The sequence below is a fragment of the Lactuca saligna genome, chromosome 9, assembly GCF_052625555.1.
Source record: "Lactuca saligna cultivar CGN05327 chromosome 9, ASM5262555v1, whole genome shotgun sequence".
Taxonomy (NCBI): domain Eukaryota; kingdom Viridiplantae; phylum Streptophyta; class Magnoliopsida; order Asterales; family Asteraceae; genus Lactuca; species Lactuca saligna.
This window is the reverse complement of record NC_136425.1, coordinates 17,908,999-18,010,000: the sequence shown is the minus strand read 5'-3', so window position 1 is coordinate 18,010,000 and position 101,002 is coordinate 17,908,999. Positions and strand designations below refer to the sequence as shown.

At 33.8% G+C, this 101,002-nt stretch overlaps 7 protein-coding genes and 6 long non-coding RNA genes across 17 annotated transcripts; all 13 read right to left on the bottom strand.

Annotated features, from left to right (window-relative positions):
• Positions 1-16,674: 16,674 nt before the first annotated feature.
• Positions 16,675-18,658, bottom strand: LOC145016175 (uncharacterized). Its single transcript, XR_013666145.1, has 3 exons — positions 18,413-18,658; positions 18,231-18,296; positions 16,675-18,141 (listed from the first exon to the last, which is right to left on the bottom strand). It is a non-coding gene; the product is annotated as an uncharacterized LOC145016175 (long non-coding RNA).
• An 18-nt stretch (positions 18,659-18,676) lies between these two features.
• On the bottom strand, positions 18,677-19,428 carry LOC145016174 (SMR domain-containing protein At5g58720-like). The gene is made up of 3 exons (XM_078974570.1): positions 19,250-19,428; positions 19,106-19,176; positions 18,677-19,037 (listed from the first exon to the last, which is right to left on the bottom strand). The coding sequence occupies exons 1-3, from the start codon at positions 19,350-19,352 to the stop codon at positions 18,897-18,899; spliced, it is 315 nt and encodes a 104-aa protein (XP_078830696.1). The 5' UTR covers positions 19,353-19,428; the 3' UTR covers positions 18,677-18,896.
• Positions 19,429-21,462: 2,034 nt separating this feature from the next.
• On the bottom strand, positions 21,463-27,701 carry LOC145013883 (uncharacterized). 3 transcript variants are annotated; one of them, XM_078972229.1, is made up of 13 exons: positions 27,291-27,701; positions 27,116-27,204; positions 26,906-26,998; positions 26,737-26,808; positions 24,853-25,079; positions 24,524-24,600; positions 24,363-24,436; positions 23,328-23,400; positions 23,102-23,195; positions 22,927-22,997; positions 22,740-22,808; positions 22,531-22,640; positions 21,463-22,445 (listed from the first exon to the last, which is right to left on the bottom strand). In XM_078972229.1, the coding sequence occupies exons 1-4, from the start codon at positions 27,609-27,611 to the stop codon at positions 26,769-26,771; spliced, it is 543 nt and encodes a 180-aa protein (XP_078828355.1). In that variant the 5' UTR covers positions 27,612-27,701; the 3' UTR covers positions 21,463-22,445; positions 22,531-22,640; positions 22,740-22,808; positions 22,927-22,997; positions 23,102-23,195; positions 23,328-23,400; positions 24,363-24,436; positions 24,524-24,600; positions 24,853-25,079; positions 26,737-26,768. The 3 variants fall into 3 exon arrangements, with proteins under 3 accessions (XP_078828355.1, XP_078828356.1, XP_078828357.1); XM_078972230.1 differs by having other exon boundaries at positions 23,102-23,400; positions 26,737-26,796; XM_078972231.1 differs by lacking the exons at positions 21,463-22,445; positions 22,531-22,640; positions 22,740-22,808; ... (5 more) ...; positions 24,853-25,079; positions 26,737-26,808 and having other exon boundaries at positions 26,812-26,998; positions 27,116-27,191.
• Positions 27,702-41,264: 13,563 nt separating this feature from the next.
• Positions 41,265-43,495, bottom strand: LOC145017551 (uncharacterized). The gene is made up of 4 exons (XR_013666566.1): positions 43,379-43,495; positions 43,197-43,262; positions 43,048-43,106; positions 41,265-41,732 (listed from the first exon to the last, which is right to left on the bottom strand). It is a non-coding gene; the product is annotated as an uncharacterized LOC145017551 (long non-coding RNA).
• Positions 43,496-43,509: 14 nt separating this feature from the next.
• Positions 43,510-44,394, bottom strand: LOC145017550 (SMR domain-containing protein At5g58720-like). The gene is made up of 3 exons (XM_078975562.1): positions 44,216-44,394; positions 44,072-44,142; positions 43,510-44,003 (listed from the first exon to the last, which is right to left on the bottom strand). Exons 1-3 carry the CDS (start codon positions 44,316-44,318, stop codon positions 43,863-43,865), a joined length of 315 nt encoding a protein of 104 aa, XP_078831688.1. The 5' UTR covers positions 44,319-44,394; the 3' UTR covers positions 43,510-43,862.
• Positions 44,395-44,417: 23 nt separating this feature from the next.
• On the bottom strand, positions 44,418-45,472 carry LOC145016039 (uncharacterized). Its single transcript, XM_078974474.1, has 4 exons — positions 45,249-45,472; positions 44,980-45,178; positions 44,635-44,717; positions 44,418-44,552 (listed from the first exon to the last, which is right to left on the bottom strand). The coding sequence occupies exons 2-4, from the start codon at positions 45,071-45,073 to the stop codon at positions 44,418-44,420; spliced, it is 312 nt and encodes a 103-aa protein (XP_078830600.1). The 5' UTR covers positions 45,074-45,178; positions 45,249-45,472.
• Positions 45,473-48,282: 2,810 nt separating this feature from the next.
• Positions 48,283-54,143, bottom strand: LOC145014102 (uncharacterized). The gene is made up of 11 exons (XR_013665410.1): positions 53,935-54,143; positions 53,725-53,817; positions 53,556-53,627; positions 51,672-51,898; positions 51,344-51,420; positions 51,183-51,256; positions 49,922-50,220; positions 49,747-49,817; positions 49,560-49,628; positions 49,351-49,460; positions 48,283-49,265 (listed from the first exon to the last, which is right to left on the bottom strand). It is a non-coding gene; the product is annotated as an uncharacterized LOC145014102 (long non-coding RNA).
• Positions 54,144-67,916: 13,773 nt separating this feature from the next.
• LOC145014300 (uncharacterized) lies at positions 67,917-70,407 on the bottom strand. Its single transcript, XR_013665483.1, has 4 exons — positions 70,164-70,407; positions 69,982-70,047; positions 69,833-69,891; positions 67,917-68,511 (listed from the first exon to the last, which is right to left on the bottom strand). It is a non-coding gene; the product is annotated as an uncharacterized LOC145014300 (long non-coding RNA).
• A 17-nt stretch (positions 70,408-70,424) lies between these two features.
• Positions 70,425-72,257, bottom strand: LOC145014299 (SMR domain-containing protein At5g58720-like). The gene is made up of 7 exons (XM_078972683.1): positions 72,034-72,257; positions 71,765-71,963; positions 71,420-71,502; positions 71,213-71,337; positions 71,001-71,107; positions 70,857-70,927; positions 70,425-70,788 (listed from the first exon to the last, which is right to left on the bottom strand). Exons 2-7 carry the CDS (start codon positions 71,856-71,858, stop codon positions 70,648-70,650), a joined length of 621 nt encoding a protein of 206 aa, XP_078828809.1. The 5' UTR covers positions 71,859-71,963; positions 72,034-72,257; the 3' UTR covers positions 70,425-70,647.
• Positions 72,258-76,190: 3,933 nt separating this feature from the next.
• Positions 76,191-77,390, bottom strand: LOC145017479 (uncharacterized). The gene is made up of 4 exons (XR_013666535.1): positions 76,748-77,390; positions 76,573-76,643; positions 76,386-76,454; positions 76,191-76,286 (listed from the first exon to the last, which is right to left on the bottom strand). It is a non-coding gene; the product is annotated as an uncharacterized LOC145017479 (long non-coding RNA).
• Positions 77,391-78,187: 797 nt separating this feature from the next.
• Positions 78,188-81,325, bottom strand: LOC145017821 (uncharacterized). Of its 3 annotated transcripts, XM_078975777.1 has the most exons (6): positions 80,933-81,325; positions 80,758-80,846; positions 80,548-80,640; positions 80,379-80,450; positions 78,498-78,724; positions 78,188-78,246 (listed from the first exon to the last, which is right to left on the bottom strand). In XM_078975777.1, the coding sequence occupies exons 1-4, from the start codon at positions 81,251-81,253 to the stop codon at positions 80,411-80,413; spliced, it is 543 nt and encodes a 180-aa protein (XP_078831903.1). In that variant the 5' UTR covers positions 81,254-81,325; the 3' UTR covers positions 78,188-78,246; positions 78,498-78,724; positions 80,379-80,410. The 3 variants fall into 3 exon arrangements, with proteins under 3 accessions (XP_078831903.1, XP_078831902.1, XP_078831904.1); XM_078975776.1 differs by lacking the exons at positions 78,188-78,246; positions 78,498-78,724; positions 80,379-80,450 and having other exon boundaries at positions 80,454-80,640; XM_078975778.1 differs by lacking the exons at positions 78,188-78,246; positions 78,498-78,724; positions 80,379-80,450 and having other exon boundaries at positions 80,454-80,640; positions 80,758-80,833.
• A 13,852-nt stretch (positions 81,326-95,177) lies between these two features.
• LOC145017463 (uncharacterized) lies at positions 95,178-97,297 on the bottom strand. The gene is made up of 4 exons (XR_013666528.1): positions 97,026-97,297; positions 96,844-96,909; positions 96,695-96,753; positions 95,178-95,379 (listed from the first exon to the last, which is right to left on the bottom strand). It is a non-coding gene; the product is annotated as an uncharacterized LOC145017463 (long non-coding RNA).
• Positions 97,298-97,366: 69 nt separating this feature from the next.
• LOC145018196 (SMR domain-containing protein At5g58720-like) lies at positions 97,367-98,766 on the bottom strand. The gene is made up of 6 exons (XM_078976100.1): positions 98,627-98,766; positions 98,282-98,364; positions 98,075-98,199; positions 97,863-97,969; positions 97,719-97,789; positions 97,367-97,650 (listed from the first exon to the last, which is right to left on the bottom strand). The coding sequence occupies exons 1-6, from the start codon at positions 98,718-98,720 to the stop codon at positions 97,510-97,512; spliced, it is 621 nt and encodes a 206-aa protein (XP_078832226.1). The 5' UTR covers positions 98,721-98,766; the 3' UTR covers positions 97,367-97,509.
• Positions 98,767-101,002: the final 2,236 nt, after the last annotated feature.

Below are 101,002 nucleotides of genomic sequence, written 5' to 3'. Positions count from 1 at the left end.
TAAGTTCATAACCAGGGGACGTGACACTGTGAGCTGAGAAGCCAATTGTATAATAATAAACCATAATATAAATAAAATATTGTGTAAGCGAAGTGAAACAGTTTATTGAACTAATCTCTTGAAAATTTGAAGTGAATCCTCTGTTTAAGAACTCTTGACCCCCAGTAAACGGCTCTGTTTGATTTTCTTGCCCGCTTTGTTTGAAGAAGGGACTCATATTGCAAATGTAAATCGACATATTCATCTTTAATTATGTTTTAGAGGTGACCATAGTGTACATGACTATGATATCCATTGAACAACAGTAATACACATGCTATTCGTTCATATAGTTCCATTTTTCTATTTCAATTTTCTTCTTCATGGTTTACTACCAATTTATCTGCCCACTAATTGACTGTTGACCGGTAAATTCTCTCCTCTTTATATCTATCTCTAAACATATGACCAAGGGATTATCATTTTTTTTTATAATTTGAAGTTAAATTGTTATTTTCTCTTAATGGTTTTCGTTGCTACTTGCTAATGGGTATAGAGTCGAGTTTTGTTATAGGAATGCAGAACTGATAGAAAAGTTGAAGAAGACACATGCCTATTTCCTTGAAGAATGCAAGCAATAATAGATGTTTGTTCACACAAGAAGGTATCTATGATACGATGCTTGAAATTGTTTTTCCTTTTTCTTCTTTTTTTAATTATGAGTTTGCTCTTAATATATAACAATGTCCATAATGGTTATTTGAAGGTGGATGGAGGATCACGATCCACACTTTTCCCTTTCCACAAGAAGGCACTATGTTTTGCTCAAGAACAGATCCTTATAAGAGCCACCTCTGCAGAACCCTAAAAACCCTTTAAAAATTGTCCTTTAGTGCTACCACTTCATTAAGATCCTCAGAAGGGTAAACGGATCCGCAGATTTGATTGTCATTTTATAAATTTTGAAATTTTATGATTAAAAGGTGAAAACACCCCTTAAAATATGGTTATTTCATGATTGTCCTTTAGTGCTGCCACCTCACTAATATATTCTGTTGTGATCTTTGGGAAATTGAAACACTTCGATAAAAATCTATATAAACATTGTATTCTCTGTTTCTACAAAGCTAAAGTTTTAATTAATATATAATTTAGTTAAAATCGTATACTAATAATGAAACTCATAAATAAAACAAAACGGATTATCTTTTAGACCACAATTGATCCCAAAAATATATGTGTTGAAATTATGATTTCTCTACATGTCCCCATAATATAATTAATTAAAAAAACTAGTCGTTTACCCACGCTAAGCGACGGGTGCCAGTAGTTTTTCATAAATTAGTTTTTAGAGGCGATTAATTTTTTTTTGCCCAAACAGTTTTCTACTTCTAAACATTCATTAAGAAGATTTATACACCACATTTGATGTATAGAATTCACTATCAATGAATTGCTTGTTAGGATTCAATGATACTTTGTATTGGTATATGATCTGGATAATGTCACATAAATTTGATCATGCAAGAAAAACGATTCTGGAAGATAAAATACCTATATTTAGAATTGTTTGTCCATGATTTTTATTGATTGTTATCGTGAAACATAATCAATTTGGAAATTAGTTTATCTTCCGCTTGAATGAGAACATGTCATCTCCAAACAGACATAAATGAATCCTTGGCAAAAATACTCTTTCCAGCTTGTTGGCCATCAGCTATTTCGGCATCAATGACATTATGTTGAAAACTTTTATATATCAATCGGGTACCGTTACACAATCCATGAGATAGGTCGGGATTCCGTAATAGTATTGTCAAGCATTCAACTTTCATATGTAATGAAAATAAAAATAAACAAATTTCGAAAAGAAAATTGTTTTCCGTTGTTGAAATGAAACTAATCGTCGGACGGAAACTATTCATTGGAAATAAACTATTAGTTGTATGAAATAAACTATTCGGATGATGCATTATGTAAATAGAGTTCATGCAATTAATAGTTTATTTCCAAATAATAGTGACGATTAGTTTGGGAGACATTTTTCTTTTTGTAAATTTTTTTGTCGACAATTAGGGTTTATGGTAGGGGTGAGATTGGTTAGGTGAATACTATTCTTTTTGGAAAACAATTATTGTATTTTCAACGAATAGTCATTTGCTAGTATCCCGGAAACTCTTGTATCGAGATGTAATTAACAAAAAATGATAAAAGATGTTTGAAATTACGATTAGAAACCAATATTTTTTTTAATTTTCTAGCATAATCTGTCATTTTCAGAAATAAACTGTAACAGCCCGGAATTTCAGGTATTGCTGTAATATTATTTTTGGGGCATTTTAGGAAGGGACTCGGCGAGTTGGAGCCAGACTCGCCGAGTAGGACCACAGACTGGGTCGCGGGTTCGCGACTGGACTCGACGTGTCCATTATGGACTCGGCGAGTCGACGCTGTTCAGCAGAAACCCTAGCCGTTTGGTTTTGGATCGTATATAACGCCCCATATGCCGTCATTGTTCGTCTTTTGGCCGATTGAGAAGAACCCTAAGCGTCTGTGGACATCTAGAGCAGGAGGGAAGGCTATTGGAACTTTGAAGAATTTGTGAGGCAAGAAGAAGAAGAGTTTTGGCCAAAGGGATATCAAGGGGATCGAGTCCTGAGGTTTGGGGACACAGAGAAGGTGTTATTCAGGTAATATTTCGGATCAATTCTGCTATATTGATGTGTGCACGAATTTAGGGTTTATGAAACCCATTTGGTGATTAGATGGATTATTATATTGTTACCCTAACGTTTATAACCCAGTAATAGGATGTTTAAAGGTCCAGAAGGTCCCATGATTGTGTATTTCAGGACCATACGTATTTCAGGAAGCAGTTTGATCGACTGCATGGCATGGACTCGCCGAGTCTTATGAACAGACTCGGCGAGTAGCTTGAAGATTCACTGGGACTCGCCGAGTTGTTCTTCAGACTCGACGAGTGGAGTCGGGGTGGCCCCGCGATTCTTCCACGTGGATCTCGTCGAGTCAAGGGGGATACTCGACGAGTAGAAAGGGAACATCAGGGAAAGTTGGAGAGGACGTCTCGACTCGTCGAGTCACCTTTACACTCGACGAGTCCGGTCCAGTTGACCGTTGACCAGAGTTGACCTGCATGTAATTTCTTAGGGTCAGTTGTATTGAATGATAAGAGTATTAATAAGGGTATATGGTATTATAGGGAGTCTGCAGATCGGCGGATCGAGTGCGAGTGATTTCAAGAGTTGATAGTTTTCATTACCACGAGGTGAGTCTTCTCACTATACTATACCCGGAAGGGTTTGACTGTGTGACCGGAAGGTCGGATACGATGTGTGTTATATATGCTATAAATAGAAAGGTAGTTGCTATGTATGATATGTATGTTTATACGGGCCGGAAGGCGATATGTTATGTGATAGAAAGGTCAGGTATGATATATGATATAAGTGCTATGTGCGTTAGATTAAATGTATTATGTGTTGTAAATGTTATGGGCCGGAAGGCAATATGTTATGGGCCGGAAGGCGATTATGTTACGGGCCGGAAGGCGATGTGTTGTGGACCGGAAGGTCAGGGCCTGGAAGGGCGTATATGTGTAAGTCGTATACTGGGGAACTCACTAAGCATTTATGCTTACAAGTTGTCATGTATGTGTTTCAGGTACTAGCGAGGACCGTGGGAAGGCGCCGGCATGATGCATACACACTGCTGCTTTTTTGAGATCTTGGGGATTTTATTTATGTATTTGATATGAAACATGGAATAAATACTATTGGTTGAATGAAATCACTTTCTTCTAAATGAAAAATTTATTTGAAATTTTGCGTTGTTACAATTGGTATCAGAGCCTTGGTTTGAGGGATTCGGGTGTACCTTCGGGTGTAACTGAACTCAAACCGAGGATTTGAGGAAAAATCTTTTAAAAATAATAAAGACATAAATTTTTATAAATGGTAAAGTGGTAAACAAGAACGGAGCAGTGTGTACGATCAGCCAGCGCCCGAACGGTAAAGATCCCCAGAATACCTTACAATGTTATGTTATGCATTGAATTATGAATTGTTATGCATGCTAGAAGACTAGGTATTCATGATAGGACTAGAATGGTCTGTTTTGTGATGCCTTAGTCTAGGGAGTTTGCTTATATGAGATATTCGATAGCGTGCAGGTAGATAGTGCATACTAGAGGTAGAGTACTCACTATTCGGGGTTTGGGGAGGAAGATTTGGGACGAATGCTGATATGGTGTGGTCGGTAGTATTGGGCCCGTACTACCGAAGACACCGGGTCAGTGGAAGACCCAAGTAAGAATCCCTGGATATCGGAGACTGAGTAGGGTCGCGTATCAAGTACGATTGTACTCCACCTATCGTACTTTCACTGAGCTTCAGGCGAACGCCAGAAAGCGCGAGATCGAGTTGGAGACCCAGGCCAGGGAGGAGGCCGAGTCTCGGTAGGTGGATCGGCGGCCGGCTCAGTCTCAGCCGACAGCCAAGCGGATCAAGTCCGTTGATGCGAGGATGGGAGGTCCGAAGGGCCGCACTTGCGGAAAGTGCGGCAAGGGTCATGAGGGGGCGTGTCGAGCTGGTGGTTGCTACAAGTGTGGCAAGGAAGGACACATTGCCAGGGATTGTCCTAAGGGGTTTATGGTTTGCTTTCACTGCAACCAGACAGGCCATCGGAAGGCCGAGTGCCCGCAGCTTCGTCAGGGATCTACACCGATTACCAGGACTACTAAAACCCGACCGGTGAAGGTCGAGGCCCCGAGGGCTCGCGGGAGAGCCTTTCAGCTGACTGCGGAGCAGGTCCGCGCTGCGCCTGATGTTGTGGCAGGTATGCTGTAATTCACGTATTTACCTTAAAGTCGAAATGTTATGCTTATGTTAATGTATGTGTAGGTACTTTTCTTGTGAACTCTATGCCTGCTCTAGTGTTATTTGATTCGGGTGCGAGTAGATCCTTTGTATCTTTAGCTTTTAGTCAGCATATCAGCATTAGTCGTGAGCCGTTAATTCGGCCTCTGAGCGTTTCTATAGCGGCCGAGAGGGTGGTTTGTGCCACGGAGGTTCTTCGGGGATGCGTACTAGAGATTTTCGGGGTTGCGTTTTCGATTGACCTAATTCCTATTGCGATGGGGGATGTCTGTGTCATCGTGGGCATGGACTGGTTGAGCCGATTCAGCGCTGTCATCGACTGTGAGCGCCAGCTGGTGACTATACGAGACCCTAGTGGGGGAGTTCTTACGGTATACGGCGAGGGTACCCGTTCGGGATCAGCCTTTTGTTCGGCCGCTAGGGCGAGGCAATGCCTACAGCAGGGATGTAGAGGTTTTGTGGCGTATGTGATGGATACGCGGGAGGCTTCCGGGAGACCGAGGACAGTGGAGGAGGTTCCAGTGGTGCGCGAGTTTCCAGATGTTTTTCCTGAGGAGTTGCCGGGAGTACCTCCTGCGAGGCAAGTAGAGTTTGGTATCGATCTGATTCCGGGGGCTGCGCCTATTGCGAAGGTGCCTTACCGTCTTGCACCTCCAGAGATGCAAGAGTTGTCCTCGCAACTCCAGGAGTTGCTGGGGAAGGGATTTATTCGGCCGAGTAGCTCGGCGTGGGGAGCACCGATTCTGTTCGTCAAGAAGAAGGATGGTTCACACCGGATGTGCATTGATTACCGAGAGTTGAACAAGGTGACGGTCAAGAACCGCTATCCGTTACCTAGGATCGATGATCTATTCGATCAGTTGCAAGGGGCATCTTGGTTTTCCAAGATCGATTTGAGATCAGGGTACCATCAGGTAAGAGTGCGGGATGAGGACGTTCAGAAGACAGCATTCAGGATGCGGTATGGGCATTACGAGTTCGTGGTGATGCCTTTCGGGCTCACCAATGCCCCGGCAGTGTTCATGGACCTCATGAACAGGGTATGCAGGCCGATGCTGGATCGGTCTGTAATTGTATTTATCAACGACATCCTAGTGTATTCGCGAACTAGAGAGCAGCATGAGGGACATTTGAGGGAGGTCCTTGAGGTATTGAGGTCGGAGAAGCTATATGCAAAATTCTCCAAATGTGACTTCTGGTTGCGGGAGGTCCAATTTCTTGGACATGTTGTTAATCAGGCACGGATATTGGTCGATCCGGCCAAGGTGGAAACAGTGATGAGTTGGGAGGCACCGAAGTCACCTTCCGAGATCAGGAGTTTCCTTGGGTTGGCGGGGTACTATCGGAGGTTTATTAGGGACTTCTCCAAGATCGCGGTACCGCTCACCAGATTGACCCGGAAGGGTGTTGCATTCTCATGGGGACCCGAGCAACAGATTTCCTTCGAGACACTTCGTCAGAGGCTGTGCGAAGCCCCGGTATTAGCTCTCCCGGAGGGGATGGAAGATTTTGTTGTATATTGCGACGCATCGATTTCGGGACTGGGTGCAGTGTTAATGCAGAGAGGCCATGTGATAGCTTATGCGTCGAGGCAGCTAAAGCCTCACGAGGCGAGATATCCCACGCATGACTTAGAGTTGGGGGCAGTAGTGTTCGCTCTCAAGATTTGGCGTCACTACCTGTATGGGGTTCGATGTACTATATATACGGACCATAAGAATTTGAAGTATTTGATGGATCAACCCAACCTAAATATGCGTCAGAGGAGATGGTTGGACGTGGTTAAGGATTATGATTGTGAGATCCTATACCACCCAGGCAAGACTAATGTGGTAGCCGATGCATTGAGCCGTAGGGCGGAGAGCACTCCATTGCGAGATGTATGTTTGAGACTGACGGTGATGACTCCGGTATTGGATGCTATTCGTGGGGCACAGGCCGAGGTTGTGAGATCCGAGATGCAGAAGAAGGAGCGGGTCGTTGGGTTAATTTCAGAGTTTGTTAAAGATGGACGAGGACTTCTGACGTTTCAGGGTCGGATTTGGGTACCATTCGTGGGCGGTACGCGTATTACTTTGATGGAGGAGGCTCATAGATCGAAATTCTCAATCCATCCCGGTGCTACGAAGATGTATTTGGACTTGAGGAAGGAATATTGGTGGCCTTGTATGAAGAGAGACGTCGCTTGGTTCGTTGAGAGGTGTTTGACCTGCCGTAGGGTTAAAGCCGAGCACCAGAGACCGCATGGTAAGTTGCAGCCCTTGGAGATTCCTGAGTGGAAGTGGGAGCAGATTACTATGGATTTCATCACCAAATTGCCGAGAACTGCCAGGGGAGTCGATGCAATTTGGGTGATTGTGGATAGATTGACGAAGAGTGCACACTTCCTTGCCATTAGCGAGAGTTCATCAGCGGAGAAATTGGCGGAGTTATACGTGAGAGAGGTAGTATCTCGGCATGGAGTGCCGATCTCGATTGTTTCAGACCGTGATGTACGCTTCACTTCCAGGTTCTGGAAGAAATTTCATGAGGAGCTGGGTACTAAACTGCATTTTAGTACCGCATACCATCCCCAGACAGACGGTCAGAGCGAGCGGACGATTCAGACATTGGAAGACATGCTTAGAGCGTGTGTGTTAGACTTCGGGGGTAGCTGGGATGCGCATTTACCCTTGGCTGAGTTTTCCTACAACAACAGCTGTCATTCGAGCATTGGTATGCCACCTTTTGAGTTGTTGTATGGTAGGAGGTGTCGGAATCCCATTTGCTGGGGAGAGGTGGGACAGAGAGTGATGGGCAGTACAGAGATTGTACTCCAGACGACAGAGCAGATTCAGCAGGTTAGGCGGAGGTTATTGACCGCCCAGAGCCGACAGAAGAGTTATGCGGACAGACGCCGGTCCGAGCTTGAATTCCAGGTTGGCGACTTCGTTCTCCTGAAGGTTTCTCCTTGGAAAGGGGTGATCCGGTTCAGAAAGAGGGGCAAGTTGGGGCCCCGGTTCATAGGTCAATTTCGTGTAATTGCAAGGGTAGGTCGGGTAGCTTATCGGTTGGAGTTGCCAGCAGAGTTGGGACAGATTCACAATACCTTTCACGTATCACAGCTGAGGAAGTGTATAGCCGATGAATCAGCAGTGGTTCCGTTAGAGGATATTCAGGTGGATGCGAGCCTGAATTACGCCGAGAGACCGGTAGCTATCAGGGATCGGAAGATCAAGGTTCTGCGGAACAAGGAAGTACCTCTGGTGTTGGTTCAGTAGCAACATCGGAAAGGATCGGAGATGACTTGGGAGCCGGAGCGTGTGATGCGGGAGCAACATCCGGAGTTATTTGCAGAATGAGACTTCGAGGGCGAAGTCTAGTTCTAGTGGGGGAGAGTTGTAACAGCCCGGAATTTCAGGTATTGCTGTAATATTATTTTTGGGGCATTTTAGGAAGGGACTCGGCGAGTTGGAGCCAGACTCGCCGAGTAGGACCACAGACTGGGTCGCGGGTTCGCGACTGGACTCGACGTGTCCATTATGGACTCGGCGAGTCGACGCTGTTCAGCAGAAACCCTAGCCGTTTGGTTTTGGATCGTATATAACGCCCCATATGTCGTCATTGTTCGTCTTTTGGCCGATTGAGAAGAACCCTAAGCGTCTGTGGACATCTAGAGCAGGAGGGAAGGCTATTGGAACTTTGAAGAATTTGTGAGGCAAGAAGAAGAAGAGTTTTGGCCAAAGGGATATCAAGGGGATCGAGTCCTGAGGTTTGGGGACACAGAGAAGGTGTTATTCAGGTAATATTTCGGATCAATTCTGCTATATTGATGTGTGCACGAATTTAGGGTTTATGAAACCCATTTGGTGATTAGATGGATTATTATATTGTTACCCTAACGTTTATAACCCAGTAATAGGATGTTTAAAGGTCCAGAAGGTCCCATGATTGTGTATTTCGGGACCATACGTATTTCAGGAAGCAGTTTGATCGACTGCATGGCATGGACTCGCCGAGTCTTATGAACAGACTCGGCGAGTAGCTTGAAGATTCACTGGGACTCGCCGAGTTGTTCTTCAGACTCGGCGAGTGGAGTCGGGGTGGCCCCGCGATTCTTCCACGTGGATCTCGTCGAGTCAAGGGGGATACTCGACGAGTAGAAAGGGAACATCAAGGAAAGTTGGAGAGGACGTCTCGACTCGTCGAGTCACCTTTACACTCGACGAGTCCGGTCCAGTTGACCGTTGACCAGAGTTGACCTGCATGTAATTTCTTAGGGTCAGTTGTATTGAATGATAAGAGTATTAATAAGGGTATATGGTATTATAGGGAGTCTGCAGATCGGCGGATCGAGTGCGAGTGATTTCAAGAGTTGATAGTTTTCATTACCACGAGGTGAGTCTTCTCACTATACTATACCCGGAAGGGTTTGACTGTGTGACCGGAAGGTCGGATACGATGTGTGTTATATATGCTATAAATAGAAAGGTAGTTGCTATGTATGATATGTATGTTTATACGGGCCGGAAGGCGATATGTTATGTGATAGAAAGGTCAGGTATGATATATGATATAAGTGCTATGTGCGTTAGATTAAATGTATTATGTGTTGTAAATGTTATGGGCCGGAAGGCAATATGTTATGGGCCGGAAGGCGATTATGTTACGGGCCGGAAGGCGATGTGTTGTGGACCGGAAGGTCAGGGCCTGGAAGGGCGTATATGTGTAAGTCGTATACTGGGGAACTCACTAAGCATTTATGCTTACAAGTTGTCATGTATGTGTTTCAGGTACTAGCGAGGACCGTGGGAAGGCGTCGGCATGATGCATACACACTGCTGCTTTTTTGAGATCTTGGGGATTTTATTTATGTATTTGATATGAAAATGGAATAAATACTATTGGTTGAATGAAATCACTTTCTTCTAAATGAAAAATTTATTTGAAATTTTGCGTTGTTACAATTGGTATCAGAGCCTTGGTTTGAGGGATTCGGGTGTACCTTCGGGTGTAACTGAACTCAAACCGAGGATTTGAGGAAAAATCTTTTAAAAATAATAAAGACATAAATTTTTATAAATGGTAAAGTGGTAAACAAGAACGGAGCAGTGTGTACGATCAGCCAGCGCCCGAACGGTAAAGATCCCCAGAATACCTTACAATGTTATGTTATGCATTGAATTATGAATTGTTATGCATGCTAGAAGACTAGGTATTCATGATAGGACTAGAATGGTCTGTTTTGTGATGCCTTAGTCTAGGGAGTTTGCTTATATGAGATATTCGATAGCGTGCAGGTAGATAGTGCATACTAGAGGTAGAGTACTCACTATTCGGGGTTTGGGGAGGAAGATTTGGGACGAATGCTGATATGGTGTGGTCGGTAGTATTGGGCCCGTACTACCGAAGACACCGGGTCAGTGGAAGACCCAAGTAAGAATCCCTGGATATCGGAGACTGAGTAGGGTCGCGTATCAAGTACGATTGTACTCCACCTATCGTACTTTCACTGAGCTTCAGGCGAACGCCAGAAAGCGCGAGATCGAGTTGGAGACCCAGGCCAGGGAGGAGGCCGAGTCTCGGCAGGTGGATCGGCGGCCGGCTCAGTCTCAGCCGACAGCCAAGCGGATCAAGTCCGTTGATGCGAGGATGGGAGGTCCGAAGGGCCGCACTTGCGGAAAGTGCGGCAAGGGTCATGAGGGGGCGTGTCGAGCTGGTGGTTGCTACAAGTGTGGCAAGGAAGGACACATTGCCAGGGATTGTCCTAAGGGGTTTATGGTTTGCTTTCACTGCAACCAGACAGGCCATCGGAAGGCCGAGTGCCCGCAGCTTCGTCAGGGATCTACACCGATTACCAGGACTACTAAAACCCGACCGGTGAAGGTCGAGGCCCCGAGGGCTCGCGGGAGAGCCTTTCAGCTGACTGCGGAGCAGGTCCGCGCTGCGCCTGATGTTGTGGCAGGTATGCTGTAATTCACGTATTTACCTTAAAGTCGAAATGTTATGCTTATGTTAATGTATGTGTAGGTACTTTTCTTGTGAACTCTATGCCTGCTCTAGTGTTATTTGATTCGGGTGCGAGTAGATCCTTTGTATCTTTAGCTTTTAGTCAGCATATCAGCATTAGTCGTGAGCCGTTAATTCGGCCTCTGAGCGTTTCTATAGCGGCCGAGAGGGTGGTTTGTGCCACGGAGGTTCTTCGGGGATGCGTACTAGAGATTTTCGGGGTTGCGTTTCCGATTGACCTAATTCCTATTGCGATGGGGGATGTCTGTGTCATCGTGGGCATGGACTGGTTGAGCCGATTCAGCGCTGTCATCGACTGTGAGCGCCAGCTGGTGACTATACGAGACCCTAGTGGGGGAGTTCTTACGGTATACGGCGAGGGTACCCGTTCGGGATCAGCCTTTTGTTCGGCCGCTAGGGCGAGGCAATGCCTACAGCAGGGATGTAGAGGTTTTGTGGCGTATGTGATGGATACGCGGGAGGCTTCCGGGAGACCGAGGACAGTGGAGGAGGTTCCAGTGGTGCGCGAGTTTCCAGATGTTTTTCCTGAGGAGTTGCCGGGAGTACCTCCTGCGAGGCAAGTAGAGTTTGGTATCGATCTGATTCCGGGGGCTGCGCCTATTGCGAAGGTGCCTTACCGTCTTGCACCTCCAGAGATGCAAGAGTTGTCCTCGCAACTCCAGGAGTTGCTGGGGAAGGGATTTATTCGGCCGAGTAGCTCGCCGTGGGGAGCACCGATTCTGTTCATCAAGAAGAAGGATGGTTCACACCGGATGTGCATTGATTACCGGGAGTTGAACAAGGTGACGGTCAAGAACCGCTATCCGTTACCTAGGATCGATGATCTATTCGATCAGTTGCAAGGGGCATCTTGGTTTTCCAAGATCGATTTGAGATCAGGGTACCATCAGGTAAGAGTGCGGGATGAGGACGTTCAAAAGACAGCATTCAGGACGCAGTATGGGCATTACGAGTTCGTGGTGATGCCTTTCGGGCTCACCAATGCCCCGGCAGTGTTTATGGACCTCATGAACAGGGTATGCAGGCCGATGCTGGATCGGTCTGTAATTGTATTTATCGACGACATCCTAGTGTATTCGCGAACTAGAGAGCAGCATGAGGGACATTTGAGGGAGGTCCTTGAGGTATTGAGGTCGGAGAAGCTATATGCAAAATTATAATACAAATATACATATTTTAGGTGGTGAAATCGTAACAGCCTAACAATTTGGTATGCAACTTTATTAAATCAATAAAAAAAGTTATGCAAATTGGAAAAATAAATAAAAATATATCTTTTGTTGTTTTAATTAAGGAAATAAATATTTTATATGAATACTCACCTGGAAAAACGCATATTATAATTGTCTAATTTAATTGTAACAGCCTACCAATGTACTTTCTTCTTCACTGTTTGATTGTTTTTTTCTGTGTGCTGATTATAATTGTCTAATTTAATGTAAATTTTTTTTTTTAACTTGCAAGGTACAATGGAACATATTACTCCTATAAAGGAAATTGACTCAATCAAGGACAATGCTATAATCTGTAATTTATCATCTTTTAGTTTAATTTTCTAAATATATGTGTGGTTGTCTATGTGTGTGTATCTCTTTAAAAATTCTGCAATTTCATCATTTTATGACCCCCATTTGCGAAGTTGAGTATTTATTTCCAAAAATGCGAAACTCCAGGGACAATATTTGAAAATTTCTGTTTTCTTCCACAATTAGCATTCTACTGTGAAATACTTCGCAGTTTCATTCTTACACCCTTCGCATCCCTTCGCATTAATCACCTTCGCGTTTTAACCTAATTAATCAAATGCAAACCACAAAATTTTCATTACAGATGCGAACACAGTTTAGTTCTTGAACTCTAAACTTGCGAAATCAAAAATTCATATGTTGAACCCATATGCGAATATTAACCCAATTGACTTCAAATTGATTCACAGATGCAAACACTCGATTGTTTTACTTTCGCAAAATGAGCATCAACAACTCCACAATCGAGTTTTTAAATTCTTGCAAACAACAATTTCACAGTCCTTGACTTCGCGTTTTTCTTCACGAATCATCCCTCAATCATCAATCCAATTGCGAATCAAAACTCATATGTTCTTGCTTTATCGATTCATCGACTACACTCATACAAATGCGAACAATACTCAATTTCAAAATCGATTGAAACTTATAGCAAAGCTAAATCCAACTTCGCATTCAAAGCACACAAGTGTTATTGATTGCATTCATGAAATACTAACAAGATAATATATTATAATACAAATATACATATTTTAGGTGGTGAAATCGTAACAGCCTAACAATTTGGTATGCAACTTTATTAAATCAATAAAAAAAGTTATGCAAATTGGAAAAATAAATAAAAATATATCTTTTGTTGTTTTAATTAAGGAAATAAATATTTTATATGAATACTCACCTAGAAAAATGCATATTATAATTGTCTAATTTAATCGTAACAGCCTACCAATGTACTTTCTTCTTCACTGTTTGATTGTTTTTTTCTGTGTGCTGATTATAATTGTCTAATTTAATGTAATTTTTTTTTTTTTTTTTTTAACTTGCAAGGTACAATGGAACATATTACTCCTATAAAGGAAATTGACTCAATCAAGGACAATGCTATAATCTGTAATTTATCATCTTTTAGTTTAATTTTCTAAATATATGTGTGGTTGTCTATGTGTGTGTGTATCTCTTTAAAAATTCTGCAATTTCATCATTTTATGACCCCCATTTGCGAAGTTGAGTATTTATTTCCAAAAATGCGAAACTCCAGGGACAATATTTGAAAATTTCTGTTTTCTTCCCCAATTCGCATTCTACTGTGAAATACTTCGCATCTTCATTCTTACACCCTTCGCATCCCTTCGCATTAATCACCTTCGCATTTTAACCTAATTAATCAAATGCAAACCACAAAATTTTCATTACAGATGCGAACACAGTTTAGTTCTTGAACTCTAAACTTGCGAAATCAAAAATTCATATGTTGAACCCATATGCGAATATTAACCCAATTGACTTCAAATTGATTCACAGATGCAAACACTCGATTGTTTTACTTTCGCAAAATGAGCATCAACAACTCCACAATCGAGTTTTTAAATTCTTGCAAACAACAATTTCACAGTCCTTGACTTCGCGTTTTTCTTCACGAATCATCCCTCAATCATCAATCCAATTGCGAATCAAAACTCATATGTTCTTGCTTTATCGATTCATCGACTACACTCATACAAATGCGAACAATACTCAATTTCAAAATCGATTGAAACTTATAGCAAAGCTAAATCCAACTTCGCATTCAAAGCACACAAGTGTTATTGATTGCATTCATGAAATACTAACAAGATAATATATTATAATACAAATATACATATTTTAGGTGGTGAAATCGTAACAGCCTAACAATTTGGTATGCAACTTTATTAAATCAATAAAAAAAGTTATGCAAATTGGAAAAATAAATAAAAATATATCTTTTGCTGTTTTAATTAAGGAAATAAATATTTTATATGAATACCCACCTGGAAAAACGCATATTATAATTGTCTAATTTAATCGTAACAGCCTACCAATGTACTTTCTTCTTCACTGTTTGATTGTTTTTTTCTGTGTGCTGATTATAATTGTCTAATTTAATGTAAATTTTTTTTTTTTTTTAACTTGCAAGGTACAATGGAACATATTACTCCTATAAAGGAAATTGACTCAATCAAGGACAATGCTATAATCTGTAATTTATCATCTTTTAGTTTAATTTTCTAAATATATGTGTGGTTGTCTATGTGTGTGTGTATCTCTTTAAAAATTCTGCAATTTCATCATTTTATGACCCCCATTTGCGAAGTTGAGTATTTATTTCCAAAAATGCGAAACTCCAGGGACAATATTTGAAAATTTCTGTTTTCTTCCCCAATTCGCATTCTACTGTGAAATACTTCGCAGCTTCATTCTTACACCCTTCGCATCCCTTCGCATTAATCACCTTCGCGTTTTAACCTAATTAATCAAATGCAAACCACAAAATTTTCATTACAGATGCGAACACAGTTTAGTTCTTGAACTCTAAACTTGCGAAATCAAAAATTCATATGTTGAACCCATATGCGAATATTAACCCAATTGACTTCAAATTGATTCACAGATGCAAACACTCGATTGTTTTACTTTCGCAAAATGAGCATCAACAACTCCACAATCGAGTTTTTAAATTCTTGCAAACAACAATTTCACAGTCCTTGACTTCGCGTTTTTCTTCACGAATCATCCCTCAATCATCAATCCAATTGCGAATCAAAACTCATATGTTCTTGCTTTATCGATTCATCGACTACACTCATACAAATGCGAACAATACTCAATTTCAAAATCGATTGAAACTTATAGCAAAGCTAAATCCAACTTCGCATTCAAAGCACACAAGTGTTATTGATTGCATTCATGAAATACTAACAAGATAATATATTATAATACAAATATACATATTTTAGGTGGTGAAATCGTAACAGCCTAACAATTTGGTATGCAACTTTATTAAATCAATAAAAAAAGTTATGCAAATTGGAAAAATAAATAAAAATATATCTTTTGTTGTTTTAATTAAGGAAATAAATATTTTATATGAATACTCACCTGGAAAAACGCATATTATAATTGTCTAATTTAATCGTAACAGCCTACCAATGTACTTTCTTCTTCACTGTTTGATTGTTTTTTTCTGTGTGCTGATTATAATTGTCTAATTTAATGTAAATTTTTTTTTTTTTTTTTTTTTTTTTTTTTTTTTTTTTTTTTTTTTTTTTTTTTTAACTTGTAAGGTACAATGGAACATATTACTCCTATAAAGGAAATTGACTCAATCAAGGACAATGCTATAATCTGTAATTTATCATCTTTTAGTTTAATTTTCTAAATATATGTGTGGTTGTCTATGTGTGTGTGTATCTCTTTAAAAATTCTGCAATTTCATCATTTTATGACCCCCATTTGCGAAGTTGAGTATTTATTTCCAAAAATGCGAAACTCCAGGGACAATATTTGAAAATTTCTGTTTTCTTCCCCAATTCGCATTCTACTGTGAAATACTTCGCATCTTCATTCTTACACCCTTCGCATCCCTTCGCATTAATCACCTTCGCATTTTAACCTAATTAATCAAATGCAAACCACAAAATTTTCATTACAGATGCGAACACAGTTTAGTTTTTGATATAAGTTGAAACAAAGTTATTTTCTTGCATTTAGCTAAAGTGAAAGTCTGAATGATATGATTCATATTGAAATGAAAGCGCATTGCTATTAAATTATTATCATCAAATTATTATATAATGTAGAAGTTCAAAATGCAGAAATCACAATTAATAGATAAAACTACAAGTTACGTTATTGCTTTTTTGTAAAGTGGACGAAAACTAAAATTGTATTTTTAATAAGCATTCTCATGCCTTTTTAAGAATACATGAAAAAGATAGACTATTGTTTTTACTCTTCAAAGCTAGCCCTTGTTTCATTTTTAACATCTGTCCACAACAAAAGTGCAGCCACACTATGCATCTTCTCATGTCTAATAGGAAGCTCGGACTCTGCATCATGTATGTTTAGCGACAGACTTAAGCTATCATGGATTGCATTATCGTCAAATACTAACCCTTCTTTGGAGACAGTGACAACATTTGGTTGTGTGAATGTTGTACCCCACGGTGAGCAGTAGCAACTCCTTTGGGTAGTTATTTCGGGCACCAAATTTTTATATCTAACAAATTTGTCTACTGCCTTGACAAATTGTAACCATCTTCAAAAAGAGAACGGGAGATCAAAAGATAGTTTTCCCTCGTACCAGAGCCACTTTTGATGATGTTGTCTAACCTACCTATAAAAAGCATGACATGTGAAACCATGAGTCCAAAAGCGGGATCTAAAAAAATCATAATGATGTATGATTTACTAATTTAAACTGCCCAATAAGAATTATAAACAACAATAAGTCTTGATTCATGTTTGTTCCAACATTAGACATTTAGACTTTGTGGTCACAGGTTTACCAAATGGACTCCCACTCATTCAATCAGGAAGTTGTAACAGAGCAAACAACAATGTTAGTTATATCAGATTACAACTACAAACAACATAAGAAAATGATAATAAGAATAAAGACCAATGTAATGGTCACAAAACATAACTTATATTTGGTTTCAGTGTCCTACTTTTTATTTATTTCTTTGTTTTTTATAAAAACAAATTTAAAGCATTATTTTATTTCTATGGTTAAAACAAAAATGTACCTGAGTCATTTTACCATTACGTCCTACATTCTTATTAACTTTTATTAGTATTAAAATAATTATATTATTATTAACATGTAGGCTCTACTCTACTCCACAACTCACCCGCCCACCTTGCAGCCATTCCCTTTCACCCCCTCCCTCATCTACAATCTATAAGAACATAAACAATTCATCCTAACCAACAACAACAAACATAATCAGCAGTCCATGTAGGATAACAAGTTTAAAAACTCAGAAATTGAAACTTGCGAATATAATGAAAATGACCTTGCAGAAAAGACGAAAAGAAACTTTCTAATATGAAGTGAAAAGGAATGTACAATAGTTGCAGAAGAAAACCTATCTTTATTCATATTAAATTAAAAAGAGATATTAGGGCAGAGGCTGAATTCAATATTATATTTTTATGAACCCTAAACCACTAACAAACCCGAGTTAGATACTCAGGTCCACTTCTTTCACAATCACCCATTGCTTAAGCGAGCAAAGACAGTAAATTTTAAAGCATAGGAAAATAACTGAAGGTTCTATAAATAACAAAAAAAAAAAAAAAAAATTTAGACAAAATACACGACTACAACACTTTCCTCACACAAAAGATTAAGATGAAAACATCTTTTAAACCCTAAAAAAAGACATACCAAAGCATTTACAAAGGGTGATGGTGAGTGGTTGTCAAGTAGTTACTTAGAAACATCAATGAGTATAAAAAAGTTCAGATTTGTTGTGTCAAGCTTGGTGATGGAGAGAAACCTAATAGCAATTTCAATAATGACTATTAAACAGAGAGGATTTGAATTTTGAATTTGATTTATGTGAAAAGAGATATGAAGGCTTGAAAATCAAAAAAATAAACTGAAAAGAAGGAGTGCAGAAGAGAGGGAACGAAGCATTCAGGTGTTACCTTGTCATCAGATTGCTCCTCTACAAAGGGGTTCACTTTGGAGCAAGAGTTTATTGATCCTATAAAAAAAATAATCAATACAAAGTTAAAATGATCACCAACGAAACTCGAACAAAAGGTCTAAAAGAATTATATGAATGTTTCTTACCTTCGAATCGGAATCGAGAGTGAAAATCAGGGCCTGAAATCGGTACTGCTTCTAGAATCGTGGCAACTTATACAAAGCAAAACAAAAATTCAACACAATCCATGGTGAAAATCATTACACTACATAACAAATCTAAACTTTTTAGCAAAATGTCGAAAATAAGAGATATAAATGATGCTTACTTGAAATCGCGGTCTGGATATGAACCAACCAACAGAGGCAATGGAAGTTACCAAGGTTCGACATGCGTGATGATGGCAGGATTGAGTGTCGGTGGTGGTGGAGTGAACGCGGGATCGTAAGGGTGGTGAGAGAAAGAGTTGAAATTCAAGTGAATGATGTCTATCGGTGGCGTTGATGGTGGCAGAGATATAAGGGTAGTGTTTCTTGTCTCGGCTTAAGGTAGAAGCAGGGCGGCAGAGGGGGTTGCGGCCACCTGTGGTGGTAACGGCAACGTCGGGAGGGTGGTAGTAACAGAGGCCTCAAGAGGGTTGTGGTAACGGATAGAAGAGATGTTGCTGGTGTGATGGTAGTTTGGAAGAAGGAGGAGTGAGCATCAATTCAAGAAATGGTCTTTTTTCAGTGACGACGATTGATTTAGGGTTTTGGTGAATTACTATCAATCTAGGAAAAACAGAGAAAAGAAATTCAGTAGCATATTTGTTATCAAAATTCAATCACATCTGTACAGTCGGAAATGTCCAATGCAAAATTGAAATCTCTCGCTTCAGAAGGAAGTGTGATAACAAAGGTGCCTTTATTTAATTCTTTAGGCTCAATTCCATATCGTTTTAGTAAACCAATGACCTACAAAACAAAAGCAAATCTTTTATTCTAAGTATTGAAAAATAAAATTGAATAAAAAATACTTGTACCATTGGTTTCAAAACCGGTTTCGTTTCTCGATCTTCAGCATGTCCCGTTATCACAACAATTTCCTTTCCAGCTGTTGTAAAGAATAAAAAATTAAACAAAAAGACATGAAAAGATATTAAATAAAATAATATTAATGATCATACTACGTAAATTGTTGAACAGCCACAAGTGAAGCTTCAAAAACCACATTGCCTCATATCTAAATTGTCCATGAAGATCAATCGTGATTTTGTTGGTAATTTCCATATTCCTGAATTGAAGGATTCATTAAAGAGGTCATTAAATTAGAAACATAGATTTAAAAAATAAAAAATAAAAATAAAAATAAAAAACCAGAAACATAATTTATAAAAACCTGTATAGTAGTAGCTTGGAGTAATTTTTCTCATCTTCGACCTCGATCTCCTTTCTTAAGTTCTCTGCTTCATCCATCTTTTGATTTCCAAGAAATAAACTTCCTTCGTTGTAATATTTAGAGGCCTGCATTAAGAGAAGATAGAAAAAAGGTGTACATAAAAAGGAGACAGAAAAAACTGAATATCGCTAAGATCAAAATTATTACCTCTTCGACCAAAGAATTGGCACGACGTTCAATTTGTTCTAAATCTTGAATAAGATCTCTCATTTCTAAATTTCTTCTGATATCTACAATAAAAATAATAGTTTTATTGATTCTTTCTATTAGGGATGAGAATTTGACCCGAAATCCTAAACCGAACCGAATTAGGCCCGAATAAGCAATTCGATTTGGTTTGTGGGTATCTATATTATGTTTATTCGGTCCACGTTATCCAAATAACACCTTATTTGGTTCTAAATACCCCAACCCAAATAAGAGCTTATTGGATTTTACATCCCTACTTTCTATTTTACAATAAACAACAAAAATAATGTCAAGGATACTAACCTAGTGGGTTGACACCCACGTAAAGTTGGCCACATCGCAGTAATGCCTCTAAAACCGATTCCCAACTATTTGTCTGATCATCAACCCATTCCATCTCATTATCAAAGTTGTAGTCTTTATATTTCAAGAAAAATGTGATTTCAAAAACGCCCGGTTTTTCTTCGATTTTGACATCTTTTGCAAATAAGTAATCACCGATCTGCAAAAAAAAACATAGATAGTTAATTAATATATAATAATACTGTAAAAGAAGGAAAAATAATTGAGGAAAGTTTTTTTGTAAAAAGTCAAGGAATTTGGTTTGAAAGAATCAACCTTCATTGGTGGTGGGATGTAAAGGGACAGAGGCATAGGGAGTGATCAAGTTCCTTTAGCAAACTACTTGCACTTAACAAAATTATTGCACTTCTTGGCCTTTTACAATTTTAGGACATGAACAAGTAGTGCCCATATCTGCATCATTTAATTATTTTATGAAGTTAAAATATTGATATTTATTGTTTTGTGAACAACCATATATTTTCAAGGGTGGAGAGAATGGAACATTAAATTGGCACTTAATAAGTACTAATGATAATCTGACACAATCATATACATTTCTGATAGACCCCTGTTGAATCTATCGTATACTCCCGACATACTAACAAAATTACTTGATAATATTAAGATAATTCCCAGTCATTCGAGAGGAAAGGGGCTCTCCAAAAGAACAAAGTTCTTTACAAATCAATTCTCAGCTACTGACTCTAAAACAAAGGACTATATATACTATTACAAGAGACAAGACAAAAGGGAATCACAGCCAACATACTCAGGTGCTCTTCCCACTAACAAAACAGCCAATAGCAACCATAATACCATAAAAGACCATTCTACCCCTGGCCAAAAAGATAACCGAAATGTGGGGGTTTATCAATTTCCAAGGAGTGTAGGAGACAAACAAAGGATGGAGTGTATGTATACACAATTTTTTTGCTTTAGAATTCTTATTTGACTATCATAATGTGTGATTTTGTTAATATTTGTGCAAGTGTGATAGGAACTTACGGTAAAGAAATAAATTTTTTTTGAAACATAAACTCATCTTTAAGGCAAAAAACGGAAGCAATAAGATTGCACTTCTTTTAGTTCTTAGTTCTACCCACTTTTAACATTTACTTTATTATTTACACTCAAAATATAAAATGCATATATAAATAAATTTCCTTTATCTATTATTAAAGTTAATATTGGCAATTAATCATATTCCAGAATTGTGTAGATAGCTACTTTTGTTGATGAAATATACCTTTTTGTTTGATTCCCTTTTTAGTGAGCTATGTTTATTTGTTCTATGATCATAGTATAAGTTTGTCCCTTTATGCACATGGGATATATATATATATATATATATATATATATATATATATATATATTACATTATTCCAAATCTTGAAATTACCACCTGGCTTTCCATAAACATCTTTTCCACTATTTTTTTGATTCATATGTTACTTGACTATGTGAGTACAATGGACGAGTATGGTTTCAAACCAAGTGAGTTAGAACCTGATCACAACAAACCAGTTGAGTTAACCAAATCAAGGCAAGTACATGTGAATTAACTCCAACCAAGAAAATACATATCACTTGAAAAGGATTGATCATCACATTGTGCAGGTTTTAGTTCAAACACATTCGTTTTTTAATTTTCAGTAAATTTCATTTTTAGTCCCTAAGCTATAGAGAGCTCTCTCGGTTTGGTCTTTTTTATTTTATTATTTTTTTTTCTTTTTTTCTTTTATATAATACTATTTTAAAGTTTTTTTGCTCCCGGGGCCATCAAAAGTCAACATACCAGTCTTTAAATTTGTGAAAAGAATAGTACCATTTTCTTTTGGTGTAAAAAGAAAATTACTTGCACTTTTGGTCCTTGTGGTACTATCTATTATTGAACCATGTGGTCATGTGTTGTCAATTTTACAAAATTTAATTATTGTTAAATATTTTAAAATGATCAAGATTGGAAAAACATAAACAGAGGGCAACGTACTTTCTTTGATGTTTTTGGGTTAATTGCAAAAAAGTAAACTTGATTACATGAAATAGCAATGTACTTTCTGTTTTTGCAATTAATCCTAAATGAATCATGTTGATTCAAGCAATTAATCCAGTAGAAGGTCTGAGGCAGTATTACCTAACTTGATTGATTTTATATTGCAAGTTTTGATGGAATTGACACCAACTGTTTTTGAATCCTTTTAACTTCATAACTTAACTTATTATAATCGGACATTGTACATAACTTAAACATTTCCTAATTCTAACCTTTTTTAAGCTTATAGTTATAGTTATTGAAGAACAGTTTACCTCAGCTGAAAGGTTGAAGAGACGTTGCTGGATACTCGTTGAATCTTCCCTGATACGGTCAAACGTGTCATTTTTTGTAACACCTACAAGATCAAAATACAAAAATACTTTTAGGTTTTCTAAAAATTCCCCTTCAAAGTATGACTTGAAGAGCCTTGAACCCCTTACTTGACGGATCTACATCTCCATGTAGTTTTCCAGAGGACTTTAACGCATTTTTTAAATCCACCCAATATCTTATGGCATTAAGAGCCATTGTAAAGAGAGAACCCCAACAACTATCCAATGTAGAGAGAACCACATAAGAATGATCACGTATGTAAAGACCAATGAAAACATCAACTAATTAGGGTTATATAAGGAACAACCAAGCTTACCTAGAAGTAAAGGTTACACTTGATGACCAAATGGCACACTTAGTGTATCTATGTGTGTGAATGGTGCTCCTGGGTACAAGTGATATCCAAGAAAAGAAAAACTAATCATTTAAGCATGCATATGGATCAAAATTCAATAAAAGTAACTTGAGAACTAGGGTTTTTTCGAAAGAAAAGTAAAACTCACCTAGGATAGTGAATACTTCAAGTGTGGTACCACGTGAATGCTCCAACGTGAGGGGTTTCGAGATGACCCACCTAATTCACAAGTGATGAACCAAAGATTACATTGATTGAATGTCAACGACAGATAGATGAAAAAATCTCAACAACTAGCATAGAGATTACAGAGGTGTTCTTACAATAATCAAGTTGTAGATATGCGTGAGTGTTGCGGTTCCGTACTGTGGTGAGGTCGCCGGTTGTCGCGTGTGTAGGGAGGCTGGCGGTGGTTCACTAATGGGACAAGAGGGCGGTGGTATAGACGGTTGAAAAATTAGGGTTTTTGGAGAATATTTTGAATAGAAAGAGGGAAAAGGGGATTTAAAATAATTGATTTTATTTTTAGGGCTTGAGGGTAGTACATACCTGTCATGGTTTCCAGCATTTACACTATTTTTGTGTAAAACTAACACCAAAACTCTTTTCAACTCCAACCACACTAAAAAATTACACTAAAACATAATTTAATATTATAAATTATAAAGAATAACAATAAAAAACTAAAAACAGTTAAAATAATACTATTTAAAAGGTGTTTGGTGTTATATAGAGGCCATATTTCTTTCCACAAAAATTCTTTTAGTGATTGATTGGAGCTTTTATGACCTATTATATAACACAAAAATAAGTCCCCCGACCTAATTTTCCTACCGAAATATTTTAAGTAGGATTTTTGCAATAAATTCGGTTTTTTTAAATGTATACAAACAAAATCACTGATTTTCAACAATTTACGAAATTAAACTTAATCAATTTTGTAATTTACCTAATTTGTTTATATGTTTGATGCATTTTTTCTTACTTTTTGAGAAAAACCCAAAGTGCATTGCTATTTATGGTTTTATTCATTTGTGTTGTACACTTTCTTAAGTAATCATGTATGTAATCATGTCCAATCAACTCTAAAGATTGATGCTTGTGAAGTTGACTGAAAGTGGTTATGTTTAGTCAAGTGAGACCTTTCAAACACAACACACATATACCACATAAAAACAAAACACACACACCAAAAAACAATGAAGGGTGTAATATTTAATGGATCGAGCCTAAGGACACCTGGTGCCTAATCACAACCACATTTTTTATTGAAAATATTTATCGTTTCTAAGTTTTGGTCCTTTTGGATCATGATGGGGATTTATGGCAGATGTATTTCAAAAGATGATCTAAAATCAATGTTGGAAGATAATAAAATGGGCGATGAGGCCACCATTGAAGATATAATATCAGAAATTCATGCGAATGTTGTAAGTTATACTATGCAAGTTATTATAAATGAATCATACTGTTTGAATAGAGTGTTGTATGAGATGCTATTATGACCCTGACAGGATAGCAAAATCAGCTATGAAGAATTCTGTAAAATGATAAGAAGCTAAAAGATGAGGTTGAGCAAATCACCCAATTTATTTCAAGGGTAATCGGTTGAGATCCATGTCCACTTGGTGAATTATCCATTGCATATTCTTTAGCTTCTGAAAAATTACAGGTTTTAACTCAAATTTAACATTTTATTAATTAAATTGACGTGTCTTACTCTCATTAATGAATTGTTAATTTACCTTCACTATTTCTTGATATGCCTTGCGATTGTGTCAAAATGGGGGTCAACACCTTGATATTCTTGAAGTCGTGTCACCTACAAATCCGTATAATTGTGTCAATTCATGAGGGCATTATCATCTTTTGCACATACAAGAGTTCAAGAATGAGTCACTATTTGTCCTACACTAGTGATCATATGAAAATGATGGAAAAAAACAACATACAACCTTGCTGTATGCAAGTGAAGCTTCTTCTGTGGCTTCCACAAGATATTTACCATAAAATTACAAAAATACCCTTTTAAAATCACAAAGAGAATTTTTTTTTTAAGAAAACACAATCTTACCTTATCTTATGCAGTGCTGGGATGATTCTTGTGTATAAGGTAGTGTATGTTTTTTGTCTGCAGATCTGCGTGACCTCTTCTGTCTGCACCGTGCAGACCACGCGCAGACATTAACCTTCGCAGACTGTTTGTTTTTTTAAAGACTGCAGACCTAAAAATGTATGCGCGCCCTCTTCTTGGCGCAGATGTGGACCAGAGTCTTTTAACATCTTCTGACATCTTCTAGCCTAAAAAAACATATACATCTTTATTTTTTTCAAGTTTTTTTTTAATTTATATTTTTTGCAACTTTATTAATGATAAACAATTTGAAAAAAAATTACAAAACTTAAAAAAAAAAACATTCGATGATACAAACATGATATTTTTGATAAATTTATAAATCAAAATTTATTACAATAATAGTCGTTGAAGTTGTTTATATAAATATGAAAAAAAAATCATAATATATTCTTATATTTTTTTGCCAAATTTTTTAAAACATTATTTAATACAATATATTCACCGACCCTTGCATGCAGCTGGACATTACTTAAATCCTATGATAACAAAATTAATGCTTCTTGTGAAGAAGTTATGACTGGATTATATGCTTGCATTGAGAGATTGGTTCCAGATTCTAGTATCCAATACAAGATAACCACCGAATTAGCTACATATCAAATGCAGAAGCTTTATTTAGTAATAAAATGGCAATCAGGCAAAGGAAGACAAAAGCACCAGGTTAGATTAAATGTTAATTATATTATATTAATATTATAGATTTATAATTATGAAGCTAGATTAACATTTTTTTCAAACATTGTTTCCTACAGCTGAGTGGTGGATATCATATGGATCTTCAACCCCTAACTTGCAAAACTTTGCTTTACGTGTGCTTAGCCTCACATGTAGTGCAACAAGTTGTGAAAGAAACTGGGGAGTCTTTCAACATGTATGTTATGTGACATTTAGTTTATTTTTTTTAATTACACATGCACTATGAAATGTCTAATGTGTTTTATCTCTTTCATTGTAGCTTCACACAAAAAAACAGAATAGATTGGCACAGAGTAGACTAAATGATATGGTTTATGTGAAGTTCAATCGTTCCTTGAATCGTAGAACCAACAGAAAGGACAATGTTGATCCTATCCTTCTGAATGAAATAGATGAGAGCAATGAGTGGTTGTTAGGGAGATTAGAGGAGGATAAAGATGATAATTTAGTGTTTGAGGGTGAAGATTTGACTTGGGATGCTGTGGAAAAAGCCTCAGGGGTAAATGAGCCTTTTTATGCAACCAAAGCATAATGAGATGATAGAGGAAAAGGAATAGTTGGATCTAGTGGACTTGGGTTGGTTGATGAAGAGATAGAAGAAGATATTGGCATGTCTGGTGATGAGGAGGGAGATATGGATATGGAGCTTGGGTTTGACTTTGATGATGATTGATGAAGGATGACTTAGGGTCTTTATTTTTTGGTTTCATTTTGCTGTTTGCATAACTATTAGATTTGTTTTCATTTTGCATGACCATTAGATTTTGGTTTCATCTTGCATTGACTATGGTAAACATGCATTTTGCATTTTGGTTTTTGCATTATGTTTAACCAATTATCATTACATTTGGTTACATGACTTTTATATTTGGTTTTCGTTTTATATTTTTATTGCTTTTTAGTATACCGTAAACATATATTGGTAGTTACTACTTGTGCGCCACACCTACGTGTTGCCAGCGCATCAGCCTCGCGCATCGGCCTCCCGGACCTTAATCGCATGAGTGCGCATTGCGCTTTTTTAAACCAAGATTTTGTTTATTATGCAATTAGCCTAAATTAGAAATTAAGAATAAAAAAAAAATCATCATGTCTTATTAAGAAAACATGAAAGAGGTTCCTCACGTATTTATGTTGATGTTGTAACTTCAAATCTTTCACAAGCTTAATAAGCACACCAAGTATCTGCTCCAACACCTATGAAACAAACGTGAATTCAATGAAACAAACGTGAATTCAAGGAAGCCAATAAATAGAAAGATTACAATTTACAAATGAAATAGTTATTACATACATTCTAAAATTCTGCAAACTTTCTGCCAGCAGAAAATAGATCTTCACGTAAACCTGTTTCTTCGCTTTCATCTCCTCAATCATTAACTTTACTCTGTTTTTTAAATAATTAAGAAAGTATGTTTAGATTCTCTGATAAAATTTCTTCTTAAAAAATGGTATAAAAGGTAATTTAAAACAACAAAATAAAAAGCGAATGAAAATTACAGACCTTTCTGGAAGCCGAGCCCCTGAATGGGTATCGACAGGTATCTTGTAAGAGCTTTGGGTAGGTTCAGATGGAACTTCTGCACACAAGATCTATTACTCTGATCTCCCATGGCCAATAGGAAAGCTCTTATAACTTAAAAAATTGATGTAAAAAAAATTAATAAATAAATAATTACCAGTAAATTTTCAGCAAGCCTCTTCTGTTTACTACCTAATCCTAAACCAGGCAAACCGATCAACCCATCGCCGCCCCCACTCAATTGAAACGTTGACTTTCTCGGCATCGGAGTTCTCATTCTCCTGTTTCTTTGAGTTAAAACCAGACGGCATAGAAAAAAATGACATACAGCCACCGCCGCTGTCAGTCCTATTTGCTTTCCTTCTATCTCCGATCCCGCCCAACCCCAAACTTCCAACCGCCAGTCTTCTTTCGACAACAGTGGAACCTCGGCAATCGATAGAGGAGGTGGTAGATTCTGATCGGAAGAAGACGTCATCTGCTTTTGCCGAAGAGGTTTCTTTGGAAATCGGAGTAGATAGATTGAGGGGCGTAGTAGAAGGAGAGATAACCGATGAGTTTTTTTTTGAAGAAGAGATAACACCAATCCTATTGGCTGATAAGGCGGCGAAGACGGTTGGAGGGGATTTTAACCGTACCCTATTTTACAATGATTGCACGTAAAACAGTTAAAACAATCGTACCACAATGTAAACAAATTTGACTTGGGCTATGGCCCCTCATGTAATATGTTTTTTTGGTTTTTAATTTTTTATATTTTTAAATACAAACAATCCATTATATATATATATATATATATATATATATATATATATATATATATATATATATATATATATATATATATATATATATATATAGGGAGAGGATCAAATGAGAACACTTAAAAGGTTGAGAACGCGAAAACAATTGTAAACCAATCATTTTATGAGGGCATAAATGGAATTTTACCATTTAATTAAATTATGATATTCTAAATTTTAGTGATTATGATGACAATTACCCAAAATATCTCATTTTTAGATTCTTTTCTTTAATGAACCAATAATTAATAAAATCATGATTTAATATCTATCTAAGAAAACGTTTTTTTCATTTCATTTTTCATTTTTATGTTTTTATTTTTAGAAATCAAATATCAAAATAATGAATAATTTATCGGTTTACCTCATTTATTTTTTAAAAAAAAGTATCTTCATAAATAATGATTTATACATTTCATTTAAAAATGAATAAAATTGTAAATTATAAATGAATTAACTCAATTGTATTTATGAATACACTTGTAAAATCATAAATGAATAAAACCCGAAAAAAAGATTATAAAATCAACTAAAATGGTACTCATATATTAATAAATAAAACACATTTCTATTCATATAAGAATATAATTATAATAGTAAATGATTAAGTTAGAATATATATATTTTTTTTTGACACGGAAACTAATACTACAATTACAATTATAAATGAATAAAACACATTCGTGCTCCTTTCGAAAGAGGTATTGGTGTACATGTTTCTTTGGTAAATCTCCCACATCCCACTATATGTATGTTTATTCATTGTATCTGCAAAAATGTTAAAGAAACAATTATGTATAATTATATAGTCATTCACAGATAAATACATTGATATTCACAAATGAATATCCTGTTATTCATAAATAAATATAGTCATTCAAACATAAATTCACACATAAATACATTGATATTCACAAATGAATATCCTGTTATTCATAAATAAATATAGTCATTCAAACATAAATTCACACATAAATATACTGATATTCACAAATCAATATAAGAAAATAGTTGTTGCCGTTTTGTTTCAACCCTCAATTCATCTCTTTTCTCATTCCTTTTTGTCAAGTATTACCACACCAAAAGTACCATTTTAATGCTTAATTTGCTTGTGAAATCAAAGACCAAGAACAACTACAAAAAATTACCTTTCTAGTCATCGTTAGTTGTTGAATTTTGAATAAATCAAGACCCAAGAAACCTCCATTGAACCCACTTTTTGTTGTTGAAATTGATGAACTGATTTTTGCTCCTTCTTTCCCTTTCTTCTTCTCCGTTCCCTACAAAGAATAACCACCAGGATGGGGTTGTATTTTCCGGTTAAATCAAAAGAGGCAGCAGCCTCTTGGCTTTTTCCCCTCACCTGAATTGTTGTGGTTGCTTGCCTTGCTCCTCTCGGACTAGCCTCATGGAGTATTCATTGATGATTAACTGTAAAAATGAGACATCTGACATTATATTCGTATAAGATTACAACTGCAAGCATTCAAGTTCCATTTTTCTGAATTGAGGCATTTCATCGAGCACCTTATGTGCACAACTTATCTTCTTCCCTTATTAGCTAATTTTAATGAGTAAAGTGATGGGTTTTGGTCATAAGACATCCTATGTGCTCATACAAACCCTAATGCTTGGATCTAGGTTTCTTTATTGTACATGCTTTGAATCCAAGACTACAAACCCTAATTCTAGCATACATATAATCATATTAACATGAGAATAAGTTTATAGTGTTACCTTGATTGTTATGTAGCAATAACAATCCCAAATCTCCTTGTATTGACTTTGGAATGCTTAGAGTCACAAGTGTCACTCCTCTAATGGCTTACAAACACCATAAGCAAATGGAGAAGGTATAAAGAGAGAAGTGAGAGGTTAGAATTCGTATCTAGGACCTCTTAGGAAGGGATACACGAATTCATGACCCTAGGGGTGTTTATATAGGTGTAGAGATAGGGTTTCAGTCATTATCCTTATCTAGTTGATTATCCATTAAGCAACCAATAAGATAATCCTTGAATCCTTATCATACTCGAATTCTAAGGCTTTCCAACCTTAAATTCATCCACCATATAAATAAGACAATCCTTACCTTATTTTGTAACTATCACATAATTACAAATCAGCCCCTCTAGTTTAATTAATTACATTTGATCACAAAACTAATTCTTAATTAATTATTGACCAATATTAATTAAACAAATATGATTTCTCCTTTAATATATTATTCTTATATTAATAAATCATATTATCCTCTCTCTCTTTATTCATTTCTCCAATCAAGTTGCTTTGGTGAAGGCAACCCAAAAGGACCATGCACCATCGGGTCAAGTACATACCAAAATAGTTATGGACTTAGACACTAATCCAACAGTCTCCCACTTGGATAAGTCTAACAACTATTATGCGTATGACTTCAGATCCCGATCTGCAATCGTAGCTTTCCAAAGCCGCTGTCAACTCTGATCATATCAGATACGCGTGTCCTTAGATAAGGGATCATATATTTCTCCATTCTAGATATCGTATGAGATATGATTTCTAATCATTCTCTTTGTACTATATCTCGATTTCCGATTTATGACGACAGACTAATTGAACAAATCAAATTAGCCCTAGCCCGGCCGAGCATTTACGTATGTCATCACTAAACCATCGAGGGGCCCAAAGATATCGCTTTTATCCTACTTTGGATAAAAGGAACGGATAAACTTTGATACAATGCTTGCTTGCACTCACTCACCGAATTACACACAACAATATGTTTTATAACACCAAGTTACTGGTGCGTTTACATATTATCAATGTGCAACCGATTCGCAAGATACAACTCACACATCTCGGTTTCAAGAATATAAGATGTTATCGTCTCACCAATCACTCGTGATACAATTCATGGAGTGATCCAAGTGAGCGTGGGTTTAATCCAATGCTTAAATCATATTCATAAGCACTCATGAACGTTGCAGCAAACATTTGCTTATGTCTAATACTCTTTTAGACAATCCACACACCAATTCACAACAGTCTTCATTCATACCTACTTCCAACATATGAACGACTGTGGCCCGTTTGAATAATTCGATTATTCTTAATAAACTCAATTATTCTGGAAGTCAAAACATGCAAGGTGAAACACAAGAATAATACTAATCCCATATGGCCTCAAACCTTTGAGTATAAACAAAACACGTTTTATTTATCACCATATAGATTACTCATTATCATTTGTCGTTTCGGGTAATCAGCTTCGCATTTGAATTACAACACTTGTCCCATGCTCCTAGCATGCACACAATGTTTACCTATGGTTCTTACTTTTGTGAAATAGACAAATTGAACACATTTCCAATCATTCTCATTTTACAACTCCAAATCCATTTTCTTAAGTGTAAGAATTTAAAATTATTGTTACTTATAGAATATACTAGATTCTAACACTTTATGCAACGATCCTTTTGTAATGTCACTGCACCAAAGTCTCAAAGACTATTGCCAATGATATTACAAATTCCTCTATCGGAGATTGTTACAAGACAATTCCTTAGATATGATGTCTCTCACTCAAAGTACATTCCTTTGAACATCCTTTTGCATAAAAGTTTCTAATCATAGATTTTCAATATTTACTTCCCAACATGGACACACTTCCATATTTTCCATATGACAACTCATTCTTAATAGAATCTTATCTATTCGTAATGATGTCGATATTGTCCATCCAATATGGAAACACTTCCATAATTTCCAATACTATACTTCCAACTACTCACAAGCGACCAATCCTCGTCGAACTTTGGATTGTCCTTTGATAGTTGTTTAATTATTTTAGTCAAAACCAATTCTAGTCCCTTTTCCCTCTAAATGCACTAGACATTTGTAAAATTTTAGAATGGTCAAACATTAAAGCATTTGCAATCGATCCTATACCCGAAGCATATGGGACACGACGCATAATGTTTTATTTGCTATGTTCTCAAAATTCGAATTGCGAAGAGGAATGCCGTAATCACAATCGAAATTTTAAGAACACACTATGTACCTTTGACTAAATTTATCAACATTTCGCAACCTAATCCTTTAGATTTGAAATGAAGCATAATATTCTCTCCCTTAATTATAGCAAAACAACCTTTCAACTCTTACAACTTCGCAAAGTATGACTCTTGTTTTCTATAATTAATATTGCCAACTATGCAATACGTGCCTTAATAATCATACAATCATAACATTTATGCTCCCACTATCATGATGATTATTATAAAACATAACACTTATGCTCCCACTAGCTTCGACATGTATTCATAAACATCTTAACTGATGGGTTTTGGTCATAAGACATCCTATGTGCTCATACAAACCCTAATGCTTGGATCTAGGTTTCTCTATTGTACATGCTTTGAATCCAAGACTACAAACCCTAATTCTAGCATACATATAATCATATTAACATGAGAATAAGTTTATAGTGTTACCTTGATTGTTATGTAGCAATAACAATCCCAAATCTCCTTGTATTGACTTTGGAATGCTTAGAGTCACAAGTGTCACTCCTCTAATGGCTTACAAACACCATAAGCAAATGGAGAAGGTATAAAGAGAGAGGTGAGAGGTTAGAATTCGTATCTAGGACCTCTTGGGAAGGAATACACGAATTCATGGCCCTAGGGGTGTTTATATAGGTGTAGAGATAGGGTTTCAGTCATTATCCTTATCTAGTTGATTATCCATTAAGCAACCAATAAGATAATCCTTGAATCCTTATCATACTCGAATTCTAAGGCTTTTCAACCTTAAATTCGTCCACCATATAAATAAGATAATCATTACCTTATTTTGTAACTATCACATAATTACAAATCAGCCCCTCTAGTTTAATTAATTACATTTGATCACAAAACTAATTCTTAATTAATTATTGACCAATATTAATTAAACAAATATGATTTCTCCTTTAATATATTATTCTTATAACATATTAATAAATCATATTATCCTCTCTCTCTTTATTCATTTCTCCAATCAAGTTGCTTTGGTGAAGGCAACCCAAAAGGACCATGCACCATCGGGTCAAGTACATACCAAAATAGTTATGGACTTAGACACTAATCCAACAATCTCCCACTTGGATAAGTCTAACAACTATTCTGCGTATGACTTCAGATCCTGATCTGCAATCGTAGCTTTCCAAAGCCGCTGTCAACTCTGATCATATCAGATACGCGTGTCCTTAGATAAGGGATCATATATTCCTCCATTCTAGATATCGTATGAGATATGATTTCAAATCATTCTCTTTGTACTCTATCTCGATTTCTGATTTATGACGACAGACTAACTGAACAAATCAAATTAGCCCTAGCCCGGCCGAGCATTTACGTATGTCATCACTAAACCATCGAGGGGCCCAAAGATATCGCTTTTATCCTTCTATGGATAAAAGGAACGGATAAACTTTGATACAATGCTTGCTTGCACTCACTCACCGAATTACACACAACAATATGTTTTATAACACCAAGTTACTGGTGCGTTTACATATTATCAATGTGCAACCGATTCGCAAGATACAACTCACACATCTCGGTTTCAAGAATATAAGATGTTATCGTCTCACCAATCACTCGTGATACAATTCATGGAGTGATCCAAGTGAGCGTGGGTTTAATCCAATGCTCAAATCATATTCATAAGCACTCATGAACGTTGCAGCAAACATTTGCTTATGTCTAATACTCTTTTAGACAATCCACACACCAATTCACAACAGTCTTCATTCATACCTACTTCCAACATATGAACGACTGTGGCCCGTTTGAATAATTCGATTATTCTTAATAAACTCAATTATTCTGGAAGTCAAAACATGCAAGGTGAAACACAAGAATAATACTAATCCCATATGGCCTCAAACCTTTGAGTATAAACAAAACACGTTTTATTTATCACCATATCGATTACTCATTATTATTTGTCGTTTCGGGTAATCAGCTTCGCATTTGAATTACAACACTTGTCCCATGCTCCTAGCATGCACACAATGTTTACCTATGGTTCTTACTTTTGTGAAATAGACAAATTGAACACATTTCCAATCATTCTCATTTTACAACTCCAAATCCATTTTCTTAAGTGTAAGAATATCAAATTGTTGTTACTTATAGAATATACTAGATTCTAACACTTTATGCAACGATCCTTTTGTAATGTCACTGCACCAAAGTCTCAAAGACTATTGCCAATGATATTACAAATTCCTCTATCGGAGATTGTTACAAGACAATTCCTTAGATATGATGTCTCTCACTCAAAGTACATTCCTTTGAACATCCTTTTGCATAAAAGTTTCTAATCATAGATTTTCAATATTTACTTCCCAACATGGACACACTTCCATATTTTCCATATGACAACTCATTCTTAATAGAATCTTATCTATTCGTAATGATGTCGATATTGTCCATCCAATATGGAAACACTTCCATAATTTCCAATACTATACTTCCAACTACTCACAAGCGACCAATCCTCGTCGAACTTTGGATTGTCCTTTGATAGTTGTTTAATTATTTTAGTCAAAACCAATTCTAGTCCCTTTTCCCTCTAAATGCACTATACATTTGGAAAATTTTAGAATGGTCGAACATTAAAGCATTTGCATTCGATCCTATACCCGAAGCGTATGGGACACGACGCATAATGTTTTATTTGCTATGTTCTCAAAATTCGAATTGCGAAGAGGAATACCGTAATCACAATCGAAATTTTAAAAAACACACTATGTACCTTTGACTAAATTTATCAACATTTCGCAACCTAATCCTTTAGATTTGAAATGAAGCATAATATTCTCTCCCTTAATTATAGCAAAACAACCTTTCAACTCTTACAATTTCGCAAAGTATGACTCTTGTTTTCTATAATTAATATTGCCAACTACGCAATACGTGCCTTAATAATCAAACAATCATAACATTTATGCTCCCACTATCATGATGATTATTATAAAACATAACACTTATGCTCCCACTAGCTTCGACATGTATTCATAAACATCTTAACTTCCAGAAAGACAATACTTATTGAATTTCTTAAGTTCATGTTTTTAATACTTAGTGCTTTGATAATCTTTTATCAAGGCTTCTTGAACTTATACACTTTTGCCTTAGATAGTTCATATGTGTGTCTTAAGACTAATTGCCAAACCTCACAATTCAAATTATGGAAAGGGATGCCGTAACCATGATCGAATTTTAGAATGCAATTTTATAATCACTATCTTTTAAAATCTTTCTTAGTGAAAGCATTTTCTCATAATCATTTTCATGAAGGAGGAAATCTTATGACACTTAGATTTAAACGTTGTATGTGTTCCTATCCATGCGAATTTGTTAAAAACCAAAGTTTACGACAAATTCAAACTCATATGGATCGAACTTTCCTAATCTTGATTTCTTGCCTTATGGTAGCACAGCTGCCCACCACGTCTTCCAAATAGTTAAGCATCTTACCTTTTTCCTATCAATGTACCTTTCATTGATCAAGGTCCTTGCCTTTTACGCATTCAAATGAGAACTCATAGGACTCACATGCATAATTAACTCGATTGGATTGGCACAGAAACAAAATAATGTCTTCACGATAGGTTGTAAACCTCAACTCGTGTGCTAGTGATGATCGATAAGGTTTATTTGATTTGTTCTTGAAACTTTTCGAGACCATTAAGACTCCCACTGACTCCTTGACATATAAGATTCTTTTGTCAATAAACATTTCTTGACAAACAAATATTCAAGAGTTAGTGTAGTTTTTATCAAAACACTTCACAAATTGGTCCTATTTGGTCTCTGTCTTATCCACGACATCACAACTTTCCACATTTGATGAATGTTATAAACCTTTAATACTTTTCACTCATTGTCACAATCTTAACTTTAAGACTTGTTATTGGAACGAAGTATGATTGACTTCTTGATTTGACCGTTTCTTCAATCTTTGATTCCTCTTCTTGGACATACAATTGTACCAAGACTCACTTAGAGGATCAATTGAGATATGGTTCTTAATCATTAAGACCTATCATAAAGCATAAAAGCCACTCTCCCTTCTTCTTAGAATGGAGAAACTCTTATCTTTCTGCCTATTTGATTCTTCTTATTCGTTTTGCTATTGATCTAAACCCTTTAATCAATTCAAAATTACACTTAATCTTGTAAGTATAATCATATTTACTAAACCTTTAGTAAATGATGACGAATATCTTTGTTACTCTTATGGTGAACTTGATCAACACACAACTTTGTGTACTAGATCTCCTAGTCCTTCACTTGACACTTTGTCAACGAATTAGTCTAATTACCAAATATGAGATTTCTCATTCATCATGCAACCAAGTTGCATGATTCCAAGTTTCTGTCCAACTGAAACTTGGGCGATGAGAAACTCTCCCTATTTGGTAAACTCTTGACTTTCCATAACACAATAAGAAACACATCCATTATTGCTAATAATTTTAACATCAATTTTTTCATACACGCCATTGTAAGGATAAATAAATAAAATTTAATATCAAAATTTATTTTATTGCGGAAAAATTTGTCCTTCACAATGCAACTCATTGAAAAACTTATGCGAATACATCTTTCTTAGCAATCTAATTCTAACCCTAAGTAGTAGCTCAAGAATCTAATCTTCGAGAAACGCAATCGAAATCCATTCCTTCACGGTTAGATTCTGCTCACTTCTTCCCTTAAGCTTCTTTTCTTTTCTTCGATCCTTCTAAACATCAATTGTGATCTTATCACATTATGTATTCAGAATCTAGAATGAAGCTTAAAAGAGTTAGTCAATGGATTTTACCTAAATTAGAGCCATACGTTTCGACTCTCCCATCTCTTAGATCTCTTAGCTAAATAGGGCAGCTTCATCTCCAATGCCCCTTCTCTTGGCAATAAAAGCAAATTGACTCTTTTTGGAACAACACATGGAACTACTTCAGACATCGCCTTTCTCTTATGATCAAACTTTTCGATCATTGCATGTCTTTCATTGCCATTGTCTATATCCATAGAGGTCTCGAAGGCAGATTCACCAATCAACTTTGTTTTTCTATTGCGCCAAACCATTGCTGATTCAGCATCAATAAGCATATAGGTGAGATCTATGGGGTCACGTCGTGGTTCATCATATAGTACTCTCTTACGAACTCACTATATGAGTTGGGAAGTGACTGAAGAACCCAATCAACAGCCATCTCCTCACCGACAACAAATCCTATCATTCTTAGTCTATCAATGTGCGACTTCATCCCTAGGACGTGTGCACACACCGACTTTCCTTCTTTATGTTTACTTGCCAAAAGGGCTTGAGTGATATTGAACTTTTCAATTTTACAATCTTGTGGGTTAGGGAGAATAATTGGAGGAGGAGGAGGAAGTGAAGCATGATTTCTTGTTCCTCGATCGAATCGTGGAATATCATCTTCATGTGGAATGCTTGTTCCACGGGACTTGAGAAGACCATAGTTGTCGAACTTTGACATCGGGAGAAAACGAATTCAAGTTAGTTGATTGATTGAGTCCTTGGTAAATCACCCAAATGAAATTCCAAGGCTAGAACCCAACACAATATTCTACAACTCGGGAGAGGGATGCCGTAACCCAAATTGCAGAACATTTGAAGGTAAGTGAATGACGATTCACTAATTTCCACCATGAAAAACGAAAAAGAAATTTAAGTTTTAAATCTATGAAAACTCCTAGATCCTTTGAGATTCATTGAACATTTCAATGGCATGTTTAAATCTCGATATGCCCCTCTAGTTTGTGACTGGGATGCCGAGGATCACAAAGCGGGTGTGAATAACCATGCAAACTACATGGTGCCCTCACATGTTACAATCACCTATTCGATGTGCCGGTAAACCACACACGCTCCACCGAACTATGACAAACATTGAGTCACCCTTTGCTACCTTTGCTTAGAACCATTTAGTGTGCCGGTAAACCACACACGCTCCACTAACGTCTTCGCAAGGGCACAAAGTGTAATTTCATGGAATTGCATCAATTCACTTTTGCCTAAGTAACTAAGATTGGGAATTTGCGAAACATTTAGTTACTCTGTATTTCATTATACTTATAATGGAAGGTTTCGTCCTATCCTACCCGTTCGGCTAACGACCCTCCACTAGTCAAGAGTGCGGTGGGTAAGAGTGGATACCCATTCAATCGCCATTTTATAGGCAATTTCCTTAAACACCCCTTATAGACCAACTTCGAATGAGGCCTACTAACGGTAAGACTGACTTTTACTCATACATATATATAATGTTATACCTTTAATGTTATATATAGTATAGGGTGTATTTTATACTTTTAAAATACTATATGGTTAACTTTAACAATTACACTTTTAATCCAATTAAATGGTTAACCAAAACTTTTATGGATTTATTAAACCTCTTTTAATTATACTCCTTAACTAATTAATAAAACCATAAGGGTGTGATTTGAACTTTTCAAAACATTACTAGAGTTTTAGAATTTAACATTTCTAATTAAACCTTTAATCAACTTTTAAATTCCAAAACTTGAGGGCAAGTTTTGAAACCTTTTTTCAAAACATTAGGGTTTTAATTATTTAAATTTCAAAACTCCAAGACTTTTGGGTTCAAATTTAAACTATAAAACCTAAAGGGGGAAATATGAAACCTTTCATAACAACAAGGATCAAATAACAAATAATTTTAAATTAACATTTAATCACATAATTATCCATATTTGATTTATTTAATGATTTCTTGCAAAATAATTAATCAATTTAATCAAAATAATCAATCAATTATCATATAAGGAAACAAATATTTTATTAATTGATAATTATCTTTAATTAGATCAAGAATATAGTCATATATATCATAAAATCAGATTTATATTGATCTAACATGATAAGGTAATTATCCATATGCAAAAACAGCAAGAAATCCCGAGATAAGCATTATCTGACGAGCTGACTCGTCGAGTCAGGCATGGACTCGTCGAGTCTGCATTGGACTCGGCGAGTTCAGCCATGGACTCGGCGAGTCTAGCCCTCCACAACATCAAAAAATCGAATTTTTCAGTTATGTCAAGCATCAATACAATTGAAACCAATCAAGGCTCTGATACCACTGATGGGTTTTGGTCATAAGACATCCTATGTGCTCATACAAACCCTAATGCTTGGATCTAGGTTTCTCTATTGTACATGCTTTGAATCCAAGACTACAAACCCTAATTCTAGCATACATATAATCATATTAACATTAGAATAAGTTTATAGTGTTACCTTGATTGTTATGTAGCAATAACAATCCCAAATCTCCTTGTATTGACTTTGGAATGCAACTTTATTAAATCAATAAAAAAAAGTTATGCAAATTGGAAAAATAAATAAAAATATATCTTTTGTTGTTTTAATTAAGGAAATAAATATTTTATATGAATACCCACCTGGAAAAACGCATATTATAATTGTCTAATTTAATCGTAACAGCCTACCAATGTACTTTCTTCTTCACTGTTTGATTGTTTTTTTCTGTGTGCTGATTATAATTGTCTAATTTAATGTAAATTTTTTTTTTTTTAACTTGCAAGGTACAATGGAACATATTACTCCTATAAAGGAAATTGACTCAATCAAGGACAATGCTATAATCTGTAATTTATCATCTTTTAGTTTAATTTTCTAAATATATGTGTGGTTGTCTATGTGTGTGTGTATCTCTTTAAAAATTCTTCAATTTCATCATTTTATGACCCCCATTTGCGAAGTTGAGTATTTATTTCCAAAAATGCGAAACTCCAGGGACAATATTTGAAAATTTCTGTTTTCTTCCCCAATTCGCATTCTACTGTGAAATACTTCGCATCTTCATTCTTACACCCTTCGCATTAATCACCTTCGCATTTTAACCTAATTAATCAAATGCAAACCACAAAATTTTCATTACAGATGCGAACACAGTTTAGTTCTTGAACTCTAAACTTGCGAAATCAAAAATTCATATGTTGAACCCATATGCGAATATTAACCCAATTGACTTCAAATTGATTCACAGATGCAAACACTCGATTGTTTTACTTTCGCAAAATGAGCATCAACAACTCCACAATCGAGTTGTTAAATTCTTGCAAACAACAATTTCACAGTCCTTGACTTCGCGTTTTTCTTCACGAATCATCCCTCAATCATCATTCCAATTGCGAATCAAAACTCATATGTTCTTGCTTTATCGATTCATCGACTACACTCATACAAATGCGAACAATACTCAATTTCAAAATCGATTGAAACTTATAGCAAAGCTAAATCCAACTTCGCATTCAAAGCACACAAGTGTTATTGATTGCATTCATGAAATACTAACAAGATAATATATTATAATACAAATATACATATTTTAGGTGGTGAAATCGTAACAGCCTAACAATTTGGTATGCAACTTTATTAAATCAATAAAAAAAGTTATGCAAATTGAAAAAATAAATAAAAATATATCTTTTGTTGTTTTAATTAAGGAAATAAATATTTTATATGAATACTCACCTGGAAAAACGCATATTATAATTGTCTAATTTAATCGTAACAGCCTACCAATGTACTTTCTTCTTCACTGTTTGATTGTTTTTTTCTGTGTGCTGATTATAATTGTCTAATTTAATGTAATTTTTTTTTTTTTTTTTTTTTTTTTTAACTTGCAAGGTACAATGGAACATATTACTCCTATAAAGGAAATTGACTCAATCAAGGACAATGCTATAATCTGTAATTTATCATCTTTTAGTTTAATTTTCTAAATATATGTGTGGTTGTCTATGTGTGTGTGTATCTCTTTAAAAATTCTGCAATTTCATCATTTTATGACCCCCATTTGCGAAGTTGAGTATTTATTTCCGAAAATGCGAAACTCCAGGGACAATATTTGAAAATTTCTGTTTTCTTCCCCAATTCGCATTCTACTGTGAAATAATTCGCATCTTCATTCTTACACCCTTCGCATCCCTTCGCATTAATCACCTTCGCATTTTAACCTAATTAATCAAATGCAAACCACAAAATTTTCATTACAGATGCGAACACAGTTTAGTTTTTGATATAAGTTGAAACAAAGTTATTTTCTTGCATTTAGCTAAAGTGAAAGTCTGAATGATATGATTCATATTGAAATGAAAGCGCATTGCTATTAAATTAATATCATCAAATTATTATATAATGTAGAAGTTCAAAATGCAGAAATCACAATTAATAGATAAAACTACAAGTTACGTTATTGCTTTTTTGTAAAGTGGACGAAAACTAAAATTGTATTTTTAATAAGCATTCTCATGCCTTTTTAAGAATACATGAAAAAGATAGACTATTGTTTTTACTCTTCAAAGCTAGCCCTTGTTTCATTTTTAACATCTGTCCACAACAAAAGTGCAGCCACACTATGCATCTTCTCATGTCTAATAGGAAGCTCGGACTCTGCATCATGTATGTTTAGCGACAGACTTAAGCTATCATGGATTGCATTATCGTCAAATACTAACCCTTCTTTGGAGACAGTGACAACATTTGGTTGTGTGAATGTTGTACCCCACGGTGAGCAGTAGCAACTCCTTTGGGTAGTTATTTCGGGCACCAAATTTTTATATCTAACAAATTTGTCTACTACCTTGACAAATTGTAACCATCTTCAAAAAGAGAACGGGAGATCAAAAGATAGTTTTCCCTCGTACCAGAGCCACTTTTGATGATGTTGTCTAACCTACCTATAAAAAGCATGACATGTGAAACCATGAGTCCAAAAGCGGGATCTGAAAAAATCATAATGATGTATGATTTACTAATTTAAACTGCCCAATAAGAATTATAAACAACAATAAGTCTTGATTCATGTTTGTTCCAACATTAGACATTTAGACTTTGTGGTCACAGGTTTACCAAATGGACTCCCACTCATTCAATCAGGAAGTTGTAACAGAGCAAACAACAATGTTAGTTATATCAGATTACAACTACAAACAACATAAGAAAATGATAATAAGAATAAAGACCAATGTAATGGTCACAAAACATAACTTATATTTGGTTTCAGTGTCCTACTTTTTATTTATTTCTTTGTTTTTTATAAAAACAAATTTAAAGCATTATTTTATTTCTATGGTTAAAACAAAAATGTACCTGAGTCATTTTACCATTACGTCCTACATTCTTATTAACTTTTATTAGTATTAAAATAATTATATTATTATTAACATGTAGGCTCTACTCTACTCCACAACTCACCCGCCCACCTTGCAGCCATTCCCTTTCACCCCCTCCCTCATCTACAATCTATAAGAACATAAACAATTCATCCTAACCAACAACAACAAACATAATCAGCAGTCCATGTAGGATAACAAGTTTAAAAACTCAGAAATTGAAACTTGCGAATATAATGAAAATGACCTTGCAGAAAAGACGAAAAGAAACTTTCTAATATGAAGTGAAAAGGAATGTACAATAGTTGCAGAAGAAAACCTATCTTTATTCATATTAAATTAAAAAGAGATATTAGGGCAGAGGCTGAATTCAATATTATATTTTTATGAACCCTAAACCACTAACAAACCCGAGTTAGAAACTCAGGTCCACTTCTTTCACAATCACCCATTGCTTAAGCGAGCAAAGACAGTAAATTTTAAAGCATAGGAAAATAACTGAAGGTTCTATAAATAACAAAAAAAAAAAAAGATTAGACAAAATACACGACTACAACACTTTCCTCACACAAAAGATTAAGATGAAAACATCTTTTAAACCCTAAAAAAAGACATACCAAAGCATTTACAAAGGGTGATGGTGAGTGGTTGTCAAGTAGTTACTTAGAAACATCAATGAGTATAAAAAAGTTCAGATTTGTTGTGTCAAGCTTGGTGATGGAGAGAAACCTAATAGCAATTTCAATAATGACTATTAAACAGAGAGGATTTGAATTTTGAATTTGATTTATGTGAAAAGAGATATGAAGGCTTGAAAATCAAAAAAATAAACTGAAAAGAAGGAGTGCAGAAGAGAGGGAACGAAGCATTCAGGTGTTACCTTGTCATCAGATTGCTCCTCTACAAAGGGGTTCACTTTGGAGCAAGAGTTTATTGATCCTATAAAAAAAAATAATCAATACAAAGTTAAAATGATCACCAACGAAACTCGAACAAAAGGTCTAAAAGAATTATATGAATGTTTCTTACCTTCGAATCGGAATCGAGAGTGAAAATCAGGGCCTGAAATCGGTACTGCTTCTAGAATCGTGGCAACTTATACAAAGCAAAACAAAAATTCAACACAATCCATGGTGAAAATCATTACACTACATAACAAATCTAAACTTTTTAGCAAAATGTCAAAAATAAGAGATATAAATGATGCTTACTTGAAATCGCGGTCTGGATATGAACCAACCAACAGAGGCAATGGAAGTTACCAAGGTTCGACATGCGTGATGATGGCAGGATTGAGTGTCGGTGGTGGTGGAGTGAACGCGGGATCGTAAGGATGGTGAGAGAAAGAGTTGAAATTCAAGTGAATGATGTCTATCGGTGGCGTTGATGGTGGCAGAGATATAAGGGTAGTGTTTCTTGTCTCGGCTTAAGGTAGAAGCAGGGCGGCAGAGGGGGTTGCGGCCACCGGTGGTGGTAACGGCAACGTCGGGAGGGTGGTAGTAACAGAGGCCTCAAGAGGGTTGTGGTAACGGATAGAAGAGATGTTGCTGGTGTGATGGTAGTTTGGAAGAAGGAGGAGTGAGCATCAATTCAAGAAATGGTCTTTTTTCAGTGACGACGATTGATTTAGGGTTTTGGTGAATTACTATCAATCTAGGAAAAACAGAGAAAAGAAATTCAGTAGCATATTTGTTATCAAAATTCAATCACATCTGTACAGTCGGAAATGTCCAATGCAAAATTGAAATCTCTCGCTTCAGAAGGAAGTGTGATAACAAAGGTGCCTTTATTTAATTCTTTAGGCTCAATTCCATATCGTTTTAGTAAACCAATGACCTACAAAACAAAAGCAAATCTTTTATTCTAAGTATTGAAAAATAAAATTGAATAAAAAATACTTGTACCATTGGTTTCAAAACCGGTTTCGTTTCTCGATCTTCAGCATGTCCCGTTATCACAACAATTTCCTTTCCAGCTGTTGTAAAGAATAAAAAATTAAACAAAAAGACATGAAAAGATATTAAATAAAATAATATTAATGATCATACTACGTAAATTGTTGAACAGCCACAAGTGAAGCTTCAAAAACCACATTGCCTCATATCTAAATTGTCCATGAAGATCAATCGTGATTTTGTTGGTAATTTCCATATTCCTGAATTGAAGGATTCATTAAAGAGGTCATTAAATTAGAAACATAGATTTAAAAAATAAAAAATAAAAATAAAAATAAAAAACCAGAAACATAATTTATAAAAACCTGTATAGTAGTAGCTTGGAGTAATTTTTCTCATCTTCGACCTCGATCTCCTTTCTTAAGTTCTCTGCTTCATCCATCTTTTGATTTCCAAGAAATAAACTTCCTTCGTTGTAATATTTAGAGGCCTGCATTAAGAGAAGATAGAAAAAAGGTGTACATAAAAAGGAGACAGAAAAAACTGAATATCGCTAAGATCAAAATTATTACCTCTTCGACCAAAGAATTGGCACGACGTTCAATTTGTTCTAAATCTTGAATAAGATCTCTCATTTCTAAATTTCTTCTGATATCTACAATAAAAATAATAGTTTTATTGATTCTTTCTATTAGGGATGAGAATTTGACCCGAAATCCTAAACCGAACCGAATTAGGCCCGAATAAGCAATTCGATTTGGTTTGTGGGTATCTATATTATGTTTATTCGGTCCACGTTATCCAAATAACACCTTATTTGGTTCTAAATACCCCAACCCAAATAAGAGCTTATTGGATTTTACATCCCTACTTTCTATTTTACAATAAACAACAAAAATAATGTCAAGGATACTAACCTAGTGGGTTGACACCCACGTAAAGTTGGCCACATCGCAGTAATGCCTCTAAAACCGATTCCCAACTATTTGTCTGATCATCAACCCAGTCCATCTCATTATCAAAGTTGTAGTCTTTATATTTCAAGAAAAATGTGATTTCAAAAACGCCCGGTTTTTCTTCGATTTTGACATCTTTTGCAAATAAGTAATCACCGATCTGCAAAAAAAAACATAGATAGTTAATTAATATATAATAATACTGTAAAATAAACAAAACAAAATTGTACCCCTTTATGGTTTGTAGTCCCCGAAATTATAGTTATTCTACGCAAGGCTGTTTATAAAAATAAAAACTTACATATTAGTAAAGATATAACAAGGTATCTAATAATAAACTAATGTATTACTTCTCATGTTAAATGCAATCCATAGATGAATATCTATAAGACAAATTGCATTATGTGTTGACTGGTCACTCAAATTGATTTTGATTGGGTTCTGACGATCTCTATGCCTGAAATATAAACATCATAGTTGTTAATAACTTTATTTTTTTGTATAACTAATTGGGAGACCCATGCATTACATTGGTTAATTTAAAAGAAAAAAATTAAATATAAAAAGTCAATATTTGAGAACTTTGAATTTATAAGAAAATAAGAAAAAAAATGAATTATTATAACTGAAATGTTTTTTATTTTTTAAATTTAAACAAATAATTTAAATAAATAAACATAAAAAACTACAGAGCTTTAATTTGAGAATTTTAAAATTTAAAGGTAAGTTTATTAGTAAAATTGATATCAATTTATTACTATAATTATTGCAATTATTACATTAAAATATTATGTGAAATTTAATAAAATAGAAAAGCTCATAAAATGACATGTGGAAAAAAAAATTAATTTAAAATAACCACAAAATAACATTTGGCAAATTGAATGAGAATGTGACATGTGACGAAAAAAAAACATCCTTTTTTAGAGTAGATTAAAAATAAACTTAAAACTAACCTTAATTCAATCAATTTAAAACTCTCCAGTTTTTTGTTCCTTGCTAGATCCCTTTCTAGAGCTGGTCTCAATATCTCTTCCTACAAACAAACGTCATTTAAAAGTTAAAACTATCCACTTTTTGTTAAAAAAAAATGCAATTTTTAACAAAAGAACTTTACTTTTCATAAAAAAAAAAAAAAAAAAAAAAAAAACTACATGTTTAAATAAAAGTAACAATATTAATAAAAAACTGCATTTTAATAGCTTTTATTTGTAAAAAAACAACAAAACAGCACCATTTATAACGTTAATGTTAGTGCATTCCCTGTACTTTAGAGTCAACAATAATGCTTACACCTTTTACTTTTGGTGTTACAGTGGGTTTTGAGCTATTTTCTGTAATGGTGATTATGTTCACCATACAATGAGGTAAATCTTTTCAATTTATGGCTCTTTAGATTGTCTTGCATATTCTTCTTAGGCAGGTTAGGGATTTATGGACATTGATCAGGTAGTGGAGGTCCTAGACACTAAAAAGAAATTCATATTAGCATTTATTCATGACAGAAAATACCTCTATAAACCAAATTGATCGACCCCATATGATAACTAATGATTGTATTAACGGAAATGAGAGAAATGAGCCACATAAAAATGGAAAATCCTTCAACTTCCATGGGAAGCAGATATTATTTGTTCATTATGATATTTTATTTCTTATGTTTATAGATGGAAATTGAAAACTAACAATTATTTAGCTATTATTTTATTTTGTTCTAGATGAAGCCTTTAGATATATGGTGCAATCCCCATTGTTAGAAAGACAAGACAAGACGGGGTACAAAATGAAAGGTGAACTTTTACTCTATCTTTTTATTATATAAAATTCCTCTTCAAATTGATATTAAATAATAATATGGAAATTAGATCTTAGAATCTGATTTATCAATTATGGTGTTTTCAATGTTAATGATGATTCCATTGATCCATTCCTATACACCTCAAAAATGGAATTATCTTTGCGACACCGGATAAACAGGTAAATCTCTCTGTTAAGTCAAGCCAGGGCTTATATTTAAGAAAATGAGAACACGATTAGGGAAAAAGAAGGAAAAATAATTGAGGAAAGTTTTTTTGTAAAAAGTCAAGGAATTTGGTTTGAAAGAATCAACCTTCATTGGTGGTGGGATGTAAAGGGACAGAGGCATAGGGAGTGATCAAGTTCCTTTAGCAAACTACTTGCACTTAACAAAATTATTGCACTTCTTGGCCTTTTACAATTTTAGGACATGAACAAGTAGTGCCCATATCTGCATCATTTAATTATTTTATGAAGTTAAAATATTGATATTTATTGTTTTGTGAACAACCATATATTTTCAAGGGTGGAGAGAATGGAACATTAAATTGGCACTTAATAAGTACTAATGATAATCTGACACAATCATATACATTTCTGATAGACCCCTGTTGAATCTATCGTATACTCCCGACATACTAACAAAATTACTTGATAATATTAAGATAATTCCCAGTCATTCGAGAGGAAAGGGGCTCTCCAAAAGAACAAAGTTCTTTACAAATCAATTCTCAGCTACTGACTCTAAAACAAAGGACTATATATACTATTACAAGAGACAAGACAAAAGGGAATCACAGCCAACATACTCAGGTGCTCTTCCCACTAACAAAACAGCCAATAGCAACCATAATACCATAAAAGACCATTCTACCCCTGGCCAAAAAGATAACCGAAATGTGGGGGTTTATCAATTTCCAAGGAGTGTAGGAGACAAACAAAGGATGGAGTGTATGTATACACAATTTTTTTGCTTTAGAATTCTTATTTGACTATCATAATGTGTGATTTTGTTAATATTTGTGCAAGTGTGATAGGAACTTACGGTAAAGAAATAAATTTTTTTTGAAACATAAACTCATCTTTAAGGCAAAAAACGGAAGCAATAAGATTGCACTTCTTTTAGTTCTTAGTTCTACCCACTTTTAACATTTACTTTATTATTTACACTCAAAATATAAAATGCATATATAAATAAATTTCCTTTATCTATTATTAAAGTTAATATTGGCAATTAATCATATTCCAGAATTGTGTAGATAGCTACTTTTGTTGATGAAATATACCTTTTTGTTTGATTCCCTTTTTAGTGAGCTATGTTTATTTGTTCTATGATCATAGTATAAGTTTGTCCCTTTATGCACATGGGATATATATATATATATATATATATATATATATATATATATATATATATATATATATATATATATTACATTATTCCAAATCTTGAAATTACCACCTGGCTTTCCATAAACATCTTTTCCACTATTTTTTTGATTCATATGTTACTTGACTATGTGAGTACAATGGACGAGTATGGTTTCAAACCAAGTGAGTTAGAACCTGATCACAACAAACCAGTTGAGTTAACCAAATCAAGGCAAGTACATGTGAATTAACTCCAACCAAGAAAATACATATCACTTGAAAAGGATTGATCATCACATTGTGCAGGTTTTAGTTCAAACACATTCGTTTTTTAATTTTCAGTAAATTTCATTTTTAGTCCCTAAGCTATAGAGAGCTCTCTCGGTTTGGTCTTTTTTATTTTATTATTTTTTTTTCTTTTTTTCTTTTATATAATACTATTTTAAAGTTTTTTTGCTCCCGGGGCCATCAAAAGTCAACATACCAGTCTTTAAATTTGTGAAAAGAATAGTACCATTTTCTTTTGGTGTAAAAAGAAAATTACTTGCACTTTTGGTCCTTGTGGTACTATCTATTATTGAACCATGTGGTCATGTGTTGTCAATTTTACAAAATTTAATTATTGTTAAATATTTTAAAATGATCAAGATTGGAAAAACATAAACAGAGGGCAACGTACTTTCTTTGATGTTTTTGGGTTAATTGCAAAAAAGTAAACTTGATTACATGAAATAGCAATGTACTTTCTGTTTTTGCAATTAATCCTAAATGAATCATGTTGATTCAAGCAATTAATCCAGTAGAAGGTCTGAGGCAGTATTACCTAACTTGATTGATTTTATATTGCAAGTTTTGATGGAATTGACACCAACTGTTTTTGAATCCTTTTAACTTCATAACTTAACTTATTATAATCGGACATTGTACATAACTTAAACATTTCCTAATTCTAACCTTTTTTAAGCTTATAGTTATAGTTATTGAAGAACAGTTTACCTCAGCTGAAAGGTTGAAGAGACGTTGCTGGATACTCGTTGAATCTTCCCTGATACGGTCAAACGTGTCATTTTTTGTAACACCTACAAGATCAAAATACAAAAATACTTTTAGGTTTTCTAAAAATTCCCCTTCAAAGTATGACTTGAAGAGCCTTGAACCCCTTACTTGACGGATCTACATCTCCATGTAGTTTTCCAGAGGACTTTAACGCATTTTTTAAATCCACCCAATATCTTATGGCATTAAGAGCCATTGTAAAGAGAGAACCCCAACAACTATCCAATGTAGAGAGAACCACATAAGAATGATCACGTATGTAAAGACCAATGAAAACATCAACTAATTAGGGTTATATAAGGAACAACCAAGCTTACCTAGAAGTAAAGGTTACACTTGATGACCAAATGGCACACTTAGTGTATCTATGTGTGTGAATGGTGCTCCTGGGTACAAGTGATATCCAAGAAAAGAAAAACTAATCATTTAAGCATGCATATGGATCAAAATTCAATAAAAGTAACTTGAGAACTAGGGTTTTTTCGAAAGAAAAGTAAAACTCACCTAGGATAGTGAATACTTCAAGTGTGGTACCACGTGAATGCTCCAACGTGAGGGGTTTCGAGATGACCCACCTAATTCACAAGTGATGAACCAAAGATTACATTGATTGAATGTCAACGACAGATAGATGAAAAAATCTCAACAACTAGCATAGAGATTACAGAGGTGTTCTTACAATAATCAAGTTGTAGATATGCGTGAGTGTTGCGGTTCCGTACTGTGGTGAGGTCGCCGGTTGTCGCGTGTGTAGGGAGGCTGGCGGTGGTTCACTAATGGGACAAGAGGGCGGTGGTATAGACGGTTGAAAAATTAGGGTTTTTGGAGAATATTTTGAATAGAAAGAGGGAAAAGGGGATTTAAAATAATTGATTTTATTTTTAGGGCTTGAGGGTAGTACATACCTGTCATGGTTTCCAGCATTTACACTATTTTTGTGTAAAACTAACACCAAAACTCTTTTCAACTCCAACCACACTAAAAAATTACACTAAAACATAATTTAATATTATAAATTATAAAGAATAACAATAAAAAACTAAAAACAGTTAAAATAATACTATTTAAAAGGTGTTTGGTGTTATATAGAGGCCATATTTCTTTCCACAAAAATTCTTTTAGTGATTGATTGGAGCTTTTATGACCTATTATATAACACAAAAATAAGTCCCCCGACCTAATTTTCCTACCGAAATATTTTAAGTAGGATTTTTGCAATAAATTCGGTTTTTTTAAATGTATACAAACAAAATCACTGATTTTCAACAATTTACGAAATTAAACTTAATCAATTTTGTAATTTACCTAATTTGTTTATATGTTTGATGCATTTTTTCTTACTTTTTGAGAAAAACCCAAAGTGCATTGCTATTTATGGTTTTATTCATTTGTGTTGTACACTTTCTTAAGTAATCATGTATGTAATCATGTCCAATCAACTCTAAAGATTGATGCTTGTGAAGTTGACTGAAAGTGGTTATGTTTAGTCAAGTGAGACCTTTCAAACACAACACACATATACCACATAAAAACAAAACACACACACCAAAAAACAATGAAGGGTGTAATATTTAATGGATCGAGCCTAAGGACACCTGGTGCCTAATCACAACCACATTTTTTATTGAAAATATTTATCGTTTCTAAGTTTTGGTCCTTTTGGATCATGATGGGGATTTATGGCAGATGTATTTCAAAAGATGATCTAAAATCAATGTTGGAAGATAATAAAATGGGCGATGAGGCCACCATTGAAGATATAATATCAGAAATTCATGCGAATGTTGTAAGTTATACTATGCAAGTTATTATAAATGAATCATACTGTTTGAATAGAGTGTTGTATGAGATGCTATTATGACCCTGACAGGATAGCAAAATCAGCTATGAAGAATTCTGTAAAATGATAAGAAGCTAAAAGATGAGGTTGAGCAAATCACCCAATTTATTTCAAGGGTAATCGGTTGAGATCCATGTCCACTTGGTGAATTATCCATTGCATATTCTTTAGCTTCTGAAAAATTACAGGTTTTAACTCAAATTTAACATTTTATTAATTAAATTGACGTGTCTTACTCTCATTAATGAATTGTTAATTTACCTTCACTATTTCTTGATATGCCTTGCGATTGTGTCAAAATGGGGGTCAACACCTTGATATTCTTGAAGTCGTGTCACCTACAAATCCGTATAATTGTGTCAATTCATGAGGGCATTATCGTCTTTTGCACATACAAGAGTTCAAGAATGAGTCACTGTTTGTCCTACACTAGTGATCATATGAAAATGATGGAAAAAAACAACATACAACCTTGCTGTATGCAAGTGAAGCTTCTTCTGTGGCTTCCACAAGATATTTACCATAAAATTACAAAAATACCCTTTTAAAATCACAAAGAGAATTTTTTTTTAAGAAAACACAATCTTACCTTATCTTATGCAGTGCTGGGATGATTCTTGTGTATAAGGTAGTGTATGTTTTTTGTCTGCAGATCTGCGTGACCTCTTCTGTCTGCACCGTGCAGACCACGCGCAGACATTAACCTTCGCAGACTGTTTGTTTTTTTAAAGACTGCAGACCTAAAAATGTATGCGCGCCCTCTTCTTGGCGCAGATGTGGACCAGAGTCTTTTAACATCTTCTGACATCTTCTAGCCTAAAAAAACATATACATCTTTATTTTTTTCAAGTTTTTTTTTAATTTATATTTTTTGCAACTTTATTAATGATAAACAATTTGAAAAAAAATTACAAAACTTAAAAAAAAAAACATTCGATGATACAAACATGATATTTTTGATAAATTTATAAATCAAAATTTATTACAATAATAGTCGTTGAAGTTGTTTATATAAATATGAAAAAAAAATCATAATATATTCTTATATTTTTTTGCCAAATTTTTTAAAACATTATTTAATACAATATATTCACCGACCCTTGCATGCAGCTGGACATTACTTAAATCCTATGATAACAAAATTAATGCTTCTTGTGAAGAAGTTATGACTGGATTATATGCTTGCATTGAGAGATTGGTTCCAGATTCTAGTATCCAATACAAGATAACCACCGAATTAGCTACATATCAAATGCAAAAGCTTTATTTAGTAATAAAATGGCAATCAGGCAAAGGAAGACAAAAGCACCAGGTTAGATTAAATGTTAATTATATTATATTAATATTATAGATTTATAATTATGAAGCTAGATTAACATTTTTTTCAAACATTGTTTCCTACAGCTGAGTGGTGGATATCATATGGATCTTCAACCCCTAACTTGCAAAACTTTGCTTTACGTGTGCTTAGCCTCACATGTAGTGCAACAAGTTGTGAAAGAAACTGGGGAGTCTTTCAACATGTATGTTATGTGACATTTAGTTTATTTTTTTTAATTACACATGCACTATGAAATGTCTAATGTGTTTTATCTCTTTCATTGTAGCTTCACACAAAAAAACAGAATAGATTGGCACAGAGTAGACTAAATGATATGGTTTATGTGAAGTTCAATCGTTCCTTGAATCGTAGAACCAACAGAAAGGACAATGTTGATCCTATCCTTCTGAATGAAATAGATGAGAGCAATGAGTGGTTGTTAGGGAGATTAGAGGAGGATAAAGATGATAATTTAGTGTTTGAGGGTGAAGATTTGACTTGGGATGCTGTGGAAAAAGCCTCAGGGGTAAATGAGCCTTTTTATGCAACCAAAGCATCATGAGATGATAGAGGAAAAGGAATAGTTGGATCTAGTGGACTTGGGTTGGTTGATGAAGAGATAGAAGAAGATATTGGCATGTCTGGTGATGAGGAGGGAGATATGGATATGGAGCTTGGGTTTGACTTTGATGATGATTGATGAAGGATGACTTAGGGTCTTTATTTTTTGGTTTCATTTTGCTGTTTGCATAACTATTAGATTTGTTTTCATTTTGCATGACCATTAGATTTTGGTTTCATCTTGCATTGACTATGGTAAACATGCATTTTGCATTTTGGTTTGTGCATTATGTTTAACCAATTATCATTACATTTGGTTACATGACTTTTATATTTGGTTTTCGTTTTATATTTTTATTGCTTTTTAGTATACCGTAAACATATATTGGTAGTTACTACTTGTGCGCCACACCTACGTGTTGCCAGCGCATCAGCCTCGCGCATCGGCCTCCCGGACCTTAATCGCATGAGTGCGCATTGCGCTTTTTTAAACCAAGATTTTGTTTATTATGCAATTAGCCTAAATTAGAAATTAAGAATAAAAAAAAAATCATCATGTCTTATTAAGAAAACATGAAAGAGGTTCCTCACGTATTTATGTTGATGTTGTAACTTCAAATCTTTCACAAGCTTAATAAGCACACCAAGTATCTGCTCCAACACCTATGAAACAAACGTGAATTCAATGAAACAAACGTGAATTCAAGGAAGCCAATAAATAGAAAGATTACAATTTACAAATGAAATAGTTATTACATACATTCTAAAATTCTGCAAACTTTCTGCCAGCAGAAAATAGATCTTCACGTAAACCTGTTTCTTCGCTTTCATCTCCTCAATCATTAACTTTACTCTGTTTTTTAAATAATTAAGAAAGTATGTTTAGATTCTCTGATAAAATTTCTTCTTAAAAAATGGTATAAAAGGTAATTTAAAACAACAAAATAAAAAGCGAATGAAAATTACAGACCTTTCTGGAAGCCGAGCCCCTGAATGGGTATCGACAGGTATCTTGTAAGAGCTTTGGGTAGGTTCAGATGGAACTTCTGCACACAAGATCTATTACTCTGATCTCCCATGGCCAATAGGAAAGCTCTTATAACTTAAAAAATTGATGTAAAAAAAATTAATAAATAAATAATTACCAGTAAATTTTCAGCAAGCCTCTTCTGTTTACTACCTAATCCTAAACCAGGCAAATCGATCAACCCATCGCCGCCCCCACTCAATTGAAACGTTGACTTTCTCGGCATCGGAGTTCTCATTCTCCTGTTTCTTTGAGTTAAAACCAGACGGCATAGAAAAAAATGACATACAGCCACCGCCGCTGTCAGTCCTATTTGCTTTCCTTCTATCTCCGATCCCGCCCAACCCCAAACTTCCAACCGCCAGTCTTCTTTCGACAACAGTGGAACCTCGGCAATCGATAGAGGAGGTGGTAGATTCTGATCGGAAGAAGACGTCATCTGCTTTTGCCGAAGAGGTTTCTTTGGAAATCGGAGTAGATAGATTGAGGGGCGTAGTAGAAGGAGAGATAACCGATGAGTTTTTTTTTGAAGAAGAGATAACACCAATCCTATTGGCTGATAAGGCGGCGAAGACGGTTGGAGGGGATTTTAACCGTACCCTATTTTACAATGATTGCACGTAAAACAGTTAAAACAATCGTACCACAATGTAAACAAATTTGACTTGGGCTATGGCCCCTCATGTAATATGTTTTTTTGGTTTTTAATTTTTTATATTTTTAAATACAAACAATCCATTATATATATATATATATATATATATATATATATATATATATATATATATATATATATATATATATATATAGGGAGAGGATCAAATGAGAACACTTAAAAGGTTGAGAACGCGAAAACAATTGTAAACCAATCATTTTATGAGGGCATAAATGGAATTTTACCATTTAATTAAATTATGATATTCTAAATTTTAGTGATTATGATGACAATTACCCAAAATATCTCATTTTTAGATTCTTTTCTTTAATGAACCAATAATTAATAAAATCATGATTTAATATCTATCTAAGAAAACGTTTTTTTCATTTCATTTTTCATTTTTATGTTTTTATTTTTAGAAATCAAATATCAAAATAATGAATAATTTATCGGTTTACCTCATTTATTTTTTTAAAAAAAGTATCTTCATAAATAATGATTTATACATTTCATTTAAAAATGAATAAAATTGTAAATTATAAATGAATTAACTTAATTGTATTTATGAATACACTTGTAAAATCATAAATGAATAAAACCCGAAAAAAAGATTATAAAATCAACTAAAATGGTACTCATATATTAATAAATAAAACACATTTCTATTCATATAAGAATATAATTATAATAGTAAATGATTAAGTTAGAATATATTTTTTTTTTGACACGGAAACTAATACTACAATTACAATTATAAATGAATAAAACACATTCGTGCTCCTTTCGAAAGAGGTATTGGTGTACATGTTTCTTTGGTAAATCTCCCACATCCCACTATATGTATGTTTATTCATTGTATCTGCAAAAATGTTAAAGAAACAATTATGTATAATTATATAGTCATTCACACATAAATACATTGATATTCACAAATGAATATCCTGTTATTCATAAATAAATATAGTCATTCAAACATAAATTCACACATAAATACATTGATATTCACAAATGAATATCCTGTTATTCATAAATAAATATAGTCATTCAAACATAAATTCACACATAAATATACTGATATTCACAAATCAATATAAGAAAATAGTTGTTGCCGTTTTGTTTCAACCCTCAATTCATCTCTTTTCTCATTCCTTTTTGTCAAGTATTACCACACCAAAAGTACCATTTTAATGCTTAATTTGCTTGTGAAATCAAAGACCAAGAACAACTACAAAAAATTACCTTTCTAGTCATCGTTAGTTGTTGAATTTTGAATAAATCAAGACCCAAGAAACCTCCATTGAACCCACTTTTTGTTGTTGAAATTGATGAACTGATTTTTGCTCCTTCTTTCCCTTTCTTCTTCTCCGTTCCCTACAAAGAATAACCACCAGGATGGGGTTGTATTTTCCGGTTAAATCAAAAGAGGCAGCAGCCTCTTGGCTTTTTCCCCTCACCTGAATTGTTGTGGTTGCTTGCCTTGCTCCTCTCGGACTAGCCTCATGGAGTATTCATTGATGATTAACTGTAAAAATGAGACATCTGACATTATATTCGTATAAGATTACAACTGCAAGCATTCAAGTTCCATTTTTCTGAATTGAGGCATTTCATCGAGCACCTTATGTGCACAACTTATCTTCTTCCCTTATTAGCTAATTTTAATGAGTAAAGTGATGGGTTTTGGTCATAAGACATCCTATGTGCTCATACAAACCCTAATGCTTGGATCTAGGTTTCTCTATTGTACATGCTTTGAATCCAAGACTACAAACCCTAATTCTAGCATACATATAATCATATTAACATGAGAATAAGTTTATAGTGTTACCTTGATTGTTATGTAGCAATAACAATCCCAAATCTCCTTGTATTGACTTTGGAATGCTTAGAGTCACAAGTGTCACTCCTCTAATGGCTTACAAACACCATAAGCAAATGGAGAAGGTATAAAGAGAGAAGTGAGAGGTTAGAATTCGTATCTAGGACCTCTTAGGAAGGGATACACGAATTCATGACCCTAGGGGTGTTTATATAGGTGTAGAGATAGGGTTTCAGTCATTATCCTTATCTAGTTGATTATCCATTAAGCAACCAATAAGATAATCCTTGAATCCTTATCATACTCGAATTCTAAGGCTTTCCAACCTTAAATTCATCCACCATATAAATAAGACAATCCTTACCTTATTTTGTAACTATCACATAATTACAAATCAGCCCCTCTAGTTTAATTAATTACATTTGATCACAAAACTAATTCTTAATTAATTATTGACCAATATTAATTAAACAAATATGATTTCTCCTTTAATATATTATTCTTATATTAATAAATCATATTATCCTCTCTCTCTTTATTCATTTCTCCAATCAAGTTGCTTTGGTGAAGGCAACCCAAAAGGACCATGCACCATCGGGTCAAGTACATACCAAAATAGTTATGGACTTAGACACTAATCCAACAGTCTCCCACTTGGATAAGTCTAACAACTATTATGCATATGACTTCAGATCCCGATCTGCAATCGTAGCTTTCCAAAGCCGCTGTCAACTCTGATCATATCAGATACGCGTGTCCTTAGATAAGGGATCATATATTTCTCCATTCTAGATATCGTATGAGATATGATTTCTAATCATACTCTTTGTACTATATCTCGATTTCCGATTTATGACGACAGACTAATTGAACAAATCAAATTAGCCCTAGCCCGGCCGAGCATTTACGTATGTCATCACTAAACCATCAAGGGGCCCAAAGATATCGCTTTTATCCTACTTTGGATAAAAGGAACGGATAAACTTTGATACAATGCTTGCTTGCACTCACTCACCGAATTACACACAACAATATGTTTTATAACACCAAGTTACTGGTGCGTTTACATATTATCAATGTGCAACCGATTCGCAAGATACAACTCACACATCTCGGTTTCAAGAATATAAGATGTTATCGTCTCACCAATCACTCGTGATACAATTCATGGAGTGATCCAAGTGAGCGTGGGTTTAATCCAATGCTCAAATCATATTCATAAGCACTCATGAACGTTGCAGCAAACATTTGCTTATGTCTAATACTCTTTTAGACAATCCACACACCAATTCACGATAGTCTTCATTCATACCTACTTCCAACATATGAACGACTGTGGCCCGTTTGAATAATTCGATTATTCTTAATAAACTCAATTATTCTGGAAGTCAAAACATGCAAGGTGAAACACAAGAATAATACTAATCCCATATGGCCTCAAACCTTTGAGTATAAACAAAACACGTTTTATTTATCACCATATCGATTACTCATTATTTGTCGTTTCGGGTAATCAGCTTCGCATTTGAATTACAACACTTGTCCCATGCTCCTAGCATGCACACAATGTTTACCTATGGTTCTTACTTTTGTGAAATAGACAAATTGAACACATTTCCAATCATTCTCATTTTACAACTCCAAATCCATTTTCTTAAGTGTAAGAATATCAAATTGTTGTTACTTATAGAATATACTAGATTCTAACACTTTATGCAACGATCCTTTTGTAATGTCACTGCACCAAAGTCTCAAAGACTATTGCCAATGATATTACAAATTCCTCTATCGGAGATTGTTACAAGACAATTCCTTAGATATGATGTCTCTCACTCAAAGTACATTCCTTTGAACATCCTTTTGCATAAAAGTTTCTAATCATAGATTTTCAATATTTACTTCCCAACATGGAAACACTTCCATATTTTCCATATGACAACTCATTCTTAATAGAATCTTATCTATTCGTAATGATGTTGATATTGTCCATCCAATATGGAAACACTTCCATAATTTCCAATACTATACTTCCAACTACTCACAAGCGACCAATCCTCGTCGAACTTTGGATTGTCCTTTGATAGTTGTTTAATTATTTTAGTCAAAACCAATTCTAGTCCCTTTTCCCTCTAAATGCACTAGACATTTGTAAAATTTTAGAATGGTCAAACATTAAAGCATTTGCAATCGATCCTATACCCGAAGCATATGGGACACGACGCATAATGTTTTATTTGCTATGTTCTGAAAATTCGAATTGCAAAGAGGAATGCCGTAATCACAATCGAAATTTTAAGAACACACTATGTACCTTTGACTAAATTTATCAACATTTCGCAACCTAATCCTTTAGATTTGAAATGAAGCATAATATTCTCTCCCTTAATTATAGCAAAACAACCTTTCAACTCTTACCACTTCGCAAAGTATGACTCTTGTTTTCTATAATTAATATTGCCAACTATGCAATACGTGCCTTAATAATCATACAATCATAACATTTATGCTCCCACTATCATGATGATTATTATAAAACATAACACTTATGCTCCCACTAGCTTCGACATGTATTCATAAACATCTTAACTGATGGGTTTTGGTCATAAGACATCCTATGTGCTCATACAAACCCTAATGCTTGGATCTAGGTTTCTCTATTGTACATGCTTTGAATCCAAGACTACAAACCCTAATTCTAGCATACATATAATCATATTAACATGAGAATAAGTTTATAGTGTTACCTTGATTGTTATGTAGCAATAACAATCCCAAATCTCCTTGTATTGACTTTGGAATGCTTAGAGTCACAAGTGTCACTCCTCTAATGGCTTACAAACACCATAAGCAAATGGAGAAGGTATAAAGAGAGAGGTGAGAGGTTAGAATTCGTATCTAGGACCTCTTGGGAAGGAATACACGAATTCATGGCCCTAGGGGTGTTTATATAGGTGTAGAGATAGGGTTTCAGTCATTATCCTTATCTAGTTGATTATCCATTAAGCAACCAATAAGATAATCCTTGAATCCTTATCATACTCGAATTCTAAGGCTTTTCAACCTTAAATTCGTCCACCATATAAATAAGATAATCATTACCTTATTTTGTAACTATCACATAATTACAAATCAGCCCCTCTAGTTTAATTAATTACATTTGATCACAAAACTAATTCTTAATTAATTATTGACCAATATTAATTAAACAAATATGATTTCTCCTTTAATATATTATTCTTATAACATATTAATAAATCATATTATCCTCTCTCTCTTTATTCATTTCTCCAATCAAGTTGCTTTGGTGAAGGCAACCCAAAAGGACCATGCACCATCGGGTCAAGTACATACCAAAATAGTTATGGACTTAGACACTAATCCAACAATCTCCCACTTGGATAAGTCTAACAACTATTCTGCGTATGACTTCAGATCCTGATCTGCAATCGTAGCTTTCCAAAGCCGCTGTCAACTCTGATCATATCAGATATGCGTGTCCTTAGATAAGGGATCATATATTCCTCCATTCTAGATATCGTATGAGATATGATTTCAAATCATTCTCTTTGTACTCTATCTCGATTTCTGATTTATGACGACAGACTAACTGAACAAATCAAATTAGCCCTAGCCCGGCCGAGCATTTACGTATGTCATCACTAAACCATCGAGGGGCCCAAAGATATCGCTTTTATCCTTCTATGGATAAAAGGAACGGATAAACTTTGATACAATGCTTGCTTGCACTCACTCACCGAATTACACACAACAATATGTTTTATAACACCAAGTTACTGGTGCGTTTACATATTATCAATGTGCAACCGATTCGCAAGATACAACTCACACATCTCGGTTTCAAGAATATAAGATGTTATCGTCTCACCAATCACTCGTGATACAATTCATGGAGTGATCTAAGTGAGCGTGGGTTTAATCCAATGCTCAAATCATATTCATAAGCACTCATGAACGTTGCAGCAAACATTTGCTTATGTCTAATACTCTTTTAGACAATCCACACACCAATTCACAACAATCTTCATTCATACCTACTTCCAACATATGAACGACTGTGGCCCGTTTGAATAATTCGATTATTCTTAATAAACTCAATTATTCTGGAAGTCAAAACATGCAAGGTGAAACACAAGAATAATACTAATCCCATATGGCCTCAAACCTTTGAGTATAAACAAAACACGTTTTATTTATCACCATATCGATTACTCATTATTATTTGTCGTTTCGGGTAATCAGCTTCGCATTTGAATTACAACACTTGTCCCATGCTCCTAGCATGCACACAATGTTTACCTATGGTTCTTACTTTTGTGAAATAGACAAATTGAACACATTTCCAATCATTCTCATTTTACAACTCCAAATCCATTTTCTTAAGTGTAAGAATATCAAATTGTTGTTACTTATAGAATATACTAGATTCTAACACTTTATGCAACGATCCTTTTGTAATGTCACTGCACCAAAGTCTCAAAGACTATTGCCAATGATATTACAAATTCCTCTATCGGAGATTGTTACAAGACAATTCCTTAGATATGATGTCTCTCACTCAAAGTACATTCCTTTGAACATCCTTTTGCATAAAAGTTTCTAATCATAGATTTTCAATATTTACTTCCCAACATGGACACACTTCCATATTTTCCATATGACAACTCATTCTTAATAGAATCTTATCTATTCGTAATGATGTTGATATTGTCCATCCAATATGGAAACACTTCCATAATTTCCAATACTATACTTCCAACTACTCACAAGCGACCAATCCTCGTCGAACTTTGGATTGTCCTTTGATAGTTGTTTAATTATTTTAGTCAAAACCAATTCTAGTCCCTTTTCCCTCTAAATGCACTATACATTTGGAAAATTTTAGAATGGTTGAACATTAAAGCATTTGCATTCGATCCTATACCCGAAGCGTATGGGACACGACGCATAATGTTTTATTTGCTATGTTCTCAAAATTCGAATTGCGAAGAGGAATACCGTAATCACAATCGAAATTTTAAAAAACACACTATGTACCTTTGACTAAATTTATCAACATTTCGCAACCTAATCCTTTAGATTTGAAATGAAGCATAATATTCTCTCCCTTAATTATAGCAAAACAACCTTTCAACTCTTACAATTTCGCAAAGTATGACTCTTGTTTTCTATAATTAATATTGCCAACTACGCAATACGTGCCTTAATAATCAAACAATCATAACATTTATGCTCCCACTATCATGATGATTATTATAAAACATAACACTTATGCTCCCACTAGCTTCGACATGTATTCATAAACATCTTAACTTCCAGAAAGACAATACTTATTGAATTTCTTAAGTTCATGTTTTTAATACTTAGTGCTTTGATAATCTTTTATCAAGGCTTCTTGAACTTATACACTTTTGCCTTAGATAGTTCATATGTGTGTCTTAAGACTAATTGCCAAACCTCACAATTCAAATTATGGAAAGGGATGCCGTAACCATGATCGAATTTGAGAATGCAATTTTATAATCACTATCTTTTAAAATCTTTCTTAGTGAAAGCATTTTCTCATAATCATTTTCATGAAGGAGGAAATCTTATGACACTTAGATTTAAACGTTGTATGTGTTCCTATCCATGCGAATTTGTTAAAAACCAAAGTTTACGACAAATTCAAACTCATATGGATCGAACTTTCCTAATCTTGATTTCTTGCCTTATGGTAGCACAGCTGCCCACCACGTCTTCCAAATAGTTAAGCATCTTACCTTTTTCCTATCAATGTACCTTTCATTGATCAAGGTCCTTGCCTTTTACGCATTCAAATGAGAACTCATAGGACTCACATGCATAATTAACTCGATTGGATTGGCACAGAAACAAAATAATGTCTTCACGATAGGTTGTAAACCTCAACTCGTGTGCTAGTGATGATCGATAAGGTTTATTTGATTTGTTCTTGAAACTTTTCGAGACCATTAAGACTCCCACTGACTCCTTGACATATAAGATTCTTTTGTCAATAAACATTTCTTGACAAACAAATATTCAAGAGTTAGTGTAGTTTTTATCAAAACACTTCACAAATTGGTCCTATTTGGTCTCTGTCTTATCCACGACATCACAACTTTCCACATTTGATGAATGTTATAAACCTTTAATACTTTTCACTCATTGTCACAATCTTAACTTTAAGACTTGTTATTGGAACGAAGTATGATTGACTTCTTGATTTGACCGTTTCTTCAATCTTTGATTCCTCTTCTTGGACATACAATTGTACCAAGACTCACTTAGAGGATCAATTGAGATATGGTTCTTAATCATTAAGACCTATCATAAAGCATAAAAGCCACTCTCCCTTCTTCTTAGAATGGAGAAACTCTTATCTTTCTGCCTATTTGATTCTTCTTATTCGTTTTGCTATTGATCTAAACCCTTTAATCAATTCAAAATTACACTTAATCTTGTAAGTATAATCATATTTACTAAACCTTTAGTAAATGATGACGAATATCTTTGTTACTCTTATGGTGAACTTGATCAACACACAACTTTGTGTACTAGATCTCCTAGTCCTTCACTTGACACTTTGTCAACGAATTAGTCTAATTACCAAATATGAGATTTCTCATTCATCATGCAACCAAGTTGCATGATTCCAAGTTTCTGTCCAATTGAAACTTGGGCGATGAGAAACTCTCCCTATTTGGTAAACTCTTGACTTTCCATAACACAATAAGAAACACATCCATTATTGCTAATAATTTTAACATCAATTTTTTCATACACGCCATTGTAAGGATAAATAAATAAAATTTAATATCAAAATTTATTTTATTGCGGAAAAATTTGTCCTTCACAATGCAACTCATTGAAAAACTTATGTGAATACATCTTTCTTAGCAATCTAATTCTAACCCTAAGTAGTAGCTCAAGAATCTAATCTTCGAGAAACGCAATCGAAATCCATTCCTTCACGGTTAGATTCTGCTCACTTCTTCCCTTAAGCTTCTTTTCTTTTCTTCGATCCTTCTAAACATCAATTGTGATCTTATCACATTATGTATTCAGAATCTAGAATGAAGCTTAAAAGAGTTAGTCAATGGATTTTACCTAAATTAGAGCCATACGTTTCGACTCTCCCATCTCTTAGATCTCTTAGCTAAATAGGGCAGCTTCATCTCCAATGCCCCTTCTCTTGGCAATAAAAGCAAATTGACTCTTTTTGGAACAACACATGGAACTACTTCAGACATCGCCTTTCTCTTATGATCAAACTTTTCGATCATTGCATGTCTTTCATTGCCATTGTCTATATCCATAGAGGTCTCGAAGGCAGATTCACCAATCAACTTTGTTTTTCTATTGCGCCAAACCATTGCTGATTCAGCATCAATAAGCATATAGGTGAGATCTATGGGGTCACGTCGTGGTTCATCATATAGTACTCTCTTACGAACTCACTATATGAGTTGGGAAGTGACTGAAGAACCCAATCAACAGCCATCTCCTCACCGACAACAAATCCTATCATTCTTAGTCTATCAATGTGCGACTTCATCCCTAGGACGTGTGCACACACCGACTTTCCTTCTTTATGTTTACTTGCCAAAAGGGCTTGAGTGATATTGAACTTTTCAATTTTACAATCTTGTGGGTTAGGGAGAATAATTGGAGGAGGAGGAGGAAGTGAAGCATGATTTCTTGTTCCTCGATCGAATCGTGGAATATCATCTTCATGTGGAATGCTTGTTCCGGGACTTGAGAAGACCATAGTTGTCGAACTTTGACATCGGGAGAAAACGAATTCAAGTTAGTTGATTGATTGAGTCCTTGGTAAATCACCCAAATGAAATTCCAAGGCTAGAACCCAACACAATATTCTACAACTCGGGAGAGGGATGCCGTAACCCAAATTGCAGAACATTTGAAGGTAAGTGAATGACGATTCACTAATTTCCACCATGAAAAACGAAAAAGAAATTTAAGTTTTAAATCTATGAAAACTCCTAGATCCTTTGAGATTCATTGAACATTTCAATGGCATGTTTAAATCTCGATATGCCCCTCTAGTTTGTGACTGGGATGCCGAGGATCACAAAGCGGGTGTGAATAACCATGCAAACTACATGGTGCCCTCACATGTTACAATCACCTATTCGATGTGCCGGTAAACCACACACGCTCCACCGAACTATGACAAACATTGAGTCACCCTTTGCTACCTTTGCTTAGAACCATTTAGTGTGCCGGTAAACCACACACGCTCCACTAACGTCTTCGCAAGGGCACAAAGTGTAATTTCATGGAATTGCATCAATTCACTTTTGCCTAAGTAACTAAGATTGGGAATTTGCGAAACATTTAGTTACTCTGTATTTCATTATACTTATAATGGAAGGTTTCGTCCTATCCTACCCGTTCGGCTAACGACCCTCCACTAGTCAAGAGTGCGGTGGGTAAGAGTGGATACCCATTCAATCGCCATTTTATAGGCAATTTCCTTAAACACCCCTTATAGACCAACTTCGAATGAGGCCTACTAACGGTAAGACTGACTTTTACTCATACACTTTAATGTTATATATAGTATAGGGTGTATTTTATACTTTTAAAATACTATATGGTTAACTTTAACAATTACACTTTTAATCCAATTAAATGGTTAACCAAAACTTTTATGGATTTATTAAACCTCTTTTAATTATACTCCTTAACTAATTAATAAAACCATAAGGGTGTGATTTGAACTTTTCAAAACATTACTAGAGTTTTAGAATTTAACATTTCTAATTAAACCTTTAATCAACTTTTAAATTCCAAAACTTGAGGGCAAGTTTTGAAACCTTTTTTCAAAACATTAGGGTTTTAATTATTTAAATTTCAAAACTCCAAGACTTTTGGGTTCAAATTTAAACTATAAAACCTAAAGGGGGAAATATGAAACCTTTCATAACAACAAGGATCAAATAACAAATAATTTTAAATTAACATTTAATCACATAATTATCCATATTTGATTTATTTAATGATTTCTTGCAAAATAATTAATCAATTTAATCAAAATAATCAATCAATTATCATATAAGGAAACAAATATTTTATTAATTGATAATTATCTTTAATTAGATCAAGAATATAGTCATATATATCATAAAATCAGATTTATATTGATCTAACATGATAAGGTAATTATCCATATGCAAAAACAGCAAGAAATCCCGAGATAAGCATTATCTGACGAGTTGACTCGTCGAGTCAGGCATGGACTCGTCGAGTCTGCATGGACTCGGCGAGTTCAGCCATGGACTCGGCGAGTCCAGCCCTCCACAACATCAAAAAATCGAATTTTTCAGTTATGTCAAGCATCAATACAATTGAAACCAATCAAGGCTCTGATACCACTGATGGGTTTTGGTCATAAGACATCCTATGTGCTCATACAAACCCTAATGCTTGGATCTAGGTTTCTCTATTGTACATGCTTTGAATCCAAGACTACAAACCCTAATTCTAGCATACATATAATCATATTAACATTAGAATAAGTTTATAGTGTTACCTTGATTGTTATCTAGCAATAACAATCCCAAATCTCCTTGTATTGACTTTGGAATGCAACTTTATTAAATCAATAAAAAAAAGTTATGCAAATTGGAAAAATAAATAAAAATATATCTTTTGTTGTTTTAATTAAGGAAATAAATATTTTATATGAATACCCACCTGGAAAAACGCATATTATAATTGTCTAATTTAATCGTAACAGCCTACCAATGTACTTTCTTCTTCACTGTTTGATTGTTTTTTTCTGTGTGCTGATTATAATTGTCTAATTTAATGTAAATTTTTTTTTTTAACTTGCAAGGAACAATGGAACATATTACTCCTATAAAGGAAATTGACTCAATCAAGGACAATGCTATAATCTGTAATTTATCATCTTTTAGTTTAATTTTCTAAATATATGTGTGGTTGTCTATGTGTGTGTGTATCTCTTTAAAAATTCTGCAATTTCATCATTTTATGACCCCCATTTGCGAAGTTGAGTATTTATTTCCAAAAATGCGAAACTCCAGGGACAATATTTGAAAATTTCTGTTTTCTTCCCCAATTCGCATTCTACTGTGAAATACTTCGCATCTTCATTCTTACACCCTTCGCATTAATCACCTTCGCATTTTAACCTAATTAATCAAATGCAAACCACAAAATTTTCATTACAGATGCGAACACAGTTTAGTTCTTGAACTCTAAACTTGCGAAATCAAAAATTCATATGTTGAACCCATATGCGAATATTAACCCAATTGACTTCAAATTGATTCACAGATGCAAACACTCGATTGTTTTACTTTCGCAAAATGAGCATCAACAACTCCACAATCGAGTTTTTAAATTCTTGCAAACAACAATTTCACAGTCCTTGACTTCGCGTTTTTCTTCACGAATCATCCCTCAATCATCAATCCAATTGCGAATCAAAACTCATATGTTCTTGCTTTATCGATTCATCGACTACACTCATACAAATGCGAACAATACTCAATTTCAAAATCGATTGAAACTTATAGCAAAGCTAAATCCAACTTCGCATTCAAAGCACACAAGTGTTATTGATTGCATTCATGAAATACTAACAAGATAATATATTATAATACAAATATACATATTTTAGGTGGTGAAATCGTAACAGCCTAACAATTTGGTATGCAACTTTATTAAATCAATAAAAAAAGTTATGCAAATTGGAAAAATAAATAAAAATATATCTTTTGTTGTTTTAATTAAGGAAATAAATATTTTATATGAATACTCACCTGGAAAAACGCATATTATAATTGTCTAATTTAATCGTAACAGCCTACCAATGTACTTTCTTCTTCACTGTTTGATTGTTTTTTTCTGTGTGCTGATTATAATTGTCTAATTTAATGTAAATTTTTTTTTTTTTTTTTTTTTTTTTAACTTGCAAGGTACAATGGAACATATTACTCCTATAAAGGAAATTGACTCAATCAAGGACAATGCTATAATCTGTAATTTATCATCTTTTAGTTTAATTTTCTAAATATATGTGTGGTTGTCTATGTGTGTGTGTATCTCTTTAAAAATTCTGCAATTTCATCATTTTATGACCCCCATTTGCGAAGTTGAGTATTTATTTCCGAAAATGCGAAACTCCAGGGACAATATTTGAAAATTTCTGTTTTCTTCCCCAATTCGCATTCTACTGTGAAATACTTCGCATCTTCATTCTTACACCCTTCGCATCCCTTCGCATTAATCACCTTCGCATTTTAACCTAATTAATCAAATGCAAACCACAAAATTTTCATTACAGATGCGAACACAGTTTAGTTTTTGATATAAGTTGAAACAAAGTTATTTTCTTGCATTTAGCTAAAGTGAAAGTCTGAATGATATGATTCATATTGAAATGAAAGCGCATTGCTATTAAATTATTATCATCAAATTATTATATAATGTAGAAGTTCAAAATGCAGAAATCACAATTAATAGATAAAACTACAAGTTACGTTATTGCTTTTTTGTAAAGTGGACGAAAACTAAAATTGTATTTTTAATAAGCATTCTCATGCCTTTTTAAGAATACATGAAAAAGATAGACTATTGTTTTTACTCTTCAAAGCTAGCCCTTGTTTCATTTTTAACATCTGTCCACAACAAAAGTGCAGCCACACTATGCATCTTCTCATGTCTAATAGGAAGCTCGGACTCTGCATCATGTATGTTTAGCGACAGACTTAAGCTATCATGGATTGCATTATCGTCAAATACTAACCCTTCTTTGGAGACAGTGACAACATTTGGTTGTGTGAATGTTGTACCCCACGGTGAGCAGTAGCAACTCCTTTGGGTAGTTATTTCGGGCACCAAATTTTTATATCTAACAAATTTGTCTACTACCTTGACAAATTGTAACCATCTTCAAAAAGAGAACGGGAGATCAAAAGATAGTTTTCCCTCGTACCAGAGCCACTTTTGATGATGTTGTCTAACCTACCTATAAAAAGCATGACATGTGAAACCATGAGTCCAAAAGCGGGATCTGAAAAAATCATAATGATGTATGATTTACTAATTTAAACTGCCCAATAAGAATTATAAACAACAATAAGTCTTGATTCATGTTTGTTCCAACATTAGACATTTAGACTTTGTGGTCACAGGTTTACCAAATGGACTCCCACTCATTCAATCAGGAAGTTGTAACAGAGCAAACAACAATGTTAGTTATATCAGATTACAACTACAAACAACATAAGAAAATGATAATAAGAATAAAGACCAATGTAATGGTCACAAAACATAACTTATATTTGGTTTCAGTGTCCTACTTTTTATTTATTTCTTTGTTTTTTATAAAAACAAATTTAAAGCATTATTTTATTTCTATGGTTAAAACAAAAATGTACCTGAGTCATTTTACCATTACGTCCTACATTCTTATTAACTTTTATTAGTATTAAAATAATTATATTATTATTAACATGTAGGCTCTACTCTACTCCACAACTCACCCGCCCACCTTGCAGCCATTCCCTTTCACCCCCTCCCTCATCTACAATCTATAAGAACATAAACAATTCATCCTAACCAACAACAACAAACATAATCAGCAGTCCATGTAGGATAACAAGTTTAAAAACTCAGAAATTGAAACTTGCGAATATAATGAAAATGACCTTGCAGAAAAGACGAAAAGAAACTTTCTAATATGAAGTGAAAAGGAATGTACAATAGTTGCAGAAGAAAACCTATCTTTATTCATATTAAATTAAAAAGAGATATTAGGGCAGAGGCTGAATTCAATATTATATTTTTATGAACCCTAAACCACTAACAAACCCGAGTTAGATACTCAGGTCCACTTCTTTCACAATCACCCATTGCTTAAGCGAGCAAAGACAGTAAATTTTAAAGCATAGGAAAATAACTGAAGGTTCTATAAATAACAAAAAAAAAAAAAAAAAAAGATTAGACAAAATACACGACTACAACACTTTCCTCACACAAAAGATTAAGATGAAAACATCTTTTAAACCCTAAAAAAAGACATACCAAAGCATTTACAAAGGGTGATGGTGAGTGGTTGTCAAGTAGTTACTTAGAAACATCAATGAGTATAAAAAAGTTCAGATTTGTTGTGTCAAGCTTGGTGATGGAGAGAAACCTAATAGCAATTTCAATAATGACTATTAAACAGAGAGGATTTGAATTTTGAATTTGATTTATGTGAAAAGAGATATGAAGGCTTGAAAATCAAAAAAATAAACTGAAAAGAAGGAGTGCAGAAGAGAGGGAACGAAGCATTCAGGTGTTACCTTGTCATCAGATTGCTCCTCTACAAAGGGGTTCACTTTGGAGCAAGAGTTTATTGATCCTATAAAAAAAAATAATCAATACAAAGTTAAAATGATCACCAACGAAACTCGAACAAAAGGTCTAAAAGAATTATATGAATGTTTCTTACCTTCGAATCGGAATCGAGAGTGAAAATCAGGGCCTGAAATCGGTACTGCTTCTAGAATCGTGGCAACTTATACAAAGCAAAACAAAAATTCAACACAATCCATGGTGAAAATCATTACACTACATAACAAATCTAAACTTTTTAGCAAAATGTCGAAAATAAGAGATATAAATGATGCTTACTTGAAATCGCGGTCTGGATATGAACCAACCAACAGAGGCAATGGAAGTTACCAAGGTTCGACATGCGTGATGATGGCAGGATTGAGTGTCGGTGGTGGTGGAGTGAACGCGGGATCGTAAGGGTGGTGAGAGAAAGAGTTGAAATTCAAGTGAATGATGTCTATCGGTGGCGTTGATGGTGGCAGAGATATAAGGGTAGTGTTTCTTGTCTCGGCTTAAGGTAGAAGCAGGGCGGCAGAGGGGGTTGCGGCTACCGGTGGTGGTAACGGCAACGTCGGGAGGGTGGTAGTAACAGAGGCCTCAAGAGGGTTGTGGTAACGGATAGAAGAGATGTTGCTGGTGTGATGGTAGTTTGGAAGAAGGAGGAGTGAGCATCAATTCAAGAAATGGTCTTTTTTCAGTGACGACGATTGATTTAGGGTTTTGGTGAATTACTATCAATCTAGGAAAAACAGAGAAAAGAAATTCAGTAGCATATTTGTTATCAAAATTCAATCACATCTGTACAGTCGGAAATGTCCAATGCAAAATTGAAATCTCTCGCTTCAGAAGGAAGTGTGATAACAAAGGTGCCTTTATTTAATTCTTTAGGCTCAATTCCATATCGTTTTAGTAAACCAATGACCTACAAAACAAAAGCAAATCTTTTATTCTAAGTATTGAAAAATAAAATTGAATAAAAAATACTTGTACCATTGGTTTCAAAACCGGTTTCGTTTCTCGATCTTCAGCATGTCCCGTTATCACAACAATTTCCTTTCCAGCTGTTGTAAAGAATAAAAAATTAAACAAAAAGACATGAAAATATATTAAATAAACTAATATTAATGATCATACTACGTAAATTGTTGAACAGCCACAAGTGAAGCTTCAAAAACCACATTGCCTCATATCTAAATTGTCCATGAAGATCAATCGTGATTTTGTTGGTAATTTCCATATTCCTGAATTGAAGGATTCATTAAAGAGGTCATTAAATTAGAAACATAGATTTAAAAAATAAAAAATAAAAATAAAAATAAAAAACCAGAAACATAATTTATAAAAACCTGTATAGTAGTAGCTTGAAGTAATTTTTCTCATCTTCGACCTCGATCTCCTTTCTTAAGTTCTCTGCTTCATCCATCTTTTGATTTCCAAGAAATAAACTTCCTTCGTTGTAATATTTAGAGGCCTGCATTAAGAGAAGATAGAAAAAAGGTGTACATAAAAAGGAGACAGAAAAAACTGAATATCGCTAAGATCAAAATTATTACCTCTTCGACCAAAGAATTGGCACGACGTTCAATTTGTTCTAAATCTTGAATAAGATCTCTCATTTCTAAATTTCTTCTGATATCTACAATAAAAATAATAGTTTTATTGATTCTTTCTATTAGGGATGAGAATTTGACCCGAAATCCTAAACCGAACCGAATTAGGCCCGAATAAGCAATTCGATTTGGTTTGTGGGTATCTATATTATGTTTATTCGGTCCACGTTATCCAAATAACACCTTATTTGGTTCTAAATACCCCAACCCAAATAAGAGCTTATTGGATTTTACATCCCTACTTTCTATTTTACAATAAACAACAAAAATAATGTCAAGGATACTAACCTAGTGGGTTGACACCCACGTAAAGTTGGCCACATCGCAGTAATGCCTCTAAAACCGATTCCCAACTATTTGTCTGATCATCAACCCAGTCCATCTCATTATCAAAGTTGTAGTCTTTATATTTCAAGAAAAATGTGATTTCAAAAACGCCCGGTTTTTCTTCGATTTTGACATCTTTTGCAAATAAGTAATCACCGATCTGCAAAAAAAAACATAGATAGTTAATTAATATATAATAATACTGTAAAATAAACAAAACAAAATTGTACCCCTTTATGGTTTGTAGTCCCCGAAATTATAGTTATTCTACGCAAGGCTGTTTATAAAAATAAAAACTTACATATTAGTAAAGATATAACAAGGTATCTAATAATAAACTAATGTATTACTTCTCATGTTAAATGCAATCCATAGATGAATATCTATAAGACAAATTGCATTATGTGTTGACTGGTCACTCAAATTGATTTTGATTGGGTTCTGACGATCTCTATGCCTGAAATATAAACATCATAGTTGTTAATAACTTTATTTTTTTGTATAACTAATTGGGAGACCCATGCATTACATTGGTTAATTTAAAAGAAAAAAATTAAATATAAAAAGTCAATATTTGAGAACTTTGAATTTATAAGAAAATAAGAAAAAAAATGAATTATTATAACTGAAATGTTTTTTATTTTTTAAATTTAAACAAATAATTTAAATAAATAAACATAAAAAACTACAGAGCTTTAATTTGAGAATTTTAAAATTTAAAGGTAAGTTTATTAGTAAAATTGATATCAATTTATTACTATAATTATTGCAATTATTACATTAAAATATTATGTGAAATTTAATAAAATAGAAAAGCTCATAAAATGACATGTGGAAAAAAAAATTAATTTAAAATAACCACAAAATAACATTTGGCAAATTGAATGAGAATGTGACATGTGACGAAAAAAAAACATCCTTTTTTAGAGTAGATTAAAAATAAACTTAAAACTAACCTTAATTCAATCAATTTAAAACTCTCCAGTTTTTTGTTCCTTGCTAGATCCCTTTCTAGAGCTGGTCTCAATATCTCTTCCTACAAACAAACGTCATTTAAAAGTTAAAACTATCCACTTTTTGTTAAAAAAAATGCAATTTTTAACAAAAGAACTTTACTTTTCATAAAAAAAAAAAAAAAAAAAAAAAAAAAAAAAAAAAAAAAAAACTACATGTTTAAATAAAAATAACAATATTAATAAAAAACTGCATTTTAATAGCTTTTATTTGTAAAAAAACAACAAAACAGCACCATTTATAACGTTAATGTTAGTGCATTCCCTGTACTTTAGAGTCAACAATAATGCTTACACCTTTTACTTTTGGTGTTACAGTGGGTTTTGAGCTATTTTCTGTAATGGTGATTATGTTCACCATACAATGAGGTAAATCTTTTCAATTTATGGCTCTTTAGATTGTCTTGCATATTCTTCTTAGGCAGGTTAGGGATTTATGGACATTGATCAGGTAGTGGAGGTCCTAGACACTAAAAAGAAATTCATATTAGCATTTATTCATGACAGAAAATACCTCTATAAACCAAATTGATCGACCCCATATGATAACTAATGATTGTATTAACGGAAATGAGAGAAATGAGCCACATAAAAATGGAAAATCCTTCAACTTCCATGGGAAGCAGATATTATTTGTTCATTATGATATTTTATTTCTTATGTTTATAGATGGAAATTGAAAACTAACAATTATTTAGCTATTATTTTATTTTGTTCTAGATGAAGCCTTTAGATATATGGTGCAATCCCCATTGTTAGAAAGACAAGACAAGACGGGGTACAAAATGAAAGGTGAACTTTTACTCTATCTTTTTATTATATAAAATTCCTCTTCAAATTGATATTAAATAATAATATGGAAATTAGATCTTAGAATCTGATTTATCAATTATGGTGTTTTCAATGTTAATGATGATTCCATTGATCCATTCCTATACACCTCAAAAATGGAATTATCTTTGCGACACCGGATAAACAGGTAAATCTCTCTGTTAAGTCAAGCCAGGGCTTATATTTAAGAAAATGAGAACACGATTAGGGAAAAAGAAGGAAAAATAATTGAGGAAAGTTTTTTTGTAAAAAGTCAAGGAATTTGGTTTGAAAGAATCAACCTTCATTGGTGGTGGGATGTAAAGGGACAGAGGCATAGGGAGTGATCAAGTTCCTTTAGCAAACTACTTGCACTTAACAAAATTATTGCACTTCTTGGCCTTTTACAATTTTAGGACATGAACAAGTAGTGCCCATATCTGCATCATTTAATTATTTTATGAAGTTAAAATATTGATATTTATTGTTTTGTGAACAACCATATATTTTCAAGGGTGGAGAGAATGGAACATTAAATTGGCACTTAATAAGTACTAATGATAATCTGACACAGTCATATACATTTCTGATAGACCCCTGTTGAATCTATCGTATACTCCCGACATACTAACAAAATTACTTGATAATATTAAGATAATTCCCAGTCATTCGAGAGGAAAGGGGCTCTCCAAAAGAACAAAGTTCTTTACAAATCAATTCTCAGCTACTGACTCTAAAACAAAGGACTATATATACTATTACAAGAGACAAGACAAAAGGGAATCACAGCCAACATACTCAGGTGCTCTTCCCACTAACAAAACAGCCAATAGCAACCATAATACCATAAAAGACCATTCTACCCCTGGCCAAAAAGATAACCGAAATGTGGGGGTTTATCAATTTCCAAGGAGTGTAGGAGACAAACAAAGGATGGAGTGTATGTATACACAATTTTTTTGCTTTAGAATTCTTATTTGACTATCATAATGTGTGATTTTGTTAATATTTGTGCAAGTGTGATAGGAACTTACGGTAAAGAAATAAATTTTTTTTGAAACATAAACTCATCTTTAAGGCAAAAAACGGAAGCAATAAGATTGCACTTCTTTTAGTTCTTAGTTCTACCCACTTTTAGCATTTACTTTATTATTTACACTCAAAATATAAAATGCATATATAAATAAATTTCCTTTATCTATTATTAAAGTTAATATTGGCAATTAATCATATTCCAGAATTGTGTAGATAGCTACTTTTGTTGATGAAATATACCTTTTTGTTTGATTCCCTTTTTAGTGAGCTATGTTTATTTGTTCTATGATCATAGTATAAGTTTGTCCCTTTATGCACATGGGATATATATATATATATATATATATATATATATATATATATATATATATATATATATATATATATATATATATATATATATATATATATATTACATTATTCCAAATCTTGAAATTACCACCTGGCTTTCCATAAACATCTTTTCCACTATTTTTTTGATTCATATGTTACTTGACTATGTTAGTACAATGGACGAGTATGGTTTCAAACCAAGTGAGTTAGAACCTGATCACAACAAACCAGTTGAGTTAACCAAATCAAGGCAAGTACATGTGAATTAACTCCAACCAAGAAAATACATATCACTTGAAAAGGATTGATCATCACATTGTGAAGGTTTTAGTTCAAACACATTCATTTTTTAATTTTCAGTAAATTTCATTTTTAGTCCCTAAGCTATAGAGAGCTCTCTCGGTTTGGTCTTTTTTATTTTATTATTTTTTTTTCTTTTTTTCTTTTATATAATACTATTTTAAAGTTTTTTTGCTCCCGGGGCCATCAAAAGTCAACATACCAGTCTTTAAATTTGTGAAAAGAATAGTACCATTTTCTTTTGGTGTAAAAAGAAAATTACTTGCACTTTTGGTCCTTGTGGTACTATCTATTATTGAACCATGTGGTCATGTGTTGTCAATTTTACAAAATTTAATTATTGTTAAATATTTTAAAATGATCAAGATTGGAAAAACATAAACAGAGGGCAACGTACTTTCTTTGATGTTTTTGGGTTAATTGCAAAAAAGTAAACTTGATTACATGAAACAGCAATGTACTTTCTGTTTTTGCAATTAATCCTAAATGAATCATGTTGATTCAAGCAATTAATCCAGTAGAAGGTCTGAGGCAGTATTACCTAACTTGATTGATTTTATATTGCAAGTTTTGATGGAATTGACACCAACTGTTTTTGAATCCTTTTAACTTCATAACTTAACTTATTATAATCGGACATTGTACATAACTTAAACATTTCCTAATTCTAACCTTTTTTAAGCTTATAGTTATAGTTATTGAAGAACAATTTACCTCAGCTGAAAGGTTGAAGAGACGTTGCTGGATACTCGTTGAATCTTCCCTGATACGGTCAAACGTGTCATTTTTTGTAACACCTACAAGATCAAAATACAAAAATACTTTTAGGTTTTCTAAAAATTCCCCTTCAAAGTATGACTTGAAGAGCCTTGAACCCCTTACTTGATGGATCTACATCTCCATGTAGTTTTCCAGAGGACTTTAACGCATTTTTTAAATCCACCCAATATCTTATGGCATTAAGAGCCATTGTAAAGAGAGAACCCCAACAACTATCCAATGTAGAGAGAACCACATAAGAATGATCACGTATGTAAAGACCAATGAAAACATCAACTAATTAGGGTTATATAAGGAACAACCAAGCTTACCTAGAAGTAAAGGTTACACTTGATGACCAAATGGCACACTTAGTGTATCTATGTGTGTGAATGGTGCTCCTGGGTACAAGTGATATCCAAGAAAAGAAAAACTAATCATTTAAGCATGCATATGGATCAAAATTCAATAAAAGTAACTTGAGAACTAGGGTTTTTTCGAAAGAAAAGTAAAACTCACCTAGGATAGTGAATACTTCAAGTGTGGTACCACGTGAATGCTCCAACGTGAGGGGTTTCGAGATGACCCACCTAATTCACAAGTGATGAACCAAAGATTACATTGATTGAATGTCAACGACAGATAGATGAAAAAATCTCAACAACTAGCATAGAGATTACAGAGGTGTTCTTACAATAATCAAGTTGTAGATATGCGTGAGTGTTGCGGTTCCGTACTGTGGTGAGGTCGCCGGTTGTCGCGTGTGTAGGGAGGCTGGCGGTGGTTCACTAATGGGACAAGAGGGCGGTGGTATAGACGGTTGAAAAATTAGGGTTTTTGGAGAATATTTTGAATAGAAAGAGGGAAAAGGGGATTTAAAATAATTGATTTTATTTTTAGGGCTTGAGGGTAGTACATACCTGTCATGGTTTCCAGCATTTACACTATTTTTGTGTAAAACTAACACCAAAACTCTTTTCAACTCCAACCACACTAAAAAATTACACTAAAACATAATTTAATATTATAAATTATAAAGAATAACAATAAAAAACTAAAAACAGTTAAAATAATACTATTTAAAAGGTGTTTGGTGTTATATAGAGGCCATATTTCTTTCCACAAAAATTCTTTTAGTGATTGATTGGAGCTTTTATGACCTATTATATAACACAAAAATAAGTCCCCCGACCTAATTTTCCTACCGAAATATTTTAAGTAGGATTTTTGCAATAAATTCGGTTTTTTTAAATGTATACAAACAAAATCACTGATTTTCAACAATTTACGAAATTAAACTTAATCAATTTTGTAATTTACCTAATTTGTTTATATGTTTGATGCCTTTTTTCTTACTTTTTGAGAAAAACCCAAAGTGCATTGCTATTTATGGTTTTATTCATTTGTGTTGTACACTTTCTTAAGTAATCATGTATGTAATCATGTCCAATCAACTCTAAAGATTGATGCTTGTGAAGTTGACTGAAAGTGGTTATGTTTAGTCAAGTGAGACCTTTCAAACACAACACACATATACCACATAAAAACAAAACACACACACCAAAAAACAATGAAGGGTGTAATATTTAATGGACCGAGCCTAAGGACACCTGGTGCCTAATCACAACCACATTTTTTATTGAAAATATTTATCGTTTCTAAGTTTTGGTCCTTTTGGATCATGATGGGGATTTATGGCAGATGTATTTCAAAAGATGATCTAAAATCAATGTTGGAAGATAATAAAATGGGCGATGAGGCCACCATTGAAGATATAATATCAGAAATTCATGCGAATGTTGTAAGTTATACTATGCAAGTTATTATAAATGAATCATACTGTTTGAATAGAGTGTTGTATGAGATGCTATTATGACCCTGACAGGATAGCAAAATCAGCTATGAAGAATTCTGTAAAATGATAAGAAGCTAAAAGATGAGGTTGAGCAAATCACCCAATTTATTTCAAGGGTAATCGGTTGAGATCCATGTCCACTTGGTGAATTATCCATTGCATATTCTTTAGCTTCTGAAAAATTACAGGTTTTAACTCAAATTTAACATTTTATTAATTAAATTGACGTGTCTTACTCTCATTAATGAATTGTTAATTTACCTTCACTATTTCTTAATATGCCTTGCGATTGTGTCAAAATGGGGGTCAACACCTTGATATTCTTGAAGTCGTGTCACCTACAAATCCGTATAATTGTGTCAATTCATGAGGGCATTATCGTCTTTTGCACATACAAGAGTTCAAGAATGAGTCACTGTTTGTCCTACACTAGTGATCATATGAAAATGATGGAAAAAAACAACATACAACCTTGCTGTATGCAAGTGAAGCTTCTTCTGTGGCTTCCACAAGATATTTACCATAAAATTACAAAAATACCCTTTTAAAATCACAAAGAGAATTTTTTTTTAAGAAAACACAATCTTACCTTATCTTATGCAGTGCTGGGATGATTCTTGTGTATAAGGTAGTGTATGTTTTTTGTCTGCAGATCTGCGTGACCTCTTCTGTCTGCACCGTGCAGACCACACGCAGACATTAACCTTCGCAGACTGTTTGTTTTTTTAAAGACTGCAGACCTAAAAATGTATGCGCGCCCTCTTCTTGGCGCAGATGTGGACCAGAGTCTTTTAACATCTTCTGACATCTTCTAGCCTAAAAAAACATATACATCTTTATTTTTTTCAAGTTTTTTTTTAATTTATATTTTTTGCAACTTTATTAATGATAAACAATTTGAAAAAAAATTACAAAACTTAAAAAAAAAACATTCGATGATACAAACATGATATTTTTGATAAATTTATAAATCAAAATTTATTACAATAATAGTCGTTGAAGTTGTTTATATAAATATGAAAAAAAATCATAATATATTCTTATATTTTTTTGCCAAATTTTTTAAAACATTATTTAATACAATATATTCACCGACCCTTGCATGCAGCTGGACATTACTTAAATCCTATGATAACAAAATTAATGCTTCTTGTGAAGAAGTTATGACTGGATTATATGCTTGCATTGAGAGATTGGTTCCAGATTCTAGTATCCAATACAAGATAACCACCGAATTAGCTACATATCAAATGCAGAAGCTTTATTTAGTAATAAAATGGCAATCAGGCAAAGGAAGACAAAAGCACCAGGTTAGATTAAATGTTAATTATATTATATTAATATTATAGATTTATAATTATGAAGCTAGATTAACATTTTTTTCAAACATTGTTTCCTACAGCTGAGTGGTGGATATCATATGGATCTTCAACCCCTAACTTGCAAAACTTTGCTTTACGTGTGCTTAGCCTCACATGTAGTGCAACAAGTTGTGAAAGAAACTGGGGAGTCTTTCAACATGTATGTTATGTGACATTTAGTTTATTTTTTTTAATTACACATGCACTATGAAATGTCTAATGTGTTTTATCTCTTTCATTGTAGCTTCACACAAAAAAACAGAATAGATTGGCACAGAGTAGACTAAATGATATGGTTTATGTGAAGTTCAATCGTTCCTTGAATCGTAGAACCAACAGAAAGGACAATGTTGATCCTATCCTTCTGAATGAAATAGATGAGAGCAATGAGTGGTTGTTAGGGAGATTAGAGGAGGATAAAGATGATAATTTAGTGTTTGAGGGTGAAGATTTGACTTGGGATGCTGTGGAAAAAGCCTCAGGGGTAAATGAGCCTTTTTATGCAACCAAAGCATCATGAGATGATAGAGGAAAAGGAATAGTTGGATCTAGTGGACTTGGGTTGGTTGATGAAGAGATAGAAGAAGATATTGGCATGTCTGGTGATGAGGAGGGAGATATGGATATGGAGCTTGGGTTTGACTTTGATGATGATTGATGAAGGATGACTTAGGGTCTTTATTTTTTGGTTTCATTTTGCTGTTTGCATAACTATTAGATTTGTTTTCATTTTGCATGACCATTAGATTTTGGTTTCATCTTGCATTGACTATGGTAAACATGCATTTTGCATTTTGGTTTTTGCATTATGTTTAACCAATTATCATTACATTTGGTTACATGACTTTTATATTTGGTTTTCGTTTTATATTTTTATTGCTTTTTAGTATACCGTAAACATATATTGGTAGTTACTACTTGTGCGCCACACCTACGTGTTGCCAGCGCATCAGCCTCGCGCATCGGCCTCCCGGACCTTAATCGCATGAGTGCGCATTGCGCTTTTTTAAACCAAGATTTTGTTTATTATGCAATTAGCCTAAATTAGAAATTAAGAATAAAAAAAAATCATCATGTCTTATTAAGAAAACATGAAAGAGGTTCCTCACGTATTTATGTTGATGTTGTAACTTCAAATCTTTCACAAGCTTAATAAGCACACCAAGTATCTGCTCCAACACCTATGAAACAAACGTGAATTCAATGAAACAAACGTGAATTCAAGGAAGCCAATAAATAGAAAGATTACAATTTACAAATGAAATAGTTATTACATACATTCTAAAATTCTGCAAACTTTCTGCCAGCAGAAAATAGATCTTCACGTAAACCTGTTTCTTCGCTTTCATCTCCTCAATCATTAACTTTACTCTGTTTTTTAAATAATTAAGAAAGTATGTTTAGATTCTCTGATAAAATTTCTTCTTAAAAAATGGTATAAAAGGTAATTTAAAACAACAAAATAAAAAGCGAATGAAAATTACAGACCTTTCTGGAAGCCGAGCCCCTGAATGGGTATCGACAGGTATCTTGTAAGAGCTTTGGGTAGGTTCAGATGGAACTTCTGCACACAAGATCTATTACTCTGATCTCCCATGGCCAATAGGAAAGCTCTTATAACTTAAAAAATTGATGTAAAAAAAATTAATAAATAAATAATTACCAGTAAATTTTCAGCAAGCCTCTTCTGTTTACTACCTAATCCTAAACCAGGCAAACCGATCAACCCATCGCCGCCCCCACTCAATTGAAACGTTGACTTTCTCGGCATCGGAGTTCTCATTCTCCTGTTTCTTTGAGTTAAAACCAGACGGCATAGAAAAAAATGACATACAGCCACCGCCGCTGTCAGTCCTATTTGCTTTCCTTCTATCTCCGATCCCGCCCAACCCCAAACTTCCAACCGCCAGTCTTCTTTCGACAACAGTGGAACCTCGGCAATCGATAGAGGAGGTGGTAGATTCTGATCGGAAGAAGACGTCATCTGCTTTTGCCGAAGAGGTTTCTTTGGAAATCGGAGTAGATAGATTGAGGGGCGTAGTAGAAGGAGAGATAACCGATGAGTTTTTTTTTTGAAGAAGAGATAACACCAATCCTATTGGCTGATAAGGCGGCGAAGACGGTTGGAGGGGATTTTAACCGTACCCTATTTTACAATGATTGCACATAAAACAGTTAAAACAATCGTACCACAATGTAAACAAATTTGACTTGGGCTATGGCCCCTCATGTAATATGTTTTTTTGGTTTTTAATTTTTTATATTTTTAAATACAAACAATCCATTATATATACATATATATATATATATATATATATATATATATATATATATATATATATATATATATATATATATATATATATATATAGGGAGAGGATCAAATGAGAACACTTAAAAGGTTGAGAACGCGAAAACAATTGTAAACCAATCATTTTATGAGGGCATAAATGGAATTTTACCATTTAATTAAATTATGATATTCTAAATTTTAGTGATTATGATGACAATTACCCAAAATATCTCATTTTTAGATTCTTTTCTTTAATGAACCAATAATTAATAAAATCATGATTTAATATCTATCTAAGAAAACGTTTTTTTCATTTCATTTTTCATTTTTATGTTTTTATTTTTAGAAATCAAATATCAAAATAATGAATAATTTATCGGTTTACCTCATTTATTTTTTAAAAAAAAGTATCTTCATAAATAATGATTTATACATTTCATTTAAAAATGAATAAAATTGTAAATTATAAATGAATTAACTCAATTGTATTTATGAATACACTTGTAAAATCATAAATGAATAAAACCCGAAAAAAAGATTATAAAATCAACTAAAATGGTACTCATATATTAATAAATAAAACACATTTCTATTCATATAAGAATATAATTATAATAGTAAATGATTAAGTTAGAATATATTTTTTTTTTGACACGGAAACTAATACTACAATTACAATTATAAATGAATAAAACACATTCGTGCTCCTTTCGAAAGAGGTATTGGTGTACATGTTTCTTTGGTAAATCTCCCACATCCCACTATATGTATGTTTATTCATTGTATCTGCAAAAATGTTAAAGAAACAATTATGTATAATTATATAGTCATTCACACATAAATACATTGATATTCACAAATGAATATCCTGTTATTCATAAATAAATATAGTCATTCAAACATAAATTCACACATAAATACATTGATATTCACAAATGAATATCCTGTTATTCATAAATAAATATAGTCATTCAAACATAAATTCACACATAAATATACTGATATTCACAAATCAATATAAGAAAATAGTTGTTGCCGTTTTGTTTCAACCCTCAATTCATCTCTTTTCTCATTCCTTTTTGTCAAGTATTACCACACCAAAAGTACCATTTTAATGCTTAATTTGCTTGTGAAATCAAAGACCAAGAACAACTACAAAAAATTACCTTTCTAGTCATCGTTAGTTGTTGAATTTTGAATAAATCAAGACCCAAGAAACCTCCATTGAACCCACTTTTTGTTGTTGAAATTGATGAACTGATTTTTGCTCCTTCTTTCCCTTTCTTCTTCTCCGTTCCCTACAAAGAATAACCACCAGGATGGGGTTGTATTTTCCGGTTAAATCAAAAGAGGTAGCAGCCTCTTGGCTTTTTCCCCTCACCTGAATTGTTGTGGTTGCTTGCCTTGCTCCTCTCGGACTAGCCTCATGGAGTATTCATTGATGATTAACTGTAAAAATGAGACATCTGACATTATATTCGTATAAGATTACAACTGCAAGCATTCAAGTTCCATTTTTCTGAATTGAGGCATTTCATCGAGCACCTTATGTGCACAACTTATCTTCTTCCCTTATTAGCTAATTTTAATGAGTAAAGTGATGGGTTTTGGTCATAAGACATCCTATGTGCTCATACAAACCCTAATGCTTGGATCTAGGTTTCTCTATTGTACATGCTTTGAATCCAAGACTACAAACCCTAATTCTAGCATACATATAATCATATTAACATGAGAATAAGTTTATAGTGTTACCTTGATTGTTATGTAGCAATAACAATCCCAAATCTCCTTGTATTGACTTTGGAATGCTTAGAGTCACAAGTGTCACTCCTCTAATGGCTTACAAACACCATAAGCAAATGGAGAAGGTATAAAGAGAGAAGTGAGAGGTTAGAATTCGTATCTAGGACCTCTTAGGAAGGGATACACGAATTCATGACCCTAGGGGTGTTTATATAGGTGTAGAGATAGGGTTTCAGTTATTATCCTTATCTAGTTGATTATCCATTAAGCAACCAATAAGATAATCCTTGAATCCTTATCATACTCGAATTCTAAGGCTTTCCAACCTTAAATTCATCCACCATATAAATAAGACAATCCTTACCTTATTTTGTAACTATCACATAATTACAAATCAGCCCCTCTAGTTTAATTAATTACATTTGATCACAAAACTAATTCTTAATTAATTATTGACCAATATTAATTAAACAAATATGATTTCTCCTTTAATATATTATTCTTATATTAATAAATCATATTATCCTCTCTCTCTTTATTCATTTCTCCAATCAAGTTGCTTTGGTGAAGGCAACCCAAAAGGACCATGCACCATCGGGTCAAGTACATACCAAAATAGTTATGGACTTAGACACTAATCCAACAGTCTCCCACTTGGATAAGTCTAACAACTATTATGCGTATGACTTCAGATCCCAATCTGCAATCGTAGCTTTCCAAAGCCGCTGTCAACTCTGATCATATCAGATACGCGTGTCCTTAGATAAGGGATCATATATTTCTCCATTCTAGATATCGTATGAGATATGATTTCTAATCATTCTCTTTGTACTATATCTCGATTTCCGATTTATGACGACAGACTAATTGAACAAATCAAATTAGCCCTAGCCCGGCCGAGCATTTACGTATGTCATCACTAAACCATCGAGGGGCCCAAAGATATCGCTTTTATCCTACTTTGGATAAAAGGAACGGATAAACTTTGATACAATGCTTGCTTGCACTCACTCACCGAATTACACACAACAATATGTTTTATAACACCAAGTTACTGGTGCGTTTACATATTATCAATGTGCAACCGATTCGCAAGATACAACTCACACATCTCGGTTTCAAGAATATAAGATGTTATCGTCTCACCAATCACTCGTGATACAATTCATGGAGTGATCCAAGTGAGCGTGGGTTTAATCCAATGCTCAAATCATATTCATAAGCACTCATGAACGTTGCAGCAAACATTTGCTTATGTCTAATACTCTTTTAGACAATCCACACACCAATTCACGATAGTCTTCATTCATACCTACTTCCAACATATGAACGACTGTGGCCCGTTTGAATAATTCGATTATTCTTAATAAACTCAATTATTCTGGAAGTCAAAACATGCAAGGTGAAACACAAGAATAATACTAATCCCATATGGCCTCAAACCTTTGAGTATAAACAAAACACGTTTTATTTATCACCATATCGATTACTCATTATTTGTCGTTTCGGGTAATCAGCTTCGCATTTGAATTACAACACTTGTCCCATGCTCCTAGCATGCACACAATGTTTACCTATGGTTCTTACTTTTGTGAAATAGACAAATTGAACACATTTCCAATCATTCTCATTTTACAACTCCAAATCCATTTTCTTAAGTGTAAGAATATCAAATTCTTGTTACTTATAGAATATACTAGATTCTAACACTTTATGCAACGATCCTTTTGTAATGTCACTGCACCAAAGTCTCAAAGACTATTGCCAATGATATTACAAATTCCTCTATCGAAGATTGTTACAAGACAATTCCTTATATATGATGTCTCTCACTCAAAGTACATTCCTTTGAACATCCTTTTGCATAAAAGTTTCTAATCTAGACATAGATTTTCAATATTTACTTCCCAACATGGACACACTTCCATATTTTCCATATGACAACTCATTCTTAATAGAATCTTATCTATTCGTAATGATGTCGATATTGTCCATCCAATATGGAAACACTTCCATAATTTCCAATACTATACTTCCAACTACTCACAAGCGACCAATCCTCGTCGAACTTTGGATTGTCCTTTGATAGTTGTTTAATTATTTTAGTCAAAACCAATTCTAGTCCCTTTTCCCTCTAAATGCACTAGACATTTGTAAAATTTTAGAATGGTCAAACATTAAAGCATTTGCAATCGATCCTATACCCGAAGCATATGGGACACGACGCATAATGTTTTATTTGCTATGTTCTCAAAATTCGAATTGCGAAGAGTAATGCCGTAATCACAATCGAAATTTTAAGAACACACTATGTACCTTTGACTAAATTTATCAACATTTCGCAACCTAATCCTTTAGATTTGAAATGAAGCATAATATTCTCTCCCTTAATTATAGCAAAACAACCTTTCAACTCTTACAACTTCGCAAAGTATGACTATTGTTTTCTATAATTAATATTGCCAACTATGCAATACGTGCCTTAATAATCATACAATCATAACATTTATGCTCCCACTATCATGATGATTATTATAAAACATAACACTTATGCTCCCACTAGCTTCGACATGTATTCATAAACATCTTAACTGATGGGTTTTGGTCATAAGACATCCTATGTGCTCATACAAACCCTAATGCTTGGATCTAGGTTTCTCTATTGTACATGCTTTGAATCCAAGACTACAAACCCTAATTCTAGCATACATATAATCATATTAACATGAGAATAAGTTTATAGTGTTACCTTGATTGTTATGTAGCAATAACAATCCCAAATCTCCTTGTATTGACTTTGGAATGCTTAGAGTCACAAGTGTCACTCCTCTAATGGCTTACAAACACCATAAGCAAATGGAGAAGGTATAAAGAGAGAGGTGAGAGGTTAGAATTCGTATCTAGGACCTCTTGGGAAGGAATACACGAATTCATGGCCCTAGGGGTGTTTATATAGGTGTAGAGATAGGGTTTCAGTCATTATCCTTATCTAGTTGATTATCCATTAAGCAACCAATAAGATAATCCTTGAATCCTTATCATACTCGAATTCTAAGGCTTTTCAACCTTAAGTTCGTCCACCATATAAATAAGATAATCATTACCTTATTTTGTAACTATCACATAATTACAAATCAGCCCCTCTAGTTTAATTAATTACATTTGATCACAAAACTAATTCTTAATTAATTATTGACCAATATTAATTAAACAAATATGATTTCTCCTTTAATATATTATTCTTATAACATATTAATAAATCATATTATCCTCTCTCTCTTTATTCATTTCTCCAATCAAGTTGCTTTGGTGAAGGCAACCCAAAAGGACCATGCACCATCGGGTCAAGTACATACCAAAATAGTTATGGACTTAGACACTAATCCAACAATCTCCCACTTGGATAAGTCTAACAACTATTCTGCGTATGACTTCAGATCCTGATCTGCAATCGTAGCTTTCCAAAGCCGCTGTCAACTCTGATCATATCAGATACGCGTGTCCTTAGATAAGGGATCATATATTCCTCCATTCTAGATATCGTATGAGATATGATTTCAAATCATTCTCTTTGTACTATATCTCGATTTCCGATTTATGACGACAGACTAATTGAACAAATCAAATTAGCCCTAGCCCGGCCGAGCATTTACGTATGTCATCACTAAACCATCGAGGGGCCCAAAGATATCGCTTTTATCCTTCTATGGATAAAAGGAACGGATAAACTTTGATACAATGCTTGCTTGCACTCACTCACCGAATTACACACAACAATATGTTTTATAACACCAAGTTACTGGTGCGTTTACATATTATCAATGTGCAACCGATTCGCAAGATACAACTCACACATCTCGGTTTCAAGAATATAAGATGTTATCGTCTCACCAATCACTCGTGATACAATTCATGGAGTGATCCAAGTGAGCGTGGGTTTAATCCAATGCTCAAATCATATTCATAAGCACTCATGAACGTTGCAGCAAACATTTGCTTATGTCTAATACTCTTTTAGACAATCCACACACCAATTCACAACAGTCTTCATTCATACCTACTTCCAACATATGAACGACTGTGGCCCGTTTGAATAATTCGATTATTCTTAATAAACTCAATTATTCTGGAAGTCAAAACATGCAAGGTGAAACACAAGAATAATACTAATCCCATATGGCCTCAAACCTTTGAGTATAAACAAAACACGTTTTATTTATCACCATATCGATTACTCATTATTATTTGTCGTTTCGGGTAATCAGCTTCGCATTTGAATTACAACACTTGTCCCATGCTCCTAGCATGCACACAATGTTTACCTATGGTTCTTACTTTTGTGAAATAGACAAATTGAACACATTTCCAATCATTCTCATTTTACAACTCCAAATCCATTTTCTTAAGTGTAAGAATATCAAATTCTTGTTACTTATAGAATATACTAGATTCTAACACTTTATGCAACGATCCTTTTGTAATGTCACTGCACCAAAGTCTCAAAGACTATTGCCAATGATATTACAAATTCCTCTATCGGAGATTGTTACAAGACAATTCCTTAGATATGATGTCTCTCACTCAAAGTACATTCCTTTGAACATCCTTTTGCATAAAAGTTTCTAATCATAGATTTTCAATATTTACTTCCCAACATGGACACACTTCCATATTTTCCATATGACAACTCATTCTTAATAGAATCTTATCTATTCGTAATGATGTCGATATTGTCCATCCAATATGGAAACACTTCCATAATTTCCAATACTATACTTCCAACTACTCACAAGCGACCAATCCTCGTCGAACTTTGGATTGTCCTTTGATAGTTGTTTAATTATTTTAGTCAAAACCAATTCTAGTCCCTTTTCCCTCTAAATGCACTATACATTTGGAAAATTTTAGAATGGTCGAACATTAAAGCATTTGCATTCGATCCTATACCCGAAGCGTATGGGACACGACGCATAATGTTTTATTTGCTATGTTCTCAAAATTCGAATTGCGAAGAGGAATACCGTAATCACAATCGAAATTTTAAAAAACACACTATGTACCTTTGACTAAATTTATCAACATTTCGCAACCTAATCCTTTAGATTTGAAATGAAGCATAATATTCTCTCCCTTAATTATAGCAAAACAACCTTTCAACTCTTACAATTTCGCAAAGTATGACTCTTGTTTTCTATAATTAATATTGCCAACTACGCAATACGTGCCTTAATAATCAAACAATCATAACATTTATGCTCCCACTATCATGATGATTATTATAAAACATAACACTTATGCTCCCACTAGCTTCGACATGTATTCATAAACATCTTAACTTCCAGAAAGACAATACTTATTGAATTTCTTAAGTTCATGTTTTTAATACTTAGTGCTTTGATAATCTTTTATCAAGGCTTCTTGAACTTATACACTTTTGCCTTAGATAGTTCATATGTGTGTCTTAAGACTAATTGCCAAACCTCACAATTCAAATTATGGAAAGGGATGCCGTAACCATGATCGAATTTGAGAATGCAATTTTATAATCACTATCTTTTAAAATCTTTCTTAGTGAAAGCATTTTCTCATAATCATTTTCATGAAGGAGGAAATCTTATGACACTTAGATTTAAATGTTGTATGTGTTCCTATCCATGCGAATTTGTTAAAAACCAAAGTTTACGACAAATTCAAACTCATATGGATCGAACTTTCCTAATCTTGATTTCTTGCCTTATGGTAGCACAGCTGCCCACCACGTCTTCCAAATAGTTAAGCATCTTACCTTTTTCCTATCAATGTACCTTTCATTGATCAAGGTCCTTGCCTTTTACGCATTCAAATGAGAACTCATAGGACTCACATGCATAATTAACTCGATTGGATTGGCACAGAAACAAAATAATGTCTTCACGATAGGTTGTAAACCTCAACTCGTGTGCTAGTGATGATTGATAAGGTTTATTTGATTTGTTCTTGAAACTTTTCGAGACCATTAAGACTCCCACTGACTCCTTGACATATAAGATTCTTTTGTCAATAAACATTTCTTGACAAACAAATATTCAAGAGTTAGTGTAGTTTTTATCAAAACACTTCACAAATTGGTCCTATTTGGTCTCTGTCTTATCCACGACATCACAACTTTCCACATTTGATGAATGTTATAAACCTTTAATACTTTTCACTCATTGTCACAATCTTAACTTTAAGACTTGTTATTGGAACGAAGTATGATTGACTTCTTGATTTGACCGTTTCTTCAATCTTTGATTCCTCTTCTTGGACATACAATTGTACCAAGACTCACTTAGAGGATCAATTGAGATATGGTTCTTAATCATTAAGACCTATCATAAAGCATAAAAGCCACTCTCCCTTCTTCTTAGAATGGAGAAACTCTTATCTTTCTGCCTATTTGATTCTTCTTATTCGTTTTGCTATTGATCTAAACCCTTTAATCAATTCAAAATTACACTTAATCTTGTAAGTATAATCATATTTACTAAACCTTTAGTAAATGATGACGAATATCTTTGTTACTCTTATGGTGAACTTGATCAACACACAACTTTGTGTACTAGATCTCCTAGTCCTTCACTTGACACTTTGTCAACGAATTAGTCTAATTACCAAATATGAGATTTCTCATTCATCATGCAACCAAGTTGCATGATTCCAAGTTTCTGTCCAATTGAAACTTGGGCGATGAGAAACTCTCCCTATTTGGTAAACTCTTGACTTTCCATAACACAATAAGAAACACATCCATTATTGCTAATAATTTTAACATCAATTTTTTCATACACGCCATTGTAAGGATAAATAAATAAAATTTAATATCAAAATTTATTTTATTGCGGAAAAATTTGTCCTTCACAATGCAACTCATTGAAAAACTTATGTGAATACATCTTTCTTAGCAATCTAATTCTAACCCTAAGTAGTAGCTCAAGAATCTAATCTTCGAGAAACGCAATCGAAATCCATTCCTTCACGGTTAGATTCTGCTCACTTCTTCCCTTAAGCTTCTTTTCTTTTCTTCGATCCTTCTAAACATCAATTGTGATCTTATCACATTATGTATTCAGAATCTAGAATGAAGCTTAAAAGAGTTAGTCAATGGATTTTACCTAAATTAGAGCCATACGTTTCGACTCTCCCATCTCTTAGATCTCTTAGCTAAATAGGGCAGCTTCATCTCCAATGCCCCTTCTCTTGGCAATAAAAGCAAATTGACTCTTTTTGGAACAACACATGGAACTACTTCAGACATCGCCTTTCTCTTATGATCAAACTTTTCGATCATTGCATGTCTTTCATTGCCATTGTCTATATCCATAGAGGTCTCGAAGGCAGATTCACCAATCAACTTTGTTTTTCTATTGCGCCAAACCATTGCTGATTCAGCATCAATAAGCATATAGGTGAGATCTATGGGGTCACGTCGTGGTTCATCATATAGTACTCTCTTACGAACTCACTATATGAGTTGGGAAGTGACTGAAGAACCCAATCAACAGCCATCTCCTCACCGACAACAAATCCTATCATTCTTAGTCTATCAATGTGCGACTTCATCCCTAGGACGTGTGCACACACCGACTTTCCTTCTTTATGTTTACTTGCCAAAAGGGCTTGAGTGATATTGAACTTTTCAATTTTACAATCTTGTGGGTTAGGGAGAATAATTGGAGGAGGAGGAGGAAGTGAAGCATGATTTCTTGTTCCTCGATCGAATCGTGGAATATCATCTTCATGTGGAATGCTTGTTCCACGGGACTTGAGAAGACCATAGTTGTCGAACTTTGACATCGGGAGAAAACGAATTCAAGTTAGTTGATTGATTGAGTCCTTGGTAAATCACCCAAATGAAATTCCAAGGCTAGAACCCAACACAATATTCTACAACTCGGGAGAGGGATGCCGTAACCCAAATTGCAGAACATTTGAAGGTAAGTGAATGACGATTCACTAATTTCCACCATGAAAAACGAAAAAGAAATTTAAGTTTTAAATCTATGAAAACTCCTAGATCCTTTGAGATTCATTGAACATTTCAATGGCATGTTTAAATCTCGATATGCCCCTCTAGTTTGTGACTGGGATGCCGAGGATCACAAAGCGGGTGTGAATAACCATGCAAACTACATGGTGCCCTCACATGTTACAATCACCTATTCGATGTGCCGGTAAACCACACACGCTCCACCGAACTATGACAAACATTGAGTCACCCTTTGCTACCTTTGCTTAGAACCATTTAGTGTGCCGGTAAACCACACACGCTCCACTAACGTCTTCGCAAGGGCACAAAGTGTAATTTCATGGAATTGCATCAATTCACTTTTGCCTAAGTAACTAAGATTGGGAATTTGCGAAACATTTAGTTACTCTGTATTTCATTATACTTATAATGGAAGGTTTCGTCCTATCCTACCCGTTCGGCTAACGACCCTCCACTAGTCAAGAGTGCGGTGGGTAAGAGTGGATACCCATTCAATCGCCATTTTATAGGCAATTTCCTTAAACACCCCTTATAGACCAACTTCGAATGAGGCCTACTAACGGTAAGACTGACTTTTACTCATACATATATATAATGTTATACCTTTAATGTTATATATAGTATAGGGTGTATTTTATACTTTTAAAATACTATATGGTTAACTTTAACAATTACACTTTTAATCCAATTAAATGGTTAACCAAAACTTTTATGGATTTATTAAACCTCTTTTAATTATACTCCTTAACTAATTAATAAAACCATAAGGGTGTGATTTGAACTTTTCAAAACATTACTAGAGTTTTAGAATTTAACATTTCTAATTAAACCTTTAATCAACTTTTAAATTCCAAAACTTGAGGGCAAGTTTTGAAACCTTTTTTCAAAACATTAGGGTTTTAATTATTTAAATTTCAAAACTCCAAGACTTTTGGGTTCAAATTTAAACTATAAAACCTAAAGGGGGAAATATGAAACCTTTCATAACAACAAGGATCAAATAACAAATAATTTTAAATTAACATTTAATCACATAATTATCCATATTTGATTTATTTAATGATTTCTTGCAAAATAATTAATCAATTTAATCAAAATAATCAATCAATTATCATATAAGGAAACAAATATTTTATTAATTGATAATTATCTTTAATTAGATCAAGAATATAGTCATATATATCATAAAATCAGATTTATATTGATCTAACATGATAAGGTAATTATCCATATGCAAAAACAGCAAGAAATCCCGAGATAAGCATTATCTGACGAGCTGACTCGTCGAGTCAGGCATGGACTCGTCGAGTCTGCATGGACTCGGCGAGTTCAGCCATGGACTCGGCGAGTCCAGCCCTCCACAACATCAAAAAATCGAATTTTTCAGTTATGTCAAGCATCAATACAATTGAAACCAATCAAGGCTCTGATACCACTGATGGGTTTTGGTCATAAGACATCCTATGTGCTCATACAAACCCTAATGCTTGGATCTAGGTTTCTCTATTGTACATGCTTTGAATCCAAGACTACAAACCCTAATTCTAGCATACATATAATCATATTAACATTAGAATAAGTTTATAGTGTTACCTTGATTGTTATGTAGCAATAACAATCCCAAATCTCCTTGTATTGACTTTGGAATGCAACTTTATTAAATCAATAAAAAAAAGTTATGCAAATTGGAAAAATAAATAAAAATATATCTTTTGTTGTTTTAATTAAGGAAATAAATATTTTATATGAATACCCACCTGGAAAAACGCATATTATAATTGTCTAATTTAATCGTAACAGCCTACCAATGTACTTTCTTCTTCACTGTTTGATTGTTTTTTTCTGTGTGCTGATTATAATTGTCTAATTTAATGTAAATTTTTTTTTTTTTTTAACTTGCAAGGTACAATGGAACATATTACTCCTATAAAGGAAATTGACTCAATCAAGGACAATGCTATAATCTGTAATTTATCATCTTTTAGTTTAATTTTCTAAATATATGTGTGGTTGTCTATGTGTGTGTGTATCTCTTTAAAAATTCTGCAATTTCATCATTTTATGACCCCCATTTGCGAAGTTGAGTATTTATTTCCAAAAATGCGAAACTCCAGGGACAATATTTGAAAATTTCTGTTTTCTTCCCCAATTCGCATTCTACTGTGAAATACTTCGCATCTTCATTCTTACACCCTTTGCATTAATCACCTTCGCATTTTAACCTAATTAATCAAATGCAAACCACAAAATTTTCATTACAGATGCGAACACAGTTTAGTTCTTGAACTCTAAACTTGCGAAATCAAAAATTCATATGTTGAACCCATATGCGAATATTAACCCAATTGACTTCAAATTGATTCACAGATGCAAACACTCGATTGTTTTACTTTCGCAAAATGAGCATCAACAACTCCACAATCGAGTTTTTAAATTCTTGCAAACAACAATTTCACAGTCCTTGACTTCGCGTTTTTCTTCACAAATCATCCCTCAATCATCAATCCAATTGCGAATCAAAACTCATATGTTCTTGCTTTATCGATTCATCGACTACACTCATACAAATGCGAACAATACTCAATTTCAAAATCGATTGAAACTTATAGCAAAGCTAAATCCAACTTCGCATTCAAAGCACACAAGTGTTATTGATTGCATTCATGAAATACTAACAAGATAATATATTATAATACAAATATACATATTTTAGGTGGTGAAATCGTAACAGCCTAACAATTTGGTATGCAACTTTATTAAATCAATAAAAAAAGTTATGCAAATTGGAAAAATAAATAAAAATATATCTTTTGTTGTTTTAATTAAGGAAATAAATATTTTATATGAATACTCACCTGGAAAAACGCATATTATAATTGTCTAATTTAATCGTAACAGCCTACCAATGTACTTTCTTCTTCACTGTTTGATTGTTTTTTTCTGTGTGCTGATTATAATTGTCTAATTTAATGTAAATTTTTTTTTTTTTTTTTTTTTTTTTAACTTGCAAGGTACAATGGAACATATTACTCCTATAAAGGAAATTGACTCAATCAAGGACAATGCTATAATCTGTAATTTATCATCTTTTAGTTTAATTTTCTAAATATATGTGTGGTTGTCTATGTGTGTGTGTATCTCTTTAAAAATTCTGCAATTTCATCATTTAATGACCCCCATTTGCGAAGTTGAGTATTTATTTCCAAAAATGCGAAACTCCAGGGACAATATTTGAAAATTTCTGTTTTCTTCCCCAATTCGCATTCTACTGTGAAATACTTCGCATCTTCATTCTTACACCCTTCGCATCCCTTCGCATTAATCACCTTCGCATTTTAACCTAATTAATCAAATGCAAACCACAAAATTTTCATTACAGATGCGAACACAGTTTAGTTTTTGATATAAGTTGAAACAAAGTTATTTTCTTGCATTTAGCTAAAGTGAAAGTCTGAATGATATGATTCATATTGAAATGAAAGCGCATTGCTATTAAATTATTATCATCAAATTATTATATAATGTAGAAGTTCAAAATGCAGAAATCACAATTAATAGATAAAACTACAAGTTACGTTATTGCTTTTTTGTAAAGTGGACGAAAACTAAAATTGTATTTTTAATAAGCATTCTCATGCCTTTTTAAGAATACATGAAAAAGATAGACTATTGTTTTTACTCTTCAAAGCTAGCCCTTGTTTCATTTTTAACATCTGTCCACAACAAAAGTGCAGCCACACTATGCATCTTCTCATGTCTAATAGGAAGCTCGGACTCTGCATCATGTATGTTTAGCGACAGACTTAAGCTATCATGGATTGCATTATCGTCAAATACTAACCCTTCTTTGGAGATAGTGACAACATTTGGTTGTGTGAATGTTGTACCCCACGGTGAGCAGTAGCAACTCCTTTGGGTAGTTATTTCGGGCACCAAATTTTTATATCTAACAAATTTGTCTACTACCTTGACAAATTGTAACCATCTTCAAAAAGAGAACGGGAGATCAAAAGATAGTTTTCCCTCGTACCAGAGCCACTTTTGATGATGTTGTCTAACCTACCTATAAAAAGCATGACATGTGAAACCATGAGTCCAAAAGCGGGATCTAAAAAAATCATAATGATGTATGATTTACTAATTTAAATTGCCCAATAAGAATTATAAACAACAATAAGTCTTGATTCATGTTTGTTCCAACATTAGACATTTAGACTTTGTGGTCACAGGTTTACCAAATGGACTCCCACTCATTCAATCAGGAAGTTGTAACAGAGCAAACAACAATGTTAGTTATATCAGATTACAACTACAAACAACATAAGAAAATGATAATAAGAATAAAGACCAATGTAATGGTCACAAAACATAACTTATATTTGGTTTCAGTGTCCTACTTTTTATTTATTTCTTTGTTTTTTATAAAAACAAATTTAAAGCATTATTTTATTTCTATGGTTAAAACAAAAATGTACCTGAGTCATTTTACCATTACGTCCTACATTCTTATTAACTTTTATTAGTATTAAAATAATTATATTATTATTAACATGTAGGCTCTACTCTACTCCACAACTCACCCGCCCACCTTGCAGCCATTCCCTTTCACCCCCTCCCTCATCTACAATCTATAAGAACATAAACAATTCATCCTAACCAACAACAACAAACATAATCAGCAGTCCATGTAGGATAACAAGTTTAAAAACTCAGAAATTGAAACTTGCGAATATAATGAAAATGACCTTGCAGAAAAGACGAAAAGAAACTTTCTAATATGAAGTGAAAAGGAATGTACAATAGTTGCAGAAGAAAACCTATCTTTATTCATATTAAATTAAAAAGAGATATTAGGGCAGAGGCTGAATTCAATATTATATTTTTATGAACCCTAAACCACTAACAAACCCGAGTTAGATACTCAGGTCCACTTCTTTCACAATCACCCATTGCTTAAGCGAGCAAAGACAGTAAATTTTAAAGCATAGGAAAATAACTGAAGGTTCTATAAATAACAAAAAAAAAAAAAGATTAGACAAAATACACGACTACAACACTTTCCTCACACAAAAGATTAAGATGAAAACATCTTTTAAACCCTAAAAAAAGACATACCAAAGCATTTACAAAGGGTGATGGTGAGTGGTTGTCAAGTAGTTACTTAGAAACATCAATGAGTATAAAAAAGTTCAGATTTGTTGTGTCAAGCTTGGTGATGGAGAGAAACCTAATAGCAATTTCAATAATGACTATTAAACAGAGAGGATTTGAATTTTGAATTTGATTTATGTGAAAAGAGATATGAAGGCTTGAAAATCAAAAAAATAAACTGAAAAGAAGGAGTGCAGAAGAGAGGGAACGAAGCATTCAGGTGTTACCTTGTCATCAGATTGCTCCTCTACAAAGGGGTTCACTTTGGAGCAAGAGTTTATTGATCCTATAAAAAAAAATAATCAATACAAAGTTAAAATGATCACCAACGAAACTCGAACAAAAGGTCTAAAAGAATTATATGAATGTTTCTTACCTTCGAATCGGAATCGAGAGTGAAAATCAGGGCCTGAAATCGGTACTGCTTCTAGAATCGTGGCAACTTATACAAAGCAAAACAAAAATTCAACACAATCCATGGTGAAAATCATTACACTACATAACAAATCTAAACTTTTTAGCAAAATGTCGAAAATAAGAGATATAAATGATGCTTACTTGAAATCGCGGTCTGGATATGAACCAACCAACAGAGGCAATGGAAGTTACCAAGGTTCGACATGCGTGATGATGGCAGGATTGAGTGTCGGTGGTGGTGGAGTGAACGCGGGATCGTAAGGGTGGTGAGAGAAAGAGTTGAAATTCAAGTGAATGATGTCTATCGGTGGCGTTGATGGTGGCAGAGATATAAGGGTAGTGTTTCTTGTCTCGGCTTAAGGTAGAAGCAGGGCGGCAGAGGGGGTTGCGGCCACCGGTGGTGGTAACGGCAACGTCGGGAGGGTGGTAGTAACATAGGCCTCAAGAGGGTTGTGGTAACGGATAGAAGAGATATTGCTGGTGTGATGGTAGTTTGGAAGAAGGAGGAGTGAGCATCAATTCAAGAAATGGTCTTTTTTCAGTGACGACGATTGATTTAGGGTTTTGGTGAATTACTATCAATCTAGGAAAAACAGAGAAAAGAAATTCAGTAGCATATTTGTTATCAAAATTCAATCACATCTGTACAGTCGGAAATGTCCAATGCAAAATTGAAATCTCTCGCTTCAGAAGGAAGTGTGATAACAAAGGTGCCTTTATTTAATTCTTTAGGCTCAATTCCATATCGTTTTAGTAAACCAATGACCTACAAAACAAAAGCAAATCTTTTATTCTAAGTATTGAAAAATAAAATTGAATAAAAAATACTTGTACCATTGGTTTCAAAACCGGTTTCGTTTCTCGATCTTCAGCATGTCCCGTTATCACAACAATTTCCTTTCCAGCTGTTGTAAAGAATAAAAAATTAAACAAAAAGACATGAAAAGATATTAAATAAACTAATATTAATGATCATACTACGTAAATTGTTGAACAGCCACAAGTGAAGCTTCAAAAACCACATTGCCTCATATCTAAATTGTCCATGAAGATCAATCGTGATTTTGTTGGTAATTTCCATATTCCTGAATTGAAGGATTCATTAAAGAGGTCATTAAATTAGAAACATAGATTTAAAAAATAAAAAATAAAAATAAAAATAAAAAACCAGAAACATAATTTATAAAAACCTGTATAGTAGTAGCTTGAAGTAATTTTTCTCATCTTCGACCTCGATCTCCTTTCTTAAGTTCTCTGCTTCATCCATCTTTTGATTTCCAAGAAATAAACTTCCTTCGTTGTAATATTTAGAGGCCTGCATTAAGAGAAGATAGAAAAAAGGTGTACATAAAAAGGAGACAGAAAAAACTGAATATCGCTAAGATCAAAATTATTACCTCTTCGACCAAAGAATTGGCACGACGTTCAATTTGTTCTAAATCTTGAATAAGATCTCTCATTTCTAAATTTCTTCTGATATCTACAATAAAAATAATAGTTTTATTGATTCTTTCTATTAGGGATGAGAATTTGACCCGAAATCCTAAACCGAACCGAATTAGGCCCGAATAAGCAATTCGATTTGGTTTGTGGGTATCTATATTATGTTTATTCGGTCCACGTTATCCAAATAACACCTTATTTGGTTCTAAATACCCCAACCCAAATAAGAGCTTATTGGATTTTACATCCCTACTTTCTATTTTACAATAAACAACAAAAATAATGTCAAGGATACTAACCTAGTGGGTTGACACCCACGTAAAGTTGGCCACATCGCAGTAATGCCTCTAAAACCGATTCCCAACTATTTGTCTGATCATCAACCCAGTCCATCTCATTATCAAAGTTGTAGTCTTTATATTTCAAGAAAAATGTGATTTCAAAAACGCCCTGTTTTTCTTCGATTTTGACATCTTTTGCAAATAAGTAATCACCGATCTGCAAAAAAAAACATAGATAGTTAATTAATATATAATAATACTGTAAAATAAACAAAACAAAATTGTACCCCTTTATGGTTTGTAGTCCCCGAAATTATAGTTATTCTACGCAAGGCTGTTTATAAAAATAAAAACTTACATATTAGTAAAGATATAACAAGGTATCTAATAATAAACTAATGTATTACTTCTCATGTTAAATGCAATCCATAGATGAATATCTATAAGACAAATTGCATTATGTGTTGACTGGTCACTCAAATTGATTTTGATTGGGTTCTGACGATCTCTATGCCTGAAATATAAACATCATAGTTGTTAATAACTTTATTTTTTTGTATAACTAATTGGGAGACCCATGCATTACATTGGTTAATTTAAAAGAAAAAAATTAAATATAAAAAGTCAATATTTGAGAACTTTGAATTTATAAGAAAATAAGAAAAAAAATGAATTATTATAACTGAAATGTTTTTTATTTTTTAAATTTAAACAAATAATTTAAATAAATAAACATAAAAAACTACAGAGCTTTAATTTGAGAATTTTAAAATTTAAAGGTAAGTTTATTAATAAAATTGATATCAATTTATTACTATAATTATTGCAATTATTACATTAAAATATTATGTGAAATTTAATAAAATAGAAAAGCTCATAAAATGACATGTGGAAAAAAAAATTAATTTAAAATAACCACAAAATAACATTTGGCAAATTGAATGAGAATGTGACATGTGACGAAAAAAAAACATCCTTTTTTAGAGTAGATTAAAAATAAACTTAAAACTAACCTTAATTCAATCAATTTAAAACTCTCCAGTTTTTTGTTCCTTGCTAGATCCCTTTCTAGAGCTGGTCTCAATATCTCTTCCTACAAACAAACGTCATTTAAAAGTTAAAACTATCCACTTTTTGTTAAAAAAAAATGCAATTTTTAACAAAAGAACTTTACTTTTCATAAAAAAAAAAAAAAAAAAAAAAAAAAAAAAAAAAAAAAAGAAAAACTACATGTTTAAATAAAAATAACAATATTAATAAAAAACTGCATTTTAATAGCTTTTATTTGTAAAAAAACAACAAAACAGCACCATTTATAACGTTAATGTTAGTGCATTCCCTGCACTTTAGAGTCAACAATAATGCTTACACCTTTTACTTTTGGTGTTACAGTGGGTTTTGAGCTATTTTCTGTAATGGTGATTATGTTCACCATACAATGAGGTAAATCTTTTCAATTTATGGCTCTTTAGATTGTCTTGCATATTCTTCTTAGGCAGGTTAGGGATTTATGGACATTGATCAGGTAGTGGAGGTCCTAGACACTAAAAAGAAATTCATATTAGCATTTATTCATGACAGAAAATACCTCTATAAACCAAATTGATCGACCCCATATGATAACTAATGATTGTATTAACGGAAATGAGAGAAATGAGCCACATAAAAATGGAAAATCCTTCAACTTCCATGGGAAGCAGATATTATTTGTTCATTATGATATTTTATTTCTTATGTTTATAGATGGAAATTGAAAACTAACAATTATTTAGCTATTATTTTATTTTGTTCTAGATGAAGCCTTTAGATATATGGTGCAATCCCCATTGTTAGAAAGACAAGACAAGACGGGGTACAAAATGAAAGGTGAACTTTTACTCTATCTTTTTATTATATAAAATTCCTCTTCAAATTGATATTAAATAATAATATGGAAATTAGATCTTAGAATCTGATTTATCAATTATGGTGTTTTCAATGTTAATGATGATTCCATTGATCCATTCCTATACACCTCAAAAATGGAATTATCTTTGCGACACCGGATAAACAGGTAAATCTCTCTGTTAAGTCAAGCCAGGGCTTATATTTAAGAAAATGAGAACACGATTAGGGAAAAAGAAGGAAAAATAATTGAGGAAAGTTTTTTTGTAAAAAGTCAAGGAATTTGGTTTGAAAGAATCAACCTTCATTGGTGGTGGGATGTAAAGGGACAGAGGCATAGGGAGTGATCAAGTTCCTTTAGCAAACTACTTGCACTTAACAAAATTATTGCACTTCTTGGCCTTTTACAATTTTAGGACATGAACAAGCAGTGCCCATATCTGCATCATTTAATTATTTTATGAAGTTAAAATATTGATATTTATTGTTTTGTGAACAACCATATATTTT

Bases quoted from the DNA above. Each gene is read 5' to 3' on its own strand.
- LOC145016174 (XM_078974570.1), bottom strand. From the start codon at position 19,352: ATGGAAATTACCAACAAAATCACGATTGATCTTCATGGACAATTTAGA. The intron at 19,177-19,249 runs GTATGATCATTA...TCTTTACAACAG, and splicing joins GCTGTTCAACAATTTACGTA to CTGGAAAGGAAATTGTTGTG. The intron at 19,038-19,105 runs GTACAAGTATTT...TTTGTTTTGTAG, and splicing joins AACCGGTTTTGAAACCAATG to GTCATTGGTTTACTAAAACG.
- LOC145013883 (XM_078972229.1), bottom strand. From the start codon at position 27,611: ATGACGTCTTCTTCCGATCAGAATCTACCACCTCCTCTATCGATTGCC. The intron at 27,205-27,290 runs GTAATTATTTAT...TCAGAGTAATAG, and splicing joins GGCTTGCTGAAAATTTACTG to ATCTTGTGTGCAGAAGTTCC. The intron at 26,809-26,905 runs GTATGTAATAAC...TTTGTTTCATAG, and splicing joins AGTTTGCAGAATTTTAGAAT to GTGTTGGAGCAGATACTTGG.
- LOC145017550 (XM_078975562.1), bottom strand. From the start codon at position 44,318: ATGGAAATTACCAACAAAATCACGATTGATCTTCATGGACAATTTAGA. The intron at 44,143-44,215 runs GTATGATCATTA...TCTTTACAACAG, and splicing joins GCTGTTCAACAATTTACGTA to CTGGAAAGGAAATTGTTGTG. The intron at 44,004-44,071 runs GTACAAGTATTT...TTTGTTTTGTAG, and splicing joins AACCGGTTTTGAAACCAATG to GTCATTGGTTTACTAAAACG.
- LOC145016039 (XM_078974474.1), bottom strand. From the start codon at position 45,073: ATGGACTGGGTTGATGATCAGACAAATAGTTGGGAATCGGTTTTAGAG. The intron at 44,718-44,979 runs GTTAGTATCCTT...TTTTTATTGTAG, and splicing joins CGTGGGTGTCAACCCACTAG to ATATCAGAAGAAATTTAGAA. The intron at 44,553-44,634 runs GTAATAATTTTG...CTCTTAATGCAG, and splicing joins CCAATTCTTTGGTCGAAGAG to GCCTCTAAATATTACAACGA.
- LOC145014299 (XM_078972683.1), bottom strand. From the start codon at position 71,858: ATGGACTGGGTTGATGATCAGACAAATAGTTGGGAATCGGTTTTAGAG. The intron at 71,338-71,419 runs GTAATAATTTTG...CTCTTAATGCAG, and splicing joins CCAATTCTTTGGTCGAAGAG to GCCTCTAAATATTACAACGA. The intron at 70,928-71,000 runs GTATGATCATTA...TCTTTACAACAG, and splicing joins GCTGTTCAACAATTTACGTA to CTGGAAAGGAAATTGTTGTG.
- LOC145017821 (XM_078975776.1), bottom strand. From the start codon at position 81,253: ATGACGTCTTCTTCCGATCAGAATCTACCACCTCCTCTATCGATTGCC. The intron at 80,847-80,932 runs GTAATTATTTAT...TCAGAGTAATAG, and splicing joins GGCTTGCTGAAAATTTACTG to ATCTTGTGTGCAGAAGTTCC. The intron at 80,641-80,757 runs GTCTGTAATTTT...TTTAAAAAACAG, and splicing joins GGGGCTCGGCTTCCAGAAAG to AGTAAAGTTAATGATTGAGG.
- LOC145018196 (XM_078976100.1), bottom strand. From the start codon at position 98,720: ATGGACTGGGTTGATGATCAGACAAATAGTTGGGAATCGGTTTTAGAG. The intron at 98,200-98,281 runs GTAATAATTTTG...CTCTTAATGCAG, and splicing joins CCAATTCTTTGGTCGAAGAG to GCCTCTAAATATTACAACGA. The intron at 97,651-97,718 runs GTACAAGTATTT...TTTGTTTTGTAG, and splicing joins AACCGGTTTTGAAACCAATG to GTCATTGGTTTACTAAAACG.